General features: G+C 47.8%; 5 protein-coding genes across 7 annotated transcripts; 4 read left to right on the top strand and 1 right to left on the bottom strand.

The window, feature by feature from the left end:
* The first annotated feature begins 10,941 nt into the window (after positions 1 to 10,941).
* Positions 10,942 to 23,304, top strand: PCMTD2 (protein-L-isoaspartate (D-aspartate) O-methyltransferase domain containing 2). Of its 2 annotated transcripts, XM_075768985.1 has the most exons (6): positions 10,942 to 11,076; positions 11,879 to 13,907; positions 15,239 to 15,341; positions 17,100 to 17,271; positions 18,232 to 18,355; positions 19,888 to 23,304. In XM_075768985.1, exons 2-6 carry the CDS (start codon positions 13,601 to 13,603, stop codon positions 20,268 to 20,270), a joined length of 1,089 nt encoding a protein of 362 aa, XP_075625100.1. In that variant the 5' UTR covers positions 10,942 to 11,076; positions 11,879 to 13,600; the 3' UTR covers positions 20,271 to 23,304. The 2 variants fall into 2 exon arrangements, with proteins under 2 accessions (XP_075625100.1, XP_010306112.1); XM_010307810.2 differs by having other exon boundaries at positions 10,943 to 13,907.
* Positions 23,305 to 23,885: 581 nt separating this feature from the next.
* LOC104639675 (peroxidasin) lies at positions 23,886 to 73,047 on the top strand. Of its 2 annotated transcripts, XM_075768984.1 has the most exons (24): positions 23,886 to 24,524; positions 26,857 to 26,964; positions 37,203 to 37,274; positions 44,989 to 45,060; positions 45,314 to 45,385; positions 48,277 to 48,348; positions 49,871 to 49,942; positions 51,497 to 51,666; positions 53,840 to 53,957; positions 55,528 to 55,697; positions 56,174 to 56,446; positions 56,605 to 56,721; positions 58,297 to 58,455; positions 59,805 to 59,917; positions 61,190 to 61,346; positions 62,778 to 62,886; positions 63,644 to 63,801; positions 65,051 to 66,554; positions 67,019 to 67,153; positions 67,792 to 68,000; positions 68,589 to 68,703; positions 69,048 to 69,141; positions 69,468 to 69,585; positions 70,950 to 73,047. In XM_075768984.1, exons 2-23 carry the CDS (start codon positions 26,912 to 26,914, stop codon positions 69,561 to 69,563), a joined length of 4,110 nt encoding a protein of 1,369 aa, XP_075625099.1. In that variant the 5' UTR covers positions 23,886 to 24,524; positions 26,857 to 26,911; the 3' UTR covers positions 69,564 to 69,585; positions 70,950 to 73,047. The 2 variants fall into 2 exon arrangements, with proteins under 2 accessions (XP_075625099.1, XP_075625098.1); XM_075768983.1 differs by lacking the exon at positions 23,886 to 24,524 and having other exon boundaries at positions 26,310 to 26,964.
* Positions 73,048 to 73,877: 830 nt separating this feature from the next.
* SRMS (src-related kinase lacking C-terminal regulatory tyrosine and N-terminal myristylation sites) lies at positions 73,878 to 83,044 on the top strand. The gene is made up of 8 exons (XM_010307813.2): positions 73,878 to 75,011; positions 77,187 to 77,308; positions 78,182 to 78,348; positions 79,297 to 79,435; positions 79,916 to 80,074; positions 81,058 to 81,239; positions 81,413 to 81,569; positions 81,952 to 83,044. The coding sequence occupies exons 1-8, from the start codon at positions 74,656 to 74,658 to the stop codon at positions 82,143 to 82,145; spliced, it is 1,476 nt and encodes a 491-aa protein (XP_010306115.1). The 5' UTR covers positions 73,878 to 74,655; the 3' UTR covers positions 82,146 to 83,044.
* Positions 83,045 to 87,461: 4,417 nt separating this feature from the next.
* On the bottom strand, positions 87,462 to 90,565 carry PPDPF (pancreatic progenitor cell differentiation and proliferation factor). Its single transcript, XM_075768547.1, has 5 exons — positions 90,446 to 90,565; positions 89,199 to 89,288; positions 88,292 to 88,369; positions 88,032 to 88,128; positions 87,462 to 87,820 (listed from the first exon to the last, which is right to left on the bottom strand). Exons 2-5 carry the CDS (start codon positions 89,251 to 89,253, stop codon positions 87,709 to 87,711), a joined length of 342 nt encoding a protein of 113 aa, XP_075624662.1. The 5' UTR covers positions 89,254 to 89,288; positions 90,446 to 90,565; the 3' UTR covers positions 87,462 to 87,708.
* An 8,949-nt stretch (positions 90,566 to 99,514) lies between these two features.
* On the top strand, positions 99,515 to 113,535 carry EEF1A2 (eukaryotic translation elongation factor 1 alpha 2). The gene is made up of 8 exons (XM_075768522.1): positions 99,515 to 99,819; positions 101,225 to 101,437; positions 105,131 to 105,310; positions 106,364 to 106,660; positions 110,228 to 110,378; positions 111,817 to 112,073; positions 112,160 to 112,394; positions 113,122 to 113,535. Exons 2-8 carry the CDS (start codon positions 101,294 to 101,296, stop codon positions 113,247 to 113,249), a joined length of 1,392 nt encoding a protein of 463 aa, XP_075624637.1. The 5' UTR covers positions 99,515 to 99,819; positions 101,225 to 101,293; the 3' UTR covers positions 113,250 to 113,535.
* Positions 113,536 to 115,615: the final 2,080 nt, after the last annotated feature.

Here is a 115,615-nt window from a genome sequence, read left to right on the forward strand (position 1 = left end):
ATGATGGGGAGAATCAAAACTCCAAGCACAGGTATGTGTCTATTTATTCGGTTGCTGGAGCCCCTGTCCCAAGGCAGGAGGGTTGCAGGCAGCGTTCCTCTGGACAGGGCTCGCACCCTGCACCCCCAGCACTCAGCATCCCCGGGATTTCATGGCTTCGTGCTCCCACAGGTGGTGTGCAAGTGTAGGAGATGCCATCGGGAGCGGCGCAGGAGATGGCAGCCCTGGGATGGGACACAGAGATGGATGCTTTCCCCTCCTGGGTTTACAAAAAAGCCTCACCAAATTGATCTCAGGTTTTGCTAAAATGCTGGGATACGACTTGTTTTTGCTAACAAGGTTTCCTCACTTATATCTGCCTGGCCGCAGTGTTCACAGATTACCTTCCTGGAAGAATGCAGTTTTTCCACTGGCAAGAGTTGATGTTTTGAAGCAGTGGCAATGAAGAGCATTTCTCACCAGTCTCTGCGTTGGAGACATCATTTCTGAAGTCACCGAAATTCAGTTTTGCTGTGCTGAAGCTGTAGCTTCCAAGGTGAAATAAGGTAAGGGACCTTCCCTCCGCTCCCACTGCAGCCCCAGCTCCTGGCACAGGAGATGTGCTGGGACACAAGCCATCCTGCCTTATCTTCATGTGGAGGCTCTGCTGCAGCGCTCCTGGCTCTGCGGAAAGCAAGCGTTCCTCCTGCCTCTACCGAGCTTCTTTTATCAGCGTCTGGCTTTCCTCTCTCTCTGAGCAGTCAGATTTAGGACCTGCTCTGGATCCCCTAGCCATGTGGTCCCAAACGCCTGAGCAGAGACACCCTTGGGAGCGAGGACTGCTGGAGATCAAGCCCAGGAGCCATCTCAGTCCCAGGAGCCATCTCAGTCCCAGGAGCCATCTCAGTCCCAGGAGCCGTGGAGCACGAGCCCCAAGGACAAGCTCTCTTTGAGGCTTTGCTGAACACAACTTAGAGGCGATGGGGTTTTGTCCCCTCCACAAAGGGCTGCACATCTTAAAAGGAGAAAAGCAGGGTGACTCATGCAATGGTTCACCTAAACTGGCTGGCATGTTGTTTTTCTGAAGGGCACATAATTGTTTTATGGGGGGGTTTCGCTCGACTTTGCACCGCCAAGCAGTTCCTTGTGCCAATATTTGATTATGATGATAGAGCTAATAGACATGCTCGCTTGTCCTTTCTTAACGAATTGGCTGTGCTGCATAATAGAGCGGTTAGATTTGTGTTAAATTGCAGCTTTGGGAGCCATCACTGTGAGATGTTATCTTCTCCGAACTGGCGTCCTTTATCGCAGGGAAGGGAATTGAATTGGTTTAAGATGGTACACTGTCAGTTTATAGGTGTGCTTAGGAGAGCTCTTAAGCCTCCAACGCGTGTAGGGTGAGAGCTGAACAGCAGAGGAAAGCGGGTCTTTTGCTTCAAGATGCAAGGGAAAAGATTCTTATTAGCATATGGTTGTTTCTAAATACATCGATAAATCATTGACCAACGAGAGTGTCATTTGGCCTCACTGATGTCACTGTTAATTGATAAAAGCTGCTAACGACCATTCTCCTGCTCAAGTGGTACCTTCCACTTGTCAACATTTACCTAGCCTCTTACCGAGACCTATGAGCCCCGGCGATGGCTTTCGGGTGTGTGCAGAAAGGGGTTTCTCTCCCAGCCTCGTGCATTTTTTCTGATTTTTGGTCCCCCTGCCCCAGAGGTCCTCTGGGTGAAGTCTCAAGGCTCTGTCCATCTCACCCTGCTCCCAAGACCAAGGTGACCTGACAAACACACAGCCAGGTGGTCAGGAAGGGGTTGTCTCGTTCCCCATCAGGTTACTGGGGAGAGAAGGCAATTTTGTCTTCTGAGGTGCCATTTCGCCTCGAATTCAACCCCCTTGGGCCCCGGGAAGATGATGCTGAGGCTGGGGAGCAATCGGATGGGCTGGAGAGGACACGGCAGCTGATGGAGCAGCCCCCGGCTGGAAACTGCTCCCCTCCCAACCAGCACTGAGCACAGCTTGGCTGGATTAAAGGCTCTGGCCCGCACTTGTAAACACACTCACTTCTCCTACTCTTTTATGAGAAGATATATCCTGAAACGACCTTCCGCTTTGTACAGAGGGGCTCGTGGGATTGAGGCTGTAGGAAAACATGTGGATGATGCATTCTTCAGACAAATAGCTCTTGTTATTCCAGATGCCTTCATCCCCTTCTTTCAGTGGGATGAATAAATCACCAATTGTTGCAAAAATGGTAGTATCAGATTTAAAGATATTTTCAACCCTATCAACAAGGAAGTATGACAACCATTAAGGCCTGCTTTCATTTCTATAACTGCAACGCTCTTTTATTTGAGTATCAGTGACTATCTGTGATGATCTGAAAAAATACGAGACATGAAGGGATAGAGGAAGGACACGTGCTCTGCCTGAGCTCCAGGACTAGCACGAAGGGCTGGACCACCCTGGGCTGACCAGTCCACGCTACGATATGATGTTTGACCCCGCAGCATCGTGGCTATGGTTAACTCCACCATGCCCTTACTGAAGCCAGGATGTGCCAAAACTTTTCCTTGTCTCTTCCTTACTCCCAGGGAGTCTCAGAGTCCACCCAAACTGAGCACAAGGTAATAGCCAAATGGTTTAGTCCCAAATAGGGGCAAATCTGGCCTTAGCACTGCAGGGGAGTTGGATTTGGCCTGAAGCTCACCAAGTCCAAGATCAAGGATCAGGTCCTCGGGTTTTGCTGTTTGCCAGCGGACTCCTTCTCGGGCTTCAACATTTAATAATCCAGTCCGACCATGCTGAGGCTGTTTGGCAATTAAATAACATAAATCCAGAAGCTAGATTAATAAACAGTCTAGTCTGTCTAGAGCAGTCTACAGGGTGGAGAGATAAAACTGTAAAATATTTATTACCAGCTTGGGGATGAAGTCATTAATTTAATAACTACCCATTGCTTTGCTTCTTACAGTTGTTAGCAGTCTGAAGGTTACAGAAGATTAGGTGGGAAACTTACTGCCTCCCTGCTGAGAGGAGCCTTTCCCATGAAAGCCAGAGCCCAGCTCCCATCTGTCACCCCATTACATTCGGAGGTGGTGAATATATTACCGTGCTGCTTATCGAAATAAAACAAAACAAAATTTCTGCTGGCCACATGGCAACCCTCTGCAAAATTTAATGAGGACGCTGCCCTTTGTGCGCGGGGCCATTTCAACAGCTGTAGAGATGAAGGCAGGAGGATCTTTGTCAGCACTTGCTGGTTGCTCATGACGTGGCTCCCACGTCAAGCCTGGCCCCAGCAGCATTGCGAGGGCAGGCGCTTTTGGGGACCGATGCTTTGGCTGCCTCTTGTCCTGAGAGGCTGGGAGCATCGTCAGAGCCTCCCTCGCCTGTGATTTCTCAGTGGGTCTTCATGTTTTCAGGAGAGGGAAGATGGGTATTGGTTCAGTCCCTGCTGTGATCTGATATTGGGGAGCATCCAGGACTTAGATATACACATCCTCTTTATACTGATTATGGATGGAGTTCCCTGATGAGCATGCTCCCCCCGCTGACAACTGCAATTTGCAGCGATGCTGCAGCAAAAGTCATGGGGGGGGGAGTAAGGGAGGGTGTCTGTGCGCCCTTGGCAAATTTTGTCATCGGTTTCATCCAGGGACAGCAAAGAGCTGTCATCCAAATGAAGTGCACAGGGGCTGGGTTAGAGCAGGAGGCAGTGTGTGATGTGGGATGTGTGCCCCCCACCAGCTCCTGCTGGTGAGGGGCCAAGACACTGCTAATCCTCTCTGATGACCACACTGACAGCAGAGGTAATCGAATCGCCTAAATAATTTAATCAAATCTTTAGCCTGCTTTGTAAAATAAATAAAATAAAACCGGTACATACTGTGAGCACGGGACACAGACCACAGCCCAGATGAATATGGGTCCAGCCCTGCTGGGCAGCCTCTGGCTGCAGCTGCCCTTGGGAAGACCAGTTCCAGCAGCACTTCGCACTCATCCCTGTTCTTGAGGATAGCGGAAGAAACAGCTCAGAAGGCACTGAAGGGTGCTGGAAGACTTCTGGAGAGCTCTGTCCTGATGGAGCCCCAGCTCCCCTGCAGATCCCATGCTCCCTGCACAGCCATCAGCCTTGGAAGAGCCCCTTTGCCCGTGGGCATCTCTGGTCCTCCTAAAGCCTTGGAGGGCAGCGGAGCCACACAGACCTGGCAAAGCAGAAATGAGTGGGAGCCCTAAGAGGGTGCCTCGAGCAAGTAAGAGAGGTCAACAGGAGAGACTGTGGCCAGCGATGGCGAAAGGCATCTGGCCTCTCCGTTAACATAACACTGATAAGTGCCTGCAGGTCACGCAGTGACAGACACTGGTTTTTACCTTACACCATTTGGTGTGACTGTAGTTCTGCTACCAACCCAGAGAGCATCAAGTAGCCTTGTTTTCAGGTAATTTCCAGGTAATCTGGTTCACTGAAGTTATCCTTGATGACTGCCCAGGAGAGAAAGCAAAACAACATCCCTGAAATAATATTCAGTTTTCTGCAGGCTCCCACAAAAGAGACACTTGCGTGAGGTTTGTGGGCAGCTCAAAGCAGACAAGTACGAAACTGGGTCTCCAAGGTACTGGAGATGAGAAGCTCTGGATAGGTGGATCAGCTGTGATGTCTTGGCCAAGACTTTACATTACAGTTTAATGACATCAGGCCATGTTTTAGCAGAGTGAGATTTTAGTGGTACTTTAAGCAGGGTAGGGAGGAGAGGGAAAGAGAGAGAAAATGCTTGTGAATCAGACAGGCTTCTTCAGTGCTGAATGGCACAACAGACCAGCAAGATATTTCTGTTGTCACCGACAAGTAACCGAAACATTCCTGCAGAGCATTAACCTCAATTTTTCCCTTCACGACAGACTAATTTGCAACTGTCAGCACAAGCATCTTTGTCCTGACCATCCTGTACTCCGGTACACATCCAGCACAGGCAGGGCTAACTGCTGAGGCCGTACCCCAGTATCATGTCATCGCATTATCCTTTCATTTCTCTTATCAACGCCGCCATTCAGTTCCGCTCCTTATTCCCAGCCGTTATCACAAGGAGCCAAGAAAGTGCAGAGCATCAGCCAGGAGACAAAAAAAAAAAAAAAAAAGAACAGGTGAAATTCTGATGTTGTCAGCTAAAATAGTTTCCAGATGAGGTCTGCCCACAAAGAAGCTGAATCTTGGTGATTTAGTTGCCAAACTTTACATTTGCTCCTTCTCCCCCATCTCTCCTCGGCTGCAAGCTCAAAGTGGAGTCCTGACACTGCAAAGCGTTAATAGAATTAGTCTCCTGCTATAAACTGTTCACTGGGGCTTGTTAGCTCAATTGTTGATGCTAAATTCTTATCAGAGCCACCTAAAAGGGCATTAATCAAGAAAGGTTAAACGCCTTGCCTGGGTCACAGAAATTTAATTAAACCCCAAGTAAAACTGGAAAATAATTTTGAACAGAGAAGAGACGAATGCAAAATGCTTTTCATCATTTGACTCTGCATCTTCGTAGTTTAAACCCTCAGCCATGATTTCAAAGAGAGTTTTGCCAGAGCAAAGGGTGAGTGAAACATAGACAAGACCTCTCTCAGTGCCTCCTTTAACACAAGGTCCTGCTGCTCATCCCGGGTAAATGAAATATGGAAAACCACTGATTAAGGCTTGCTAAGGACCGGGACCCACAAATATAAAGGAGCAGAATGCCCTTCCAAGTAAAACAGTGATCTCCTTGAGTGAGATTGTGTTATGGTTATTGGCTTATGGATTTGTATCTATTTTCAATTTGCTGTGCAAAAAGGCTCATGCAACAAACCATTTATTCGGTAGACACAGAGAAACAGTAGTACTGGTGTTGGTAGGACCTCGTGTGGGATATTGTTTACAGTTCTGGGACCTCTCGTTGGAAAAAGAAAAGATTAATTTATCCTTGAACAGGTGCAGGGAAGGACTGGCAGGGTGATTAGCAGAACGGAGAACCTATCTTAGGAGAGGAGATTAAAAGAGCTTGGCTTGTTTAGCCTAGAAAAACAAAGGTTAAGAGGGGATATGATTACTCTTCATAAATACGTTCAGGGTGGGAGGAAGGAGAATGATTTAAGTTAGAGGATAATACGGGTAGGAGATCAAATAAGGCTCATCTTGGCCAGGAATAAATTCCCTTTGGAAATCTGAAGATGTTTTCCTGTTTCTGGAGGAGGGAAGTTTTGGAAAGGCCACCTGAGCAGGATGGCTGAGCCCCCGTGGTTTTTAAAGGGACATGGACAAATGTTGTGGCTGGCGCAGCCCAACAGGCGAGTCTGCAGTAGAACATGTAGGACTACCAAAGCCAAAGCAGGAAAATGTGATATAACTTGTTGTATTTTTACTATTTATTAATCCATAAAAGCCATTGATTTCATTTAATCCATGAATCACTTGAAAGATCTAAGAATCATTTTCTTCCCCCATAAATACAAACCGCTTAATTTTTGAGATTTTAAATTTGCAAGCCTCTCCTAAATCATGGCAGATGGGCCATAACGAGACAGGAGAGAGACAGGACACTGAGCGGGGCTCACCGGTGCTCCTGGCAGTACCAAGGAGAGATGAAGCAACTTGCTGCTCTATGTCCCCGACAGCAGGGACCTCTGGTGACACTCTCTCCCACTCTCAGACAGGCTGCACTGTCTCCTGGCTGCTTTCCTTCGACGACCCAGTTAAGTGAGATGAATCCAGGTCTTTATGGGTCCTTTTTCCAAGTGGCAGTGCTTATGCATGATGCAGTACAGTGGAAATCAAGACATATGTTCTTCCTCTTGCTTCAGCAATTACTCACAGAGCCCTTTGAGGCAGTGAGGCAAGAGGAAAGCTTTAGGAGACACACACACACACATATATAAAAATACCCTTTGCATGGGCAGGAGGATCTCAGGTGATTTGTCATCAGTGTGTTAATAGTAATACTAGCCTAAATGTGTGAGTCTGCATGTATTTATATATATGCATATATAGGGTACTCTCCTGAAAGTGGTATAGTGCCAAACTGATCAGAAAAGGCAACAGAGCATATTTTCCAAAATAATTAAAAAAAAAGAAATGGTGAAAATATAACCCTATGATTTAATGCTTGTCCAGCTCTTAATTTGCGTGTGTCATCCTGTCACCCACAAATTACCCTGTTGACTTAAACAGCCATCTGTATTGCAAGGCTGCAGGTCAGGCTGCCTGGGCACACAAGCTCAGCCTGCCAGGCCCTGACAGGGGGGGCTACAATGAATTTTTACTATTTGCTCTTTGAAATAAATAAAAATATCGAATTTTAACTGACCGTCATTAAGATGGACTTCGGAACTTAATTCGTGCTGACAGGTGTTTTAAAAATATTTGTAAAAGAAATTGGTTTAAAAAGAAGGAAGGAGGAAACTAAAACACGGAGAAATAAAGACAAGGAAAAGCAAGAAAAATCTTGGCTTCAGCTCGCCCTCATGAAAATTGCTAGCTCTCAGCAATTAAATATCTCAGCTAACGAAGGATGCAGATCTGATTCTTTACTGGTAAGATTGTAGAGCTGTGGGTAGCTTAGAGTAGGGACAGGGACTGCACTTGCGCCTGCGAGGGTCCCTGCTGTGCCCCAGCCCAGGCAAGATGCTGAGATGCAACCTTCAAACCCCGCAGCAATGCCTGTACTGCTGGAGACACCTTGTGGTACATGGCTGAGAAATATAATAATGCTGGGATTTAACCAGGGCCACCATCCCATTCCCACTTCGCTTTCTTCACTCTCAGAGGCTGCTGGAGTTCTTCAAGCTCGGGGAGCTGCCCTCATGCATTTGCAGACAATGCAGATGCAGGAGTTAGTTACTAATCCATTGCTGGCTGTAACTCAGGGATAACAAAGCCCCAGGTGAGCCGTAAGGATGAAGGGAAGGGCTTTTAAAGTGCAGGAAAAGAAGTAGCACAAAGAATCAGCAATTGCAAACCCATGACATAATGAAATACTCAACCGTTCTGTTTTTCTAAATGTGTATATTTTTGCAATATTACCAGAAAACTTCAGGTTTCCTTCAGACCTGGAAGACCTGGAGCCCAGTGCTATCACCTATGCAGAGGTGTTTTCAGCAATAACTACATTTTCAAAGAATCCAGAGGGGAAAAAACCTCCCAGGGGAGCAGAACCAGCGGAGGCCAGTGGGAAGCTGGGGGTGAGCCCACCAGCAGCAAAAGCATGCCTGCCTGGGCACAGCTTGGCATGACTCTTCTGTTCATCACCCCCTTTAGTGTGTGATTTGGGCCACGTACTGCAGAGATGTGTATGAGTTAGAGGTGCAGAAAATAACCCGTCCCTTAGGGGTGACAGTCTCCCTTCAGCTTGTCCCTCCCCATGGCTCTGCCGCCTGACATGTTCGGGGTACAGGCAATGAGGTGGGGACTTGCAGTGGGCTTCTCCGGGCTAATTCCTCTAACTCTGTCTGGAAACGGAGGGGCTGCAAGTCTCACGGATCCTGGCAGTGAAAGGCTGGATGGAATCATGAATACAACTGGGAGGGCTCAGGGTACTTGGGAATCCCTAAAACACTCCTCAAGCTCTTTCTGGTCTTCTTGGGGAGTCGCTGCGAGAGCAGCTGCTGCGGCTGAATCTTCCTCTCCGCCTTAGTAACAGTTTGCAGGGAGGCACAGCGGTGCTCCCCTCTGTCCCTGCTGCTGCGAGCTCTCTGCTACAGCACAGCTGCTCTACCAATAATGGGAATTTTTTTTTTTTACCCAGCTTTTAACAATTTTTGTGCAAAAAATAAACCAACTGCTAATTTCCAAGCGGCAAGGGGAGCAGATGCTGAATGGAAGCCCTGAAATCACATGTGTGAGGAGTTTGTCTGTTCTGCGTTTGCAGATTTCAACTGCGTTGCCATTATGCTTGGGTGTCTTCTGTATTAAACAAGACGAGGCGAGCGCAGTCACCACGTCCTGTTTTGGTTGAATCAGCAAGGAGGAGTTTCAGCGCTCACTCTCCACGAGTAATCCCATTCTCCCAGGCAGCTGTCTTCTGCGAAATGAAAGTGCAGACATCTACAGTATTACCCCGTGCCTGTTTGCAGAGTCTGCGGCTATCATGTTAATGAAGGGAGCTGAGATAATCACCTTAAAGCATAAATACATCTTGGATGCTGATTCACTTTCTCCTATTTGAGACTCATTTACCAGGGCAATTCTTATTTTTTTTCACTGTGGGCTTGTTGTGTCTGGAAGCATAGCTATTTCTTTTTTCACAATTCACCTCCAAACAACTTAAATCAAGAAGCCTCTTGTCTAGATGTGGTTATTCCTTCTCATTTTGTAGCCATACGTAGTATCGAGTCTTAGATCTAAGGCCAGTCCAATTTTGTCTGATCTGCAGCGTCAGCAGTCACACAGATCGCATAGCCTCAGCCAGCGCTGTGTGGGTCACTTACAGATGAAGACAGACATGTGCTTTTAGAGGACAATTTTGCTCAGTCTGAGATGGGTGACAGGAGCAACCGTTTCCCCATGTCTTGTTGAGCCCCGCCATGTTGGTTACACCCACTGAAGGAGCCTGTGTGGATGGGTAAAATCTAAATCTGGTGCCTAACGCTCAACCAGACCACATCAGGAGACAGGGATCCCTCCACTGTATGCATAGCAGGTCAGATATTCTGGCAGTCTTGTGATACTGAATGTTTTCTTCAAGTCCCAGCCCCTGGAGTCAGGTGAATATGCATCTCATTTTCTTCTCAGTGAATTTCTTTCTGGCATCATGGTTGCAGAAAAAAAAAAAAAAATCCAAGCATGTGACTCAAGTTGAGTGTTCATAGGCTCAAAATGCAGAATAACAATTAGCTCCCAGAGTAATGTTTTTTCCCAAGTTCCCATGATTTTTTCCCAAGCCTGACTAACGATTTCAGAACATCTGGTGTTGGCTATGCTTCATGGGGGAGGTTTAGCTACAGCGCAAAGGGCGTGTGCCAGCCGGAGACTGGCATCTCCCCAGCTCCTCGCTGGCTCCCAACGCCGGGCTGCTCCATGCATCCACTCCTGCACCCCGGGAAGCCCCGATCCCGCCCAGAGCCGGGGCAATGTGCTGTCACAGTGGGGTGTGCTGCGGAGGTGTCCTGCAGGGGGATGAGGACTGGGAGAACTGGGTGCTGAGCTGAAGGAGCAGGTGTGGAAATACAGCCCTGTGCTGGGAGCCAGGGATGAGGCAGGGTAGGGGGTACGGGGCTGGGGGAAGGCAGCCGCTCTGGGGTGGGAGATGTTCCCAGGGGCTGTGCAGTGGGACAGATGCTGAAAGAAGAGTCCTAGTCCGTATTTAGTCCTGGTCCGTATTTAGGCTGGATCTGTGGGTGGAAGCTGTTGGCCCAGCCTGTATTTAGACCTGGTCTGCATTTAGGCCCGGCCAATATCCCCAGGCTGCTGGCCCAGGCCATATTTAAGCATGGTCTATCAGCCCCATCTGCATTTAGCTCTAGTCCATATTTAGGCCCTGCATATAGGCCCAGTCTATTGACCTAGGCTGTATTTAGACCCAGTTCATACTCAGGGCCGGTCTGCAGCTCTCACCCGTAGGCCGAATGTGTTGTGTGGTTTGTATTAAGGCCTGGTCTGTAGCACTGTATGTAGGCCCCATATGAAGGCCCCATAGATTGGGGCACAGGCCCATAAATCCGGTGCACAGGCCCAGTCTGTACCCAGGTCGCCGTGCCACCAGGGGAGGCCGAGCTCACACAGCGACGGGGACCGCAGCCGCCGACCGCCCCCACCCTCGGCCGGGCCCGGCCCTGCCGGACCTCAGGGAACCTGCGCTGCCCCCCGCCCCGCAGTGGTACAGTCTCCCCCTCCACCCCCCCGCGCCGGTCTGTATGGTACAGCCCAGACTGCGCCCCCCGCCGAACCGCAGTGGTCTGCTCCCCGCCCCCCCCCCCTCCACGGCGGTGGTGCGCGCCGCGCTTGCGCAGTGTCGCGGCCGGCGCTCAGCTGGGCAGTGTTTACCGCTCCGGAGCGCACCGGGACGGTCGCGCCGCCGGGCCCGGGAGGGGAGCGGGCCGCACCGGGCTGGGCCGCGCCGACCTGCCGCTCAGGTACGGCCGGGGAGCGAGGAGACCCCGTCTGCTGAGGTGCGGCTGGTCCCGGCTCGACTCGACCATCACCGGGCCGCTGTAGCCCCCCCCCGACCTCCCTACTCCCCTTCACCTCACAGCCCCGGCCGGAGCCGCGCCGCCTCCTCAGGCCGCTGCCCCCTTCAGCCCTGCGGCCTTCCTCCGGCACTGGGGCTCCTGCTGGGGATGCCCCGCGGTGGGGACGCGGCCCTTGTCGTGGCCTCTCCGACACCACCACCACCTCCCCGTCAGGGCGGCCTGGGCTCCTACACGGCCGCGCTGGGGCTCTGGGCACGGCTGGAGGCACCTGGGTGTAGTTAAACCGGAGGGAGGGGGGTGGTGGGTCAACATTAGGCTTTCCTAGACCTCCCTCCCACTGTCTCCGTCACTTTCCTCGGCAGCAGCCTGATAGCGCAGGTAGTGATTGAGGTGTATGGCGTGGGGCTAAAAATTTGTAATTTGAGAGGGTTAGAGAGGATCGGATTGAAAGCTGTGCCAATTGTAACTTTTTTTTTTTTTAATCTGTAAACATCGTTACCTTTGTTATTTCTTCTGGAGCGTATTATGTCACAGCAGGGATTACCCTGGAAATGTGTTGGGGTGAAGAATTGCATTTTTGTGCCTTGTGTATTGTTTTGAGTCTTCTGTGCATCTGCTGGTGTTTGCCTCGGAAGAAATTGCTTTAATTTCAGTGTTTTGTTTCAGGCATCTGAATGCAGCTTCTCATGTCAGACTTGGTTTTTTGTTTTTGTTTGTTAGTTTTTCTGTTTTGTCTTTCTTAAAGGGAAAGATGGCAACATGCAATTGGAGGGATGTTTCAACACTAAAAGGCTGGTTTGATATCCACGTTGTGATCTGCTAATGATTGTAATTTTTGCGTGTGAATTTCATGATATAAAGCGTACTGACCAAAGATGTAAACAGCCCTATATGTGCAGATGAAATGAGTTGTTGTGTATGGAAGAGGAGGAAAAAAAAATTGTCTGAAGAATCCAACCAAGCCTTCAACTTGATGCATTTCCACTGTGAAGTAATAAAACACAATCTTTTTTTTTTTTAGAGAAAATGGAGTAACTGTAGAAAGGAGAAAGATGGCAATTTTTTAGGTTTTATTAATGGTCTGAAACTGGATTGATGTGTTTGAGACATGAATGTATTAAAAACTGGCTCGAGTTCCCTGCCTAAGTATATCCTATTTTGTGTGTCTCTACAAGTAATCAGGATGGTGTGTTATTTGAATAACTGTGAAATTTCCTTAGACTCCTGTAGCTTTTCTTTGTTTCCTCTGAAACGGAAAGTGTATAATTTGCTCTTGCTGAATGTAACAAATAGACCCCATCAATTTAGCTGTAGGCAGATCTTCTGATCCTAGGAATGAACTCTAAAGCTGCTGCTTCTTCTGTGGTTATTATTGTGAGCAGAGAAAGGCATTGTAAATAAATGCATTTTTTAAAAAATCGTTGTGTTTTCTGGAAAGGATTTTTTTTTCTAAAGATATGGATAGGTAAGAAAAGCTAGGTTAATTTTGAGTGATAAGTTCTTCTATGTTCTTCTCCCCCTATAGCTTTTTCTTTAAAACCTATAGATGTTCTACTACATGAAGCATATAGCCATGCTTAGTGTCATGCACGGTCAAGGAAGCTGCTTGCTTTTCTTTCCCCTGCGCCAACAAGCCTGAATAGGTTGCTGGAGATGATTGTGTGGGTGAAGTCAGAAGTGTTTATAATTCATAAATCTGTGTCACTGAAGAGTTTCCAAATTGGAGGTTAGCTCTTCTAGGACTTAAAAGGACCTAAGAAATTCCACAGGCTTCAGTGAAAATTCTGCTGTTGCTGTCTGTATCATTAAGTGTTTTACTGATGATGGTGGCTCAAGCTCTAAAGATGAGCTGTGTGAAAGTGTATTTGCTAAAGTAATTAAGCTTATACTCTAGGTTAGAGGTTTTTATAACTTCTGTGAACTCAGCATCCTGATACATTTTCTTTGAATGTTCAGCTTCAGATTTTTCTGGTTCTTACTGCCTCTGTCTTGGTCTCTTAATTTCCCCTTGATGCTATTAGAGATAGGAAGTCTGAGCGGCAAGAATTCTGACAGGCAAGCCAGACTTGCGCTGTTGGTTGGATTTGTAATGAAAAATGACCTATAAGCACAGGAGCTAGAATAATCCTTTATATAAAAGGGTTCAGTGGAAAAGCTGACATGCTAGTAAAACTGTTGGTAGTGTTTGAGGACAGCCATTCCACATATAAATTGTCTATTGTGATTTTCCCTGCCACTGTCAGGTACTAGAAGCCAGATCTGCTGCCCTTTGTTTTTCATTGTTTGAATGGGGGATGGTGGTGCTGGTAGTAATGTTTTTCTGGTGCTTATGGTCCTTAGAGTACCTAAAGGTCTCTCTCAAAGTACTTCATATACAGCAGCATAATTTAGTGTTGAAGTGCATGTTCAATACCTCACCTTCCTTTATTATTCTTTTCGTTCTAGTGCTTATAGAAAACTGTTGAAGATGGGAGGTGCAGTGAGTGCAGGAGAAGATAATGATGAATTAATTGATAACCTGAAGGAGGCACAATATATCCGGACAGAACTGGTAGAACAGGCATTCCGAGCCATTGATCGAGCAGATTACTACCTGGAAGAGTTCAAAGACAATGCCTACAAGGACTTGGCATGGAAGCATGGAAATATTCATCTCTCAGCACCGTGCATTTATTCTGAGGTGATGGAAGCTTTGGATCTGCAACCAGGGTTGTCATTTTTGAATCTTGGCAGTGGCACTGGTTATCTGAGTTCTATGGTTGGACTCATCTTGGGTAAATACCTTTTCATCATGTTAACTATTTATGTTAGTTTTTTTTTTTTAAAAAAATGTTTTGAAATTGGGTATGAAACATTCCTCAAGTAATGAAACTAAAAGGTAGCTAGGAAAGTAAAGAATGTATTAATCCAACTGGCCAATTTATGAGGATTCTTCATTTATCAGACCTCCTCTCTGGAACTGGATGGGATCCAGATTTGTGTGGCAGTTCAGAACAGGCAATGATGTAATTGCCCAGGTGAGTGTAGTGGATTACTGTAGGACTGGACACAAACTTGGGTTTGTTGCTCCTTAAGCAAGAACCCAGCTCAGGAACAGGAGTGCCGTGTTTAAGCTAGGATTGAGCATGTCTGCAGAAACCTGTGACCATAGCTGCTCTGTGCGTTGTTTGTTTTTACACTGTCCTGTCTAGACCAAAACATGTTTGAGATCAAATTTTGACTCGTACCAACGTATAGGTGGGAATAGTCTCTGGAAAGCAAGGTGCTACATCAGAACTGACTTCGTCACCACAGTAGGCACAAATCAAGGTGCCACAGTGCAATTATACAGTTGCAATTTGCCCTAAAGTATTTCAGTCAACAATTGTACTTCTTTCAGCTGCCAGCACAGTTAGCAAATGACTATGGGGTGCGTAGGTTCCTTTTGTGAAGGTGTCAAAAATTTTAACTGCTGAAATGTTTGTTGTCAGGAGCCTCACTCCTATCTCCCATTGCTTTTTGTGTAATCACATTTGTGGTTTTCTGCTAGATTTGTTGAGATTACCTAGGATGCCAATATGTAACTCCAGCGCTTTTGAATTCTTTTGAATTTTTGGAAAAGTTACCATGTCAGTTCTAAATAAAAAGCGTGAATGCTGAACAAGTTCTGTATTTTCCGATTGATTTTTGCTGTTGAGGTACAATGTGTGATGACTGTTCCTGATTGTTTTGAGGAGATTTTTAGTATATCAGCAAGCAGGTATGAAAATAACAGATTTTTTTCAGGGAATTATTAAAACATGCAGGCTATTGTTCTGCATTGGATTTTTTTTCCAGGTGGTCAGTTTTACAGCAACAGTATCAGTGTTTCCATCCTACAAAGGAATTTCCTGCATAGTTAAGAGCAAATAATTAAAAATCAATTGTGCAAAATAGCCTCATTTGCTGCCAGAAATTTCAGGTATAGGGTTGCAGTTCCCACTGTAGTACTAAGATAGCTGACCCTACACAAGTGCTGTTTGACGCTGAAGGATCAATCTGTTGTAGGAAGTAACCGAAACTATTCCATCCTGCTGGATTTTGTGTTGTTGCCTGTTACCGTTATCCTAGTGTTCTAAATTTGCAGGTCCTTTTGGTGTTAACCACGGTGTGGAGCTTCATTCTGATGTGATTGAATATGCGAAGCAGAAATTGGACTTCTTCATTAAAACAAGTGACAGCTTTGACAAGTAAGAATGCAGAATGCCCATTTGGATTCATTTTGTGCATCTGGCCTTAGTCATGGCAGTTCTTGCTCCCATGTGGCAGCTCTGGATTCAGGGTAATCTGAGGTTTCTGGCTCCTTAGGTTTGCTGAGCTGCGGTATGTGACCTTTGAAGCTGATGTGTATTGTGGGGGAGTTTAGAAATTTTTGCAGTGTTTTAATAGCAGTGCTGCTGCTGCAGAGCTTAGAGGAAGCTGAAGGAGGTTACGTATTTTAAAATGCACTTGCAAATAACAATAATAGTTATGTTTATGATCTGAGATCTGGTTATCAGAAGAATATGAACTGATTTCTGTGGTGGCCTAATATATTTTCTCTGAGAAGAAGAAAAATGGTGGTTTAAATATGAAAGTAGTTTTATAATGATTAAGTTGGTACTAAAACTGCTTGGGATTTGATTTATGTTCTTCCTTAGAACCTCCATTTTGCTGCTGTCACGAGTAATAACTTTCTAGCAAGATAACTATTGCCAATAGTAACCTCAGCAATAAAAGTTGTAGCTGTCATATTTTTGGATCCGTCTCAGTGTTTTCAAGCAGGGAAGTAAAGCATCTCTGGATACCTGATAGTCCTCCTCTTGCAGGAGGAAGAAAATTAAAGTCATTACATGCTGGAATTTAAACTACTCAGCCTTGTGCCGTTACTGCTGTACTGGAATGCTGCTGATGAGAAGGCTGTATTTTCTTGATGTTGGCAGCAGACCGAAAGTTTTCGGCATGGAAGGTGCTTGCACATAGATGACTGGGTGTTTTTCAGTCACATTGCTATTGTTCAAATAGGTGTTTGAAGGAAGACTTTTTTTTTTCTGTCTCCAGACAAATATAGCTATGGAGCAAAAGTGAGCTGAATTCAATTCAAAGAAATCAACATGACTGGAAAATTGGCATTGCTGAGAGAAATGGCTGCTGGGTTGTGCTGTTAGAACACCGTGTGCAGGAACTGCTAGCTGGCTGCTCTGAATGTCTAGCACGCTTTGCAAAAGCAGAAAGCTGGAAGTGTTTAGGAATAAATAGGTGCTATATTGAGCTACCTCTTAAGATACTGGTAGAAGAGTGGATATGTTGTACAATTTCTATCAAAATCAGCCCTTAAATGTGGGGCTTAAAGCTTATGTAGAGTAGATCTGGAGCATGTAAGAAAACCAGAAGCATTATAGAATCATTATTTTTTTCTTCTAAACTGAATAAAAAAATGCTATAGGCAAAAGCTCTTTTTATGAAGGATTGAAATCACAGTTCTTTTGAAGCTAATGGCAAAACTTCCATTGGCTTCAGCAAAGCATATTTCCGAAGCATCAGGTGATAGTTCCCTACAACATCTGAAAACCATTTAAAAGCTTTTGAAAATGCCAAAAAATCCCTGGTGCAGTTCTTAAGACTTTTAACATTTGGAATTGCGGGTCTAATATTTATATTTGTGTATTACACCTGAGTCAGCATCAGGTTACTAAAAATAGCTTGTTCTGAAGAGTTATATGCAACTCAAGTATGAAATTATGCATCCTTATCCTTTGGAGATTTTAATCTATGAATTCTCACCTAATTGTTCTGAGACTTGTAGCTGTGGTCTGTTCTAATAATGTCTAGAATATATGGGCTTTGGAGGAGAAATCCCATGAAACTTTTTTAAAAGTATTTTTCATTGTCTCATTTTTTTCAGAATCATGAAAATAATTTGATAAATTGTAATATTCTTGTATTATACACATCTTCTTCATTTTCAGATTTGAATTTTGTGAGCCATCTTTTGTTACTGGCAATTGTTTAGAGATTTCTCCAGACTGTACTCAGTATGACCGTGTTTACTGTGGTGCTGGAGTACAGAAGGAACACGAAGACTACATGAAGAACCTGTTGAAAGTCGGGGGAATTCTTGTCATGCCACTAGAAGAGAAGGTTGAGTGCCTTTCTACTCATGTTTCTCTTTCAGCTTTTTCTTAATTCTGATCTCATTTAGTCAATAGCTCTTAGATTAGTTTGCCCTTCTTGCAGCAGATTGGAGAAAGCATTAAGCACACCATTTTTCACTATGAGTGGAAACTGAACTCTGCACTCTTCGTAATATGTAAAAAATTCATAGTTCTGCCAGTCTTTCACATATTCCAGTCTGTTGTTGTTAATTGCAAATTTACTTTCATGCTTCAGAAAAATGTCAGCAAAGCTTTGTTCAAGTTATATAATCTGTGTTGTACTTAATGGCAAAATAGAAAATTTTGCACCCTAACTGGCTTATGAAAGAGGGTGCAAATTGTCCCTATTTACAAGTGTTAGTGGATTCTTTTGTAGTAAAAAGTGGCTAACTGCCCTGTGTGCAAGCTCAAGATTGTAATTCAGATTATCTTTTTGGCGTGAAGGTGTGTTGTTTTAATGGATTTGAATGGCTGAGGTGGAGGCGTCTGACGTTTTACCTCTGTCATGGTACTTGAGATGAGCAGAGTGCAGAGTTTCTTCCCAGTAAGATGCTGTGCAGTGAGTTAGTGTAAGGGATTTGAGCTGGAGAGGAAATAGTGATCTACAGACTTGCTTCAAGAGCGTATGTTCATCAGTGACTGATGTGTTTTCTCAGTGGTCAGACATAGCTGTTCTGGTTCAGAATTGAGGAAGATCTGGGGAAGCAGGGTCACCCAAACTGCCAGTGCCCATACTTTGTTGCTGTAGATGAAGTTACTTGGGCCTGATCCTGGAAGGAGTACTCGGTTGTCTGAGAACACCAGTGTTTCTCCTTACTACCTAACTTCTGTTGTAGCTTCTAGTACTTTAACCACATGTCCAGGCAGAAAAGTCATTTTCATTTTTTTGTTCAAAAATCTTACTGTAGTTCACACAATGGACAATAATCTCCTTGTTTTGGTTTAGTTGACTAAGATAACTCGTATTGGTCCTTCTGCCTGGGAGACCAAGAAGATTCTTGCTGTTTCTTTTGCTCCTTTGATTCAGCCTAACCACGCAGATTCAGGAAAATCAAGGCTTGTTCATTTGCGTGAGTACAGACGTTCCTGAGTATGGGGGAGGTTTCTTCTGCTATTTGGCTATAAGCTGTACCTTGCTTCCTTAGATGTAACATCCCTATGAATCCTTTCAAGGAAATTTACTCCAACTGCTTGCTAAGTCTTGTGTCGGATCCCAGTCTCATTTTGAGAATATCTGCAGAGGCTTGGTGCAAGAATCAGAAGTGCATAAAATAGATTCAAAATACAGATGATTTCTTGTGAAATTGTACCTAAACTTTGTGAGATGTTTGGTCGTTGTTTTTGCACATGCAGGCGTGTTTCAATCCTGAATTACGTACTGTCATGGTTCTCAGGCACTGTGCCATGGTGATGGAAAATACACAAGCAGTACCTGTGAACGAACATTTTATCTACTCAAAAGGCTCTCACCACCCAGCAATTCAGAATTATCCTGAACCTGGAACGCTTGAGGGATAGAAGTTGTGCAATTTTTGGTTAGCTGTTTGAAATGCCGGTTGTACACAGTGGCCTCAATCTTTAGATTAAGACTTCAGTGTAGAGAGGCTTCCTAAGAACACATGAAGACAGACATACTTCCATAAAGAGATTAGTCAGGCTTTGTTCTTATTCTGGAAAGGTGTCTTTGCATGACAAAAAGCAGCTCAGTAAGCAGTGCATACAGTGCTATAAACTCCACTAAGTGCATATTTCAGCATACTTTGTATGATGGCTTTGTAGTGAGACCTGCATACATATTACATGTAACTTTTTTTTTCTGGTTCCTTCATTAAGGTCACAGGAATGCTTACTTGTCAATAGAAGACAGGTTTTTGTGTTTCAGTTTTAACTCATTTTAGTACATGGATTTGTGTGCAACAATACTTTTTTTTTCCCTTTATGCTGCATGAGTTATGTTGTGCATTTATGGGCTGACAGCAAATAAGTGCAGAAGACAGAACAGTCTTCCAAACCATTAATGTGGGAGGTATTTTAATACAATAAAGTATTGTATGCTTCTATAATTACTTTTACCAAATGGTTTCCAGCCTGTCTTCACCCACTAAGTCTGAAGCAGTTTTTGAAGAGCATAAATAGTACTCATGTTTTATAAGTGAGGAACTTGGCAAAGCTGAAGTAACTTCACAGTAGAAAAATCACTTCATAGAAGAGTTAAATAGACTTCAGGTCTAGTTATCTACAGTAGGAAAATATCTTTTTCTAAGTTATTAAACAGTCACAGTTTCAGTCACTAAGTCTGCATTCTTATAACCTTTAAGACATGTATGTCTTAAAATAATTGTGAGGACTTGACAACAAAATATGAAACTCATCTTTCATCCCATTCTTTTTCTTCAGTTAATGAGAGCAATGCATAATTAAATTTTGTTTGGAAAGTTACAATACAGTTTATCCGAGTTGACAGGAGTTGAATAGAGCTGTTTTTATAATCGCAGCAGGGAATTCAAGTGGCCTGATTTAATTTGAGCAAATACAACTTTTCCTGTGAGTACTCTTGAGGGGAGTTTCTCCATATCTGTTCATGGTTTTCATTTTATTTTAGCCCCAGTGGCTGTTCGCAGCCTCCAGGATCTGGCTCGCATAGCCATCCGAGGAACCATTAAAAAAATTATACATCAAGAAACAATGAGCAAAACTGGAAATGGGCTGAAGAACCCACCAAGATTTAAACGAAGACGTGTGCGTCGCCGTCGCATGGAAACTATTGTTTTCTTGGACAAAGAGGTCTTCGCTAGTCGTATCTCCAACCCATCGGATGATAACAACAACAGTGAGGATATCGAGGATGAGAGACGAGAAGAGGAAGAAACTAAACCCTCTGAACTAAAGCCAGATCCCCCTGTAAACTTTTTGAGAGAAAAGGTCTTGAGTCTGCCTTTGCCCGATCCCTTGAAATATTACCTGCTTTATTACAGGGAGAAGTAATTTCCTTCTTCTAGAAAAGTGGGAAGTAGGCAGAAAATAAAGTACTACTTAGGGCTTGACAAATGTATACCACTTGCTTGCCTGCTAATATGAGCCACCCAAGGCAGTAGGCTAGCTGGGGAATGTGGCTGCTGTATACTTAAACATTATAGCTTTTTTGAGTTTCTTCTTTCTTCTCAGTTGCGTGCTATAGTTTTATCCTACAGCAGGGATTCCTTAGGAAGCAAGTTGGTGAAATGCTCAGCTGCTTATGGAAAGGAGGATTTAATTCCCTGAAACTAACTGCGCAGAGATACTCTAAAAATCTCGTGGCTGCTCTACCGAATTGCAGTTTTAAAATGTTCTTAAGTACTTCCCCAAAGACCTTTGGTGTCTGTTCTCTCTCCCGCTAAACCTGCCATGTGTTTACTGTGGGGTGTGTTTAACGGAGGATGAAGATTATTAGTAAAAACTGACCTGGCAAATCTTGTTTCTTTCAGTAATCTGAAAAAGCACAACTTTTACAGCAAGTTTTGGCATTACCCTTGTGGCATCCAGGTTTTGAATGAGAAGGAAAGCATCAGCTCCCCTTTGGTTGGTCTCCGTTTTATTTATAAACTACATATAATTTTTCAGAAAAAGGCAAAAATGTTTTACAGAATATTGGTTTTCTTAATGGGAAACACCTGTTCTAGTGAATTAGTCTAATAGAGATGCAAAGTTATTGTTTTTTTGTTTTTTATTGAAGTGATGGAGGCAAATGAAGAGTTGCAAAGCTGATTAGCTTTGACAGGATGCTAGGGTGGTCAGGATTGTGACTTGTCTCTGGAAATGATTACTGAATAACTCTGGGGGAGAGGGTAGAGAGGAGATGCGTAGCAGTGAGTTTGTGAAAACTGACTGAAAGCAGAATCTGTGGATTTTGCTGTTGTGTGAGATAACTTAGTCTGCTGGGCTGAACGGTGAAGTGCAGAGCATGAGCCTGAGCAGAGTGGCTTGTGTCGCGTTATTTCAGCCAAACGTAGTTTTGTGGAGGGTGTGTAGAACCTGAAAACAGTCTAGAAAGCCAAATTGGTGCAGTTCTTAGGTGTTCCTGGGTGTGTGCCCCTGCTGTAGCAAGGTGGCTAGAATAAAACTTCTGTGCACATAGTCCATGTACAGTAGGTGGAATGAAGTTGATTGACTTGGTAGGTTATTTTATTCCTGCAACAATTAAGTAGGTGTTTTAACAGGCTTGTATAGAAAGACTTTACACTCTGCAGTTTTGTGGATATGAACTCTACTTTTTATTCCCAAGTCTTCCTGTAATGGTGATGGAAGGAGATACCATGTTTAGAAGGGGAAGTTTACTTTGTTCAGCCTGTTTGAAAAATCTGCCTAAACTGGTGAAGGCTGGAAAGAAACCTTTGAGCTTGTATTGATGTGAAATACTTCTAAAGCTGGGGGGGGTGAAAAACCTCCTCTCACTAGGTAATGAAGCTATGTTAATGCATTGCCCCATCAGAAGCACTTAAGTTGCTATCACTTTGATATCTTTTTTTTTTTTACACTGTCCTCTTATTTTCTGAGGAGGAATGAATGAATGAAGACTGTCTTGCCAAAAATACGCTGGGTTTTCAGTTAATGGTACTGAGTTGCACAACTTGCTAAATGATAAATAGTATTTTAAAGTTCTGTGCAGCTTTGAAAATAAATGGATAACTTGTACGTCTAAGCCTGAGGTGGAGAGCTCTTCCTTGCTTAATAAGCTTTTTTTATATCTTTGAGAATATTATTTGATAATACGGTGTAACGTCGCTGCTGGCACATAACGCAGTCGTAGGCTGTGCTTTGCCTCTGGTTTCTGAAGTCTCCACTTCTGGTCTAAATGGGCACCCCAAGCTATCTTGCTCCCTCAAATTTTTATTTTTTATTTTAAGTGAGGAAGTTTGGTGACCCTGAGCTGATGGTTTCCTGTAAACATATGAGTACCCATCTTGTAATTCTGGCCAACTACAATGAATTTCTTTCTACAAATGAAAATCTTGAATACGGTGGTAAATAGAGGCTTAATAGAATCTAAGTGTAATATTTCTCTGTGCTTCCCCAAAGGCTGTCACCTCTGTGTGTGTTAGGCATTTGTGCTTAACAGCTGTCATACAGGTATGTGCCTTTCTATATTGTGGCACAATTTCCATACCCCTACATGGTATATAGGGTGCCTCCTGCTTTTGGCTACCAGGTCATCCTCAGTTCCATAATTACAAAACTTCTTTAAATAAGTTGCTTTAAAAATTACATTAAACTTCAGGTCCGTAATAGTAAACTTTACTGAAATTCTGTTAAAGCTGACCAGTTGAGGGAGGATTATCTTTCATTTATCCCTGTTTGATTTTTACTCCCATCCCACCCCCAGTTGTAAGAGATACTTTGTCAGATTTTTCACCAGATTTGCCTTTTTTATTACATTTGTTAGATTTTTGTAGCTTTCTATAAGATGCATAAAATACTGCTATTTTTCCTGGATAAGGTTGAATAAATAAATGTATATACAGGAAATTTATGTTCTAGGTTGTCAGATTGTCCCCTTGTCAAAACAACCCACAAATCCAAACAAACCCACAGTGGAAATTTTATGTGTAATATAATTGTGAAATAGTATTGCTTATAGCCTGTAAATGAAGGGGAACTGTAAATACATTTTCCCTGTGCACAAGCACTTGCACTGTAGTTTTGTATGCATTTCTAAGAGAGTAATTGTAGCATAACTGTTTTTGTATAGTCTGTAAGGTGTCCAGGAGTTTTACCTGCTTTGACTGTTTCCTGTTGTGTTTTTCCTTTTTCCTAAGTAGTCCTCAATTGTATGTGACTCGTTTTGGGTTTCAATACTCCAGTAAATTTGCAAAAAGAAATGAACTTCAAGCTGCTTTAATCATTAGTGTATAAGTTGAAAAATCTCTGTGTAGAAACTAGAGTTAAATTGGCCTGAGGCATGCAAAAGTGTTATGCAATTTAAACTTTATTAATAAGTGTTTCTGTATCAATAAATTCAGTAAAGACTTTTTAGCCTTCTTAACATGGCTTTGCATCGTGTTGTGATTAGAATACTTTGTAGATAAGTACTTATTTCCATAATTGAAGGTTAAGATTCTAGAACACTAGAAAAAGCACTTAATAATACAGTGCAGGTGCATAGTTCTAGAGGAACTCAGAATATAATCTCTCAAAAGAAACCTGCCTGGCTCATGATTTTTAAACCTTTATGTAATGGAGTTGTGCAAGCTGTATTTTGAAATTAGTGCACACAGCACTGATCTAGATTTAATGTATCAGTACAGTTAAAGAGTGAATTCACTTACCTGGCTGTTAGACCTGTAACCAACAGATCTCAGGTTATTTAGTCCATTTCTGTACTTCTTGCCTAAACCAAACATGTCAGGAGCTTGTTTAATGCATTCTGATCTGCAACTCCCCTCTTGTCTCCTGTGCTCTGTATCACTGCTTAATTAATGCAGATTTTTAAGAGCTGGTGTTCAAGGCTTCCATTTCACTAGTATTGAGAATAATATTTTGGCTTCAGCTGTAATAGGAAACTGATTGTAATTGCAAATACAGCTGTTGCTAATTAAATGTATCTGTTAACCTTTATTCCACAGGATAATTACCTGTAGTCTGTGTTTCTTCCCATCATCTGTGTGTATGATAGATGTCCTTTTACCAACTATAACATGAGACTGGTTCAGTGTTAATGTTTTCCTTCACGTGATGCTTGCTGAAAAAAAAAATCCTTTTCTGCTTTGGAAAGCTATGGATGTGTCATACAAATGGTATCAAGTAAATTAAACTTGTGAGATTTTTTTTTTATGTTCACTTCATAGTTAAATGTACATCACCACAGTTCCCTGGGAAGTAGTGATGAGCTCTTCAGGAGACCAACTCCAATGAAATCTCTCTCCTGGGGCAGAAGTGATAGTTAAAAAAGGGTGGTGATGGGGGAAACCCCACACTTGAAAAACAAAACCAAACTTCTTTGCATTCTACCGGTGTGAAAAAGTCTGTCTAGCAGAGGCTGGAAATGCTTAAGCATGGGACACAAGCGTTAACTTTCGTTCCTGTTGCTTAGGAGTTAACTTTTGGTTCTTGTTCCGAGGTGCACACTCCTTTTTAAACAATTTGTCATGTTGATGGAAATAAGATAAATTAATGCAAGAGTAAGGGATCTGTGATTGCTAGTGTCTCATAACATCTCACAAACATCCCATTTGTCATGAAGGAGAGATAAGCGAGGTAGAAGAGGTATGTTTCAAGTTCAAGCAAAGATCTACTTCTAAGTAAACATATAGGTTGCAGAAGTTGCGTTTTGTACTCAAATTATTCCCTGTGGTACGGCCACTGTTAAATCTGCTGACTTGGCTGAAGATCCTGTTCCTACAACGTAGTAGGCAAATACCCATCAATCCTTCCAGAAGCTGCCACCCACTGCACAGCCAGGCGCTGAAATAAGATTCCAAAGGCAGTGCATATAGAAACATGACTGATGCCTAGCCTGGCTCTCCTGTTAGCAATGTAAATAAATCTGGAAGGGATTTTTTTTTTTTTTTTTTTTTTGCTGATGGTTGGCTTAAAGCTGAGAGTTTATGCACCAAGATGTAATTGGAGGCTGAAGGCAAAAGCCTTGTTTTTGTTAAGTGGCCAGATGTGCTAGGGAAGATGTTGACTTTCCTAAATACTGAAGCATAGTTTGAACACAGCATTTTTATTTATTTTCCTAGAAATATTCTTTATAGAGCAGCTCTTAATCAGCTGTGTTACCCTGTCCTAACAGAGTTCAGTGTCTTTTGGAAAGAGAGATGGGGAGTGATCAGGCTGGAAGAATGTGCGACTTACGTCTTGAAAACTGATGACATAACCTGTGTTGTCTCTTTTGATGCACCTGAGGGATGCACTTAACTTCTCAAATTGGAATTAAAAGCTGTCATTCACCTCGAGCAACCTGCTGTCAGTTGTTATATAAAGGACAAAGCAGATAAATTACCTTTTTATAACCTGTTTTCGTAAGAAAGGGCTGGGTGGCCACTAGAGGACACTCTGCTCAAAACCATGAGGTGGGTCCATAGGGGAGCAGGGAGGAGTTAGCCAACTTGCTTAGGTTTAAAGTGATGTCAGGGCAAACAAACAACAGATTGCCTGGGGACTAGATGCAGAAAACCTGCACTATAATGCCCCTTTATAGCTGGAAAAAAAATAATAAAGCTTTTACCATCTATGACATGAAATTTGTAAGTGAATCCCCAAAACCCAACACTCTCTCCCCAAAGACTGAAGTGATAAAGAATGTGAAGGGAGAAGAGAACCTGGGAGGTTTAAGCTTGTTAAGTCACTCTTGTTAAGTAGTGTTTTGTCAGGTTAATTACATTGTAGTTTACAGTATAAAGCAGATGTGCAGGTCGATGGGAAACTTTTTTTGTTTGATCTTCCAGGTAATGTGGATTGGTGCCATGTTTGGAATTCCTCAGGTACCTTTAGATCCTAATGAGCGTTAATGCCTCACACATGCTAAACCCACACTTTTAGGATCTTGTCTAGTAATAACTTAAAACCTAAAGACAAGCTGTTTGCACTCTAAGCTGCTTTATAACGGTAAAAGGTGATTAATTCAGCTGGAAACAAGTCCTCCCTTTTGCATCTCAATGTTACCATTCAATGGGAGAAACAAACTGAGGTCTGCATTTCCTACAGTTCGAATTCAGTTGATGTCATCATTTGTTTCCCTCTTCGCCCCTCGATTGCCTTTAATTTCTCCAAAATCCTGACATTTTTCCAAATGACATCCTTGTAGAAAGAAATTATACTAGTTAAAAGGTATTTGAAATGAATTAGCTTTTACTCTGCATAAGAAACTTCACAGAATGCATGCAATCAGGGTTTTTTTGGTCTTTATTTGCAGGTTATTTATCTCTGTTAGTGATCTCCCTTTTAAAATCACTTATCTGTAGCATTCCATGCTCTCGTCAATGGTTGGAAACTTATTTTTGCTGGATGTTGTAACTACAAGTAATAAAAGACAGCCTCTATCCTGAAAGTCTTAATGCCTGATACATTTGACAGGCTGTTAGATAAGATGCTATCCTTACTTTGCAGAGAGTGTGCTAAGGCAAAAATTTTGACATAAAAAACTTGACCCTGGGCCATTTGCATCCCAGCTCAGCTCTGGAAGCACAGGGTCATTTTTTGGTCATTGGCCACAAAGGCGCATTCTGCATGCCTTCGAGAAGTGCCTGAGGAGAAGGTGAGGAGTTAACTTGCTGCTCAAAATAAGAAACAAAGCAAAAAATAAATCAAAATTAAAGTTTGTATTTCAGCACCACAATTAAAGAGGGGTGGGGACAGTCTGATCTTCAATGATGTACATAATGGCAGAGAGGGTGGGCGGTTGGACTGTCAAACTGCCTTAATTTAATTGCAAACACATGCTGATGAGTCCCCTCCTCCTGGACCTCAGGGCTGGGAAACTTTTTTTTTGTCAGCTCCCTGCAGTTCAGAATTGAGGCAAATACAATCCAGCAAACACCATGCTGATCAAATCTTCAGCTCTTCGAGGCTTTTTGTGTTTTCTCCTCTTGCCTAGTTTCTCCTGCTCCTGTCCTAGTCGCTGCCTGTGCTTCAGGACTACAGTAAGATGCATGCATCTGATGTTGGAAACCATCCCTGATATCCCACCCCAGACAAACATACTGTGAGTAACCATTTAATTTTATTGCCTTTCTTACCTGCTTGGTCTTTAGAAAGAAGAAAGAAAAAAGCCAAGGCCAAAGGCATGCTTTTTATCCTCCTTTTTTTTCTGCAGAGCTGTCTGCATCACAAACTGTTTCATGCTTTTAAAGCATAAACCAGAAACTGCTTCTTTTGGCATCAGTTAATTGTTAACAGGACAATCAAAGGAATTGAAAAATTTAATTAGAATAATGCCAGGGTGATCACTGGAAGGCAGTTTTGGAGAATCAAAGGTCACAAATGTTAAACTGAGCTTATAGAAAGGTACACAGTTTACATTTGAGAAGGCTTTGTGTATGGGTGTAGGGGAGAGAGGAAATACAGCAGTTCAGGCTTTTGTCTCTACTAAAACACTTTTCTAATACATACAACCCTATTTCTTTCCTAAACTTTAAGTACTGGTTTTCTAGTTTCTATCTGAACTATACAAACCAAACTTAAGGCTTATTTGGAAAGCAACAATTGTGGTAACTCACAGATTCCTTGAGAAATAAAGTACCTGTTGGCAAGGGAGCTGCTGGCTGAGTCCATTCCAACAGAAAAGGTGGAGGAAAAGGGCATGTAACGCCTAGAGACTCCTAAAAAGCTCTTACTGATGGATCCAGAAGAGCACTTCCCTGTGTCTAAACTAATCCTAAGCTTAAAGGTGGCTTTAAGATGCAGTGGCATGTGATAAAGTACTTCTGTTTGTGCTACTCTTAGCCGATCCCTTGGTTTGGAAGACCTTTTTTGTAAATAGTAGGAAAGACTTGTCAAAAATTTATGTTTATACTCATCCTCTGTAAACTGCTGCCAATTGTAAAACTTTTTCAACACTGATTTGAGAAGCTTTTTCCCTGTGCCTGTAACAAACCAAGTTTGGTCTCAGCCAGAACATCTATATCAGCATTTCTCCTGTAAACATCTCACTATATTGTTAATGCATTTTCTCTGCTGGCAGCCTAAGGAACATGATGTGGGCAGGATGCTGGCATTTTAATTGCTGCTATCCAGATCTGCTTTGGTGGATGGAAACCACAGAAACTAGCATTAGTGGCACACAGGGGAATGTCTACACTTGCTAGAGCTGCCAAAGCTGCGCTGTTGGGGAAACATTGCAGCTGGGCTACTTCGGAGTCACCCTGACATGGGGCAGACAAGAATGTCTCCCCAGGCGAGGGATGGTGAGGTTATTCTACAGCGTGGAGCAGATCAGTACTGTATGGTTTGTTGAAAACTGTCTGGGTAATGGTTACAGCAGCTTGCAGAGTCTGACTCTCCACATTGTCACCAATTTTTTTTCCCCCTTATTCCTCTGCATCTTGAAATATTAAAATATTTAAATACACTTAAACTGTTTAATTTTAGCAAAATAACTTGTTTCTCCTTGTTTAAACGTAGATTTTATTGGGGGAAAAGTTTGTTTCGTTGGCTGAACTGAGGTATTTCTGAGCTTAGTAATGCTTAATTTCTCTTCTCTGTTTGAACTGAGACAACGTTCCTGTCACACCGAATAGCGTGGGTGTGTTTCTGGTAGAGAACCTTGGAGTGCAGACGGAGGGAAATTCACTGTAGTCACCAACTTTTTTTCAGTACTGGAATGGTGTATTTCTAAATGTATTTCTGGCAACAGCACGCTTCATTCTTTCTGTGCTGCTGGGGGCAAAACCTAACTTTGGCCCATGGCTTGTCCTTGCAGCTTTAGGAAAATTCCAGGTAGTATCTTGCTCTAATGTAGGTGGCATTGAGTTGTCTGTAAAACTCAGTCTAGAAAGGTGACCACATTTTCCAGTGCAGTGTATGCGGTCACCCTAATTCCATCTCCCCTGCTCTAACTGGTTTGCATGTACACTGCTTGTAAATGGTCCATGTTTTTCCTGCTTAACTATTTGAAAGGTGGTTTATTTAGTTTAACATGGTAGCCACAGCCTCGAATGGGAAACTGGGGGTTTAAACATTAACTAAATGGTATAGCTGTGAGATATAAAAGTAGTAATATTCCAAAGTATTGGAGATTACTGCTTTATAGACTAGTATTTTTGAGGGAGGTTTATCTGGTTTGTTCTCTTCTCGTATTATCTGCATAATTATAAGCAAAACCCATACTGATGAGCAGAGATCCCTATAGATACAAAGATATACGAGCCTGCTGAGCGTTCTCTGTTGGCGGATCATGTGCCTTTGTATGATGTGTGGCAAGTAAAAATCCTGGTTTTCTGGCTATCTGGAAGATCTAATGTATGTAAATGCATTTGCCAGCCAGCATCCCATTGTATCTGTTATAAATAGCATTTGAATAATTAAACTTTTTTTAATTGTGAAAGATCAAAGAATACTTTTTAACCATGCCCTTGTCTACTCCAGCTTTTTGGTATGTTAATCTTTCTCCTGGGAGGACTGTTGTGTCAAAGTGAACATTCAGAATTACAGCAAGAATAGTCTTGATCATGGAGTTATTCTGAGTAGAAAATGTGGGATTGTGATACTTTCCACATTTGCCCTTTGGTATGAGTAGGACTGAGTCTGTGACTGCAGATACAAACACCGATCCCAGGCTCCAGCTCGGTTCCCTCGCAGAACAGCTGCAGTTTCCAGATGGAGTTTGCTTTGAAGCTGGGAGTTTGGGACTTTCTGACCTCCGTGACTCCATGCCACCCTCTCTCTAACAATCCTTGAAGAGTGGGGAAGTCTTCTAGCCGGCACATGCTGTGCTTCAACAAGCCCCGTTGGCAGATGGCCCCCTTGGGGCTGTGGCCAGCTGGCGTAACTTAGAGCAGCCCATAGCCTTCTCCAAGCAATGCTGGGATTGGCATGGAACCAGTTCCAGGATTGATGAGCTGTTCCTGGCTCCTCTTTGGTCGCCATTTCCCTCCTCCCTTCCCAATCCCAGCTGGGTGCAGCTGAGGATCTGGCCCAATGTCTGGTTTTAGCAATAGACTATTTATCTTTGGTAATGAAGTCTGTTCATTTTATCCTGAGCAGAGAATAGGATGGCAGGAATGGCTACACATGTACAGATAAATAAGCTATAAAAATTCATGGTGTATAACTGCAAACGTATTTTGGCTGCTGTCTGTTCAACTGGAACATGATTATCCAGATGTGATCTGCTGGTTACTGCAGGGATTCTAGCAGTTCTTTTAGCCAGCAGCCCAAAGAAGGGAACAGCTGTGAAACATACACTCAGAAAATTTCAATAGGTCTTTAACCTTCTAAGTCATTTGTTCTACAGTGTGACATTTAAAACAATAAACTTTGAAACGTGTGGGCATGAGTAGAAGAAGGAAAGAAGTTCCCCTCTGGCTGGCAGCTAATGGATAGCAATCCAATTATCCATGGGTTATTCTCCTTTCTGCATTATGCATAGCACATAATGAATAAGTACTTCTAGAGAAACATAGCTGAGGGCACAAGCAAAGACAGAGCAGTATCTGGGATCTGAACGCATCGCTGGCATGAACTGAAGGTGACCCAGTTGTTCACAGACCTGGTTGCTAATTGGGCAGTGTAAGCACGGCCAGCTTGACAAGTTTTGTTTCCCTTTGTCGTTGTGCTGCTTGTTGGGTGGCCACTCAGTTCCTTTCTTCCTCCTGCAGGTCGTTGCAAGGCTGTATTAGGACAGGGTGCAGCTCTCTTAGCCTATCTTAAGGAGTGCAGTTTTGAGAAGGAACTTCATACATTTGTTGGGGAAAGGTTTACTGAGCAAACGAGTTCTTGGAAATGCTGCTCCCTTTGTGGTCTCTGTCGTGTGCTTTGAGTTGAAGAATGGATTACTCATTTCCTCTGCGTGTGATAGTCTTATATGCAGCCATTAAACGCACACCCACGCATTCTGGATGTGCCAGGTGTGATCTCCTTCTGACTTCTTTTGCTGAAGTATTTAATCCTCATTAAATCTTCTAGAGGTGACCAAAGTCTTCTGTATGTTCTGTTTATAGAAGTCCCTTCATTGGAAGTAAAATGGGGAGGGAAGGTATTTAGAACATATTTTCCTTCCAGAAACATTCCAGCATCTTTTGATGAAAGCATTCTAACTCTTGCAGTTGTAGCTACCTCAGGTGTTTAGAAATCCTGCCTTCACTGAACCTCACAGTGCTTCATGGTCTGGTTCCCACTTGAGTATTTGCATTTTCATTGACCTCACCACATCCTTCTCCCCATAGGTATACCAGGATTTTTTCCTGGGCTCTTTAAGAAGTCAGTGTGGTGACTTTTGTCATTCTTTTTTGGTTGAAGAATGTGTGTGTATTCTGGGTAATAACTTAAATGGTCATGCTCATAAAAAACAACAAAGCTAGCTGACCCCTGTGCTACCCAAGACTTGGTATTAAAGAATGCCCCAGCAGTTCATTTAAACTGGCATGGTGGTGCTGCTTCTTGGACTCTGTGAAAAAGGTAAATGTATCTTTACGCTTGGCAATTTTCTTTTACTCCCTCCAGATCAGGGTCAGAACACACTTCAAGAGGAGGGGAAGTTGTCTTCGTTTGATGTGGGCAATATCTTGAATAGATGGTGCCAAGGAAATATGCATTAGGTTAAGAGAGTCCTGCTCCTTGCTGATATGAATGCCCAAGGATAGACTTAGCTGGTTTGATGAGGATCAAACCCTAATCTCCATACCCATTGCTAATACATAATAGCTCAAATTATTTAAGATTGATGAGGTCAACAGTTTGCTGTGTAATCTCCCTACTTAAATATGTGTCCAGGGCCCAAATTATGTTTTGAAGGTTTTCCTTGCTCCTACCTTTACTGGCAAGAGCTAAAGGGATGGTCTGTGGCAGCCGAAGAAATGATTCCACCAGGGATGAAGCACCGGCAGATCCCTCCTGCCCTGGCACTGCCTTCAGGGCCAGGCTGTGAAGTGCAACATTGACGCCAGTTTACGTGCACGGAAAAGGTGGGAGCAAAACAGCTTGGTATGTTGACTGCTGAATTACTGTCCTGCCCTAGTTGATGCAGAGGTATCCATTTTGAAAATCTGACCCCTGTTTGTAGCAGCTGAAATCTTAAAAAGCTGGTTTCAGGAATGCCTGTGGTAATTTCTTAATTAAAATCTAGTGTGCTCATCCCTAAAACTTTAAAATGTAAGCAGCGAGGCAGTGCAGCAGAGAACAACAGCCTGTTCTGCAGCATGAGGCTCTCTGCATCTGCTTGCTCTTCAGTGTTTCCTCCGTGATCGTATAATCTGGTTAACTAGTGTTTCCATGCTGAACATATTTTCCTTCCTCTTCACTCCTTGAACAGTCAAATCTTGATGTCTTAAGTTGGTACGCCCCAAAATAGCCAGGACTTGGAAAAAACCCCAGCCCTGAGCCTCCCTGCGGTTGTCTCATCTGTCTAGCAGAGATGGCAATGCTCAGTTGTCCATGTAGGGATTCTGAGATGAAGGCTGTCATTTATTAAAGCCGTTTGGGGACTCGTGTGTGAGGGGGACATTCCTGAGTTGGGGAGCTGATGACAGTGAGTCTGGAAGACTTCATTTCCATCTCAGCAAGGCTGTTTTCCCTTCCTGCCAGGTCTGTAGCTGTTTGGCAGGACAGGGGAACCTGCAGAGCTGACTCTGACCTTCTGCGGATAAGAGAAATGATCATCTTTCTGAGAAATGTTCTGGCTCTTCTGATATATGGGAAACTTGACGTAAAAATTGTGGTTAGGATGTCTTTCACACCCTCCCTTCCCCAGGAGACACTGGAAGGAACCTCAATGTCTTATCTCTGTTTGTAAAACAGAGACCTGTACTCTCTGTGTCTTTGTTGATAATGATTGGGTGGCTGCCACTTACTTAACCAGTTCTGAGTGAAATGGTCCAGAACTGCCAGCATCATTGCTGTGCACAGGGTTCTGAACATAAAAAGTGCTTTGATGAAACAAACCCAGTAATTTCCATGGAACTGCAGTAAAATACCTCTTGTAGCTAATTATCTGCTTAGTTAACAGTAATACATGATTCTGTAAAAGCCTAAATAGATTAAACAGAAGTGGAAGTTTCCTGTAAAAGCCATTGAATGCTTTATATGCTAATCACTGTTAATTATTTAACGCAATGCTTTCAGGAATGATTGTTCTGATAACAGCTGAGAGGATCAGAAAGATTCAATTGTCATTCTGTAAAGACCTGTTTCTCCATCCATTTGCAAATTCTGGCATTCTTGCTAAGCCTCTGCAATGGGGTTAAGGGTTCCCCCAGAGTCAGAAAAGGTGAGTTATTTCAATAGCAGTTCCTAGATTATCCATGTAGTCCAGCCCGGTTCCCTGTCCGAGCAATTGTGCTTTGGCACTAGGATTTGGTAAGATTTTCTGCTGAGCCAGTCAAGCTGGTATTGTCCAGAGGGATCAGTACTGCATGAAGCAGGACAGCTGCTGTCCCAGGTCTCTGGACACTGCGTACGTTAAGGTAGAAAAGGATCCGAGATCCTTTAGCAGCAGCTATCCCCTTTGTTCCTTGTGGAAAGGTATCTTTTAATCCCAGACTATTGGCCTGGAAAATGTGTGGGAGAGTTAAATCACAAGGGATCCCCCCTACCACCACCCCCTGCCCATTTTCCAAATTCCAAGGTGGAAGGAAGCAGGCGGGAGTGAGGGAGCCGAGCTGCTGGTGCACACAGCAGCTGGAACAGGCTGGCACGGGAGAAGCTGCGTGGTGGGTCCCTGTAAAAAGCATGCTTGTTTGTGAAAAGAAACGTAAATTTTCCAGAGTGAATGTCCTGGGAATAGAGAGAAACAAGCATTTCTGTGTAAGAGAAGACAAACTCAGTAGGGAATGTTCTCTAATACACGCAATCCAGCGCAGCCCTACATGGTATTTGTTACCAGCTAAGCTTCAGGCTAAGGCAAGGTTTGCAGGAAAGCACTATGGATGAAGCCAATTTTTTTCAATGCATTGGTAAGGAGGAAGATGTGGGTTCCTCTGTATCTCCACGGGTTTGCTTTGCTGTGCACATCAGCACTCGCTACCTTTTACTGCTGTCTCGGGTACAGGGAGCAGAATAGTCTAGTCCATCCTTCTGCCTCCAGGGCAGGATCCACACTACCTAAACCATGTGTGGCTAATGTCTGTCTCACCTGCAGTTTACCTCATTGTTTTATTAGCCTTGCTGTTTAAGATTTTATTTTTTTTAAAAAATGGAATCTGCAGGTTTAGTCCGTGACTATTTGCGCTTTTCTATTTGTAGCAATGTTCTGACATAGTCGCCATATCTATGGCTAAATAAGCCATTTCAGTTCTTTTCATTGTCATGTTTTCTAGACTTTGGATTGTTCCCGTTGCTTTCCTCTGGATCCTCTCCAGTTAATTCACATCGTTTCTTGAAATGAAGTGCTTAGAGTAGACATGCACTGTTTCAGTTCCCCTTTTTGTCGGCGGGGAAAGCTGTTGCCTTTGTGTGACGGAGAGCAAACCGGAGAGTGAGCTTTCCAAAGGAGTGCACGACAGCTGGGGTCTAGGGACTCATTTGAAGGTCTTATCTGGAACAGAAAACAGAAGAAAAATCAAGATATTTCATTAAAATAATAAGCTACATTTTATTATATGCTCCTTGGGGGTGGTGTAGGGGAAAAGTCCCTGCATGAACCCAGACCCCCGTTGCACTCTCAGCAGTGGGAACTGCCAGGAGGCATCTCTCCATCCATGTGCTTCTCAGCAGCGGGAGCACTACTGAGAGATGGTCCAGCCAAGTGACAGCCGTGAGACCTCTGTTAGTGACACAGGGTTGCTCCTGCCAGGCTCTGCAGCCCAGCTTTGCTTTATTGCTCTCACAGGGGAAGAAACCGAGGGTCAGACTTGCTCGGGGAGCTGGGGACCAGGTGCAAACTTCCACAGCACCGTTTCCACAGTGTCATTTTCAGCAAGTGACTGATAGTGGAAAAAACCCCTTGGAGCGGAGGAGCTTGTGGTTTATTTTTCTGTTTTTTTCAGAGGTGTTTTCAGTCACCTGTGGTTCTCGGTTTTGCTTTTTGTTTTAGCGGTGGAAGCCGTGCACTTATGTGTGAATGCTGAGGTGTAAAGGATTGCGGTTGTCTTTGTTCATTAAAATAGTTTGGCTTTTCCCCCTCCCCCCACCTGCAGCCTGTGACCCAAAGTGATATTTTATTCTTCACTGCCTGCTTCTCACTGCCTTCCGTGAGCATCAACAGCTTCAGCCCTGACCCCTGTGTATTTATTCCATTTATTTGTTATGTTCCCTGTTACCTGTAGGCAGCTGCCTGGACTAATTACACAGCTCTTTACAGCCCCCCGGGGCAGGCAGAGTTGGTGTCTGTGCATTACAGTGTATAAATCAAGTTTGCATTTCTTCACCTTTTTTCATGGTGGTCTTTCCTCATTTCCTTGTAATGAGGCCGTGGAGAATAGTCAGTGCATTGTGTTATGACCTTTGCCAATATTTAATTGTATTTGGCTTTATGGTGTCAGCCGTTGCCTTGAAAAATCCGCACAGATATCCTCAAATTCACATCATCAAGGAAGAGGTGTATGTAACACCTTCCAACAAGAAGAGCAAGAAACATGCAGTTGAAGCAATGCAAATAAAGCCAAACACACCAGAAAATGTCAAAGGTAAAGTTACTGTTAAAACTGCAATTCCAAAGGGTGATCCTTTGGGACTGCAGTTTGCTATGGACAACTGGTGCTTGTAAATTACGATTCCAACACTTTTTTTGAAATATTGAAGCTGTGTTCCTTCCTGCCCTCTAACTCTTCTCTCTGCAATACTTACCACTAAGAAAAGGGAGAGACTTCACCCTACATTAGTCTTCTCATTCCTTTATTCAAAGCTGAAAAGTTACAGAAAGGAAAAAACACAACAGAAGAGAGAACTTCTACTGGCATGTGTTCTGTTGTATTCGGTGATAACAAAGGGGTAACAAGGCAGAGATTTTATATTTTATATAACTTAAGTAAAAATGCCTTTTCTGCCTAGAAAGTAAGAAAATTTAGTGGGAAATTTTTAACAAAAAATAACTGGTTTTGCACACTGTTAAGCTAAGGAAACATTACATCTTAAAGTAAATAAGCTTTACTTATTGTGTATCCTCTTCTCAAGTACTTGCTCAAAGACGTTTCAGCCCCCTTGGATACTCACTGTCAGTTCAAGTTTCCAGCCACCTGCAATGAATGCACCTCTTTCTAATCTTAATTTTATAAAGGTTGCAATTCTTGTTGATGTCTGTTCTAAAAATAAGTGTTGAACTTGAGGCTATTTGTAGAAATCTTGTTTTAAACTCTGCCTCCAAATGCTCTGTAACTTACCACCAGAATGACGGGCAATTCAGTACATTCATATGTTTTTAACCTCTTAAAGCAAATGCCTTTAAAAGGCTGCCTTAAACCAAGAAATAGCTGCATATTCTCTAAATGTGATAGATCAGGCAGCATAGGAGAAAAAAAAGCAACTTCATTGTTGTGCTTTGGATAGAAACTAGCAGCAAAACCCATTTGTCAGCCTTTTGTGATTTGTTATAATACGCTGGACCATGGAAGGTGCCAAATCAATGCACATTCCCTATAGAAGTGTTTCTACTTGGTTAACCAGGTTAAACCACTTAGCTCTTATTTTATTATCTCATTAGCAATCGAAAACCCATGTTTTAGGGCTCCGAGTCGATGTAGTTACATGGACAGCCCTTGAAATTTGCCAGAATCCCCTGGACTCCACTAATTCTAATTGAAGTTGGCACAAATTTGAAATGCAGGCAGCGATAAGCTGTTCTGAGTCTTGGAGCATTGCGGAGCAGAATGTGAAATGCTTATTATATGAGGTTATTTGATCAGATTTAACCATTTTAGGACAAAGATAATTTTGCTAGGAAGCTGAAAAATGGGTCCACATGATGATGTGCATTCCTCTACAAACCGGTATGAGATGCAAATATAATTGCAAATGAACTTGGGGTATTGAGCAGCAGACCTTGTCTGGTGTTCCTGGAGATGATCACTTGAGTCCTTTCAGTCTTTGGTTTTCTATGAAATTAAAATGAATTTTGGGAATGTAGGCTTGTCTTGCCTGTTGGCTGACTTTGCAGACAATAGTAGTCCCCAGCCATTATCCCCTCCTCCTTCTCCACTCCCTTCTCTGGTCCTTGTCTCCATTTCTCCATTTCATGTAGGCCTGGTACGATAGACTCTCCCAGCAGCCCTCCTCCCTTCCTCCCATGGATGATGCTGATTGTTGATGGCTTGTTTATATCACGAGTGCACTGATTGTATTTTCTGCTTTCAGTGATTTACGCTTCAACCACATCAAGGAGATACAACCTGGAGCTTTCAGGAGACTGAAGAACCTCAACACACTGTAAGTTCCACTCCGTGATCCTGCAGTGAGGATATCCATTTATTGCTTATGTTAGAACCATGCCCTATAACGGCTTAATGATGGCCGTGGTCTTTTAGTTATTTCAGTCAAGTTGTGCATATCCAACTAAAGCTTTAAAATTCTCTCTGTTCTACCCTGGATCATGTTTCTTACCCTTTTAAATTAAATGTTCAATTTAATAACTTTCGTTTTGGAAATTAACCTGTCCTTTTAAAAGAAAATTAAACATCTTGATGCATACTGTCACTGCCTGAGGATGTTTCAGCAGGTATGGCTTTAGAGTAGCCCATAAAAACAATTTTGGCCTGGGATCAAGATAGTGGAGAGATGCATTAAAATCTTCATCTTTTCTATAACCTCCTTAGTTGCTCTTCATGACTTTGAAGTGAGAGTACATCCTTCCAAATGCTGTCTTGTCCCTACGCCTTGCCCTAGAATAAATGCCTGCGCCTACCCTACTGCAGATAGGAATGGGAGTAGAAAGCAGTTCCTTCAGTCTTACATCCCAGCCAGAGCAGGCACGCTCGCGTCAGTATGATATACTACTCTTACTAACAAGTTTCTCATTCTGCTCGGAGGAAATAGTGGGAGCCTTTGCTGCTTCTCGCTGCTGTCAGACTGAGGGTTTGAAGATAGATATGAGTACATCTGCACCGTGTAGCCAAGATGTTGAAAACAAACCGGCTCCCAAATCAGGAACAGAAGCTGTGTCGGCACAGCACTGTGCTGGATGTAATTGGCCTGTTGAGACTCAGATCTGATTATTCGAGCTGTAACACAGTGCTAACAGCTATAAGATTTCCAGGTCCAAGCTTGAATCCCTCTGCAGGGCAAACCGGCTAGCTTGGGAACCTGCACTGCATGACAGACATGCTCGGATTCACTGGGTTTGTACATTCATGGTCCCAAATGGCAAGAGAAAGTCCAGACTGGTTTTTTTCTGTCTGACCTTGAGAGATCTGAAGTCCCTGATCCCATAAAGATGGCAGTGCTGAAAGAAGGAAGATCTGGGCAATGAGGAATTCAGTCAATTGTAAGAAGTTGTAGGAAGAATTGGAAATACAGCAGGACTTTATCCTAGAGACTTATTCAATAGTTATCTTTTAAAAATCAACATTTGCTAAAGATTGTTCCACCTTGCGTGTGGGACTGCTTGGCGAAACCGTGACTGCAGGATGCATCAAAGTACCCTGGTCGTGGCCCAGGCCCCAGCTTATAGGACAGGTGGTCAAGCAGTAGACTGGTAGAAAACTTTATTGCCAATGATGCTGTTCATTCAGAACACAAGAACAGCCCATGTTAGTCTCTCAAATGGCACCATGTGATACTTAATCACCAAAAGTAATAGAGAGAAAGGATACTTCGGATGGATTTCTGTCATTTGAGATAGGCTTAGATGGGATGATAAATGTGACTAAAATATCTAGAGAGAAAATAAGAGTCTGAGTCCATATCACAAAGCTCTGCTGAGGCATCTTGATCTCCAGACCTGCTCTTCCACCCCTGAAGCTCTCCTGAGTCGAGAAAAGAAACTGTTCCAAATTATGTCATCTCTGTGTGATGCAGACAGATGTTTGGCAGGCAGCACGGCAGGACCGCCAGGCTAGTTTCAGCCCTGGGGAAACTCAGGATGCTGGCAGGCCTTCACTTGGAGAGACGCTCCACCCAACCTGCGGAGCTTTGTAAGAGATCCCAGTTCCTGCTCTGCCAGTGCCTCGGTCTAGGCAGGTCCCTGACATCTGCAAGACTTCTGCCACTCTGCTTAAAGATAGATATAGATTCACAGCCTAGCTGAGATGGAGAGACCTGTCGTTCTCTAGTACCTGTTTACGCTTCGTGAATTTGTCCAATTCTTTTTGCTTTCTGTCTCCATACCCTCCTGGACAAGCAAATCAAGAACATGTTCATGGACAGCAAGTCCATGAACAGACACTACAGGGAATAGGCTTGAAGGTACCCCCTAACATCCCTAATCTCATGATTATGGGTGCCAAGACAGTAAGAGGAACATGTTTTACACACATAGTGGGCATGCTCTCCCTAAACAGTGTCCTGCGACCATTGTCAGGGCTGGAATACTAGACTAGGTGAAACACTGCTTTTAACAAAATGTGGCATTTTTATATTTGAATTCTGAAAATCAACTGCTTTTGCAAATGAAGCCTTTCCATTTAGATAGTACTTCGTATGCTTGGTTGTATTTCCTGATTTGGCCAGCAAACTGGAAAAATCAGTTATTCTCACACTCGCAGTAGTTAACTCCCACGGATGAGAAGCTTGATAACTGAATGAGAGAACATCAGACCTCGCACTGCTAAAGCAAGTTTCTCTCCAGGAACTCTGGTTTGTCCAATTCCCACATCAAAACTCACAAGAACTGAAGAATTTGCTGATGTTTCTTAGATGGTAAACTTTTGCCTGAGGATTCATACAAGTCTTCAAGTGGTAAAGAGAATAAATCCTTTAAAATCCCTGAGAGACTTGCTGGCAATTTTGTCCAGAATATTTGAAGCAAGAGGTTTGGAGGACAGAGTAGCTCTGGATCCATATGCAGAGCTCTGAGCTTGCAGCTTTCTGCCATGGGACTTAAATAAATGTCCCTTAAGAAAATAAATGCTTTTCAAAGAGCTTTTTCCTGCAGTGCTTTGGCCTGGCAGAGGAAGGGCAGGAGATTCTGGTGAAGTTTCTGTTCTGTATCTCCTTTTGGGCAGGATGGCTGTAGTATATCCAAGTTTGACAGTTTATAAGCCACCCTGATAAGGAAACCTTTGTAGCCTGCGTTGGATGTGGGGAGGTGGTCTGTGAGACTGACAGAAGAGGAGCCTGCTGTGAATGTCCAGTGGGGCTTTCAAACAGTTCAGACCTTCCCCTGGCTCTCCTCTCTTCTTTTCTCTTCCTGGTGTGGGAGATTTGATAAATTACAGAGCACAACTTTAAAATTAAAAACAGGAGCCCTGTTTGTCTGTGGAAGAGATATGGTCATTATATGTTTCTGGCTGGGGACTCCTAGCACAGCACCGCAGGTAATAAACAATTATCCTAAATGCTGCATCACTGGGAGCTTGCTCGTCATCTATCTGCAATGTTGTGCGCGTTGGAGAAGTCCTCTTTGGCTGAAGATCTTCGAGCTGTAAGGTTTCCTCGTCCCTTCCTATTGCCTCTTCTCAGTTCCCGTGCAGATGTTGGTGTCAGGATCTCCTTTGCATATTTTTAAACTGTTAATATGTCCTCTCAGGGAAAAAAATAAATAGAGTAGCAGGGAGAGGGAGGGGAAAAACTCTTGTATGCCAACCACAAAATAGCCACAGCTCCTCAACAGCTGTTTTGCTTGAGTTTGCCAACGCCAGCTGCATCACTTAACCCAACGTTAGCTCACAGCAGGTGGTGGACTGTGGAAAAGAGCAAACACATTGTGAGCCTGTGGTGAGGCATAGCATCTTGTTGCTTTCCAGTCGTTTCTCCTTTAGGTCATCTTTGGGTGGGAATGGATGACAACACTGCTGCATGACTGTCGCCTTATGTGTTCCCACAGGAGGTCAGCACCCTGCCATGGTGACCCAACTGGTCGATTCCTGTATTTTCAAACCAAGGCCATCACAGCCAAACAATTGCTGCTACTTGGGTCTTTCTAGCATCATCTGTAGAAATGTCTGACCCCAGGACCAAAGCAGTATTTCTTAACTTCTCCAGTAGGTATTTTGTTCTGCCTGTGGCATGGGCACCCTAGGGAACAGGGAATCTGTGGAGACCACATCATCATATGTGCTTCTGCCTGCGCTTTTGCCCCGTCGTTGCTCACATCATATTTCTCTTTCTGCTTAGGTGAGAGCAAAAGGCACTTCTGGTGAGCTCTGCAGCTCTCCTTTAGATGCTGCTTGTAAAGGGTTTCAGGATGAAGAACAGGAGTAATATGGAGGTTGTGTCTAACCCTCTAGTAGCTCTTGAGAGAACGTGTTTCTGCAAGCAAGGAGGGGATGTCGGAGCCTACTTGGATCTCAGAATAAAAGTTTCTCCCTCAAATATGGGAAATGGCTATTCCAGATCATTCTGTCAACAAGGGAGAATGCATGGCAGAACATTAAACTCACTTTTTCTCCCCCTTTAAATACACTACATGATGATTTCTATTAATGGCAGGAGGAAAAAAATAGCTGTTATGTCACAACGACCGTAGCATGTGGTTCGTCAAATGAAAAGAGGAAAGAGTACAAGTTTTGAGTCTGAATTCTGTACTGTCACATCATTTAATACATTCTTCAAAACAGAAAACGACTCATTTAATGTAACTTAAGCCTGTGCTTGGCAACCTGGAGAGAGGGTGAGGAAGGAGAAGGGAGGGGCGGCCAGGAGGACGTAAAACCTAAAGGAAACTGAATGCGAAATGTTCTCTTAGTGAATCTGGGCCAGATCTCATGGTGCCTTACATCTCAAGCCTCCCAGAAGAATTTTTCAGGAATAAAACCTGTATGATTGAGTCCACCTACTCATTTGGAGCTCAATTCACCAGCTACCACGAAGGGGAATGCCACATCATTTTGCTATCTCTTGATAAGCTCCAGGAAACTTACTTCTGATACTTTTCATTTAGCTTGTTTTGCTACAGGGTATACTTAAGACATGCATTAATAATGATCTTTCCAGCTTCTGTCTGCCAGAGCACTTATTCCCAACAGTTCTGGTTAGCAGCAGATCTTAGCTTTCAGTCCTCTTTAACATTAGCAGGAATTTGGGCGTTTTGCTATTGATTGCAGCTGGGATCGATATCCAGGTCATGCCAGGATTTTGCACACTTCTCTGCCTGGGTGAATTGCGCAGAAGTCAAGGAGCAGACAGCTGTGCACAAGCCATCTAAAGTCTTTATAGGAGCCAGATGTGCTGTCTTGTCTATGGATTTCTCTGAAAGGAGCATTTTGGAATATGTGGACTATGATGGACTTCATAAATTATCTCACTTTTGAGTTTTTTCCAGGGCATATCCTTCTATTACAATGGGGAATCCTGAGACAGGAAGCAGAGATGACTTCTTCCATACGCTTTTTAACCTTTAATCGGTCAATGAATGAATTTTTAAGTATCGGACGATAAGAGGCCTGCATTCTGCATGCCATCTGAATTTCCAGAATTTGTCTTATTTGGCTTGGATGACTAATTACACCCCCTTGAACTGTCTTAAAGAGCCAAGACAACAAAGCGGACTAGGTAAATGGTTTTAAATAGCACCAAAATGCAATCAGACAACATGTTGCAATATGAAATACCCCCGGGACTTCAGTCCCTGCCAGAACTCGCTGCATTAAAGATAAAGGGTCAACGAAGGAGTCCAGACCATCGTGGTGTGTAGGGCTGCTCAGGTTGTTGGCGTGTCCTTGCCTCCAGGACCTGGTTGTTGTTTCATGTTCCCTATGAAATGAGCGGCCGATGCCAGTTGTGTGGCAGGGGCAGGTGCTCGTGTCCATGGGAATGACGTTGGAGCTGGCACTGGTCTATCAGCTCATCTAGCGTCCTCAGAAGTGGGGCCAAGGATCAGATAACAGAGAACAAGCAGCCTTCGTTCTCCTCTGGCTGAAGATGAAAGTGTGCTGATAGAGGGCAGGGAAGGAAGCGTGCACGGTTGGTGCCTGTGTTGTCTTTGTCCTGTGGGTAAATAGACAAAAGCCCTCTCCCGCACTGCTCTCAAGCAGTTATTTCCAGTTCTTGGGTGTTCAATCATCAAATAAACCTTTGGGTTGGTGTTCATGGGCTGTATTTCCACTCAGCATATCTGGCTGTCAAAGCAGAATAGTGTGTTCCAAGGACTTGACATCATTTTTGCATCCTTATGAGTGAAATCGGGTTGTTTAACCTCAGCCGTGTGTATTGAGCCATTGCTTCCAGCTGTGCAGAAACTTTCCAGCAAGTTTCTGCCTTAACCTCTTCGGGCTGCTTGTCCACAACCCTGGCAATGTGAAATTTGGTAGTAGAGCCCATGTCCATGGTAGCAGGGCAGCTAATCAAGAGAGGACCGTCCAATCAAGAATACTGAGATTTTTCTCAAGCCCTTACTGTTCTGACTTCCAAAGATTTCTTTACACTCAAGTTTCTTAGGTGCTTTTTGGACCCTTAATGTAATACTCTGCCTGAGAACTAGGTGTTGGAAAGCTGGTGCGGCTCAGGTGCCTGGCGGTAACTTGTGAAACTGCCATAACACGTATGTTTCTGGCAGCTTTTATCTTTGCATCCCTGAGGCATTTGATTTAATCTTCATCTTCTTTTCCCACATGTTTTCTTTCATTTCTCCTCCCCTCTTTGTCTTTTCTTTCTGTTCTTTACCTGCACAAACTGTTCTTCCGAGGAAGGGACCTTTGTTTGTAGTGCCAGAGGCTGGCTGAGGCACTGTCTACCCTATTTTCTCTAGCAAAGAGGGGCAGAAGATTGGGCTTTCCTGCTGGGAAAGTGCTGAACTGTCTTCTCACCTGCTGTCTGGTGACAGATCATTTCTGAGGAGCATAGCTATCACAAAAAGGAGCTTGTAAAGTAGAAAATCCACATCTAATACACGTGTTGAATTTGACCTGAAATTGTAAGGTCTGGCTGCTTGCAGAGGGAATAGCAGTTTTTCTTACAACACTAGAAAAACAAATCTTTGCAGTACACGGTCACAGCTCTCCTCTTCATCCGCATCTCCATTTAGGAATTTTAAAAGTAAGTGTAGCTGGTGAAATCCTTGCTCTGAGCTATTGGGCTATGAGCTCCATGTGGTCAGGTTTGCCGAATCTGAACATCAGTGGGCAACCACAGTGAAAGACCCACAGGAGTGTGGTTAGGCAGCCACAATGAATAGTTAAATGTTGTATATTAAAGAGCTATTTATAAGAGATTTATTTCATTTTCTTGGTGTCGGGCTTGGCAGTGGTTGCAGAAGAGGCTTTTGTAGCATGCAGCTGCATGGTTACTGCTGTTGCACACAGCGTGGTTATTACAAGGTTGAGTTGTGTTTCTGGTCATTGGCACCGGCTGTCATTTGCATGCACAGTCATGGCAACTGCACATACAAGTCAGAGATTGCTTGCCAATGCAAAGTTGTCCATAGGTTTTGTATTAAAATCTGGCACAAAGCTCTCTAGATCGAAAGAGGCTGTCTCTGAATAGCCTCCGGAGTCAGATCTGTATTTATTTATTTTTCATTTGCACATATTAGTATACAAAGTGATCAGAACAACGCATTATCATTTTATAACTCCTATATAACTCCACTGTGGACTGGCATTTTAAACCATGCACTCTTAAAAACTGGCTCTGCATGTCCCTGCTCACACATTGTTGAACACAACCATGCACCTTCAGAAACTGTTGTGCTTGTACAAGAGTGGCAGCAATAATTTAATTTCTCCCTCTGCTCCACTCCCTTCTGCCTGTCTCCCTTCCCCTCATCCCTTTCCTGGCCAAAATTGTAACTTTGGGATGAAAACCACTGTGGCAAAAGGTAAAGAAAAGTCTTCGAATGTTGTACATATTGGATACACTTGGCACCTCTGGGCAAGAAACCTTTTCATTGACTTAGCTGGTGTGAGTATCTAAATTTGATCTGCTAACCTCTTTAAATCTTAAACTCTGGAAAACACAGATTCAGGATTTTTTAGTGGGCATCCAGGAGCACAAATGCCACAAGTCTCACATGTACTGAATTCACCAGTTGTGTTTTTCTTCTTTTCAGGCTCCTGAACAATAATCAGATAAAACAAATTGTGAGAAGATCCTTTGAAGATCTGGAGAACCTGAAATACCTGTGAGTTGGTAGCTCAGTAGTTTCTTAACCTCTTTGAAATTTAACAACCCACTTCTAATGTTTGCCAGTCCAGGACATATTTTCTGTGGTCAGAATTTCTGGATGTTAATGCCACAGCTGTAAAACTTTGCCCTTGAACCCAATCATCAAGCTCTGCTTTGGGTTGAGGTTCATAACCGTTTCTTGTGTCTTTTTTAAAACACAACTGCTGAACAGTTAGCCTAATCCTTTTTTTCTTCTCTCCTTTTGAAAGCTACCTTTATAAAAATGAAATTCAGAGCATCCAGCAACATGCCTTCAATGGGCTCCGTTCTCTGGAACAGCTGTAAGTACAAATGAGCCTTGTTTGTTGCTGAATGTGATGTGCGTAAGAGCTGATTTATTGGCTCCTCTAACCCAAGTGCTGTGTTTCCAGTAGTGGAGAGTACCAGACACTTAGCAAGCAGTAGGATGAGGCTTCTACTGTTTTATCATCCAGCTTTGCAAGACTACACTGGCTTTGTTTGAAAACAGCTGGTCCCAGTACTGATTTTGGTTAGTTAATGCTGAGGTCTCTTCGTACTGACGTCGCATATATTTTCTCCTGACCCTAAACCTCTGGAGCATAGGAAGAGCCCAGCTGTGCTTCTGATTCCCTTTACGTCCAAGGACCTTAGGAGGGGAGGAGATAGGTGTCTGTAGGATGGCTTGAAGCAGAAGGCAGCTGGCCCGCTGCGTTTATGTCTGCTGGGAGTGCTGGAGCAGGGCGTAGGATCTGGCCGTTTGCTTGAATTGAGGGTGGTGGTGGTGAAGTTTCTCTCTTATCCAAACCTTTGCTGAAAATGAGTGGATGAAGTGCAAGCTGAGAGCTGGGGCAGCAGGGTATTTGTGGGAGTGATGGAGGTGCTTGCATGCTGTAAAGCATCTGGAAGTTGCAACAGGGAAGATGATGGATCCAAACAAAAAAAGTAATGACCTTCCCTCCAAGCTGCGTGGCACTCTGGGATGAAAGGAGCCTTGCATGTTTTCCTGGCAGCTGAAGCCCTTCACAGTGACACTCTAGCAGTCCTTATTTGCTCCCCTTCTGTGTATTGCAAATCTGTGCTGTTTATTCAAAGAAGTTTTGGGTTTTGACTCTTAGCGCTCCATGCTTAAGGTGCGATGGGAAGACTGAGGCCTGACTTTTCTAAAGTGTCTTGCTAAACTGGGATTGAATTTTTCATGCCAGGGTTGTGATATATTATGTGCATATGTGTAGATACATGTGTACATATGGAGAGAGTGTGAGCATGGGTATTTGAAGTACAGGGATTATTTGCATCATTGGAGAACTAGGACCAAAGGTGAAACCGTTCTAATTCATGGATTGTGCCAAATGACAGCGTTTATAGGGCTGGAATGTAACTAAGGAACTAAGGATTTTGCTGTGAAAGGAATAGGATCCAGCTTGTTTCCCAGGCCGACGGCAGAAGTGAACAGACTATAACGGGAAGTTTCAGGCAAGCTTAATAGTAGGTGTGCTAGCAGCCTCGGTTTTTCATCAGCCAGCTCAGCAAGGATGCCTGGGAGAAAACATAGGAAGCAGATACTGGCTCAGCTATCCTTAGAGAAGAGATGATGGTGGCCACAGTGATACTTTAACAATAAGCGTTCCAGACTTGATGTCACGAATAAAAGGAAAAAAAAAAAGCACAACAAAACCACAAAAACAACAAACAACTCTCTGAAAGTCCCATCTGTTTTCAATCTCAGGCAGGCATGTTTCCAAAAGATTTAGCTTTGCTCAAATCCTACCCCATTTTCCTGTACCCCACAAGCCAGCTTTTCAAGAAAAAGTATAACCCGATTGATGGACAGTATCAGATGCTTTCCTCAAGGTCCAAAGCAATGACAGCAGACATCTGAGACTTATTAAAGCATGTACATCTCTCCCCACTGTTGCCCTCCACTGCAGAATCTGAGTCACCATCTTTCAGTTTGTGTTCTGATGGTGGACCATTTATCATGAACAGTTTGTGTTCTGATGGTGGACCATTTATCATGAATCCTTCCATTACAAATCAAACAGCCATGTGGTGGCTTGGGCAATTATTTCTCAATGCAGTCAGCTACAATAGCAGAATGAGTATTTGTAGATCCGTGATTAATCAGTGTCTGCTGTGAAATTTATGCCTGTGTAAAATAAGGGGGAAGAGTTTAGGCAACTTTGAAACCATACTGAAAGGCATCTGAAGGTCAGGAACATGTCAGCAATGCCGGTGAAAGTCACAGCGAATGGGAACAGGGAGTCCCAGGTATCGTGGTGTGTTGCAATGCAGACCCCAGGTTTTCTTTGCTGATGGTAAAGGGGTGACCTGGGGCAGTGCAAAAGGTCTCCCGGGTCTCTGGAACAGCAGGTCACACATGAGATTCTAGTGAAACTGAAACCACTAACCTGTATTAGCAAGAACTGGGCTGTTCACATTAATGTGCTGTTTAGATCCAAGTGTTCGGCTGACTGAACCATGTCTGTCTTTGGAGCCTGTGCCTTCCCCCCACAGAAACAGAATAGCTCTATGTCAGCTGTTTTGAGATGTTTCTGCTCTTGCTGGGTAGATGCACATGCTGGGAGCCCTGTTAGAACAAATGCAGGCTGGAGGAGACCTTTGGATGTCTCCGGTCCCACCTTCAGCAACAAGCAGGACCAATTTCAAAGTTTTATTGGATTGTTCTTTTTCTACAAATTAACTCTGAGCAAACTCATGATCCCACTCAGAAATGTTGCAGTTCTGAGGCTGGGAACAAGTGCCTTGTAGTAAGGCTATTTCTTCCTCCCCGACGATCCAAGGATGTGTTGGGCAATGCCGAGGCTCTAGGGGAAAGGCAGGGAAAATTCCCGTATGCTGCTCAGATGGGAGCAGCTGCTGCTGGCTGTCCATGGCCAGCGGTTTCATCCTGACCCTTAACAGTGCAACAGGCAATTCACAGTGGTGGTGGTGGTGGTCTTAAGCTTCAGGGAAGAGCAAATCTCTCCTCCTTTCTGTGTGTGTTTTAGTTTATTAAGAGAGGGAGTAGATAATTGACAGGATAGGGAAAAGCCAGTGTTGGCTGCATGTGGAAAGTGGAGATGCTAAAGTGGATGCTGGCTTCTCAACATCTGCCCTGAGATGTGTCGTGACCTCTTGGTGGGCATTGATCTGGAAAGACCTTCTGTCTTTTAAATTGCAATTTGTAAGCCTGCCCTTTTCTGTGTGACAGCTACCTGCATTTCAACAACCTGGAAAGTCTGGAGTCGGAGACTTTTAGTGACCTGCCTAAACTTGAAAGGCTGTAAGTAAAGAGGGGACCTTTCTTGTGACTAAGGGGGTGAGGAGAAGGGGAAAACCCCCTTCTTTTTGTGTAACAGTTTTAGTAGCATGAATTGTGATCTTCAAAATGGAGGAAAATGGAAAAAGAAGCTTCCTTGAAGAAGGAGATTTTACGTACTTGCCAAGTAGAAGGGTTACTGAAAATATGAAGGGAATTTCCCAATTGTGTTATGTTCACGTTACCACCTAAATAGGGGTAAATCTGCAGAAAGTCTTATAGTTGGCCAAGCCAGCTGAAATTTTACTCTGACCATAAGGTCAACATTAGTCACTGTTGGGCAGTGTGTACAAAAAAAAGGGGGTGGAAAAGGAATAAAGTCAGAAGAAACTCTAACAAGAAAAACACGCATCCTTCTTGAAAGCAGTTAGGAAACTACGTCCTGTGTGTCCTGCTCCCCAGGATTGCTTCTAGTAGTAATGTAGCCACTAGGACAAAAGTTCATATGATGGTTCCCACTCCGTGGTGAAACCAACAGACCCTTCTATGCTGCATGGAAATGTGCCTTATATCCATCCATGCTAGGAAAATAAAATCATGGGATCCAAACACCCTTAGGAAAATTCAGACCTGGATCAGTACACCATGGCTGATCTCAGCCACTGTATTTGATCCAAAAAAAATTCTGGATTTAAATTTTAGGGGAAGGTTTGTCAGCATCCAAACTGGGCAACTAGGCTGAACTTGTGCGTACACGTGCGTGTGCAGACATTTGCACGCAAGATGCACTGCTTTTGTATTTCTTTCCTGTTCCACCGTCTACTAATGAGTTTTGGATGTAACTGACATAACTAAATTTCCCCCTCCGTTATGGGAATGGAGAGTTAATTATCCCATCTTGGTCCCCACCAATGCATTTTAGTGCAGTCAGGGTTTTTTCCTAAGAACTGGGGAGTCTTGTCTGTGTGCTAAGACTAGAAGTGAGAATTTGCATCCGCTTTGTTCAGAGGTAAGCCCAGTTTAGGCTGTTGTCTGAATTAGATTTATTCATGGATTTGGGTTAATAACTACACTGAGTCTAGTGCATATGTTGTCTAGCGTCTTCTGCTGGAGCCTTACTTCAACGGCTGCCCTTGTAAAATTGCCCCATCTTCTGCAGGGAGGAAAAGAAAAGGTCCCTTCTAAACTGGAGCTGACCCAGGCACAGAAAACGTAGGGTGGGTCCCGTCTGTGGGGATTTTGTGCCCTTTCTCCTCCCTTTGCAGAGCATGAAGCAAATTAACTTTAAGGTTCCAGTTTAAATCTGTTACATCACATCTTGAGTCACCATTTCCACTCCACACCCGCTCTCCACTTTGGTGTATTGCATTGCACTTGCAAATGAATGAAATCGCTATAGCTCATGGAAACAAGCACAATAAATTTAAAAACTAAGCTCCATTTTGATGAGCAGCCTTTGTATTTAAACTGAGTTTTGACCTGGGATGTTATCATCTGTGTAGTGCAAATACTGAATAATGTTTTGGCATGGGTTCTCCTACTGCAGATTCTTGCACAACAACAAGATTTCAAGGATTCATCCAGGGACATTCTCTCAACTGGAATCCCTCAAACGGCTGTAAGTAAAAAACATTGCCTGCAAAGAGCAATTGTTTATCTTTGATCAGATGGCCAGGACCTGAGGAAAAATGTGCCTGGTTGGCAAAGCTTTTAGTTGTTGCACTTCTAAGGCCACTGCTAAGTTTATAAAACAGTTTTGATTGGACATGAGAGCTGATTTAACCAGTTAGTAGTTTCTTCTAGTGTCTATTTATAATCTAACTATAATCTTCTTACAGCTCAGTAATAACATAGGAATGAACATTCCTGGAAAGTCCTCACAATAGTTTGAACCCATAAAATGTCCTTCAAAAATGTGGGGAATCCAGGTGACAGATATGACCTTGGTCATACCTTCAAATCAGTATCCTAACATGGAAGAAAAATCAGAGTCATAAAAGAAAATGCTTTTTTCCAGAGATTGAAAATACTCAGAGGGGTGCCAAGGTGCACAATTCTCATCCCATGCAGGAATGCCCTGGTTTGTTATTCTCACGTAACCTGGCTGTTTCTTAAGCTTTCTTTTTGCTTACTTAAACCCCCCAGAGCTTTGCTTTGTTTGTCTTTTATGATCTCTGGAAATAACTTCTGTGATGCGTTTTGGGGGAAAAAGCAAAAACTAAAGAATTTTGGTGTTCTGCCACGATTTTAAACTACAAGAAAATAATTTGTTTCTCACTGGAGCTCTCTGTGATTTCTGCAAGCAGGTAAAATGCTTTGCTTTTCTTTAACAGGGAATAACTTGTGAAATGTTGTCTGTACATGTCAGAGAAAAAGGTTGGGTGTCTATAAAATTCTGTATAATAGCCTCGTGCAAAATCTCACATTCTCAAGTGTTTGTCCCTGGAAACATTAGACCCTTCTTCCATATATTTTTCAATGGCCCAGACCCATCTACTGTAAAACTGTCAGGGGGGAGGAGGCATAAACTAATCCCCCCTATAATCTTTATTTATCCTTATGCATAGCACTGCACATAGGAATGAAGTCAGTGGAGGGAAAAGCACGGGTGCGCTGGGAGGTCACTGGTGCTCCATTCAGCATGGTTCAGGCGTATGATGCAGTAATAAAAGTTCTTATGGTTGTGCAGACATGCTACAACCTCTAGCAGCTGTTCACAAAAAGAGGCTCATCCGATGCACACATTAAATCAAGGGGGAGTGTTTTGGAGCTAAAGGAGAATGGAAAGCTCTAACAAAGGCAGTGTTATCTGCTGTTCTTCTGGAATTTGGTAAAGGTTGAAATCTCTATCCTGGGGAAAACTCCAATATTTCATGTCTCGCTCTGCTCAAATTAAGCCAAAAACGTGCAATCCAGTTTACAAAATAATTTTCATTTGAAACTGGAATGGCTGATGGGTAATGTTAGATTTTCAACTAAATCCTTCTGACTTGGTTCAGCATCCTATTTAAACGTTGTGGGAATGAAATATCTCAGATTTTAATTGGGGATATAATCAAATGCAGGGAAGACCAGCCAAGTGATCCTTCACTCCTCCGGAGGACTGTTCCCCTGGAGAAAGAGTCAGCAGTCAGAGGCTGGGAAATGAACTGCCTTTTCCTTGGTCTTGCAGGCGGTTGGACTCCAATGCCTTGCTTTGCGACTGTGACTTGATGTGGCTGGCTGAGCTGCTGAAGAAATACGCTGAGCAGGGCAGTATCCAGACAGCCGCCACCTGCGAGGCTCCTCGGGAGCTGCACGGGCGCTCCATCGTCACCTTGACCGCACAGGAGTTTAACTGCGGTGAGCGAGATCAAACCCCTCCACTGGACATCCTCAGCCAGTGGAGTTGAGCTTTGCTCTAGGGATTGCTTCCTCCATCCCTTTCCCTCCCTCCTCCCTCTCCTGGCATCCTGCTTTCTCCCTCCTTTTACTGCTGAAATGGAAAAGTCCCTATGGGGTCACATGAGCTACGAGGATAACGCAGAGAAAGCTGACGGTCACGTGGGGGTTGAAAGCAGCTCTGTTTTGGCTGGCGGGTGTCATCTTGGTTTTTAGATAGAGTAGGGCCAGTAAAGGACCTGCTGCAGTCGGTGGCTAACCCAGCAACCAGAAGAAATGTTCCGCATTGGGCTGAACAGAAAGGGAGAGCTGCAATGGCTGGAAACACAGCTGAAAACCTAAGCAAACTCCTAGTAGATATGTTGCTGAATGCTTTGTTTGACTGTGGTAGCATATTGTGTTTGTTAAGCTGTTACTCTTCAAATTTAGATAATTGCTCACTGAAAAATGCCATTTTGAAATGAAAGGTTTTGTTCTGAAAAAATCCAAAGTTAAATATTTCATATAGAAAAAGACACAACTCTGACTTTTAAGTGTGGGCATCAGCAGAGGATGGCACAAGTGTCAGCTGTGGTTCCCTGATCCTTCGCTGCTGGTACAGTCAGTTTGACATGTTCCCAGTCACCCGGGCCAGCTATTAACATCTCTCCTGCATATGCCAGTCCAGCTGTGTGCGTGGCCGTGCTGTGAGCCAGATGTGTGAGATCAGCTGGATTTTGAAGAGCTTTCCCTTGAATTCAGCTTTTCTTCTGGGATTTTTTTTTTTTTTTTTAAATAAATTGTGACCATTTCAGAGCTTAATTTAGGGCATAGCCATGCAAAGAGTTGAATTGGCACAAATAGGTCTGTAACGTCAAGGGATGGGGGAATAGGAAGGGTCTACTGTAAGCAGCTGGGGACACATGGAATAGGACCGGCTGCAAGTGGATGTCCTGCACAACGAGCTGTCCCCAACACACCCGGTGCCACGGTACAGCCATTAATGTAAATTTGTTCTAGTTTAGGCATGGGTGCACAGTGGGATGTCTGTCAAATTAGCCAGCGCACCTGGTGGGAAGATTTTGCTGGCATTAGGCTTTTACGCTGGTATTGTGCCAGCTGGGAAAGACAAATGATGCGTAATTCAGCATAAAGCTCTAATGATGTGGGCAGCTGATGTTTGAGTCTGTACGAAGCCTGCTGGCATCAAGTTAACTAGCCACTTTTTAGCAGATGTGAACCAGTGGAGCAAATCTGCACTGGATCAGCATTTTGTACCATGGGGCTGTGGTGGGTTTGGTACTGCGCTTGTGTTACTACTGGGGACAAGTGGCCAAGCCATTAACTTGCAGTCCGAGGAGTAACCTTCCACTGGGGAAGGTGGCAGGTTCTCTCTTATGAATAATCCAGCTGGTTTTACTGGATTACTGGTGAGCTTACAGATTTTTGGATGGGTAAGTATTCTGCTGAATCAAGATCAAGCGCTCAGACCACATAGATAAATTCCTTCCTATTTTAGCACATCCTTTACATGTTTAACTTGCTTTGTGCTTGGGTACATCTTAAAGTGAAGCACATAGTGAAAGGCTTGGTTGAATAGGGGTCAGCTGATGCATGAGGGACATAATGAACAAAATGCTGTCAAAAGAGAAGTAGTGCGATTTGCAGAGAGCTGGCGCTATGTTCAGATGGAGCAGGCAGTTGCTGAGAGCAGCAGGCTGTCAGGGGCAGAAAACCCAAGTGAGGATGCCACTGACTTCTTCACTTATTTTGGGGGAGACAAGGGCCAACTCTTGGGGCAGCTGTAGTGAACCAGTGTACAACCAGGTCTTGTCTTTTCTCAGTGCTGCCTGGGGCTCTGCGGGGAGCTGACCCACTGCCCAACATGCAATAGAAACAGCCGCTTCGATTCTCCAGGGCTTTTAGCGTGCTCAGATGAACGATGCTATTCCCTCCCTGATATCATTAGTTTTCCTAATGTTGTCGAGAAGTCTTGGGGTGGCTCTGAGTGGATGCCATTGTGCCTAGGGCTCTGCTGGTGCCCGCTTGCTCAGGGGTTGCGGGGTGGGTGTTGTGTTACCTGCTGCTCTCTGGTTGGGCTGTAGGTCACTTTGTGCCACTCTAGACTGGGTTGTGTTAAAACGGTCTTTTGCAGAGAGGCCTCGCATAACCTCAGAACCCCATGATGTCGACGTCCTCTTGGGAAACACAGTTTATTTCACCTGCAGGGCAGAAGGCAACCCAAAGCCTGCAATTATTTGGCTGCACAACAAGTAAGTCGCACACAATGAGCCCTGGGGTAGCAAAGGTTTTCAAGCACCAAGCTCTTCAGTGACTGCCTGTAATTACAAAAGTTGTTTCATGCAACCTAAAAAAAACTAACCCAGACATGGATATTCCATGGGTTGTATTAACCTTCCTTTTAATAGAATTCTCTGGTGACCACGTAATCCAAGTGGCGTTTTCATCTGCATTTGAAATGTTTCATCTGCATTTGTAATGGATTCCAAGAGCTTATAACTTTCCCATAAACATACTCTGCAGGCTGAAAGCAATTGTCTTTTGATCAGAAAATAAAATTAGTATTACATGTTTCTCTAAGCCACCATGCTTGCCATTTATTAACTGCTGAAATGCTTCTAGTCTCGAGGCTTTTCTCACTGAAGGCCTAGTGTGCTGGGAGAATGGCTCATTTTCAAAGGGAAAAATCACTGGTCTCCATTGAAAGACAGACCTTGCAGAGTAGTGTATAGATTGTCGTTCTGTACAGCAACACTGAAAAAAAGTATGGCCATGCTAGATGCCAAAGCATTTCTGGAAAATGCTGCACAATAAAATATTTTGTGCTCAAGCAGTTGCCCGCTGTGGAAGTGAAGTTACTTTGCTGCTTTACAAGCTTCTTGTCTGTGGGAGCCTGAATAGGGCTCAGTTATTAATAAAAATGATCAATGTATGCTTCTTCAGCTCACTCCCCACCAGGCAGAGTTTCAGCACAGAGCAAAAGTTTATGGCTGAGTTTAGTCCCCCTGGAAGGAAGGTTTTGTTAGGGAAATGCTGGCAGGCTCCCAAAGATAGCATTGTAAGAGGGGTAATGATAATAAATGTTCTGCAAACAAGATATGACCAGAGCGAGGAGACATCAGGGGAATTAAATAAATGCCCAGCAAACATATTAGTTTGCATAGTGGATTCAGCCTTTGTCCTAGGGGGAGAGAGGTCCCTTCTCCCTTTTCAGTCATCTGCAGCCATCCAAGATTCCTTCGTGCTGGGACAAATAGGATGCAGCAGTGGGACCTTCTGCTGTGGGCTGGGATCCAGGAGTCGCAGGTCATTGTAGAAAGATGGAAGATGTTTCACAGCTCTTGAGTTGGGTTGGAGTCCAAGCTGTGTTGGGGTCCCACAGTGACTTACTCAGAGCTTTTTGACCCCCTGAGGCCTTTGAGCCTGTTTGAATAGAAATGGCTGCACACAAAAACAATATTAATTCATTATTGTATTTGCACTTAGTAAATAATGAGAACAAGCTTTCCGGGCCTAGATGCCCTGACAATAGCAACGATGCTATTGCATGGGAACAGTATGCTCTCCTGATGGGCTGTAAATGTCATATGTAATCAGTAGTGAGAGAAAAAGTAGCTCACCCAGGGAGTAAATCAGAGCTGGAGCTGAAGTTCTGTGCTGTAAATCATAACTCTTGCTATAAATTTCATGAAGTCTCAGAACAGCTCCAAGGAACACATGCTTACTGCAATGCATGCAAAGCCTCCTCACTCCCCAGCAGCTTGCGTAAGACCACCAGTCTTTACTCCTTTCAGATTTTGCCTATTTGCGGCTGTTTTTCAGTAATGAGATCGACATGAAAGATGACAACCGCCTGAACCTGTTGCAAGATGGTACCTTGATGATCCAGAATACCAAGGAGTCGGACAAAGGCGTCTACCAGTGCATGGCCAAGAACATAGCTGGGGAGGTCAAGACACAAGAAGTCGTGCTGCGCTATTTTGGCGCCCCATGTAATTGAGCTTTGTGCACCCCTTGAAGGCCCAGCTCAGGTTGGGGCTGGGAGTGGAGTTAAGTCAGTCAGCTCCAGCTTTGTATGTGCCAAGATGTTCTTGGCGTGCTGGGGAAGAGAGCGGCCAACAGTGTAGCGTGGTCTGAGCTTTAGGGGGTCCCTTCACAGGAGTGGGAAACTGGGTGTTAGAGATTGAAGGTAATTTGGGGCTGGGGAGGGAGTTTGGAGGCTGGGATGAATTCTGCAGCACAGAGGTATCAAGGGTGAAGGGGACAGAGGAGGGGATGCTCCAGCACTGACTGGGAGGGAGGAGGTGGTAGGAAGTAGTGCTGGAGAAATTTCTCACAGCAAGGATTCGGAGGTCAGGGAAGAGCCAGGTGACTGCTAGCTGGGTTGCATGAGTAGTCCAAGCAATTTCTGCCCATAACTGAGCAGGCAGCAGAACTTCTGGTTTCTGAAGCACTCGTTTCCTTCCAGCCAAACCCACTTTTGTGATCCAGCCGCAGAACACTGAAGTGCTGATTGGGGAAAGTGTCACCTTGGAGTGTGGGGTCTCTGGGCACCCCCACCCTCGCATCAGTTGGACCCTTGGCACAGGCTCTCCTTTACCGCAGGATTCCCGTTTTGCTATCACCAGCTCTGGAGGACTCTTCATTCAGAACGTCACCTTCTCGGACCAGGGGCAGTACAACTGCAATGCCAGCAACACTGAGGGATCCATCCAGGCAACAGCAAGGATCATAGTGCAAGGTGAGGAGTCCCAGGCTGGTGACATTTCTGGGATAAAGTGCTTGGTTGCGGGGGCTGTATTTAAGCCCCGTGACTAGTTCTGCTCCCATGAACTGAGAATTAACCCAAGCTTGCTGCCTGAGCTTTTCCTGCTGCTCAGTCATTGCTTTCCCCTCCAGATTCTCCCAGGTTTCTCCTCATCCCCACTGATCAGACAGTAACTGAGGGACAAAGCGTGGATTTCCCCTGCTCTGCTGAGGGTCACCCTCCACCCGTGATTGCCTGGACGAGGGCAGGTACTGCCTCACTTGATTCGCGATTTCTTTCTCTCCCATGCCACCATCCATGGGGTGTGGGTGAGAACAGCCAAGCTGATGGTCCAGGGCCATGACTTACAGTGGTGACGCAGGACAGAAGGTGGTCAGCACAGACCTAGTCACACTGGGAGGTATGTCGTACATCACCAAGGATGATGTTAAGCACTGAGGAGTGAGCCTCCCAGGTCTTTGACACACTAAGTCATCGTGTCCGAAGGAAGGCGTGTGCTGTTTTTCATCAGCATGAAACCCATGGAGAGCCTCAAACTTCCTCCTGTGGTGGCTTCCTACCTCCTTTGAAAAGGCAGGGTCTGGACACTCCACGTCGGTGGGTATCACCATGTGCCAGCTCTCCGTCATTGTCATTGATTTGCTCCTCTTGGGAAGCGCGTTGCAGGAGAGCATCGCTGACCGCTGACACACCTCTGTGGTTTCTTTTAGCTTAGGAAAAACCACTTTGGGCCAACAGGTGGTGGTGAACTTTTACAGTCTCCAATGATAGTTAGTGCTGGCTCCGCTGAACTGATCCCATCCAACACTTTCTGGGACAGAAGCCAATAACGCTTGGCCCAGAGGCCCTCCAACTTTTCGTTATGCTTCACAAGCCATAATTAATGGTTTAGTGCTGTGGAGAATTCATGGCTATTGTATTCCAGCTTCCACAGCAATAGCCCTGACACAGACCAGCGTAAGAAGAACCAGCTGAAATTCACCTTCACCAGCATGTTCTCCATCTCCTTTAACCTGTTTTCCTCCACTGCCCAGATTTCAGAAGCTATCTCTTAGAGATATGGAAAGGAGCACAGTGACAAGAAGTAAGGTTAACAACCTCTTTGCAACCAGGTTTGCTAGGTCACTCAGTGATCCCCAGATCAACCAGACTTTACAGTGCTTTCACAAAAGGCATGCTAAGAGCAAGACAAGAGGAGGAGATGTGATGGAGCATTGCTCATTCTCAAAGCCACTTTTGACAGCGTGGGGAGGATTCAGATTCCTTTTGGTATTTGGGATGAATAAATAGAGCCCTAATTTGGAGGAAAATGGAATATTAAAAAAAAAAGTTGCTATACTGAGAAGTTCTAATAATTTTATTTGGGTTTGGAAAAGCATTTTAATTTTGAACTTTTCTCCTTAAATAGAGGAAATATTGAAACAACACAATTTCCAAACCAAAGAAAATCAAAATAATGAATTTTAAAAGACAGTGCTAAATATTTCCATTTATTTGATTAAACAGCCAGTTTGGATAATTGAACACAGATTTGCTATCTGTCAGGTGTCACTAAATCTGCAGTTTGCACTTAGAAGAGACATATGAGGAAAAGAAAGAGTACCAGCTCTTTTCGAGTTGCTCAGACAACTCAGTCATGATCCTGGGTGTGGGAAGAGCAGCATCTGTCCTGTTCCACACTTAGCAAGATGAAGATGGTATTTCAGGGTGGCTGATGTCATGTTGGGAAGGAAATGAAATGTTTAAATGTCACACAGATACCTCCAGTGATGGGAAGAGAAATTTCACAGACAATTAACAAATTGCACTGTTTGTTTGATCAGGTGGGCCACTGCCGAATGATCGGAGGCACAGCATCCTCTCCACGGGTACCCTGCGGGTGATGAGGGTAGCTTTGCATGACCAAGGCCAGTACGAATGCCATGCTATCAGCGCCATCGGAGTGAGGACCCTCCCGGTACAGCTGTCGGTGACCCCACGAGGTAAGCTGATGAGGCTGTGAGAAATAAGGGCTGGCAAACGGGTTCATTAAGTTAACATTATGGTATATAACACACTGACAAGGCAGGGAATTGCCCTCGTTCCTACGGGATGGGATTTTGCTTTTGCTTGGGAGCAGACGTCTAGCCCTGAGAGTTCCATCAGTTGGTGGGAAACTTTAAAGAGGTTTCCAGAGTGCCAAGATTTGTAAATTGGAAGAAGCTGTTTTATCTGGTAGTCTGTGATGATGATTCTAGGAAAAGTATAGCCGTGGGAATGAAACTCATCTGGTGTGGCCAGGGAATGGGATGGTATCGGTTGGCATCTGCACAAATGAACACTAGGGCAGGGTTCTGTGACGAGAAACAACCTTTAACACCCATCAGATGAGCGCTGATAGCTGGCCAGTTAGAGTGAAAAATGGGGCCCTGTAATGTGTTTGGGAGTTGTTATTAAGAAAACAATATTCGTAAAGAAAAGGAGAGGGAAAAAAAAAGATTCTTGTCTGAGAATTTGCAAAAAAGTATATTCATTAAATTCTTAGTAATCTTTTTTTTATGATTTTTAAATTTTGACTTTCCTGTAGAATGAATTCTAAGATTCTTTTTAAAATGAAATATTCTGCAAAAAATCTGATTCCTTCTTAGAAAGATTTATCTGGCTCCAGATACGTTTGCCTTAAACATTAGCTGCCAGGTCATTGGTTCAACCTAAATTTAAGTACTCTAAAATCAAGCCTCTGTAAAATACAAGTCACACAGGAATGCTTTCATGGTTTTATTTTCTTTTCTGTTCCCATATAAATAATCATTCTAAATAAGCAAACATCCCTGCTTGTTCACAAACATGGCAGAATTTTACTAATGGTAGACTGGAGGGAAGGAAACTATCTAGAAACATGAAATCAGATGCTTCAAGCACAGAATTCACAGAATATTTTAAGACCAACAAGATCAATACAATTGAATTAATTTAATCTGACCTGACTAACACTTGCCAGCGACCCTCATCCGATAATTCCTGAATCAATTCACTATCCTTGTTTCAGCTAGAGCATCTTTTCTAGAAAGCCTTTGAATTAACGATTTTTAAATGACAGAGAACCCAGCACATTCCGATGTGATTGCCCCAAGTAAAGACACATAGGAGCAGAAAATAATGAACGTAAATTACGGAGGACTTGGTAGAGAGACAGAGCATGAGTAAACTGACACTCCTTTGAAGAGCCCTTGCAACAACAGAAAGAGCCCAGCAGGTCTGGTTTCCCCACGCTGAGGTGTTTTGCATGCACGTTTCTCTGTTTTCCTCGATGCATTTCTTGCACTTGTGACATTTTCCCTGTGGTACACAGTGATCCCCGTGTTCCTTCATCCCCCTCAAGACGTGGTGGCAGAGACAGGCCAGGACGTTGCGATTACCTGCACTGCCCAAGGAGATCCTCGGCCCACCATAACCTGGGTCAAAGTAAGAGACGATATCGTGTATTCAGCAGTCACCGGGAAGCAGGATGGCTCCTCTGGGAGGGCATTAAGCAACTGTCTCGTTAAACACCTCTCCCAGCTCAACTAATTAAATCAATTTGTGCAACGCACATGGAAGAAATTGTGTTTGATGAAAAGTTAAGGACCAACATTTTCACTGATTTGGGGTTTTTAATGGTCTAAAAGAATGTTGCCCTTTCTCAGGCTCGAAGCCTTGCAACGCACATTCCTGTTTACTCCAAACAAGTAACTTGAAGCCAGTGACTTTCCAGGATGTTAGAAACGCTTGATTGAGTATTCCTGGAAAAAACTGAAAATGGATTTTTTTCTAAGTAGTTTGTCCTTATTTCCAGGATTCCCACTGGTGGAACTGGATGATGCTGGTTGGCTCCAGCTTTGATGGGGCAAAGCCACAATCCCTCACAATCACACTGCAGCCTGGCTGCTCTTTTCAAGAATTCATTCGATGAAGCTCTTCAGACTTTTTCCTGCTGTGCCATAGTACCACACCTGTGACCTTCACTGGGACCTGCCCTGCCTATGAGCACAGTCAGGCACAGAACAAATTAGAGGGGAAAATGCTTGAGCCTCAGTTACCCTCGTGGTCTCGTGGGAGGTGACCTTGTGGCTTGCCTTGGGCTCCAGCCAACAGTAGGAGCAGAAGAAAAGAGCCTGGGAGGGCAGCAGAGTAGGGATTAGATTGAGGCAGGGCAGCAGAAAGATGTTAAGAAATAGGAGAATAAAAAAGTAAAGCCTGAAGCCACCGGCCAGGTTGAGAGGTGGGGTTTGAGTGAGCTGCTCAGCACTTTGATCAGCAGTGTTGCCCAGAACAAAAGCTGGTATCTACAGTTCAAGGCCAGCAAAAATCCATCAGTCTCAGTTGTCCCAAAATGGAAGACTTTTAGACTTATTTATGTGCTATGAAACTTTCGTGACAGCGTCAGGGCACAGCACTCTCTCCAGCCAGCCCATCTGTAAGAAGCGCAGAGAAATGCGTGGGGTGTCTGTGCCCTGCAGTGAGTGCCTGGAGGTGGACCAGGGTGAAGGAGCTGGACAAGGACCTCCTCACAATGGGTCCAGGCAAGAGCAGATGTCCTTGGATGGCTTTCTGGTTTCTTTGGAAGAGCAATACTAACATCTAGTGGCCACGTCAGTTCATCGCAGCCGTCTGTGGGTTTGCTGAATAGACTGAAGGCTGGGCTGATGGGAGGCTTTCCGTACCTGACATGTTTTCTGTCTTTTGATGGTGCAACAGGAGGGTATCCAGATCACAGAGAGTGGCAAGTTCCACGTAAGCCAAGATGGGACCCTTTCCATTCAAGACCTCGGCGTGGCTGACCAGGGCAGATACGAGTGCATAGCAAGAAACCCCTTTGGCTTCACCTCCAGCGCTATGCAGCTCACCATCACCGGTAGGGTATCTCCTGTGGTCCTCTGGAGTCTTCTCATGCAAGGAGGGGCTGTGCTGCGTTGATATCTACACTTTGAACAGATAACTCTGTTATTTCTTTAGCTTCTTCACAGACAGGTCCCTCGCAGGCATGATTGGAATCCCTACGTTGTGTAAGCCCACGCACCTCCCAGCTGCTCCTCGCTGTTTTCTCAGCTGAGCTGCAGTCGCTCCCTGCAAAGCCAAAGGTGTTGTCTTAAACCACCTCCTGCAAGCCGAGCTGTCGGCGTGTGTGTAGTTACTGCTTCTGCTGGGAGGAAGGAACTTATTAAAATGTGCCAACACGCTCACAAGTCATCGTCTGACCGTAATCCTGCACGCCAGGGGAGGGAGAAGAACAACATTGTCACTGCAAATACGGGGTTTTAAATGTTTGCTTGGTCCCTTGGGGATGGGAAATAAGTCGCTCGTTTTCAAGCTAATGCTCCGTGCATTAGGCAAGCTGTAATGAATAAAGAGAAGTAGCACGCCTCTGCTAGTCAAACCAGAGGTCAAGAGTGGAAATTGGACTTAGAGGGTAGGGAAGAACTGGCAAGGATAAAAAAAATCAAAGGCAAGCAATAAGGTTAAAAATGGAGGGCTATTCCTCAAGCACGCAGGAATAACCAGCGTGAATAGTGGTAGCTTATTAGATGAATTTAGTATAATTTTCTATACAGGGATTGTATGCAAGGAGCTGAGAAAATCTGATATTTCTTTGTTGTTTGAAATTATTCCTAAGGTAATTTCTGTGATTTATTCTTGATTGGTACCTCATTTTCCAGCTGGCTGTTGCATGCACTGGTAGCCAAATGGGATCTGGTTTGTTCAGCTGTGACAAAGACCCTGGCTTAAAAAATGCATTTTGTAGTAATTTTTAAGAATGCATGTGTTTACTTCTGAAGGTATTCAAACAAGAGCTTTCTTTTTTGTTTTAAAATTATGTATCTGATGTGTTAACACTAAAGGTGAACTGAATTAGAAGTGTTCCACAAATGGAAAATTAACGTATGACCAATACATTCAAATTAATTTCGTGAATTTTAGAAGTTTCTTTTGTGGGAAGTAAATACATTATTTTGGGTTAACACACTGTGATTTTTACATTTTCTTTTTCCAATTTAACTACCAACCAAAGCAGGCATTTATTTGCAAAGCTGTACAGGAGCAAACTCTGAATATGTGTTCCACAGTCATGTCCTGAAAAAGTCACCTTTTTTTTTGCAGGCAGTTAATTTCTTCTTCAGAATATCTGTTTTAAAAAATAAATTCATGGTGTTTATGTTGCAAATGGACACGCAGTTCGACCTGCAGTGGAGTTCCTTGTACTAATACACAGATTTTCTTGGGCTTGGAAAACAAGTTAATATCAAAGTAAATTTAGAATGTTTTGTTCTTTTTCTGCTTTGAAAAGCCACGGATGTCGGTCGGAGCGGTGACACGTTTGTAGCCACATCGATACGGGAAGCTATCAGCAGTGTGGACCACGCCATCAATTCAACACGCACTGAGCTGTTCAGCAGGTAAGTGCGTGAAATGCCAAGATCTGAGACTTGAAGCAGAAAAGAGATAAAAAAGACAATGAATGAAGCTTTCTCAAATCTCATTTTATCGTTGGCAATCCGCAAATGAAAGTTACAGTATTGTTTTGAGGCTGCACCAAGTAGATGTAAGGATGTGACAGAACTTCATAACAGGAGTTTGGGATTCTGGAAAAATCTGATACATGAATGTCACCTCTTGTGTCACTTATATCTGCAATGTATATTTTGTCAGCTGGAGTTGGCTCCAGAGACAGTGCATAGAAAAGAACATAATCTACATAGTCATTTTATAAATGTAACTGACTTTGTGTAGGGTGAACAGAAATAATAATATAGTAATTCTAACCATTTTCACAATGAAAAATGACTTCCTGAGCGAATGGTAATTCCCTCTTCTTCCACCCCAATATATGTTTTTATTGAAAGGTAGACAGTTTGTATTAAGCCCAAAACCTCTGGGTTTCAGCAGTTGGAAAGGGAAAAATAAATTACTATGGTAGAAGAAAGCCAGAGATGCTAAGGAAATTAAATATGTGTATTTTCCTGGGGGAAAATATCCTTTCCTTTAATCATCTGCAATACACAGGCAAGCCGCATCATTCTTATGCACTAGTTTTGGGGGTCGAGCACCAGACCACGCTTAAAGCTTGACTCTTGCTGCCTGTAGAGTCTCATTGCTCTGAACAGAGTCTGTTTATTTTAATGTTCCTGCATCACTTCTGATTGCTTGAAACAGACGCCCCAAGACGCCCAATGACTTGCTGGCTCTCTTCCGTTACCCCCGGGACCCTTACACCCTTGAAACAGCCAGGGCAGGTGAGATCTTTGAAAGGACCTTGCAGCTGATTCAAGAACATGTGCAACAAGGTCTAATCGTGGATATGAATGTCACAGGTAGGAGAGATTTTATTTCCCTTCTTAACTTTGCGCTTAGGATTAAATTAAAACAATGTGTACATATTCAGAAAGTTTAAAAAGTGCAATTTTGGGTATGTCAAGAACGGGTTGTCTGGGTTGCAATGCTCACTTACATCTCATGGTCTTCCTAACAGCCGGAGGGCTGGTCTTGTGTTTACCATAACAACTCGGTACTCAGGAAAGTGATTCAGTTCCCTGTTTTACTGAAGATTTCTTGACTGGCTATGAAAGCCCTAATCTTTAAAAATATTTAGCTGTCTAACTCACAAAGGAGTACCTTTATGGATCTGAGTTTTGACCCCTCAGCATTGTGGACGTTTCTTGCCCTCCAAGTGGCAATGAGAAAAACACTGAAAACTCTGAAGTATTTGGGTGCTATATCAGAGGAAGTGAGGTATCACTCCTCTGTCTCTCAACTACTTTGAGCACTTAGCTACAAAGTCAGATTGGTTCCAGCCACTCAGGTTCCTTTTATGGAGGCAGGATAGCAAGCAACAAAGCAATGCAACACCAAAAATACTTAATGAGGTCCAAGCATCCAGCAGCTGGACTCCAAAACTTGCTAACTGGAACTTCCTTTATCTGCAACAGACATTCCCATACACTGCGTGTTTTTACCTATATCTGTGAGTCATTTTGCAGCAGGCATGTATGTTCGGGGCCCGTAAATATTTTTGTATTCCAGGCTGCAAGGAGTCTCTCTCCAGGCTGCAGGTCTTGTCTGGGCTGGTCGGACTGCCAGCCTCTCCTCCTCATTGCCCTGTCAGCATCCGCACAGCGCAGCATTATTCAGCGCTTTCACATGGCGCAGTGCCCTGGCAGTCACCCACAGCTTCCCTGCTGCTCGTCACGTAGGGTTTGGATGGCTGATGGTGCTCAAGGTTGCAGTAATAACCCAGAGAGATGTAAAATAAACCCAGGATGGAGACTGAGACCACCCCCACAGTTAGGTCTGCCGGTCTCAAAATTTCTGGTTCCCACCTCGGCACAGTTTATACTAAATGCTTTTCCCCTTCTTTTCTTCTCAGTCGGCCTGATACAATCCTGTGCTTCATTTAACTTTCCATAAATTACATAGCAACACCGTGATCAGAGACCTGGCTTTCCCGTGCCCACCCTGACAGTCTCAGCAGCAGTTTCACACGGAGCCTTTACATGGGATGGTAGGAACCGGATGGCTACAGCGGCCGTGGTCTGACCTGGTGCTTTGCCTTTATCTTCACAGGCTATCGGTACAATGACTTGGTGTCCCCTCACTACCTGAACATGATCGCCAACCTGTCGGGCTGCTCTGCCCACCGCCGCACGCCGAACTGTTCAGATATCTGCTTCCACAAGAAGTACAGGACCCACGATGGGTCTTGCAACAACCTCCAGCACCCGATGTGGGGTGCATCTCTCACAGCCTTCCAGAGGCTCCTCAAACCTGCCTACCAGAATGGATTTAACCTCCCCCGGGGATTTTCCTTGGCAGAAGATGCCAGGGACCTGCCCCTTCCTCTACCCCGCCTCGTCTCCACTGCCATGGTTGGGACTGAGACCATCACCCCCGATGACCAGTTCACACACATGCTCATGCAGTGGGGCCAGTTTCTGGACCACGACATGGACCAGACGGTGGCAGCCATTAGCATGTCCCGCTTCTCAGACGGAGCACCCTGCAGCGAGGTGTGCAGCAATGACCCACCTTGCTTCTCCGTCATGGTCCCTGCCAATGACCCTCGCGTGAGGAACGGGCGCTGCATGTTCTTTGTCCGCTCGAGTCCCGTGTGCGGTAGCGGGATGACCTCCCTGCTAATGAACTCCGTCTATGCCAGGGAGCAGATCAACCACTTGACATCTTACATCGATGCCTCCAATGTTTATGGCAGCACAGAGCAGGAATCACGGGAGCTGCGGGATCTGAACAGCCAAAATGGGCTACTGAAGCAAGGGCAAGTTGTGCCCAGCTCGGGGAAGCATCTCCTTCCCTTTGCTGTGGGGCCACCCACTGAGTGCATGAGAGATGAGAACGAGAGCCCTGTGCCGTGCTTCCTGGCAGGAGACCACCGTGCCAATGAGCAGCTGGGTCTCACAGCCATGCACACGCTTTGGTTCAGGGAGCACAACCGCATTGCCACAGAGCTGTCAGCCCTCAATCCCCATTGGGATGGAGACCTCCTGTATCACGAGGCACGGAAGATTGTGGGTGCCCAGATGCAGCATATCACCTATGCCCAGTGGCTTCCCAAGGTCCTTGGGGAAGCTGGGATGAAGATGCTGGGTGAGTACAAAGGCTACAACCCCAACATCAATGCGGGGATTCTCAACGCCTTTGCCACTGCTGCCTTCCGCTTTGGGCACACCTTGATCAACCCCATCCTGTACCGACTGAATGAAACTTTCCAGCCCATCCGCCAAGGCCACATCCCCCTGCACAAGGCCTTCTTCTCCCCTTTCAGGATCACACAGGAGGGTGGGATCGATCCTCTCCTCCGCGGGCTGTTTGGGGTTCCTGGGAAAATGCGGGTCCCCTCTGAACTCCTCAACATGGAGCTGACAGAGAAACTCTTCTCCATGGCACACTCTGTCTCATTGGACTTGGCTGCTATCAACATCCAGAGAGGGCGAGACCATGGCATTCCACCTTACAATGACTTCAGGGTCTTCTGCAACCTCTCATCTGCACAGGAATTTGAGGACCTCAGAAATGAGATAAAGAACTTGGAGATCAGGGAAAAGCTCAGGAGGTACTGTAGCCTGGACTTGGAAGCATCAAAATCACTGGACATCAGTCAGTGAAAAGTTTCTGATCCTCCCAGGACACCCATCAAATAACCTTCCTAGATATTGCTACCTGCAGATGTTAAGATAGGGTAATAGCTGTGGTCTGAGAATGGGGTAAGACAAATGAGGTCTCTCCAAGTGATCAGTCTGGTTCTGAGTGGAATGTCATCAGGCACTGCTGTGGTGTAGTTTGGGAGCAGATTGAGCCTTGGAGCTATATTCCAGTGCGACTAAACTGCATCCTATCTGCGCTGGCTGCCTCTTTCCAAGGCAAGCCTTTATCCCATTGTCTTTTAGATAAGACCATTGTAAATATTGTTCAGATGAGTTCCTTGCATACAAATTCCTATGATAAGATCAGATTTATTTTATCTCCACTCTTTGATAGTCTTCTAACTTTTTTTTTTTAATATCTTTTATCCTGCAGTTTATATGGAACTACCAAAAATATTGACCTGTTTCCAGCCCTGATGGTGGAGGATCTTGTCCCTGGTACCAGAGTTGGACCAACGCTGATGTGCCTGTTAACGACACAGTTCAGAAGGCTGAGGGATGGAGATAGGTATTATCATTGGAGTCAACCCAAAGTCTTTGGTATTCTGTTTAAGGGGATTTGCTCCCTATGGGGAGGAACAGAACCTGTATTTTTTTATTATTTCTTGTCTTATGATACAAGGAAGGGTCTCCTCTGTCCCGTGAATTTGCAAAAGGACTTGCCAAAGTTACTGTCAATGTGTCCTTTTCTGATTTAATGAGTCTCATTTCACTGCAGGACCATTGAGAATGTGCCCAATGTCTCCTGAGAATGCTAGAAAATGTCCACAGCAGCTCCTTCTAATTCCTATTTGCTGCTGTGTGAATGAGACATATCTTTGCCTGGTGATGCGCTTAGGGCAGGAGCATAGTTCACCCGTGTCCCAGCCTGCTACAGCAGAGCTGTCTGAGCCTTGGGGTTCCCCTGCGATGGGCTGTATCTGCAGGTGGTGGCACCCTGCAGCTCCAGCCAGCAGCTCACGGGGCTTCAGGTGTTCAGAAAAGGGCAGTCTGTGTTTGAAGCCACCTGACACCAGAATAAAAACTCCTTCAGAGGGGTGTGGGTGCTGCTGCACAGATGTAGGGGAACTCTTCTCCCTCTCCCAGCCTCACTCCCTGTCCTCCTCTCCTACTCCTGAGTCATGCTGTGATTACAACCCACTGCAGATTTTGGTATGAGAATCCTGGAGTCTTCACGCCGGCACAGCTGACTCAGATCAGACAGACATCCCTTGCTCGTGTCATCTGTGACAACAGTGACAACATCCAGCAGCTCCAGAGAGATGTCTTCCGGGTGGCATCGTACCCACAGGGTATGGTCGGCTGTGAAGAGATTCCCACAGTGGATCTACACTTGTGGCAGGACTGTTGTGAGGGTAAGGAAGGAGGCTGCTCTAGCACCGACTGATGTGGGGATGGCTCTGGGTGGCACTCGTCATATGCAATCATCTAGTCCAACTGCCTGACCATTTCAGGGCTGACCAAAAGTTAAAGCATGTTATTAAGGGCATTGGCCAAATGCCTCTTCAACACTGACAGACTTGCGGCATCGACCACCTCTCTAGGAAGCCTGTTAGATTCATTGAATCTGGCCAAAGGTCTACCTAGTTGAGGGCTTCTGGCAGGAGCCAATAGCTCATGCGTAGGGGGAGAAGCTGAAACAGGATGTAGGCATGGTGATCTCCACCACTTATCATTTACAGATTCATGTAGGAGTCTGTAAAACTCTACCGTTAAACCACAGATCCTACCGTGGTCCCTTTGTGCTATATACTGGCTACCGATGTCCAGCTGAGCCATGGGTGCCCTGTTACACACCTTCGTTGCCTCCTCCCCCCCAGCATAAGAGATGGTGGTCAAGGGTGGGTGGTGAAGGAGGGCAGCGCTGCCTTGTGCTGCCTTCAATCCACATGATTCTGCTTTAAACATGAATGCTTACTGCAGACTTTCTCTTCCTTCCCAAGACTGCCGGACACGTGGGCAATTCAGAGCTCTTTCTCAGCGGTTCCGAAGCAAGAGGTCTCCTGGCTTCAGCTACCCAGAGGAAAACCCTGCCAAGCATAAGCCTGCCTTCCCCAGGTGTAGTATCACCACTTGTTTTACCTCCATTTTACGAAGCATAAGAAAAGTTTTTAATAACTTAGTCCATTCAGGCCTTTGAAATTGGCATTCTGCAGAGGTCTGTTTCATTAGACAGATGCTGAGCTCGGTCAAAGTCCTCCAATGCTTTAGTGCAGAGTCCAACTGATATTTAAATAGCTGGGCTGAGTGGCTGGTTGGCATCTCTTGGCAGGTGAATCTGGCAATTGGGCCCTTCTGTTTGATGCTTACTTGGAGGCTGATGTTGGAGAAGGCAGAAAGATTCTCTCATCCAGGAAGCTGACATTTGCATAATCCCTTTCACTTTTTGTCCCTGACCCCAGAAATGAAGTGCCTTCTCCAAGCCCTTCCTCCAGAGAGAATCTCGAGTCCATTGTGGCTGAACTGGAGAAGACAGTTGCTTCCCTGCGTAAACAGGTAAAACTTTGTGCTCCAATGTCTGTCTTCCATGGAGTCACCCCAGGAGCAGGATTTAGCTATTTGCTATGGGCAGCCTTTGTGACTTCTGCGTCCTCCAGAGCCAGGAGCAACCATCCGATCAGAGGGAATTAGCGGCACGTACAGAAGAGGTAGAGTAGGGAGAGGAGAGATGAAGCTGAGCTCTGTGAGCTCAGACCTCTGCAACCGCAGAGTAAAACACCAGTTTGAGCCGGCACTTTCTTCTTGTATGTGGGACAGGTTGAAGATTATCTGTGCAATGGTGCAGACTCCTCTTAGCGCTGCTGCTTTCTCGTCCCCACCAGGTGAATGCACTAGAGAGCCAGCTGTGGTGGCACCACAGGAACACCAGCACGCCTGGACGGGGAAAGAACACTGGAGACAAATGGAGAAAAAGATGACTGTGTTGCCTGTTCGTATAAGGTCAGTGTGTTTGTTCTGGGCTGGGGTCCAAGAGGTGGATCAATGGTGCTGCTGAGCGTGCGGTGGGACACCTGAGCAGTCTTCACGGACAGAAGAGACTGTTGCAGAAAGGAATGGAGCAATCCAGTGATGAATGGGACAAGAGCTAATAGGCTTAAATGCAGCAGGTTAGACACTCGTTCCTACCACTAATGATTAGTGACTCACTGGAATGGGTTGTCTGGGGACATTGTGGCTTATCCATTTCTGGAGGTCTTTTAAGAACTGGTTTGACAAAGATGGGGAAAGACATAAGTATAGGATGGCCGAGGTGGACTGGGTGAGGTCTCTCAGGCCTATTCCTCTGGCACTCTGGGTAGGTTTCTGCTAGCAACACTTAATATCCCAACCCCAAATCCAACAGCCTCCAAAGGGCCTTTGTGGGGAGAGATATCACAAAGTGCAGCGATGGAGTAGATGGACTGGTTCCTCCTCGGAGTAACAAGGACACCTGGGCAGATGGAGCAATCCATCATTTGCCTACATATTGACAGAGATTTCCCCCTCAACAACTGAGTCACCGCGCACCTCTCTTCTGAAGGCACCAGTCCTCTGTTTGCTCAGCTCCAGACAAGGGAGTGAGGATGTTCAAGTGCATGTTTAAAGTCACTGTGAGCACCTGCCAGCCTGGGGACTCCTGCTGCTGCTCAGCTGTGGCAGGGTGCTGGCAGAAAGCTGCAAGGTTTCTGGTCCCCTGTGTTTAGGGGCATGGAGAGCACAGACTGAGCTCCCTTAGCCCGCTTTCCATGGAGATCCCTGCAGCCTTGGAAGAGAATGAACAACTTGCTGGCACCTGCCAGTCTGGAGGAGGTGTTTAATGGTTTTTACGTGTTGCAAATTATTACTCCAGGGACAGGAGCAGAGGAGTTATGCACAAGTGTTGTTCTGCCAGGCAGTCTGTACTAGAAGGAGCATCCTCTGGCAGTCAGATTACAGGGGAGGGCAAGCAAAGGCTGATCTGTGCTGATAATCTCAGCAGAAAGCAGAAGGGGAAGCCTGTACACTGGCCACACTGTTTTGCAGTCTGATTTGGTGTGTCGGTCCTTATAGATTTTTCATTTGAACAGCGATCCCCATTAGAAATTTGCCATAGATTGCAGCGTGACGCATCGGAGTTGGCTTTTCCTTGCCATCATTTGCAGATCCTTGAAGAGCACTGTAGGGTTTACAAGGTCGCTGAAAAGTATTTCTGTGGGTTTAAGGGGCTGTTGCTGTTTTCATACTGCAATCAGAGATGCCCCAGACCTGCCGGGCACTGTACAAACAGCTAACTCTGCCTCCAGCTGCCTCCCATAGAGTTTTTCTGCTTTCCTGTGCCATTTCAGGTGCCCTGTGACCTGCACTTCTCTCCACCAGCCAGTCCAACCCACTCCTACAGGGCTCAGAGACAGCAGCTGCCAGACCCCACGATGCTCTGCCTCCTCTCACACCTCCTTCACCACTCCCTGTCCCAGGACGACTGTTCTTCTGCCTGTATTGAACCCTCTGCACTGACTGTCTACAAGCCCCTCAGCCTCTGGACCATTTGCCTCTGGGGATGGGCTCTGCCCTCTTTGATAATGACAGGCCAGCAGTTTGCCAAGATGCCACTTTCTTCTTTGGTCCCCAGGAAATGGAGAATAATTGAAGCTGCTTTAGAGCTGTTCTGCTCTTCTCCTCTTCCCATGCAATGCTGTCATCATCCACCACCCCTGGTCTGAAATGTCCCATGAGCACCCAACCGAAACAATTCATTAAGAGCCAAAACCTTTCTCAAATGCACTGTGATGCCAGGAAACATCTGGAGAAATCTGAGAAAATATACAAATTAAACAAACATGAAACCCAAAACAAACCCCCAGCCACCTTCTCATGCCAACAGAAGGAGCAAGAGGAACCTCGGGGCCCTGGCAAGCACCGTTTGGGCTGGGCTTGCAGTCCCTGCCAGCAGCGAGGAGGTGAACCCAAGGCCCGGGGAAGTCTCCCGGCTGTTCGGGTGCTTCAGGACAGGATGCCAGATGCAGCAGACCACGGCCGCCCACAATGCCGAGATCAGCCGCTGTGCTTTGCCAGTCGTTGGGTAACGAGTGGCACATCCTCGGTGACGTGACCCTGTGAGTGACCTACCATGACATGTCCAGTGCTCAAAAACATTTTCCTCGGCATGACCCGCATTGTCCAACTTTCTGCCCCTTTGGGGAATTAATTGGATTTATGTTTCTCTTCCTTTCTCCCCGCCCCCCCAAAAGGCTCTTTGCTGAGAGATGTATTTTGAGTGTAAACGTAACAGGACCTTGAACAGAACCTCAGATAATTAGATGTAATGGGCGCCCTCATTAGTGGAGGGGAGCTGCTGGTTTCTGTCAATTAGTACGGGAGAACACGATGTGCAGTATTTGACATAGGGATGAATGCAAAGTGCTGTTTGTGTTTATTGCTCCCAGGTGCTCTGCAACTAAACCAGGACTATGTAACCAGCTCTGCTGAACAGATCTTCTGGTGTCGTTGCTCTTTGGAGGTGCTTTTTAGTGGTGCTAGAACTAAAGTCCCTGTGTATCCACCATAGCCCCAAATCTGTGCACAGATTGGGTTTTAATACATCCTTGTAAGATGGTCACAGGGACCAAAAAGAAAATACTTGATCCATTAGGTACCTGTGCCTTCCTTATCTTTCTCACTTTTCCTGCGTCCTCCCATCTTCCTTCCCACAGTGTAAGGACCAGAAACTTTTGTGAACGTGCTTATTCTTTTCTTCTCCCCCCCAGCCCCCCCTTTTTTTTTTTTTAGACGTGTTATAGTACCAAAGGGATTCAAAGCAGCAGGGATGCTCCTGGAACTTAATAGGAAAATAAAAAAGATACTAGAAAAAGGTTGTGATTTATCAGCTATTTCCTGGCGTGGGACTCTGCTCTGTGCGTGCGTGTCCTGTGCAGACACAGGTTTGGAGTGATGAGTGTGTGTTATGCATGTCTGGTAAGTTCAGCTCAGAGGCAGTATTTAGTCCTCAGGGATGTTAGTCATTTTGAAGTACTCTTTCATTTAGGTGCAAATCAAGATCCAAAGCCTTGTGTGTTATAAATCAGCTGCACTTGTCTATCACTTGTACCACTAGAGAATCTAATCTGGCAAAGGTCAATAAAGGTAAATCAGTCTCCTTCTCCAAACCACAAGTTTACCAAGTCCTCATTCAAAACAGCAAGGCATAAATGTTCAGTGTTTGATCTAATCAGATAATTTCTAAATCCATAACCAAGCAGCCCATTTTCCTCCTGATGGAGTGTGACGTGAGGAGCAGACTTGTCAGAAGGACAGCAGAGGGGATGTCCCTTCCCCATGTGTTGCACACCCCTCTGCGCTCCACCTTCTGTTCCCTCCCCACACTGAAGTGGGAAAAATACAGAGAGAAATTAGACATCCCTGCGTGCCTCCGAGGGCAAGGCTGTGGCTGGGCAGGTGGGGGAAGATCTCGGGGGAATTACCCATATATTCAGGTGCTACTTTGGTAAGTAGGGAGCCAAATACTTTATTAAAGACTCCCGTTTTTTCCTAGTTCCCATCTCTGCGGCAACACGCAGAGCAAAGCACACTCATGGAGCACTGCGTACTCCTGCCCTGGGCTTCTCTGCCTGGGAGAGCGTGGGAAAAGAACTGACCCCCAAACCCAGATACTGAAATGCAGCTTTTGGAGGTTGATTGGACATCATGGGACACCCAGGACACGGCAAGCCCAGAGCTGCCGACCCAGGGACAGGTCCAGTTTCTTCTTCATACACCATATGGTTGCAATCTGCAGTCTTAGACCCCTACAATAAAGTCTCCTTTTTTTGTTTGTTTTTTTTTAAACCCAAATGGACATCCAAAATGAGCTGCCTGGACCAATTACAAGCAGAGGAGGATTGAAATAATGGGCTCAAGGCCAGGAGCGGAGTTGCCAGGCACAAAACTCCCACTAATTAGATGGAACAGTTAAGTGACAAAACCCAGGCAGGGGCTGGGGGGGGGGCTGGATTTGGGATTTCTCACCGGAGCAGTGATTTTCAGGCGGCTTAAAGTGGACGTGCAAGATGCGAGGTGGAAATCTCCATCCTTTGGCTGGTATCTGTGGTTGCTGGCGTTTGGCAGGGGGGTTGTAGCGTGTCTCCATCTGAGTGTGACCGGGACTGTGAGGAGCGTGGGTGTGCTGGTGGCACCTGGCGCCGGGGGTTGTGTGCCAGGGCTCGGCTCTGGGTGTCACGCAGGCACCTGGGGCTGATCCAGACCGTGCACCAGCCAAGGACCTCCTGATGCTGAGGGGGACCCATCTCTGCTGGAGGCTGAGCAAGCACTGGATCCTGGCGGATCTGGGAAGTGGATTCCCTAGAGATCCTCTGCAATGGGGAATTAGTGGGAGGAGGCAATTGCTTTAGTGGGGTAACCCTGGGAGGTCATTGCAGACCGAAAGAAAAAAGGATTTCCTGTTATAAACCCCACAATATCCACACAGCAAATATCTAAACCACTTCAGATCTCTTCTAAGGTTATTTCCTTAATTCTGTTTTAACTATGACGCATTTGTGGATGCAATTATTTTCCTGTGGAAAAAAAAAATACCCTCCCACACAAGTGAGATCAAGACTATTAACTGGAGTCAGCCACTTGTCACAAGAGCTGCTTGAAGAACAGAGAGCTGTGTTTACCAGTGCTCTGGTAACAAGCAGGAGAGCACACTTTAAAATAATAATTATTAAAAAAAAAAAAAGCTGTTCTCCTTCTTCGAGAGCGGTGAGCCTGGCACCAGCTGTGCCCGTCTCCCAGATGTGCCCGCGGGTCTGAGCGTGGGACTCCCGCCTGCAGACTCATCCCACCTGCAGACTCGTCCCACCAGATCAACCAGTTTCACTTTCAGAAATAGGAAGTTCACGGGGAAGGGCCGGCAAGCGCCCAGACGCGCGCGAGGGACGCGGGACGGCAGCATGAGCTGCCCGGCTGGCGGCATGAGCCCGGGATCGCCCCTTCCTCTGACTTTGAGAAGCGCAGTGGCATAGATCACCGCATCCACCGCATCCACCGAGGATGGAGCAGTTTGTCCGGAAGCATTTGACCTTCCTGACGTCCTTCTGGAACAAGCTCCGTCCCCGCTCTGTGCCGGAGAGCTGCTCGCTGGGGTATCTTGGTTCCGATTCTGTTTCGCTGCACTCGGAGCCGAACTCCATTTCCTTCATCCCCAAGTCCTCTCTCTTTATCGCTTTATACGCTTTCACAGCCCGGAGCGCAGAGGAACTGAGTGTAAGCGCAGGGGACAAACTGCGTGTCCTCAGAGAAGAAGGAGAGTATGTCTTAGCTCGGCGGCTGCTGGGGGAGCCGGCCATGGGGTACGTTCCTGCTGCGTACGTGGCCAACCTCAGCCAGGGCACCTCCGCTCACCGGCCGTAAGTATCCAATGCTCTGGACCTGCAGGGGGATGGAGGCTGGACCAGGGTAGCGTGTCCCTAGCAAGGTAGCGCTCGCCCTCTGCTCCGGCAGGGAGCACGAGCTCCTCATCTCCTGCTTTTGCCATCGCTGGTGGTGGGACCGAGTGGGCATCTGCCCTCCCATGGCCATCTCCACCATGAAGCTCCTGCAGCTCACAGCAGTGGAGGTATTCAGCACAGCAAGCAAAAGCTGGGGGATGCTCTGGGAGAGGGGGGCAGAGATGCTGGTCCCTCTTTCCGGGCCCTTGCACAGGAGAGGGTGGCTCTGGGCTGGGACACGATGTGATGGTGTGCATGGGTGCAGCTACGGTGCCGAATAAATGGGCTCTTCCTTGTTCTGGCTCCTCTCTCTCTTGCCCTGCCTTTATTAAAGAGGAGACAGCAGGAGGGAGGGAGCTGAGGAAGCTTGTGCCTGAGCCCTGCCAGCTCCAAAGGGCCCGGGAGTGTGGGGAGAAGCAGTTTGGGTTGGGACCTGCTGGGAAGCCCAGAGCCCTGAAGGGCCGCTGTGCCCGTGCTGCCGCCGTCTGGGTCCTGCTCATCTGGGGCCGGGGACTCCCTCCCCGTGGGTGCCTCTCCCACCCGACACGGAGCTCAGGGTGATGTCTCAGCCCTCTGACAGCTGGGGAAAGCCCAGGCTCATCCTTGCATAAGGCAGCCTGGTCCTGACACGCCAGGCAAAGTGCCCCAAGACACTGCTGCTCCCTGTGTGCCAGGCCCTGAGTCACACCGAGTGACGGGGATTGCACGGATGGGGGGGGTGTAATCACCCTGCACGCTCCCCTGGCACTTGCCCTGTGCTTTCGGGAGCAAGGCTGAAGGAAAGGAGCAGAGGGAGCCTGGGAAGGGGCCCTGATGTGCAGGGGCATCTATTGTAGCTGGTGGGATGGGAGACCCTCCCTCGCTCCCTCCCTGCGTGTGCTTTGGAGAGCAGCAAATCCTGTCTGGGACCACACCAGTGAGGACCACAGGGCTGGCGTACCGCTTTAGTCCCCTTACACAACACAGTTGTGCAAGCTACACTGAGTGCACGCGTGTGTGTGTGTGCCTGTGGTGTGTGTGCAACCCGTGCGCAGCTCAGCCCAGACCCATCCTGAGGACGGAGGCGAGGGGGATGTCGCGGCGTGTGAGGACGGCTGGCAGCAAACGTGCACGGCTTTGCGGCCGGAGCGAGCCGCGAGCACACAGACTCTGTGGAGCCGCAGGTTGGAGCTGGGTGGTAATTTGTTCAGCTGTGTAACCCCATCACGTATAATTTCCTGCACAGCTTCTCAGAGGCTGGCGATCCCAGTAAATGACGAAACCTTTGGCTTCTCACGTCACAGCTGTATCAGGCTGGATGAAGCAGCTTCTTCCCCATGTTCTCGTGTGTCCCGCTGAGTCGGGACCCAGCCAGCCCGCCCGCCTTTTCTTGCCAGAGATATGGTGATGAATCTCGATGCTGGTCAGGTACAGAAGAGGGGCTTGGCTGGGTCCTCTCTGCTGGCTTGGTGCTGAGATCCCCAACCAGCACTGCCAAATCTGGAGCAGCAAAGGGCAATTGCCAGAGATGCTTTCATTGATGCGATTTGCTCATGGGCTCTGAGAGCTGGTTGTGCCCATGAGATGCAGGTCAAGAAGTACAAACCAATCCCACGCCCGTAGCTGTTGCTGTCACGGCAGGATGCGCGGGTGCAACCCCACCAGAGCATCTTCCACACAGCACCAGGTGGTTGGTGCTTTATTTACTGCAGGCTGTCAGCGCAGGTGCTCAGCTCCCTGCTGCAGAGCCACGAGTGTAAACCTCCTGATTTTGGGATGGAGCTGAGACCTGGCCAGCTCAAGGCAGCAGAGATCAGGCGCTGCTAGAGGAAATGGTTTGCAGTCAGTAAGTTGTCATAAAATGCAACATGTGCCTACAAAACCAAGGAAATTAAGCAGCCCCGACGCAGGCTGGCAATGGTGTGAGTGGGCAGCTGTCTACAGGCTCTGAGCCACGGGCTGGCTGCCGCGCCGCTTGCCGGGGGTGAGCAAATGGTGGGAGCGAGCTGCTCCCCCTCGCTGGCTCAGAAGGTGCAGGAACCCCCGGGGTGGATGCAGCCCCGTTCATGCACCATCTCTTTGCACCACGCTAACCCCTCTGCCCTGCGCCCACAGCTGGTACTTCAGCAAGATCAGCCGAAACGAAGCGGAGCAGCTCCTCCTCTCACCTCCCAACCAGCACGGCTCCTTTCTTGTCCGGGACAGCGAGAGCAGCAAGGGCGAGTACTCTCTCTCAGGTAATTTTGTGACAATTATCCAGAGAAAATTAGCACAGGGAAAGGAACCAAGCTGTTCCTTAGGGGCAGCTCCTGGCTTGGTCAGCACGGGGTGAAAAGTATGGAAATATGTTTAAAGCACTTTATAGCATCTTGTTAAAGTGAATTGACCGCTTTCTAAAAGAGTGGAGAAAGCTAATAGATGCAGGTATGGATTGCCAAATTACTGTGGCAAAGGAAAGTGTATGTTCCTCCCATCCAGCGTATGAAAGCCATAAACAATTCACAGCGGCTTAATGATGGTTTCATGGCACTAACGCTCAGGATTTCATTCCAGCAGCTTTTGTCATCTGAGAGTTGTCTAAAAATATGCCGTCACTCCAGATTACCAGGGCCTGGGCTGCTCCCATGTACAGAAATCTGAATTCAGGGGTTTTTGGACCACAGAGCTCCGTTATGATCTGGTCCGATCTACATAAAAGCAACCTTGAGAAATTCACGGTGAACCCCACATCCTGCCCATCAGCCTCCCCAGACTGCGGTGTGCCTGCAGGAGGTCCGACCACCGCTGGTTTATCCACCTCGAGCAGCAATGAGCTCTGTTGCTCTCAAGCAGTCCATTTGCACGGGGAATTATCCCTGCTAATAAAGCATCGCCACTCTGGTCCCAACGAGCCCTGCTCGCCCATGGTCAGAAGTCTTCTGAGCCAGGAGGTGGGAGCAAAAGGGATGGTGGGGAGTGGGATGTAATTCCCCAGGCGCGAGTTTTGTTGCTTTAGGGTGAATTAATAGACCAGCTGCCTGGAAAGGACAGAGGGTGAGAGTCAGCAGGGAGGTGGGAAGATGCTGGTGATTGCACCAGCTGAATGTTCTTCCGCCTGGGCTTCCCCACAGTGCGCAACCACATGAAGGTCAGCCACTTCCGAATCTGCAAGAGCCCCGGGGGCAGCCTGTACATACAGAAGGGACATCCCTTCCCCGACATGGAGGAGCTCCTCGCCTTCTACACCGAGCACTGGAAGGTCATCCAGAGCCCCTTGCTGCAGCCCTGCAGCCCCGCGGTGCGTATGCCAACAGCACGGCTCGGCCGAGGTCCCAAAGATGTCCAGTGTGGAAAAGAGGAAAGAGAAATTAGGGACAAATATGAATAATTAGTCTATCCATTTGGGATTTGAGCTTTATTAAGCTAAATTTAAAATACACCATTAGTAGAGCTGCCAGCTTCACCTTTTATCAGCCATGTTAAGGCTGAGCATGGCATTTATATGTATTTTTGACCGGCCAAAATGCACAGGCTTTGCTGAACTGTCTTCTCCATCTCAAAGACTAGAAACCATGTTGTTACAAAGCCCTTTGATACTGAATCTGGAAATACATGTGATTCCAATATTTTTCTTAGAGTATAAGACAATCACATTGCTTTTATATAGTTTTCATATCAATTAGTGTGGCACTCATAAATCCAATTAGAGTATTAATCCCAAATTGCCGACTCATTTCCTGATTAGAATTCCATTCATGGATTATGACTTAGAAATAACAATTAAATGTGAATAATTCAAGAGTGAAATTCAAAGGTGTAAGATGAAAGAAATGCTTAATGAGCTGAAGTCTAAATCAGCCATAATAGCAATAATATTAATTTACTCATTTTTATTTATTGGTGGAAATGGAGAAAAGCCACCTTTGAGGTCTGGTGAGGAGAGAATTATGATCTGAATTCCTGATATTTCATGTAGTGTCCAATACTCTTCCCCCTTGGATACGTTGGCTCCCAGCAGAGGTAACTGCAGAGGATGCTCCACATGCCTTGTGTCCCCAGTGAATATGCAGCAGAGGGAAAAGCAATGCCCAGGCTGCAACATCAGTGCAACGTAGGTGGTGGAGCACAATGTCCTGCTCACTCCTCCATGGCCACCAGGCCTTGGTGGGCACCGAAAGCTTATGCAGGCTCCACCAGCAGGTCCTGCCCGGCCAGCTGGTCCAAGCGTGCAATGTCCATTTTGCAGACCCCCCCTGAGAGGGATGGCTGGGAGCGCCCACGCTGGGAGTTCACCCTGCGGAGGAAGCTGGGTGAGGGCTACTTCGGAGAGGTGTGGGAAGGACTGTGGAGGAACACAGTGCCGGTGGCCATCAAGATCATAAAAGGTAGGCGGAAGAGCAGATGTTAATCGTGGCCTACTAGGTCTCTTCGTTCACTGTCACATTGTTCACCCCCTTTCCTAATCCTCTTGGTCACTGTGTCTAATCCTGGCAAGTAGCTGTACTGTTTCTGTGGACCCACCTAAACTTGGGCTTCACCTTTATAAAATGGCTCCATCTAGTGGGTTTGTGACAAGTCACGTTCAGTCAAGTCAAATGAAGGTTTGTGATAAGTCAAGGGAAGTCCAATGGGTTTGTTGTAAGTCAAGTCCTGATGGGACTATGATCCTGAAAATGAGATCCAAAGCCCTGTGGAAAACACCTCATGGGTGTTTAGATATGAGACACAGGTTGTGCAGACATGAACTTTGAGAGCAGGGGTGGCCTGTGAGGAGGAAAAGATCCTCATCCCAGTTGGACGTGCTGAGCTCCCAACGTCCATATGAGAAAGTAGCTCACAACAGCCACGTTGGCTTTCTCCCCCAGCTGACATGAAAGCGGAAGACTTCACCAAGGAGATTCAGAACCTGAAGCGCCTGAGGCATGAGAAGCTGATCCAGCTGCATGCTGTCTGCTCACTGGATGAGCCCGTGTATATCATCACTGAGCTCATGCGGAAAGGCAACCTCCACAGCTACCTCAACAGTGAGTACTGGTGCCAGCACCATGAGGAGTGGGCTCCTGGGGCAGTGCTGCTCTGCAGATGCTTTCCATGCCCCAGAATGGCCCTATGAACCCAAGTGAGGACCCTAAGAGAGAGTGAGCCTGGTTTCCATCCCACTTAAATCAGTGGCAATGCAGAGCAATCCATGGGCACTTGGTGGAGACGATCTTGGTTGAACCTAAGACCCAAAGATGCAGTCTGGTGTGATCCTTTTGGTGTCTATGTGTGTTGGGTCCATATCAGTCTCTGGGAGCCCAAAAGTGCTGGTAGGGATCTTCATCCCTCCTTCATCACCCCCCTCGTGGGCTGCCAGCTCCCATCAGTGGACATAACTCCTCTGCCGTGTTTGAGCAACACTGTCTTGGTTAGGAATGAAACGCCGAACCTCCCCCTGGGCCTGCAGCATGGTTTCATTCATGTGCAGAGCTGGTAACAGGCCATGCTCCACTCATCACCTGGCCATCAGTTTATTTTTCTTGGCTTTTCTTCTCCTGACCCAGTAATCAGTCTTGAAGGGAAACACCACAAACAGTTCCCACCAAGGCCTGTTTTTCTACTGGGTACACCTCCCTCCTCCCCCACACTGACCTCATTTTTGGTTAGGGTTCCAGCAGCATTTGGTGCTGGAGGAGCTGGAACTTGCAGGTAGGATGGGTTGAGAGGCCTGGCTGGAGATTTGCACGGCAGAAAGTCACCTATAGCTTTCAACGAGCCATGGATGTCTGTGTCCTCGTTGCAGCACAGGACACCTTCAGAGCTCACCCCAGTCCCATTCCTGAGGAGCACATGGCTGTGCTGAACTGCCCACGCTGCACAGCCAGGACAGTTAGGCAGGACCTCAAATTTGAGGTTTTACACATTCTGCTGGTTCCATGCTGCCAGTGCAAGGTCTCCTTCCAAACCAGAGCACCCAAAATAGATGTTGCTAGATTGCCCCCAACACTTGGATCATCTGTGTTAACAGGTCCTGAAGGGAAGTCCCTGGGCACCTCCCACTTGCTCAACATCGCCTGCCAAGTGGCGGATGGGATGAGGTACCTGGAGGAGAAGCACATTGTCCACCGGGACCTGGCGGCCAGAAACATCCTGGTGGGAGAGGAACTGACCTGCAAAATTGCCGATTTTGGACTTGCCCGGCTCCTCAAGGTTGGTCAGTGGGATGCTGTGGATCCTCCTGTCACCTCAGGCCACCAAGCTGCCCTGTGCTGCAGCCATCCCCCTCTGTCCCCTTTCCTGGCCTGCAGCCTCAGCAGAGCTCCAAAAGCAGTGGCTGTGTTCATCACAGCATCCCTCATGGCCCATCTCCCATTACTTTTCAGGATGACATTTATTCCACCAGCAGCAGCACCAAAATCCCAGTGAAGTGGACAGCCCCGGAGGCAGCCAACTACCGCACCTACTCCCTCAAGTCTGATGTCTGGTCCTACGGGATTCTGCTCTACGAAGTCTTCACGTATGGGCAGATCCCGTATGAAGGTAGGGCTGCCAGCCCCCTCACAGCCACTCTGTCCACATGCTGGGCAGCTTGCCCGTGGTCTCCAAAAGCCAACATGTCATGAATTGTCATATTGTCCCTTCCATAATGGATGTGGAAGCAGCTCCAAGAGCATAAGCAAGTTACTGTCCACTTTGGGGATTGCTTAGAGGGATTTTCAGTGCTTGCAGAGTGGGTACAGGAGCTGGGGGTGGGAAGGTGGCATGGGCTGGATGGTCTCCCGCAGCCTCTACTCTACCAGCCTCGTGGCAGAGAAACACCATTTCACAGCAGCACCAGTTGACGTCTTAGCTCACTGCAGGTGTATCTTCAGGGCATCCTTTGGGGACATTAGATTGAGCGGCATCTTCTCCTTCCTTCCAGGAATGACAAACCAAGAAACCGTACGGCAAATCACCAGGGGCTACCGCCTTCCCCGCCCCAGCTCCTGCCCTCCTGAGATCTACAGCATCATGCTGGAGTGCTGGAGTGGCAACACGGAGGAGCGTCCTACCTTCCTGGCCCTGCGGGAGAAGCTGGGCTTCATCTACAGACGGCTGCTCAGCTCCTTCTCCTGAGGGACCCCTTGCCACCATCCTTCCTGCACAAGCCCCTCCAGGCCAGCTCTTGCCAAGAAGCTCCTTTCTTCTGGTTTGCCCTCTGACAGGGCTCCAAGGAAAGCACATCTGCCAAAACCAGCCCATGGTCCCTCTCGGTCAGGATGCAGGGAGGTGGCCAAGGGAAAAGGCAACGAGTTGTGGAGAACTCGATGCCAGCACTTGGCTGTGTAGCAGTCTGGAAAAGCCCCATGGTAGTGAAGGCATCACTCAGAGTTTACATCTTCATTCAGCCAGTAGGGTGGGAGGTCCCTGCCGCTCCCCACGCCAACGTGAAGGTTTGCAGTTTGTGTTCAGTCGTGGCTCCGCTTGATTTTTCTCGTAGTGTGTGTCCAGTGTATTTATCAATAAATGTGTGTGCATCCATCCACGGAGTCCCTGCAGGGCATTGCGGGATGCTCTGCCCTCACCACGCTGCTCCCCTCCCTGCCCAGGAAGCAACGGTTTGCAACCAGTCCCACTCTTGCAACCACAGATATAACCATCTTCGTGTCTTTTTGGTCTCTGTTCATCCAGATATGCATTAAACCTTCATGTGCATCTGCCACCCCTTTCCCAGGCAGCAGCCCCGACTCGTCCCAAGGACCCTGCACAGGCAGCTCCTGCCTGGGCTGCTCTGCGCCGGCTCCTTGTCTTGATCACCATCGAGTGGTTATTCCAAGAAAAATGTATGTTTGGGTTCAAATATTTAACGCCTCCTTAGCCCAGGTGCAGGCGGCAGAGGCAGCACTGGGTAAAACACTGCTTCGCTCCGGTTTGCTCTTTATCGCACCCACGGTGCAAAGCCGAGAGATGCTCCCACCGCGCCCAGCTCCTCGCTGGTCCCAGGGTACGGCCATACAGGATGACCTTGAGCCTCTCATCCCCCCCAAGCTGGGGGAGCTTTTGCTCCAGCCAACTACCTTTTGCCCCCCGCGCCGGCCATGCTCTCGGAGGCCGGGCTGTCCTTGGCAGCGGTGGAAGGACTCACTGAAAAGCAGCGCCGGGAGCAGCGCCAAGGCCCCGGCTGGTGCAGGCAGCCTCCCGGCGTGGCCCCAGCGGGGCTGCTCGAGCACTGACGCGCTCGGGGCACTGGTGCAGAAAGCACAACGTGCTGAGGTTGAAAGGCAGCCTGGCACGGGCAGGGCCGCTGGGGTTTAGATTTCCCTCCTGACAAGCCCATTTTGCCTGTTTGCAGGAGCAAGTAGGGCTGAAAAAAACCAGCAGGGTTGGAATATATAAAGTTAATAAAGTTTATGCAACACTCTCCATGCCTGAGCAGCATCCATGCTGTGCAAAGTAGCAGAAATGATTCTGGCTGTTAATTGAGCAAGTCTCTGGGCACAGGGGGCCTGGAAAGGGAAGGTGGGAATGTGGTTTAGGTGTGTGATAAATTCTGATCCGACGATGCTTCCTCTGAGGCTTGAGCAAGGGCCCTCAGGGGCTGCAGCTGTGCCCCAGGGAGGTGGCAGCTCCGGGTTAGAGTGTTCACAGCTGGAAAAAGCAACAGTTTGGGTTTGCCACGATGTTTGGACACGGTTGCAAGAGGAAGCCCTCATCTTGCAAAGCATTTCGCAGCCTGATCAAACAGCTGAGCAAAGATCACACATATGCACAGCCCAGGTCCCCTCCTACTACAAGAAACTAAAGACCGAAGCCGTGTCCGGCAGGTGATGGATTTATTGCATGCCAAGAAAGGGCTGGGACGTGCGTGGTGCAGGGCTGCTGCAGCTAGAAAGATATTAAATTTGCAGGTCTGGCTGCCACCAGGTGGAGCTAAAAATTAAGCAGGAGGAGAAGGGTGTGCTTGGGGTGCCCGGGGTGGTGGGGCTGGCGTGGGGAGCAGCGGTGTATGGCCGGGGTCCCTGGAGAAGCCAGAGGGGCTGGCAGAGCTGCAGGCAGCCCTCCTGCCTGCACCAGCCCCATCACGCATGTGGCCCCAAAGCAGCTCACTTGGGGGGGCAACACCATGGTGGGGGGTGTGGAGGGGTGACGTGGGGACATGGGGACACGGGCCAAGCCAGCGCTGCCCACATCAGCTTTACCTTCCTCCTCTGCAGCTGCATTAAAAGCTGATCCACCACGTGAGTTTCTCCTCCAGCAGTCTGCTGGGTTTTGGCATTTCTCTGAGTCATTACTTGCTTTTTAAAAGTAGACACATTTAGGGGAGTCTGAGTTTTCTCACCTTCTCTCAGGATCTTAGCCTGGGCAGTACATCCCAAAATCAGGGCCACAGAGTCCAGGATCTTCTCAAAATCCATCCCGCAAAGGCAAAGCTGCCAGGGCCCCAGTCCTTTCCGACCTCCCCCCCCCGGGTGGGCATTGCAAACTTGTTGTTAAAGGCATTTGTCTGCTCTGGTTTCAGCCTGGCATGTGCCCTGTTTGCAGATTCAACTTGACCGAGTGGCATTTGAAAACAACGTCAGGCTAATGCGATGCATTTGAGCTGCACACTTTGTTTCTATTTTTAAGGTCCCACATTGGCCTTTGAAGGGTGAAGGGGAAGCAAAGCTGCTGGAGGAAAAAGAAAAATTACCCAAGCAGCAAGAGGCAAGCAGTGAAAGGAAATACTTCTCGCGCTACGAGAGCTCCTCCGAGGCGGCGGGGTGGCACAAGGGCCACTGCAAGGGCCGAGAGTGAGCGCAAAGCACCGGCTATTTTTTTGCCCAATTATGTGAGTTAATCAACAGTCAAAACGCGGTGCCTTGTCCAGCGGCACGAGGCAGCGGCGGGGGAACAGAGGAGGGGACGTCAGTCCCCATGGGGGTTGGTGTCACGGGTGGTGGGTGCTTGCCCCTCCAATAGGAAGCCCGATGGAAAGGGGGGGATGCTTAGGCAGGGGTACAGGATACGAAGAGCCCCTTTGCTTGTCTCACATCTGTTGCCCAGTGGGCAGCACAATGACCCAAGGCATGGGAAATCAGCTGCAAAAAGCAGTGAGGATGGGAAAAGCACAAAAATAAATGTACTTCGTTATCAGATGTATTTCCTAAACACGGCTGAGTGTCGCGACGGGAAAAGAAATGCCCGACAAACACCAGGCACCCCAAGCAACCGAAGTGCTGCCAAGGTCTTTGCTTCTTGCCCTGCCACAAAGCTGCCTGGGAGCAGAGCCTAGGGGGAGCAGGCTGTCCCTGGCTTTTTTCCCCTTTTTCTACCCCCAGCAGAGCAGCAGTCTGAGTCTGTGAGACTTTACAGACGTTCAGAAAACTCCCCTTTAACTCAGCAGGGTTTTTTCAGGCAGTTTTGCTCTGCTGGACAACGAACCCCTGGCATCAGGGCAGCTGCTCACTGACGCTGCAGTCCCTGCTGTAAACACCACCTGCCTTGCAGCAACGTAGGTATCAGCTTAACCCCTACGTGACGGCCAAAAATGGGATGGAGGAGCATCGACGTGCTGGTGACATCACAGCAGGCAGCTGTGGCAGCTCACCTAAAGCTGGGTCAGACCAGGGAAAGTGCTCAGCTGAAAACCAGGGGCACCAGGATCGGTGCCTTTGCTCTGCCACAGCCCCCCCCCCTCCCCGGGTGCCTGGGGACAGTTGCTGGGTTTGGCCCTCTGCAATCACGAGACCAACAAGCAAATATGGCAATATTGACTTTACCTTTGTGTGCTCACACTTTAATCTGCAGCCCTTGAGGCTGCAGGCTTGGAAAAAAATATTTGTATCTCCAAAATCTGGAGCTTCTGCTGAGAACCAGCGGCAGATGAGACCCTGCTGCTTCCACAAGGCATCCTGGGGGTGAGGAGCAGCCAAGGGGGTTTGCCAGGGCATGGGAAGACCCCGGAGCAGTACTTGCTGGCACAAGCCAGTGCCACAAGCCGCCCTTCCCAGCTCACCAGCCAGGCAGCACACCTCATCTTGTCTTACTCAGGATCTCTTTTTTTAATTTATTTTCTTGTGTTTTGTGAAGTTTAAAGGCTGTCACGTGCCTCCTGCGATACAGAACCACATGCATGCAGGTGCAGCCCCCCCCTCCAGCAGCACCAGCAGTTTGCTGCCCGGCTGGAATTCACGTCAGATCAGTCATGCGGCGATGACATGCTGCCGTGGACATGGAGGTCACCCGCAGGGTGCTGGCAGCCTCAGGGGTCCAAACAGAGTGCCCAAGGCTGCTGGCTCTGCACCGCCGTTCCCTTTGGATGTACACACTTACACAGGGGGAGCAGAGGTCCCACTGCCGCGCTGGCCCCTCCTAGGGACAGGGGCCACGCAGACCCTCTGCCCCCAGGACAAGGACCTGCCTGGAGACACTTCTCCCTACCAGAAGCAAGGAGCGAAGCTGGAAGTGAAGCGACCCTGGATGCCTCTGCAGCGCAGACAAAAAGCAGAGCAACCACTTCCCCTCCGACTGCTCCCAGGCCCAGGCAGCGGGGAGCTGCCCGAACACCCAGCTTTGCCCCGTGCCCCTGCCTGCACGGGACACCGGCAGTACAAAGTCACCGCTCTGTGGTCACGGTCACACAGCCCCCAGCTGCCATCGGGGCTGCAGTGCCTGGTGCACGCAGGGACTGTTCCGTATCTCATGCTGGGGCTGAAAGCAGACTGGAGCAGGAAGATCTGGCATCTTTAAATAAACATCTGCCAGGGTTTTGTTTGCCTCCAGCAGGAACAGGGACCTTGCACCCCTTGCGTGCAGGTACTTGCAGGCTCTTGTTTTCTCAGTGCTTTATCAAGCAGCACTCCCCAGCTATCAGGCTGATCACAGATGGCCCAAACAGCCAAGTTGACTAATTCAAGCCAAAAATCAACCAAAACACCACTTAGGGCAGTACAACACATGGGCCAGCTGGGCTCCAGGGCTGCCCAGCCCAGCGTGCCCCCTGAGCTCCCATCTGCGCCACAAGCTCCAGCCTGACATCGGCCCCATGAAACGCAAGCCCTAAGCAAGCCTTATCTCTCCCTTCATTATGGAGGGCTCATTCTGCACCCAAATCCTTCCCCAAGCCCTGACCAGACTCAGCTCAGCCCAGGCATTCACTCCTAAGCCACGAAGCACTGGAAGAGGGCAAGGTGCTTGGGGAGCAAAACCAGTTCAGTGCCAGCAGGGACAGGCTGTGCAGCCAAGAAAGGAGGAAAGGGTGGGGGAAGGCATTGCAGCATCACCACAGCCAAGCCAGAGCTCGCTCACATGCAAAACACGTGCACTAGTGAATCACACTAGCACAAGCGTGCCATCCAGCATTATGGGACCCTGCTGCTGCAGCTGGAGGCTGCGCCATGACCTGGTCCGGCCCCACCGACATCCGCAGCACCACTCTGCCCTCCCGCCCCAGATGAACAACAACTCGCAGCATTTTAAAAGGCTGCTCAAGTTTATTAGTTGCCTTTGTATCAGTACAAGGTAAATAAAACGTGTTACCAAATCTGCATGGAAAGGGCACAGTTACGTTGAAAAAGAGTAAAAAGGCTGGTGTGGGAATCGTTGGGGGCTTGCTGTGATTTTTTGTTACAAAGCAGCACCGTTGCCTTGGAGCAGCCTGCCTACTCTACAGGGGGAAAGGGGCTGTGCCCGCCGGTTTGGGGAGCAGCCGCCGACCCGCTCACGCCGAGGGCCCGGAGCTGGGCTCGCTGGCATGGCGTCTCCGTCCCGCTCCCGGGGCTGGCACTAAGCCACATGCCATCAGTCCTGTCGTCATCTGCAGCGCTCCCAAGCTGCAAGACAGAGCAGAGGAAGGGTCAGGCCAAGACGTTGCATTGTCACTCTGCATTTATCTTGCTAGCAAACGAGTGGGCGCTCAGGGTATGAAGACATCGCCCATTGGGTCAGGGTGCACCTCAGGGGACACAGCAGGGATGTCTCCAACTGCCCTGGTGCTGCACTGATGCCCCTCACATCACCTTATCATCTGAGGAAAGTACTCACCTCTCTGGGGACTCCGACACAGTCATCATGGCCGGGTGAGTCGTCTTCCCAAAGAAGAAGCTGGCCCACCAGTGGCCAGGGTCAGATTTGGGCAGACCTGGGGGACAGTACGTGCCAGGGAAAGTCCGGGTCAGTGACACCCGGGCAGCCCCGCCACCACCTCAGACTCATCCCATAGGAGAGGCTGGGTCACCTCCAGTAAGGTTTGCAGTGGAGGGGCTGGGAGCAGAGTCCCCCCCGGCCCTGAGCCGGACACTTACCCGGGGGGTGGGGGATGACCTCCCCAGAGTACTCCGAGCTGCCGCAGGAGCTGTTGCTGGATGTGGAGCTCAGGCGCCCTGTGGAGAAATCATGGCCAGAGCCACCACTGACCCTCGGTCGTGCTACGAAAAGCAGAGCATGGCCATGGTGTGGCTGTCCCTGGGCTGACATGGCTCAGCCTCGTCACCACCTCACTCCAGCACTAGCCCAGCTTTAGTGTCAGGTCAATAAAAAACACTAGGAAGGGAATACTGGTGAGATTAAAGATGGCCAAAAGTGGGTAGCAGAAAAGCACCTGAACATCTCTGTAGAAAGACACTTACAACCCCACGGACATTATTTAATGGCTTTGTGTCTGTATGCAACACTTGGGAGGCATTTGCAGCAACTTGAGGCCAAGAGGATGCAGATTCCTGCAGATAATCCATGCAGTTTTAGTCCAACAGCTACAAGCCTGTTAATAGTTTCAGCTGAAGGGAAATACTTTAATTCCCTCTGGTTTAGGCAATCCATTAAAGCAGCAAGTCTCTCCCCTGGAGAGGTACCAGTAGCTACCATTGCCCAGACTGGTTTTGCAGCTCATTTCCACAGCAACAGCGCAAGATGCATTTCAAACCATCACCTCCCGTCACTGACAACCTCAGTAACACGTGAAGGAGCGTGCAAGACCCATCTCCAGATAGTATAATGGGGCAGGGACTGTGGTGGCCCAAAGAAGGGTCCAAGCAGCAGGAGGGATGGCTGCTGGCTGCCCCCCTTTCTCAGCACGGAGCCTGCCAGCTCTCACTGGGGCTTCGGCTGAAAGCTCACACCTGAGCTCAGCTTCATCTCTGCTGGAGCCACATCCCCTCCAGCCTGGCAGACCGTCCTGCCCACTTGCCCACCACCCCAAGCGCACGCCCTTACTTCTGTAGTAGTTGTGCGTCGCCATGAGCGAGCCGCTCGATGGGATGGATGCCATGGTTCTCGATCTTGGTTCTTGCGCAGATCTAGAACCTGCGAGCAAAGGGGCAGCCGTCATTGCAGAGGGGCCACAGCACAGCCCCCACACCCCCACCCGCCTGGGGCCCGACCTGCACCCACACAGGAGAAAGCTGAGAGAGTTTAAACGGTACCAGATTCATTTCTCAAGAGATGTAACATGCAGAGTGGCATTGCACTGGGTATGGAGGCTAGTGCTCGCAGCGCTACACGCTGTTTAAATCCGTAGCTGTAGAGCCAAGAGCTATGTGTAAAGGCAAAGTAATTCCCTCAAACGACTCCTTGCACAGAGCACAGGCCTGGCAAGTCTGCACAGCACCTTCCCCGAACCCCACGCAGGGGTTTTGCTTGCTTGCAGAAATCCACGTCTCACTGCATCAACAGTTGGGAGTTACGAAATCTCAGACAGGGATTGCGTAAGTAACAAAGGAGTGTTTAGCTCGGGGCACATACCGAGGATTTTTGTGCCAGGGGCTGCAGCCCCAGCTTGGCCCCAGCAGTGCCTCCGCCACCCCGGAGCCGGGGCAAGCCTGTCTGCCCTGCACAACACATCCCTCCTCCTGCAACGTCCACTGCCAGCACGGGCAAGAATTTCGGTCTTCCTGGCCCACAACATGCCCAGTTCTGAGCTGGAGAAACATTTCTCTCCTCCTGGTACAAAGCACCTCCCTGCGAAGATGTTGGCTCTCCCCATGCCCCACGGTCTGATCGCCCCTTGTTCAAGCAAGCTCCAAACGGCTCAGAGAGCCAAAGGTGCTCCTGCCAGCAGAAGCCAGTCCCCTGGGCCCACTGGACACCAAGCCCCACCGCCATCCGGAGGAACAGCACATGCACCGACCAGGGCTGCGAGCCAGGTGCAGGGGAGGCAGCCAGCGCCCCGGGACCCCCACCGCCCCCCAGCTCCTGATGAGGCTTCCCCTGGTCTAATGATGCACCCATTTCTTGGGTATTCTGCTACAAAATGTCCTCCACGCACTCACGTCTCCGTTAATACAGTAATCCTTAGTGGAGAAACTGAGGCACGGAGCCGTCACCCCTAAGATTCACCCCAAATGGAGCCGTAGCAGCCTTGCAGCTGACCCTTTCCAAAGCAACACACACACACACATCTACATTTGCCGGGGCCGCCCCGTTTCCCCCCCGCTGGAGCTGCACTCCCGGTCGCAGCGCACCTGGGCTGGGCGGCGGCGGGTTCCGGCGGGCGGGCGGGCACTAGGGCCGCGGGGGCCGCTCGGCAGCGTCGGCAGCGCACCGCACGGCCTGAGCCGCGGTGCTGCTGGCTCCGCCCCCCCCGCCCAGTCCTTATATCCCCTCTGGCCACGCCTCCCTCGACAGACGCCGCCAATCGGGATGGGGGGCGAGGCCGGGAACGCCCCTTTCCCGCGAGGGGCGGGGCCTGCGCAGGCGGCGTGTGTGCAGCGCCGAGCACCGGGGCGGGTGGCCGTGCTGCTCCGCGGGCTGCGGCGTTACCGGGGTCCGAGGGGCCCTTTACAATTAGCATATAAATGAATAAATAAATAGATACGGATTTGAAGGCATTCTAAGCTGGCTGGGCTGTATCAGTTTGAGGGAGAATGCTTTATTTAGGAGAAAAAAGCCTGCAGCAGGGTCTAGGTACAACCCACACCAAAATACAACTCCGTATTTGGGTACGGGTATAACATACTGTATAGATGCCGTTATATAAACCAACGGTATTGCGGGGTACGAGTCCTGTAGAGCCGAGGCAATACCATATCTGCATAAGAGGAAAACAGAAGCTTTACAGAAAATCGCTTTCTGTGTGGAATGGAAATGCGTTTGAGGATCCAAAGTGAACCCACTCTAAGTGTCAAAACTGCACTCTGGAGAGATGCAAGAGCCTCGCGGTGAAAGGTGGTTTGGTATTTGCGATAGCTCAAGTGTTAGTCATTTATTCTCTCTTCCAAATTCAGTACTACTTCAGGACAGAGTGCTGCAGCCTGGCACGCCGAGGGTTTGCAATAAAATCTTGCAGTTTGAGTGCAGCTGCAGGAAACAGCATTTTTGGGGGGTGATGCTTTAGCCATTTTAGGGTTTGGAGACAGGAGGGAGCTCACATCCCGGCCTGGGGTGGTTCTGGCACAAGCTCTTCATGCAGTGGGGTTCGTTCTTCCCCCAGCCTGTGATTTTTGTTATTAAGCAGGAGTTACTCATTAAGCACTGGGATGAGCAGCCAGCTCCAGGAGAGGCAGCGCTGGGTTGCTCCAGGAGGACGTTGATCTCCCCGCACAGCCCATGGGGCTGCATAAGGGCTGAGCTGCCCCTGGGGCTGTGTTTCTCCGCAGAGTAAGCCCCCCCCCCCCCCCCCGGCTTGAGGACACCCTGGGTGCCCCAGGTCCCCAGATCCCCTCACCTGGTCCACAGAACAAGGCAATACTCCTGCCATCGCCACTGGGACGGGCGCCTTCCCGTATGCGTGCTCCCAGGAAATCAGCCAAGACAGCTTCGGGAAAAGCCTTGGCACCACAAGGCTGTAAATAAATTATTGATTTTCAAAGTCTATCCCAGAGGTTTAAGGACCAACACAAGAGCATGTGTGATCCAGCTTGGGACCAACTTGCTCCAGCTGTGCCTCAGTTTCCCCATTGATGATACTGACTCAGCGCTTTCCAGGAAAGGAGCTGGCTAAAGGCTGTGATGGACTTTGAATATGCAAATACCAACTGACAGTTTAAATAGCCACGTTGTTGTTTTATGCCCAGCATCAGGCTTCAGTTTTGTGCCTCGTGATTAGGTTTGATCAGTGGTTTGATTTTGGGGTCCCTGGGACCCCCCAGGTCAGCCCTGCTGGGAGCATATGCTACCAGCCCCACGGGCTACAAAGCATGAAGAGCCCCAGGGCATGAGCTCAGGAGACTTTTCTGGCCCAGAAGTGAAAGATAGAAAGGCTAAAAATGTGATTCTTCAGACCTGAAAAGTCACTTTTGTTTTAGTGAAACTGTGTCATTTCTCAGGTTCCTCCCCAAATCCTTCCTGAGAGATGTATCCCTGTACCCTAAGTCTCTCTAATAATCTACAGAGCAATAAGAATATATTGATATAAAATTATATTCTGTAATGGAGTATATTCTTCCTAGCTGGTACAGGATGGCTTTGTACCCCATCAAGCCTAAGTGGGCTAATTGCTTTAATTAATGATAGAACAGAGATGAACAAACACTTCCTGGTCCCTGTGTGCAAGGGCACCACTTACACCCACGTCTGGGGCTGCTTTTTAAAGCAGATAGCACCGGGGGTGCGATGCTGCACCCATAGCACTCAGGGATGAATCGGGGTTCGCTGGTTCAGGGGAGATGAGCCTCCTCACGCAGATGAATTACAGCCTCCAGCAAAAGGGGTCTTGCTCTGCTCTTCATCCCAAAGCCAAATCCGTTTTGCCCTAGTGATGCAGCGGGAGCAGTGCTGGCGGGACAGAGCAGGCAGTGGATGGAGCTGTCACACTGGTTTCCCAGGACAAAGCCTGTCCTGGGTGTGTTGAGGAGAGGAAGATAAATTTCGTTTGTATTGATCAAGAATCAGTTGTTTTAAAAGCAAGCAGATGACAAGATTTGGATAGATTTTTCTCTTCAATTTTACTCTAATTAGAACCTCTGAGTTGACTGCAACTCTCCTTACAGTTTGCTTTTGAGCAAGGTTTCTCTTTTTTTAAAAAAAATCTGAGTCTCTGGGCTCCATGTTACAGCTGGCAACTGGCTTTTATTATCTGCTGGTTGTGTGTGCTGTTGGGAAATCACCTTTCGTGTCACATTTTGTAGTTGGCAGAAACATCTGGAAGGCAGCAAAGGCTGCAGAGCTGAAGGAGCCTCTGGACACCACCAGCACTCATGGGACATCACAGATGGGGGTCAGCTAACGCTGGGGACGATGGGGCACCCCAGTGCCCAGCCAGCGAGGGTTAATGCTGCTGCCACATTCCCTCTGAGGATGTGACACCCCAGTGGCTTCAGGAATGTGGTCAGTGGTGAGAAAGTCGCCCAGCAGCCCCTTCCCCACCACCGAGCACCGCAGCACACAGCAATTTCCCACCCAAACGAGAAGGCAGTGCTCACTCCCGGCACAGCAGATATGCAGACCTGAGCTCCCTATAGTGCTGGAGGGCCTGATCCTGCACCACTGAGGGCTCTGCTTAATTCTGTCTCTGTGGAGGACCTCTCGCTGCAGAGGAGGGAGTAGGCACGACCCTCCTGTTTTCCCGGCTGTGTTACTCAGTGCCAGGTTTGGGATTCAGGCAGCAACCGCCCAGCACAGGCAGCTGCTGCCACCTATGGATAAAAAATAGCCAAAATCCTCACCCCAGATACTACATGAGAGCCATCCTCTCCTCTCTGCCCGGAGCCTTTGCAGCTACACCGAGCAGCTACAAGAGCAGCTGTGAAACCAAACCCATGGTCATGTTGTGGCCTGACACAGATATCTGCGCATCTTCCTCTGCCTGCAGGGGTTCAAGTTGGAAAGGGGATGTCCTGGAAATGCAAGGAGTGCCTTTCCTTAAGCACGACACGTGAGCAGCGTGTTTTACCTGTTGGCTGGAAATTGCACTCTGCCTTTCTGGGACGTAGGCAGCAAAGTGACCCCAGTGCCACCTTGGCAGGAGAATAAACCAAAGACAGCTCTGCTGTCCTCACCTGTGCGAAGGGGTGCAGGAATCCAGGGCTGATTTCCCAAAAGGCTCGGGGAATTGGCATCAGAGCCCTCCAAAATTCAGAGTCTGATCTGCAAATATGCACATTGTGGACAGAATTAGGTAGAAAATCACAAACTGCCTGATTTGCCTATGCAAAAGGGCTGTCTCCAGTTTGGAAAAAGCAGTGAAGAGACATGACCGCTGCTTGCTGCAATCCACAGGCTTTAGGTGAACTCGGTCCCACGAGTTCCTGACTTTTGGCCCATCTGTTCCTCTGGGCAAATTGGAAAATCATCTTGCAGAAACCAGCAGCAGTGCAGAGCAGGATCCATCTCTCTACAGAAAACTTTTATACCAGCATCTCCTTCATGGGATCGGGGGAGATTTCACTGTCATTCAGTGAATTCAAAACATATGCAAACAAATTCCTCACTAATATAAATCCTTGGGCTTTGATAGGGGTTGATTCAGCCACAAATTTTCTCATTAAGATCTCTGATCCTTATTTCTCCCTTTGGATGCATCGAAAGCTTATGCTGTTAGCCAGGTATCTCCATTAACAGCCCTTTGACTAAAGCTATCAAAGATATTGGCAGCCAGGGCTCTGTTCGCTCAGTGGCTGTGGTTTAATAAGAAAAGCCGTCCTCAGGATTAATGCAGGCTTTTCCTAACTCAGAGATGTGCACGGCTGCCAGAACAAACACATCAATCTGTTGGAGGTTGATATGGCACCAGACTCCCTCGCTGTAAAACCAGTGCGGTCCAGGAGCTCCCTAGCATCCTGCAAACAGCATTAAACCAGAGGGAAGAGGTGTCTTATCTCACTTGGACTTGACCTAGATCAGGGTCTATCCCCTCATTGGCACACAGGGAGATTTACAAGATCAGCTTCTCACAGCCCTCACAGATGCTGCATCCAGGCATCAGAATTGTCAAGGTGTCCCTAAAGAGATGTGTTTGAAGTGGTGTTTTTCTCCTCCCCTGGCATTGAAAAAGATTTCAGAGCATGGAAAAGTTCATCCTGGCTGCTTCCCGGATGGACAGCGGCTCAGATTGAGCAGTTTTATCCTCCACAACCTCTTTGCCAGTGGCATCTCAGAGAGCTGGAAGAAATAAAGTAGTAATATTAAAATGACAGTGGGGAAGGTGAAGAGCAGTGCAGGAGTTAAAATCTTCAGAGGAAATCAGAATTTAGATGGGGAGCTGCTGCGTTTTACCAGGGCATGTGCACTCAAGGGCATCTTACAACCCCTGGGGTGCTGCTGAGCTTGGAGAGGTGGTACAAGGGAGCAGAGTTGGAGGGTGCTGGAGGATGAGTTTCTGGTAATTTTATCTCTCAGACCACCACCTCTCAACGTGGCTGACTTTGGGCCAAGAGCCTGCAAGCTGCTTGCTGGGGACATAGAGGTACAGGGTACGTGTGTGTTGTGGTTTCTTAAAGAAAGGGGTTAAAAATCAGCGCAGCCTGCCAGGTTGATCTCTGTGCCGGCACCCGCCGAGGCTGGCTGGAGGACAAAAGGTGGTGGACGGGTCCCTGGGCTGCACGGGGCTCCCAGCTCATCGGGGATTTATGCCACATGCAGAGATTTTGCTCCCCTGCGTCGTTGCAACAGGATTCACAGGTTAAGGTGCCACTACCCAGGTCAGGTAATGCAGCCGGGGGGTGGCCCAGCCCCTCTGGGGCAATCTTCCCCTGCTCCCCGCGCTGCCCAGATGGCCCCGGTGCCTCGGAGCCTGGGGACATCTCTGCATTGCGTTCCAGTCTAAATGCTGAGCCTTAGCTACATCTGCTGCTCGTATGTGGTGTTTTAATAAAGGATGGAGAGTTACTAAGGCCAGTGAGTTACCACCAGAGGAGGGATTGCACCCCATGAATGCATGATGTCCAGCCGTTATTAAAAAGTGGTTAAAATGAGAAGCTGTTCTGCTGCGCTCCCAGGAGAATGTGGGCACTGGGAGCTGATGTGGGAGCTGTCTTGGCACCCACGGCTCTGGAGGCTTTCCACAGCAGAGCTGAGTTTTAGGTGTGAATACCTACAATCACCAGCAATGGAGCATGGCTGCTGTAGGGTGGAGGGATTTCCCCATCTCAACCCCATAACTCAGCTCTTTGGTGGACAAGACGTTTCTGGAGGAGCATCTCCATGGCACGCCTGGAGTCACGTACGACCACTCACGCCCAGGATGGATGGAGACAGTTTGAAAGGTCTTTAAGCATTGTCCCTTCAGCATTGCTACCTTGGATCACCTCGGGCACCCAGTGGCTGAGGCTACACCGAAACCCTGGGGTGCAGGTCCCGGCGGAGAGAGCACGGTGGCGGATCCTTGGGTGCAGCCTGATGCAGCCCATCTTGCACAAAGCACGCTGCTGTCCCATCAGGGATGACACCAGACACCATCCCCAGTTGGCTGGGTGGCTGGAGGGCTTGGGCATCTTGTTATCACCTCCAAAGTTTATTTTTAAACCTCTGGCTCCAATTTAAAGGTATCAGCAGCATGCACTGAGTGCAGCACCTCAAAATACTCCCCTCCTCCACCTTCCAATGCCTTTCTGTCCCATAATTTCTGTCTTCATCACCACTACCCAGGTTTACAGCATGAGCATGAGCTCACATTAAAAGTTTCATGAAATCTTCACCTTGGGCTGGGAGCGCTCCCAGGCAAACATGCAGATAGAGGCACGACACACATTGACACAGGGGCATGGAAAGGTTGACCTCAAAGCCAACCCCATGTAAACATGCTCTAGAAACCTCTGGGAGATGCAGCAGGGAATCCCAGCCTTCACAAAGCCTCCAGAAATGGTGTGGAAGGAGATGAAAGCCTGACCATGGGAAGAAGGAAACCTAACAGTGTTCACCCCTTCCATAAAGCCACCCTTTAGAGGACAACCACTGCCCTACACGTCTCTGATCTGCTTTTCCAATGGCTGTTGCATGAGGCCAGCATGAGGCCCTGCATTTCAGGGAACATATCTCTGTTGCTTTGCACACAAAGAAGGAAGAAAATAGCAATTTATAGCCTGTGCCTGTGTCCAGCCCAGCTTTTCCCAGTGAGAGCAGGACTCCTGGGGTGACATCAGGGCAGGCATCCCTCGTGGCTGCTGTCTGTTCTGCCCAAACCCCTGCCTTCAAAGGAGACCTGATGCATTTTATAGCGAATTCAGTTAGCTGAATGCGTTACTCACGGGAAGATACACCCCCAGCTGAAGGCAAATTCAGGCAGCCAGCCTGGTGTGTTCACATCCCAGATACATACAAATTACCGGCACTGCGGATTATTCACGCTCCCAGTCACATTGTGCAGGGCCTCTTTGGAAACAACAACAACAAAAAAATCTCAATTATTATGTCTGGGCAAATAGGAATTTTAGCACAGCTTAAAGCATCTGCTACTCACTCAGGGTTTGTGGGGCTGGCTGGGGTCAAGGTGATGATGAAAGGGGTAACAGGCACCTGCCATCCACGTGTGCAGCCTGCCCGTCCCTTCGGGGGGGGTCTCTGTTTTCTTGAGTGATCTCAAATATTTTGGTGATGGTTTTGGGGTGGGGGAATCAAGCCTAAATAGGATGTATGGGAATTGTTTCAACTGGGGTCTGAATCTGAAGCCAGATGGATGGAGACGAGGTGCTAAACTTCAGCCGCCCCCGGATTTTGCCTACTCAGGTCTCTTGTTTTACATAGCTGAATATTTAAGGACAGATTGCCACTATTTTCCAGGAGGAAAAACGGTTCCACTCGGGTGTGACAATTGAACTTGATGGTCCACAGAGACCACATGTGTTCATTGAAACCATTTTCTCCGGGCGCTGGCCAGACCTGGGCACACAGCTGTGGCTTTAAGCTTCTCGGAGGCTGGGCATAAGGTGGCTTAACCGAGCTGGGATTAGCCAGGTCTGACAGCTCTCTTTCCTGCTCCCGTCCAGTACTATTTATAGTCTGATGGCCCATCAGGCTTCATTTTGTTGTAGAAGTAAAGCACAGTGCACTGCCTGTTTCTCTTTTCCCTGGCTGGGAAAAGGGGTGAAAATTCAAATTCTCTTTACTGGAGAAGGAACGGAGAGAGGAGAGTTCTGTCACACACTTGCCTGACCCGAGTGGCAGAGGGATCTGGGATTTACTCCATCTCTGCGAAGGCTGAAGTCTTCATTAGCAAAGGCAGCCTCTGCCCACAGCCCTTGAATAAAAAGGGGAGATTATTTCTTGGCAAAGCACTAAAATATGGATAGGAAGAATAAGAGACTTATATACCCATCCCTCCTATGCGTTACCGCTCTTGGTGTCCACCCCCAGCACATCTAGACCCGGGGTAATGCCATCATTCCTAGGTCAATCCCTTTAAATGCTGTCTGAGAGCCTTCCTCTTGGAAGTTTCTTTTTATTTTTTTCTGGCACTGAGTGCATCTTATGTTGCGCAAGGAATGCTGCATATAAGTAAAAGATATCTTTCCTATCATATATCTAAGAAAATACCAATGAACTATAACATTCAGAAAAAAATAAAGTCTTCCTTTAAACATTAATGAGAGGATAGTAACTTTTTAATCTACATGATGTGTAAGTTTTTAACCCTTACACTATGAAGGCAAGAGTACCTTCATAAGAGTACCTAAGAGTACCTGATTTAGCTGCTAAATTCACTGGAAGATGGTCTGGGCCACAAAAATTGGTCATGGCTTAACTCAAAATTAGCTTTCTTCTGACCTATATTTGGCTTTGAGACACAGAAAATTTTGCATTAGCCTTGTAGTTGCACAGCTGACACAGCTATAAATATTCTGACCACTACGTGATATTTTTTTATGCAAAGAAAGTTTCATGGTATTACCGAAGGAGATTACTTACGGTTTCCTTTGCCTCCTAGGACTCGAACCCCATCTCCTGTTAAATGAGATGTTGTTAATAAACCAACATATGTGTTGCAGGTGCAGTAATCTATTTTGCTCTATTTGTCCCTTGCTTTGCTGTTTGCTCCTGGGCTAAGACATTTCCAGTGAGGCAGAAATGTGGGTCAGTGCCTGCGGGGCTCTGCCCAGGGATGCGTTTGCCCTGTGCACCGTGCAGAGACCCCTCTCCTCCCAGCACTTGTGGGAAAACAGCCCTTCTGCACCACTGGCCCCTTTGGGGTCAGAGAAAGGGCTATGGTACTTGGTGGCCCCGGGCCTCCCTCCAATTCAAGCCCTGTCCCTTCACCCCCAGGCTGCCAAGGGGGACCCACGGAGGTCCGAGCCCCACTTGGCCTCCATCTACCCCACTCCCCCTGGATCAGGACTTCCATCATTTACCCCCTGTTCCGAAAAGCCCTTCCTTCCATCTCCCTGTATTCCTACACCTTCCTCCCATCCTTCTATCTCCAGCCCCTCTGCCTTCCCCACCCCTCCAGCTCCCCCATCTTTCCAGCTCCCTCTCATGCCTTCACCTTCCATCCCTATGTCTCCCCGTGTCTCTCCATGTTTCATCCGTCCACCTTCCTCCATCCCTCTGTCTTCCATCCTACTGTCTCCCTCCGACCTCTGTCTTCCCTCCTTCCATCTTCCCATCCCTCCATCTTCCACCTCGCCATCCGTCCCCCACCTCTCCATTTCTCCCATCCCTCCACCTTCCCTCCCTCCCAGCCCCGTCTCCCGTCTCTCCCCCGCCGCCTCGCCCTGCTCCCTCCCTTCCTCTCTCTCTTTCTCTCTCCCCCTCCCTTCTTCTCCTTCTCCTTCTTCTCCTCCTCCTCCTCCTCCTCCTCCTCCTCCTCCCCCCGGCGCGCCTCCTCCTCCCCCGCCCGGTACCGCATTGCCGTAGTGCGGGGGGGTCGCTGCATTGCGCTGCCGCCGTCAATAGGTGGGCCCCTCCCGGGGAGATAAAGCCGCCGGAGCCCAAGCTGGCAGCCTCTGCCGCCCCGACCGCCGCTCCGGTAAGAGCTCCAGCCCCTCCCCGGGCCGCGCCGCGATGGGGCCGCTCCGCAGCTGGGGGGGACCGGGCTTTGGGGGGGCGGGTTCCGGCCCCCAGGGGCTGCGGGGGTTCAGTGCACCTTCCCCCCCCCCCCCTCCCCCCGCCGTGTGCATGGGGTGCTGCTGGTGCTGCCAGCCCATGTTGAGGGGGGGGTACCCCCGGCAGGGAGGGAGAGGATGAGGCTGGGCCATTCCTTCATCCCGCAGGTGCCTCTTCCCGCAGGTGGGAAATAACCCGCTCCCCCCTCCCCAGCCTTTAGCTCCTTGGGGAAAAATAAAATAAAATAAATGCCCGGTTCCCAAAGCGCCCCCTCATCTCCCACCCTGGGTGCTGGGGCGCGCCGGGCAGAGGGACCCGCAGCCAGGGCTGGGCGCTGCCGGGGACCGGGACCTCAGCGGAGCTGCAAAATGGCCAGATCCAGGCTGGAGCTGTTCAAGGGCAGGGGAGGGAGCGGGCAGCCGGGGCTCTTGCTGCCCAGGGGGGCTTCTCGCGGGGGACATAATTGCCCGCATGACTGAATCGCTATTAGAGCAGCAAACTCTTCCTGACCTCCTTTACTTTTATGGGCAGATTCATAAAATTGGATTTTATTAGACGTCAAATTAAAGCTCCTAATTGTGCCGGGTTTGTGTAGCAGCTGCAGAGCCATGGTAACGCTGGGAGATGCCAGAACAGTTCCCCGGATATGTCGATTTGCGTTTTTAGCTTCCTCCCTCTGTTTCATCCAGATTCATGGCAGCAAAATACAACGAACACCCACACACACACTGCAGGCTCAGCCGATGCCACCGAGCTTTCGGCAGCCCCGCTCGGGGTAGCGGGCAAGGGCTATTTTTGTCCGCCCCATTTTGCAGACACCATGTTGTCACCCGAACCGTGCGCAGCTTGGGAGCGGTGAGGGCAGCCTACGGGGACGGGCACCCACGGCTCCTCCCAGGACACCCACGACATGGAGGAGATGCCCTCGGGTTTGGAAAGACCGAGAAGGCAGCAGTAGCAGCTCTGAGCCAGAGGAAGATTTTTCTGGGGAGGAAGGGCACCTTCGAGGCACCAATGACGTAGCCCTGGGAACTGGGGGTCTCCAGGAGGGCGGTGGAGGGCAAGACGATGAAAAACGTGGCGTCTTGCTGAGACTTGGAGGCTGTACGTGGTGGCCAGAAATAGCCTGGCTGGCCTCCTCCGGGGGCGGGCTGGCTCCATCCCAGCACGGGCAGAGCTGCCAGACAAGGCTGGGCACCCCCGGCCGGGATGGGGCGCGTGGTCCAGCGGGAAGGTGGGGTGAGGGGAGGAGTGGAGAGCCATCTCTGATGGGCTGGGAGGGTGCTGTCACGGGGGCTCTCTTGACATGTCTGCCTCTTCCCCCGCAGCCTCCCCAAAAACGCAGCTGCGTTCCCACAGCCCTCCCCGCCGCCGCCAGCCCCGCGTAGCCCACCAGCATGGGGAAGGAGAAGACGCACATCAACATTGTCGTCATTGGGCATGTGGACTCTGGGAAATCCACCACCACCGGGCATCTCATCTACAAATGCGGGGGCATTGACAAAAGGACCATTGAGAAATTTGAGAAGGAGGCTGCCGAGGTGAGGAGCCCGTCCCCTGGCATGCCCCGCATTCCCCCCTGCAGTCATGCTCCGCACTGATGCCCCGCAAGTGTCCCACGGGCAATACTTCCCTTTTCCTGGTGCTGCCCTTCCCGTACCTTCTCCTTCTCCCTTTGTTCCCATCCCTTTTTTTTTTTTCCCCTCTCTGTACCCTTGGGTCTTCCTGACTCTTCTGGCCTTGGGAAAATAGGCCATTTGGGTGCTCGCCACCCTCTTCTCCAGAGCCGAGGGACTCCCTGCCGCAGGCTGTTAATGAGGGCAGGGGCACGGTGAGGTCTGCAAGATGGGGATAGGGTTCTGGAAGATCCACAAACCGTGGTGCTTCAGGGCATGAAATTCCTTCTAAATATTGTGCACAAGGAGGAAAACCTGATAATCCCTCACTGCCTAGTGCAGGACTCTCTGAATTTCACTCTGAAGCATCTATTTCCAGTGCCTGCTGGGGACAAGGTGGAGCATCAGCTGGACCACTCGTTTGATCCAGTTTGTTAAAAACCCCATTCTTGTTTTTCTCAAGCATACAGCCTGATATGAAGCTTGACTGGTATCCTTTAATATAGAAAAAGCTGGCATGAAGTATGAGCATTTCCGTTAAATCCTTTTGTTTAGCTCTTATAATGGCGACATTTGTAGCAATGTAACAGTGCATGTATTTAGCAGACTGTCACACAATACAGCACCAGCCAGTACCTCCAATGTGGCAAACACAGAGATTAAAGAGGAAGAAAAAGATGAATTGGAAACTCAGAAATTAATGATGGTAAATTCTAGAGAGGTGGGTGAGCCGGGAAAACCTGGCTGTGTTATTGATAGGGCATATCTGGTCTCACAGAAGATGACTTGTCATCATCATTCCAGGAATCTTTAATGCAGATATCCCTCAATTTAATTTTTTTTGTTTCTCGACAAGATTTCACATTTCAATGGAGGAAAAAAAAAGTTTACAGAGCTGCCACTCTTGATTAGATATTTTGCTGTCTGTCTGAACCCTTTGAATTTGCCGATAGTATCCGAGCTAAACGACCCATTTTTGTGCCTCGCTGTCAGCCCTTTTTCTCAACCCTTAAGCAAAGAGCTTCTTCCTTCATACAAAATGATTGCTGATATCCTTCCATATTTCCCCCCCCCCCTTAGCTAGAGATCGGATATGGCGTGATTAGGTTATTGTAGATGTGATTGCGGCTATTTTAATTGAACAGGCACTTTCACTGACTTGCCAGAATGCACGGGGACTGGAAGCTGCTATTAATAGCCTATTGACTGAGCTTACAGACTCCATTTTCTGATGCAGGGCTGAGGAAGGGTTCGCTTCCATTAGGTGGCATTCGCAGGAAATGGAGGCCTGTGTGCACCCAAAAAGCCAACAAAAACCTACGGTCTGATTTTTTAAGAGAAAGGATCATTTTTTTTCTTTTTGACTAGAGGCAGAGGTAATAGTATCTCCGAAAGAAGAGTTGTTCTATTTAAAAAAAAATAATATCAGTATTTGTGGTCTCCAAATAGAAAGCTGTCCCTCTGCTGGGGTTCAATCAAGGAAAATCAGGCTGTTTCTGGCACTGAACAGGGAAGGTATTGTGCAAAGCTAGATAATACCCTGTAGTTTTTTTTTTCCAACAACAGCTCTGGGTAACTGAATATACCCCGTGAAAGGAGGGACACTGTTTGCTAAATAAAGGGTCTCATTTGTCTTCAAGTTACATATGATGCCGAGTTCTGGGGGGGGTTTCACACGAGATGACCAGCTGTTTGTGTGCACGGTTGTGGGTGCCTGCGATAAGGTGCTGATTGTTACTCAGCTCCTGCGGGAGAGCCAGGGGTCTGCTCTGTGCCTCGGTTTCCCCATCCAGAAGTGAAGCAATAGGCTGCCGATGAGTGAGAAAGGCTGTGGGATGTGCTGATTGAGCTCTTGCCCGAGAACTACCTATTATAAATGCATTGCACAAAATGCACCATTCCTCAGTGTATCTCTGCCATTTCCAGCAGTAAATGAGCACACACTAATGACTCCCTCTTTTCCCCTGGCAACAGAGGGGTTCAATGTGCATGCTGAAAAGAGTTATCTTCTGAGCTCCCGCTCTGCCCCCCCCCCCCCCACCAAGCCTGATGGCAGGAGGATGCTTAGGAGCAGAGATTTGATTCTGGATCTTTCCACACAGGTGGAAAGGTGTGACAGCTCGCAGCTGCCCAGCTGGGATAGGGCATCACCCTTTCGACCTGGTGTCCCCTCCAAGGAGGGGGAGCCTTGCCCTTGGCTTTAGGATTTTGCCCATAATCCTCCAGAGCAAGCTGCAAAGTCATCGCAGCGCTCAGCCGTTATGTAAATGGGCCAGCACCCTGAATTCCTTGTGCTGGCCGGGCACTGGGCGGGAGTGCGGGAGCCAGGGGCAGACCAGCCCCCGGGTGCGGGCAGGGCAGGTTCAGATGCGATGCTGCATTAGGCTTTTTGGCAACAATCATCACTGAAGCGTTTGTTGCCCGCGATCAGGAAGCACTTCCCTCTGGACAGGTGATTTATAATTGCCCATAATGAATTTTACGCATTGATTCTCCAGAAGAAACTGCGGTTGCGGAGAACACCAGGATGGATGGACGGGAGCAGGGTATCGCATCTCTGTCCTTGCACAGCAGTGAAAGCCCATTAAATCATCTGCAAATGACCTAAATTCCATTTTCCATCTTAAACAAAACCTTGTATCTGAGGCTAAGAGCTGATGATCGATGCCCATTAACTCTTTGCTTTGGCTGGGCTCCCCAAACTGCTCTGACATGGTCAACAAGAGGTGGTCTTGTCCTGCCCCATCTCCATGGTGGCAGGATCCCAGCTCAGACTGGGTGCACCATCTCCATGCTGGGGCGGAGGGGGAGTCTGGCTCTCCCTGGTGGCATGATGTCAAAGGACACCAACCCAAAGGAGAAAGTGGCTCAGAAGTGACATCATGGTTTTACCAAGGAGTGTGCTTTATGACAGGACAGAGAAATTTACTGTAGCTGATCTCACCCAGCGTGATTTTATGCATTACAATGTTGGCTGAGATTTTGGCCATTTGGCAACAACAGTTGGTCTGGCTGCAGCTCACAGTAGCTTTTCATGTGAATTCGCACACTCTGTGGCAAAAATCAATCACATTTCTATTCTGCTCGTAGCAACCATCTCACATTTCATTTTTTTTTAACCCATTCCCCTCCTACACCTCTGTCAGTTATAGGCTCACTCAATCAGCAATGCCCTTTCTCACTAACCAGCTGTCTCACAGGTTTGGTTAACAGATTAAAATGCAACATTAAGAAGCTTTTCACCATTGCTGTCTAGTTCTGTAGCAGCATGACTTCCCAGAAGTAGTGCAGGACCATGGTGTTTCATGGAGGAGATCTCATGGGTCACTGGCTCCAGCTCCTGCCCACGCAACCCGACTCAAAAATTCACTTCACATCTCTTCTTCCAGCCTCTCCTCCATCCCGCTGAGGAACATGTTGAGATCAATATCTCCTTTCACCTACATTTATTAGTGCATAGATCATGGCTGACATTGAATTTAGGGAATTTTGCCTTCAATGTTTGCAATGTGACCCTCTGCCTACGTGAGCTATGGATGTGCCCCGGAGGGTGGGTTGCCAGCACACCAGTGCTATGAGCTTGGGTTTCTCACTGCCTCTTGCCTTTGTGTTGGCCAGATGGGGAAAGGGTCCTTCAAATATGCCTGGGTGCTGGACAAGCTGAAGGCTGAGCGTGAGCGTGGCATCACCATTGACATCTCGCTGTGGAAGTTTGAGACCACCAAGTACTACATCACTATCATTGATGCACCTGGCCACAGGGACTTCATCAAGAACATGATCACTGGGACATCCCAGGTGAGAAATGGTGGTGGGGGGTGCTGGAGGTGGGAGGCTGAGGCTTGCCAATGAGCCCAGTGTCATGTAGATACTGTTGGAATCCTTTTGGAGGTGGGTAGTTGAGACATCAAGTGGCGTTGAGCAGGGTCCATGCAAGAGGCTGGATAACACCAGGGGACCCAGCACGCCATGGTTCTGCACCTCCTTGGGCATCTGAAGAAAGGGCCTCCTTGGGCACAGAGAGGTGGTTACTCCACTCCACTTGCCCTCCTTGGAGGAGGTGGGGATGAATATGGCCTCTCTGGGAGGTGGGATGCTATGACATACAGGCCTTTGTGTGAGGGCATCTCCCACATTGTTTTAGCCTCAGCCAGCTGAGGTATGCAAGAAATTTCCAACAATCCTTTAGGTTTTGTTGGCTAAAGGAGACTCTGTGGGTCTTTTCTCCTTTCTTTTTCTCAAAACAGTTGTCTTTGTCCCATAAACCACATCACATTGCCAAACTCCATGGTCTACCCTTCCAGGGTAGGGCGGTTTCCCCCCATCGCACTGCAGGACATTCCTGCATCTCCCTGTGGTTGACAGGCACTGGACGAGCCTTGCTGAGTGCCCAGCAAGATTCCCATTGCGATGCCAGTCGTGCTGGGCATGGCTTTCCATCAAACCCATGCAGCTTCTGCTGTGGGCTCTGGGTACACAAGTAAGCCAGGGAACACAGTTTGAATGGCTGGAGTCTCATCCATCACCCAGGGAAATTATTTCCAAGACTTCAGTAGGGTTTTAGATAAGGCTTTGGTTGTGCATCCCTGGGTGACCAAGATGAGGTCTTGGTTAGAGTCATGCAACACGGAGGGACCCACCCTGGTTTCCAATCCAAAACCATGCACAGTTTGCAAGTCTGAAATAACACAGGTCAGTTTTGAGGTAGATCAGCAAGGTTATGGGTAGCAACTGGCAGGGAGTCTTTCCAAGCCACAGTGTTCATCTGGGACTTACTCAAAGCTCTCAGGGGTGTCAACAGGAGCCGTGCTCTTTGGGGACAGAAGCAATTCATTAGCTCTTTCTTCCCAGGCTGACTGCGCTGTCCTGATTGTTGCGGCTGGCGTCGGTGAATTTGAAGCTGGTATCTCCAAGAATGGGCAGACTCGTGAGCACGCCCTGCTGGCTTACACCCTGGGAGTGAAGCAGCTCATTGTGGGCATCAACAAGATGGATTCTACAGAGCCCCCATACAGCGAGAAACGCTATGATGAGATCGTCAAGGAGGTCAGCGCCTACATCAAGAAGATTGGCTACAACCCAGCCACAGTTCCCTTCGTGCCCATCTCGGGCTGGCATGGAGACAATATGCTGGAGCCCTCTCCAAATGTAAGTGTGCATTGTCTTAGACATTTCCCCCACCCCAACTATCCTGACCCAGGCTATAGCTGACCTCCATGCTCTGAAAACCGCAGGCATGTTTCATGCACCCAGTACATGTAATGGCCTGTGCTGCCAGTATAGATGTGTTTGTCACGTAGCTGCGATTGCACCAAACCAGGATGAATGGGTGCACTGTTCAGGGGCGTGCTGGTTGCTGTACTGTGGCCAGACACCCCAGCAGCTAAATATGAGCATCTTCTGGAGATGATCTGTATAGCTTTGCTTCTGGGATGTGATTTGAAGGTTTCACATCATCAGACCCATGGTGACGTTAGAGCCGTCGGCAGCAATTGTCACTCTCAGCAGGAGCATCGTGTGTGTTTTTAGGGCATTGTTTTCTAAGGCAAATAACACAATCTGGTCGCAGGCTTGGAACGGCTTCCACCACACAGCCGCGCTCCCGTGTGTTGGGTATTGGGTGCCCTTCCCCGTTGGTGCCATATGCCACTGTGGTGGCCACAGCCCTGGTTCCAGTGTCAGGATCTCACTTTTTAAGGTGACTTTTTCTTGAGGAGGCACCCAGGTTTCCAACTCCAAAATCATAGTTTCGTGGAGCATCCATTTGGGGCTGCTCCTTGTCAGTTGATTTTTACAGTGCCTCTCCCTCTGTGCATTGGCAATGGTGGGGATACAAAGGCAGGGTGCTCTGGGTGGGCCTTTGCCATTATTTCATATGACAGCAAGGGAGAAAGATGAGCTTGAAGAAGGATGGGGGCTTCTTGGCAGACAGGCTGACAATAACAGTTGTTATTTTGACACTGTGTTTTTGGAGAAAAAGCTACCCCAGCTTTAGTCTTCTAAAGAAATAATGGGCTGGAAAGTTCTGGTCAGAGGAAGGTCCCTGCTCTCCTGCTGGCTTCTGGGTAACCTTGAGCAAGTTGCTTAGACCAGAAACCCCCAGCAATCTCTTGTGAAACCAATGGGAAATTTGATGCGTAAAGGGGCTTTAGGACCTCAGCTGTGCATTATGGATCAGGGCTCTATGACAAAGGAGGCAACGTATGAGTATAGCTGCAATTGAGGGAGGTCAAGGGTTGCAAGCCTGAGCTAGAGGAGTGCTGCAATGCAAACTCACACTGTCATGAAACACAGCTCACAGCCTTGCACGGGAAAGGCAACTCACTTGGGGCTGGCTTGGAAGGAATGAATTTTTTGGGGTGCTTGGGAGATTCCTGTTGCTTATGGAGCAGAGCTGGGATAAAGGTCAGCCGCGGCCATGCCAAACCCAGCCACATAGTTCCTGGGTGCCTCAAATCAGGCAGGCTCCAAATGTCAGCAGCTGCTGGGCTGGGAAGATGATCCCAAACAATTCCCCTATTAATAGGCTGCAGAGGGGAGGCACGGAGCAGGATGGGGCTTGTTGGCCCCCTTCCTCTGGGCAGGTCTCAGAGCATGTTCTCAATGTGACGTGCTGCCTGAGAGAAGGCAGGGGCCAAAATAACTCACCCCTCTGCTGTAAGGAGGCAGCTGGCTCCAGGGTGGGTTCCCAGGAGCTGCCTGAGCTGGGCAATTGGGAAGAAACCCTGGCCAGAGGTCTGGATCAGCATGATCTTTGCTGGAGAGGGTGCAGGGTCATCCCCATGCTGGGGTCCCCAGGAGGTCCCCATCCTGCCTTTGCCAGGACAGCAGCTTGGGATAGACTCCTCTTTCCCATATTGCACCCGATCTATAAAAGCTTGAGCAGGAAGCCAGTGCAGATATCTCTCCTCTCATTCTTTGCCTGAAAAAGCTCTGATTTTTTTCACTCAATTTCTGACAGGGTTTCAGCAAGGCGCAAGGCAGTCAAGTGACTTGTCTGTCTGTCAGGGGACTTACCGGAAAGTGGGAATTAGAGCTGTGACGTCCCTGCAGCTCCTGTCACCTCCGGGTGAGGGGAGGTGTGGTGGTACGTCAGGCTGGAGCCAGCTCTGCGTGGGAGACTCCAGCCCACATCCCTGTTGCACAGCAGCCCAAGGCCAGCTGCAAAAAATGACGGCTGGGCTGTGCTTGCATCAAAGTTTGACGTTTAAGAGCTTTTTGACAAACTGGGTTTTATGTGAAGCCAGCTTTCTGTTGCTGCAGCTGACAGAACTGGGCCACTCAATGTGGTTTGGGAGACTTTCACCCCATGGGATGCTGCAACCCAAACACACTCGATCCGCAGTGTGAGGGATCATGGTGGCCTGGGGCTGCAGCCTCAATGTTGGGGCATGTGGGGTGTGTTGGGATGCTCACGGGCTGGGTAAAATCAGAGGAAGGTGACTGGTCTGTAAAATGCACTTGGGGTGCAAAAGAGTTGGAGCTTAGCTCTTGTTTACTGGGGCTTGAGCCTGCAGTTTAGCCTGTCTGGCTGTGGGGCTTGGTCAGATCCTGCTTGTGCTGTAGGAGTGGTGCAACAGAAATTGCTCTTTGGAAAGGAGATTTGGGGAATGCATAAGAGACGTTTTAATTGGGTGGCCATAGGAGGCAGCGCAAACCAGGTTTTGCAGATGCTTCTCACACTGGGGCCATGCCAAGGTTTCGCACTGTGGATTTAGTCCCAGAAGGTGTCAAAGTGCATCTTTATCTGATTCTTGGGATGTCAGAAGTTTTCTGGATAAAGCATTGAAAGGAAAAAGGATGGCTCTGACAGCCATGTGTCACGGGGTGGAGGTTGTCATTTCTCCATGTCCCCAAGCCATGCAGGGGCAGACGGATGGGAGCTGTGGGCATGCAGGTGGCCGTCGCCCTCGAGAGCAGAGCCCGTGGGCGGGCAGGCAGCCGCTGGGGCAGCTGCTCGCATGGGTGCCTGCCCGGCGTTTCGGGCTATGCGATAGCAGGCTGGGGGGGAGGTCTGAGTCATCCTGCGCATCACATGCGGCTCCGTCACCAGCTGGATGGATTTATCATTTTGCCGAGCTGTTAGCCCGGCACTGGGTCTGGCTGTGTGGCTATAGCTGCAGTGCTCTGGGAAGGCTCCCTCTGCAAAAGTGTCCCCGGGATCCTCCAGCCACTGTCACCAGGGAGGGCACTCCATGTTGGACGTGACCCTCCGAGGGAGGCTCACCTAGACACATTTGATGCAGACTGAATTCCCCAGATGGACCCATCCCTTCCCCTTGCTTCCCCCCCCAAAAGAAGTGCAGATTGCAGGATAGGAAACCACCTTGACATAGCTGTGCCCTCCAGGGAAGGCTGTGAAAGCGGGGGCACTTTGGGGGTCCTGTTTCACCCCTAGCCTCAGTGCGCTGTGCCACTGGCATTGTTGCCTAAGGGAAAAGCCATGTCTGTAACATGTGTGATGGAGCTGGGGCACATGGGCAGCGGTTTATATCTGAGTAGGAAAATATGGTCCAAACCTGTCTGTGCAGAGGAAGGGGGAATGACCCTGCAGACTCTGATCTCTGCTTGCTGTATCAGGGTTGTTTCAGACCCAGGACTGAATTTTTCTTGCCAGCAAGCCCCAGGCGTGTCCTAGTGGGACATCTCTCTGGATCACGTCTGGATGCTGAGGACGGACACACTCAGTGCATATTGTTGCTGCTCTGTTTCCAGATGCCTTGGTTCAAAGGCTGGAAGGTGGAGCGCAAGGAAGGCAACGCCAGCGGGGTGTCCCTCCTGGAGGCCTTGGACACCATCCTGCCCCCGACCCGCCCCACAGATAAACCCCTGCGCCTGCCCCTCCAGGATGTCTACAAGATCGGAGGTGAGCAATGGTTCTGCCACTGTCCTTCTTCCCTCTGCTTTTACCAGAACCTTCGTTCTGTGGGAATTTGGGAATGATGTTTCCAGGTACTGGGAAAGTGGAGGGATTGGACTCCTCAAACTTGAGATAATGTTGGGAAGAAATGGGGCAAAGACCCCTTTTGAGACTGGGCTGTCTGGGGTTGGAGGCAGACATGCCCAAAGGTGCCCAGGGACCACAGAGGAGCTGCGGGTTTGTGAGCTCTCCCGAGGGAACACACGGTGCCAAAATGGCTGCAAATTTGGGTGTCCCAGAGATCATGGCTGACAAGGCAAGTTGGAGGCAGCAAAAATGTGCTGGATCCCAGATGAGGGACAAGGCCAGTGGGGAGGGACACTGGTGAGGCTGGTGCATAGCAGCTTGGCCACAGTCTGCCCGTGCTTCCCAAATGCTGGTGTCCATCACCAGCACCTCCATCTGCTGAGCTGGACCACAGCGCCAGCCATGTACGGAGTGCAGCGGCCGGCACGTCTCCCTTTCCCTCTGGAGCAGTGATGGGGACACTTTTCTGAGCTATAAATACCCTGTGAGCTCTCTGACCTGCTGGCAGCAGCGGGCAGCCCTCCTGACTCACCCGGCTGCTGGATCAGGCAGGCACAGCCCTTTCCAGCCCTTTTCCACACTTTTCCAAGGACATGTGTGCAGCAGAAACCAGGCAGGGATTGAACATGGATTTTAGCAGGCTTTTTAACACAGTCTTTTGTTTGCAATGGGGATGAAAGGTGGTGAGCAGGTCTGTGTCTTCTCCTAGCTCAGCTGGGGCAAAGAGATATGGTTTTACCATGAGGCAGGTCCTTAGAGAGCAGAGACACCGTGGGAAGCGGGGAGGTGGAGGCAGCAAGCTGGGTGTGGAGGAGCAGAGGGGTCCAGCCGACCTCCCCAACCTCTTTTCAAGGTTGTTTCTCTTAATGATTCTTCACCTGACTCCAAAGGTGAGTTTTCCCAAAGTCTTCTGATGACACAGGGGTGTAAAAGGTCCCCTTCCTTTAATCAGCCACCCTTGTTCCCTGGCACAGCTGGGCCTCGTCCCATGCTGATGGTGTGGCCATCAGGGATGTGGAGCGTGTTGTTGCACACATGCTGTGACGTGCCCAGTCCTTCATGCAGGAGATGCCACAGCTCCTACAAAGGAAGAGCTTTCAGGGCACATGGATTGCGCTGGACCTTCCGATTATGGTGTTACTCCGTTTTCACAACACATTGGGTAGAAAGGAGAGACTCATGGTATTTTTGAAGACCCTAATGTTGATCTTGCAGCTAAAAATTGAGTGGTTTTGGGCAAGAAACAAACATGGTCTTTGGTGAAAACCACTGGAGATATCTTGCTTTTGCTGCAACCAGGCTCTGGCCCATGGATATGCCATGCAGGTTACATTTTGCTCTGTCCTTGTCTTCACAGGGATTGGCACAGTCCCTGTGGGCCGGGTGGAAACCGGCATCCTGCGGCCCGGCATGGTGGTCACATTTGCACCTGTGAACATCACCACCGAGGTGAAATCCGTGGAAATGCACCATGAGGCCCTGAGCGAGGCTCTGCCTGGGGACAATGTTGGCTTCAATGTGAAGAATGTCTCCGTCAAGGACATCCGCCGTGGGAACGTCTGCGGGGACAGCAAGTCTGACCCGCCGCAGGAGGCAGCGCAGTTCACATCTCAGGTTAGCAGAGCTGGTGGTGCCACCATGCATGGTTTGCCACCGTCCACTGGCTCCCAGCCTTGCCCTGACACCACTCTGTCCCCCAGGTGATCATCCTGAACCACCCCGGCCAGATCAGCGCTGGCTACTCGCCCGTCATCGACTGCCACACTGCACACATCGCCTGCAAGTTCGCTGAGTTGAAGGAGAAAATCGACCGACGCTCTGGCAAGAAGCTGGAGGACAACCCCAAGTCCCTGAAATCAGGCGATGCGGCCATTGTGGAGATGATCCCCGGCAAGCCGATGTGTGTGGAGAGCTTCTCCCAGTACCCACCTCTTGGTAAGGGAACGGCTCTTTTGCAGTCTCCTGCAGAGGGGCATGAAAGCTTTATGGGTGTGCAGCTCACACCAGATGTGCTGAGCCTCTCCCAGTATCCCCCACCAGTTAGACTGGGGAGGGACCTGAACACATTTTGTTGCTCCCAAATGTGTTCAGGGTGCCAAATCTGATGCATGAACTCTGTTAGGGCTGGTGGGGTGGGACGAGCTCTCTGCTCAGCTGCGTTTCCAAAAACAGGGCTGGGTTTTCCCTCTGAGAGCAACAGAGCCTTTCCTTCAAAGTTCCTAAACCCAGATCGTTTCTGAATACAGAAATATTTTTCAGCTTCCCCATCTCTGCCCTAAACCACAACTGGTCAGGAGAAGAAAGAGGGAAGGTTGCTCAGCAGAGTACACCTTTTAATGCAGGGAAGTGCCATGCTTTCCTTAGATGATGATGCACATCTGGAAGCTTTAGCAATGCTGGGAGCTTGCAGAGAGCAGATGTGATTTAAGTTTAATAACTAGTTATTTAAAGAGAGAGGAGCATCAGGGCTAGCTTGGTGGTCAGAGCAAGAGCTGATGGCTCAGGGCTTGCTCCTGCAGGAACCTGCTCCAAGCACAGGGGTAACGCATGGCCCCACGAGTGGTGGGTGTACATCTCACCATCACCCACCCAGAAGAGCTCAGCCTTAGGGAAGGCAAGGCAGATGCATTTCACTCATGTCCCTCCGCTCTCCATCCCACAGGCCGCTTCGCTGTCCGTGACATGCGGCAGACCGTGGCTGTGGGTGTCATCAAGAACGTGGAGAAGAAAAGCGGTGGGGCTGGTAAAGTCACCAAGTCTGCCCAGAAGGCCCAGAAGGCTGGCAAATGAATCGTGGGCTCCCAGTGCATCGCGCAGAAACCATCCCTGACACCAGGACGCTGCCACCGTCTCCCCCGGGCGCATGTGTGCACATCAGCTTGTAAGAGTTTATATGTCAACGACTGGATGCTCACCATTAAGGTCCAGTGGAAATTCTTTAAAAGGAAAAGCATGTTCCAGCGTTTGTGAGGCTTCATGTTAATTTTACCAATAAAACTGGTACAACATCCACAGTGGAAAAAAAAAAAAACCCAAACAAAAAACAAAACAACAAAACAAAACAACCAACCCAAAACGTGTGGAGCTCTGTGTGTGTGTCTGTCATTGAGAGGGGTTGGTTTTGATGGGTTTCGCGTAGTCCCACTTAGAGCAGATGGTGGGGACGGGCACAGGTGGGGCTGGGATGGAAATTTGGAGGAAGGAGGAGAGCTTGGCACCCATATTCATGGTGTCACTCAGCGCCCAGCCCTTCTCCAGCTCTTGCCCCTTGACTGATGCAGGTATCTGGCCTGATTCCCCCAGCCTAAAGCAGAGACTGCTCTTACAGCAGTCTGGGTTTTGATGTTCTCCTTAACCTGCTCAACCCTCTAATATCAATTATTGGGGCCTTTATTATAATTTTTTCCCTGCAAAATAAGCTTAAGTTAACCTCCTAAACTTATGCCATTTAAAGAGAGAAAATAGCATACCCCGTGCCTCCTGGGAGGCCTAGCAGTATCACTTTTATTATCTATAATACCCCATCATTTTGGGACAAGTGGCCAAGGCTGCCTTCTCTCTACACCTTCCTTTGCCTCCCACATGGCAGATGCCCCAGCCCTTTCCAAACTACATGACAGGAACGTTTCTCCCCAGCTGAAGCCCAGACATGACTCAGGACTCCCAGGAAGCCCCACAACTCATGGTCTTCGCCAGGATGGTGTCTTGGCTCACATTGCAAACTTGCAGCCCGGGGCAAGGTCTGCGCCTCTCCCCACTGTGTCAGCTGCCCCAGTCCAAAGGGTTGTGGTTGCTGGATGGTTGCTGACCAAAATGCAACAGCCAGGAGCTTTGAGGGTGAAAAGGTAGGAGCACTGAGCGTGGGGAGGAGCGGGAGGTGGTACTGCCAGGCAGGGAGGTGGAGGGAGGAGATGCGAGGGTGCTGTTCCCACCCCGCCACAGCGCTCCAGGGACATTTCCAAGGGACATTTCCTCCTCAAAGGTGGGTTTAGCAGTGTGCTGGGGCATCCTGAGGTTCGTTGTGCTCATGACTCAGCTTTTAGGAGAACCCACAGTGCCAGGAGTGGATGCCATGCATGGGCTCTGTGAAGAATGGCATCATTCAAGGTCCTTCCCAGGAGAGCTCCAGAAGCACAAGCATCATTACTGTTTGTGTTGCAGGAGCCCTTAATGATCCTAATTAACATCTGGTGTTCTGCAGCACGAAGTGCCCCCAGACAGAGCCTCAAGGAGTCGACACCAAGCTGAATTACTGAGAACACTGCATGAAGTCTCCACCGCCTGTTCCTCCAACACCATCCCCATCCCACGTCCCAGTCTGACAGTAGACAGACATGTACTGGCTCACTGAGCCGCATTCCCCAAAACTGCATGCACAGGCCACCGAGGCTCCTCGTCCCTCTTCACACCCCCAGCAGCCACCAGTTTCATCCATAGAAGTCAATTTGATACCCAAATGTCCTTGCAGCACTTGGGCTCTATGGAGTGTCGTGTCCTTGGCATGCCACAAATTGGAAAGGGACCTGGGGATCCCTCCAGGCACAGCACATCCATGGGAGGAGGCTGTTTTCCCACTGACGGTTTAATCTCATCTTCCAGCTCCTCATGGATTTTCCAGCTTCCGAGGTATGTCCTTGTGCCAGCACAGTGGACTTGTGCCGCTTCCTGCATATTTCCAAGCAGGGCAGGAGAACATCAACACGTGCTTGGTTTTCCTCCATCCCTAAAAACAGCAAGAACAGGAACTCCTGTGGGAATATCCCTCCCATGTTGTGCAGGAACCTCCAGCTCTCTGGTCCCCATCAAGAGCCAGTGCCTGGCCCAGGAAGAGTGGGGACAATCTTGGGGTCAGGCGAAGGACAAAGAAGAGCAGGCACAAAGTCTGTACCTGGTCCTCCATAGCTATTTTAAAAGCATAAACAAGTTTGACAAAACCAAAGCTATGTTTCCATAGAAATATGCCAGGGGAGCTGTGAAAGCTGCTCTGGGAGCAATGCACAAGTGGTGCAGGAATTGACAGTGTAGCTGCAGAAAAGGAAAAATATAAAACCCAGAGGATTTAATTCAAACTTACTCATGGCTCACAGCAGGTCCAAATTTTCAGTCTCATTTCAGTGTGTTTGGTACCCCAGGTAATCTGCAGGATCGGGAGACAG

Source organism: Balearica regulorum, chromosome 16 (genome assembly GCF_011004875.1).
Source record: "Balearica regulorum gibbericeps isolate bBalReg1 chromosome 16, bBalReg1.pri, whole genome shotgun sequence".
NCBI classification, from domain to species: domain Eukaryota; kingdom Metazoa; phylum Chordata; class Aves; order Gruiformes; family Gruidae; genus Balearica; species Balearica regulorum.

Coding starts and splice junctions, on each gene's coding strand:
- PCMTD2 (XM_075768985.1), top strand. CDS start 13,601: ATGGGAGGTGCAGTGAGTGCAGGAGAAGATAATGATGAATTAATTGAT. Junction 17,272..18,231: donor TCATGCCACTAGAAGAGAAG/GTTGAGTGCCTT, acceptor GTTTTGGTTTAG/TTGACTAAGATAACTCGTAT. Junction 18,356..19,887: donor ATCAAGGCTTGTTCATTTGC/GTGAGTACAGAC, acceptor ATTTTATTTTAG/CCCCAGTGGCTGTTCGCAGC.
- LOC104639675 (XM_075768983.1), top strand. CDS start 26,801: ATGCTGATCAAATCTTCAGCTCTTCGAGGCTTTTTGTGTTTTCTCCTC. Junction 45,061..45,313: donor CTGGAGAACCTGAAATACCT/GTGAGTTGGTAG, acceptor TCCTTTTGAAAG/CTACCTTTATAAAAATGAAA. Junction 61,347..62,777: donor TATGCAGCTCACCATCACCG/GTAGGGTATCTC, acceptor TGCTTTGAAAAG/CCACGGATGTCGGTCGGAGC.
- SRMS (XM_010307813.2), top strand. CDS start 74,656: ATGGAGCAGTTTGTCCGGAAGCATTTGACCTTCCTGACGTCCTTCTGG. Junction 79,436..79,915: donor GGCCATCAAGATCATAAAAG/GTAGGCGGAAGA, acceptor TTTCTCCCCCAG/CTGACATGAAAGCGGAAGAC. Junction 80,075..81,057: donor CCTCCACAGCTACCTCAACA/GTGAGTACTGGT, acceptor CTGTGTTAACAG/GTCCTGAAGGGAAGTCCCTG.
- PPDPF (XM_075768547.1), bottom strand. CDS start 89,253: ATGGCATCCATCCCATCGAGCGGCTCGCTCATGGCGACGCACAACTAC. Junction 88,370..89,198: donor GACGCACAACTACTACAGAA/GTAAGGGCGTGC, acceptor ATTTCTCCACAG/GGCGCCTGAGCTCCACATCC. Junction 87,821..88,031: donor GTGTCGGAGTCCCCAGAGAG/GTGAGTACTTTC, acceptor TCTGTCTTGCAG/CTTGGGAGCGCTGCAGATGA.
- EEF1A2 (XM_075768522.1), top strand. CDS start 101,294: ATGGGGAAGGAGAAGACGCACATCAACATTGTCGTCATTGGGCATGTG. Junction 105,311..106,363: donor TGATCACTGGGACATCCCAG/GTGAGAAATGGT, acceptor CTTTCTTCCCAG/GCTGACTGCGCTGTCCTGAT. Junction 106,661..110,227: donor TGCTGGAGCCCTCTCCAAAT/GTAAGTGTGCAT, acceptor CTCTGTTTCCAG/ATGCCTTGGTTCAAAGGCTG.